The 144179-nt window shown below is 42.5% G+C and overlaps 1 protein-coding gene across 4 annotated transcripts; it reads right to left on the bottom strand.

Annotated features, from left to right (window-relative positions):
- Positions 1 to 42267: 42267 nt before the first annotated feature.
- Positions 42268 to 140876, bottom strand: LOC117407410 (FHF complex subunit HOOK-interacting protein 1B-like). 4 transcript variants are annotated; one of them, XM_034922997.2, is made up of 14 exons: positions 140609 to 140876; positions 133715 to 133806; positions 105140 to 105257; positions 104864 to 104993; positions 101778 to 102389; positions 79834 to 79992; positions 79558 to 79644; positions 79123 to 79290; positions 71343 to 71422; positions 70292 to 70458; positions 68785 to 70116; positions 58101 to 58279; positions 46041 to 46203; positions 42268 to 44108 (listed from the first exon to the last, which is right to left on the bottom strand). In XM_034922997.2, the coding sequence occupies exons 4-14, from the start codon at positions 104990 to 104992 to the stop codon at positions 43807 to 43809; spliced, it is 3378 nt and encodes a 1125-aa protein (XP_034778888.2). In that variant the 5' UTR covers position 104993; positions 105140 to 105257; positions 133715 to 133806; positions 140609 to 140876; the 3' UTR covers positions 42268 to 43806. The 4 variants fall into 4 exon arrangements, 3 of the variants coding, with proteins under 3 accessions (XP_034778888.2, XP_033868297.3, XP_058884739.1); XM_034012406.3 differs by having other exon boundaries at positions 104864 to 105257; XM_059028756.1 differs by lacking the exon at positions 133715 to 133806 and having other exon boundaries at positions 104864 to 105257.
- Positions 140877 to 144179: the final 3303 nt, after the last annotated feature.

The following is a 144179-nucleotide window of genomic DNA, read 5'->3' as shown; positions in this document are numbered from 1 at the left end:
CCACTCCATCCTCTCCACTGGCACCAGCGTACAGCACTGCTCCGTACTTCCTGAGGACAGCTCGGCCTCCTTCTGTTCCCTCCGGTCGCAGTGTGCACAGCCCTCCTGGGCACAGGGTCGGCGGGACAGGGCGTCCGCATTAGTGTGCTTCTCCCCTGCCCGATGCTGGATGGAATAGTTAAACGCTTGTAGTTGTTCTATCCAGCAGGCAACCTGTCCCTCCGGCTCCCTGAAGGTCAGGAGCCACTGCAGGGCTGCGTGGTCCGTCCGCTCTGTGAAGGGGAGCCCACAGAGGTAGTGGCGGAAGTGGTGGACCGACTCGACCACTGCCAGCAGCTCCCGTCGCGTCACACAATACCGGCGCTCAGTCTTGCTGAGCGACCGGCTGTAGTATGCAAGTACCTGCTCACCGTCTGACCCCGGCTGCGACAGGACAGCTCCGATTCCCTCGTTGCTCGCGTCAGTGTCCAGCAAGAAGGTGGAGTGGGGGTCTGGGGGTGCCAACACAGGGGACTGACACGGCCATTTTCAGGCTGTTGAATGCCTCCCGACGTTCCGGGGTCCACTCAAAGGGCTCACCCTTACGCAGGAGGCAGTGTAAGGGGGCAGCGATGGTGGCGAAGCCCTGCACAAACCTCCTATAGTAGGACGCTAGTCCAAGGAAGCCACTCAGCTGGCGGAGGTTGATGGGGGTAGGCCAGTCTCTGACTGTTGCGACCTTGCAGGGCTCCGTACTGATACTGTCCTCTCCAACTCGATGACCCAAGAAGGTAACCTCCTTGCGCAAGAACTGGCACTTTTCAGGGTGTAGCTTCAGTCCTGCCTCTGTGACTCGTCGGAGCACTTCTCGCAGGGAGGCCAGGGCCGCCTGGAAGGTCTTCCCATGGACCAGCAGGTCGTCCAAGTACACCAGGCACTCTGTAGGGGGCATGCCGACCAGCACTTTTTCCATGAGTCGCTCGAACGTTGCGGGGGCGTTGCAAAGTCCGAACGGCATCACGGTGAACTGCCAGAGCCCTCGTCAGTGGAGAAGGCAGTCTTGGGTCGGGCAGCCGGGGACAGGGCCACCTGCCAGTAGCCACTCCTTAGGTCAAGGGAGGAGAACCACTTCGACCCGGCCACCAGGTCCAGGGACTCGTAGATGCGGGGGAGGGGGTAGGAGTCCTTCTCCGTGACATCATTCAGGCGTCTGTAGTCAACACAGAAGCGCCACTTGCCATCTTTCTTCGGAACCATGACCACCGGGGATGTCCAGGGACTGTCTGAGGGCTCAATGATTCCAGCCTCCCGCATCTCCTTCAGTGCCTCCTCTGTAGCCTCCTGGCGGACCAGTGGTTGGCGGCGGGGCCGCAGCTTGATGGGCCGGGCCTCCCCTGTGTCGATGGAATGTTGGACCATGTGTGTCCGGCCGACGTCTTCAGGGTTGGTAGCGAAGCTATGGCGGTAGGTCAGTAACAGCTCCCATAGCTGGGCCTGTTGCTCCAGGTGAAGCCCCTCACAATTCTGGCTCCAGACTGTGGTCACAGGCAACAGGGGGGTCCTCCATAGTACCTGGGGGGGGGAGCAGACGAACTTGGGGCTGACGCGGTCGTCTTTGCTACTGATGGGGGCTTGGAAAAGGATGGTCTCCGTCCCTGGCGGCTGGGAGCCCAAGGAAGGGCTGAGGTCTCTTGGGCTGGCATGGAGGGCTGTGGGAGTGGAAGTCTTCTCCGACGCTGGGCCCGTCGGAATGCTGTGTTGCCCCTGGGGGCAGGGGTCGGCGAGGGGGTCAGTACGCGCTGGCGTGGTGGGGTCCGGGAGAGGGCTGAGGTCCCCCAACCCAACGTGGAGTGGCGTGGGCCATGGCGGTGTAACAGTGGGTATGGCTGGCTCATTAGCTCCCCTCTCTTAGCAGTCTGGCCCTGACGAGCAAAGGGGTCCCGGCGGAAAGGCTTGTCAGGAAGTCCAGACCCAGTATCCAGGGGTCCTGGACAGCTGCTACCCAGACAGGGTGATGTACTGTCCGCCCAGCCACTTCTATGGCCCCTCCCTTTCATAGGCGTCAGCTCCCCAGTGACTGTGCGGAGTTGAACAGTTGTGGGTTCCAGCCGGACCCCCTCTGGGAGCACATCGGGGCGGACCAGGGTCATCATGGAGCCGGTGTCCACCAGGGCGGTACAGGGATCAGGGCGGCCAGGTCAGAGATCCAGGGAGGAGCAGCGTGGCTGTCTGCAGTCTCCTCCTCTTCTGCTTGGGCTTGACGTGCAGTGTGCCTGGGGCGGTTGGTCCATTCTCTCCCCTCTCGCTGGTTTCCCCCAGGAGCCCAGTCACGCTCACCCTCCTCGAGCACAGCCTCGACACGTTCTGCGTGGGCCAAGGCGAGCTCTAAGGAGGTTGGGGCAGCGAGCCGGACCTGCTGGCGCAGGGCATTAGGGGTCAGGCCATGGACAAAGGCCTCCATGGCCAAGTCCCCTTGCGTGGCTGGTGGGTAGTCGGGGTACCCCCGCCGGGCCAAGTACAGGACATCTGCTGCAAGCACACCCAACTTCTCTCCGGGGCCTCTGATCCGTGTGGCCAGGCGTTGGCGCAGGCCGACAGCAGGCTCTACTCTCCCAAAGCGGCGGTCCAGGGCCATGGCGATAACATCATAGCTGTCCAGCTCGTCTGGGCCCAGGTCTAGCAGCACCTGCAGTGCTTTCCCGTCCAGGGCTGCCGCTAGCTGGCCAGCTTTCTCTGTCGGGCTCCAGGCATTGTTGAGCGCAGCCATCTTGAATTTGGCCTGGTATGCCTCCCATGGCGATGTCCCGTCATAGCGGCCTGCTTTTACCGTACTTCGGCCCGCCCCCTGCATCCTGTCACTCACACTTGCTCTACTTCCACTCCCGTGGTCGGCACGGGGCCCATCTCGGGGCCTAGCTACCTGGATCCCCACAAAACAGTCACTTAATTGTGCCAACACACTTTCGTAGCTGTCACCATGAGCTACATCAATAAACCGGAGGTATGGTAAGGCATCACCGGTCAGGCTGGTGATAATGCCTACAGTTTTTTCCTTATCAGTCCATCCTTCTAATTTCGCCATTAATTCAAACTGTATTAAGAACAATCGCCAGTCGGCCTTACCATCATAAGTGGGTTTGTTGATGCAGGCCCCTTTGTTTTGATGCTCTGATGTTGCTCCTGCGCACCGTGATGACGTCACTTCTTCCTGGACAATTTTTTCTACATGGACGCTCAATGCCCTGTGCTCTGCCCCACTTCCGCCCCACTGTGACGTTGCCTCCTGTTTGACGCGTCGTGATGCTTCAGCCGCAGCTCCGTCTTCGCTATCGACGCTGATAACACACTGATCTCCTGCGCTTGTGGCAGATCTCCCGATCACAGCCTCCGCCATCTTGGCCCTTCGTTCTGTTTCGCCCTGCAGGCTCCCGCCTTGTATTCGTTCCCCGCTGTTCCTGGTCCTACTGGCGCTTGTCTTTTGCACCCCTCTGACACTCAGCTTTGCTATAAGGTCCTCCAGCCTGCAACGCAGCTCGTCTCCTCCCAGTGGTGGTGAAACTGCCATCTCTGCCGGTTCCTGCTTCATTTTCCGAGGCAAGTGCACCATAATCCCGCTTCTGTACACCAATGTAGCGTTTTCGTCAGGTTTATGAAGCAGGACTCACGGAGACAGTGTGGAATTCTCGGTCTCGAATTTTTATTTGAATAAACAGAGAATTCCTGTCAGGGGCCGGAATTCACGCCACTAAAACAACAAACCCTTATTTATCCTCTATTGCTATCTCTCTCGCTTTCTCTCAAGTCGCTGTCACTTTCTCTCACTCCGTCCCTTCCCCCTGTCACTCATCCACCACCTTATATAACCTCCCCTCATCTCCCGCCACTGTCCGGCTCAACCAATCGACCCATGGTCTGCAGTCCCCCTTTTCCTGCTGCCAACTAACGGCGTGACCCGTTCCCCTTACAATACACATAACATAAAAGATAGACAAGACAAACGGGACAGACAACAAGTCCTGCAACAATACAATTGTCCGGGTCGTTACAATATATTTGACCCATAATAGTAATGTTATAGTTTATTACATATGATGTAACTACTGCTTGGAACTTTTTGGATAAACAAAATCTCCGCAATGCACAAACAGCATCCCCAAATCGAGTCTTCCTGCCTGGATGGTCAAAATTCAGTATTTATAAAAAAAAAATGCTTTTGCGAAGTTTGTTCATAGAATGATGTTTTCGCTTATGAGTTGTAATGAATGCATTTGTACTGTGGACTAGGTTTTAACATGCACATGTGTTTTTTTTTTTTATAGAAACGTTTTCGTTCTAACTTTTGTACTTAATAATGTTAATTTAAAAATCCAATTGATGGCTATGATTAATATGTTTTGTGACTAATTTGAACTTAATATGTTTCAATATTAACTAAATTGAGTTATTAATCAAATTGATTAATCTTGTTACACAATTGATTTATTAAAATGTTTAGATATACTGTTACTTGATTGATTACTGGCTTTTTCACAGTCATCGTATTTGTTTTTGCTGCGATGTCTACTTCACCGTCTTTCACCAGGGCTCAGTAAATCGTAGCACTGGCCGGGCGTGGGTCTGAGATCGCTAAACACTTTGTGTGAATAGGTGAAGAAAAATGAATCGTGTATTTATATAAACCTGTGTCAGTATTTAACATACATACACCTGTGACGTGTTTAATCAAGTTTACAAATATAGTCTGTTTTATTTGTGTGCTATATAATAGAATATACAGGCTTTCTAGCTATAAATATATTCTCAAAAGGGAAGGATATTCTTTGCAAAAATCTTTGTTATGCATCAATTACGGTTGATATTAAAACAAGAGAAGTAGGGAAATGCAATGTTAGTGTACAGTGTGATGCTGGTGCCACTATTATGCATCTGTCTCCTACTAGACCTGATAAGCAGTGCCCTGACATACACAACCCCCCAACACACTGGCATGGCAGTAGACCTCATACACCTAGTGGACCATGATGATGGATGTCTCTTGTGTTATCTGCAGATAGTTGTATGTTGTTCATGTTAACAGATGATGGCTGTCTGTGGTTGCTTGTGTTGCCTTGCCCCTTCCACTGCTTGTAAGGGGGTTGGAGGGAATGCACAGTTAGGTTTAAAAACTCTTATTGCCCTACTTTTGTTGTTTTAATACAAATACGTTTTTTTGCAAAGAATATACATAAATATGAACATAATTTAGATATTTTGTTTAACATCATGTAGTCAAGAAAATTACAACATGATATTGCAAAAGTCTACCAGAAGCCATAATAGTACAGTATTTCATGTTAGATTTTGAAATGTGTGATTTTTACATTAAGTATATGAAAAACTACAAGCGGTATGTAATTCAATATGTTAACGTAACATTATTTAGCAGGTTTAATTCGACTTTATGAAGCAAAGTTAGTTAATTCAATAGGGTGATGCAAAATGTTTGGCCATAGCTGTATACCTGTCAGCACTGAAATTTCCAAATAAGCCAAACTGTTCAGCACGTTGTTTTATTTATCACAGATGTGTATATGTACTACAGAATTATACCTCTGACAGGTTTAAGATTTTGTAATTAACTTAGTTTTAATGTAATTGTATTTATTTTTAGAAAGAAAGCAACACATAAGTGCTCTGTTTTGGTTACTTTTTACCCTGCACTCCACACAATTATAATCCTACTGCAAGGAAAAAAAAACAAAAAACGATCCTGTTAGTGTACAAATACCATCCATTCTTTAAAGAAATAAAATACAGTATTGTGAAATAAGTTTATAGATTGCAGCATTCCACACAGGGCAGCACTGTGGAGTAGTGGTTAGGGCTCTGGACTCTTGACTGGAGGGTCATGGGTTCAGTCCCACATGGGGGACACTGAGCAAGGTACTTTACCTATTATTATTTATTTCTTAGCAGACGCCCTTATCCAGGGCGACTTACAATTGTTACAAGATATCACATTATTTTTACACACAATTACATTATTTTTTAACACATTTTTTTTTTTTTTTTTTTTTTTTTTTACATACAATTACCTATTTATACAGTTGGGTTTTTACTGGAGCAATCTAGGTAAAGTACCTTGCTCAAGGGTACAGCAGCAGTGCCCCTCACCTGGGAATGAACCCACAACCCTCCGGTCAAGAGTCCAGAGCCCTAACCACTACTCCACACTGCTGCCCTAGATTGCTTCAGTAAAAACCCAACTGTATAAATGAGTAATTGTGTGTAAAAATAATGTGATATCTTGTAACAATTGTAAGTCGCCCTGGATAAGGGCGTCTGCTAAGAAATAAATAATAATAATAATTGCATGTGTTCTAATCACTGATTTCATCATTGATCATTACTAAGAACAGAGGGCTGTGAGTATCCTAAAGTAACATTAACTAAACACCGTTTATTGCACGTTTAAGTATTGCTGAGAGATAATGGTATATAGATCCTTTTCTTTCCCTCCCCCTCCCCCTCCTCTGATCTCTCTATCTTTGTTCCTCTGGAATCTACCACACTCTCTCCCTCTTCCTCCGCTAAGAACCTTGGAGTCACCCTGGACCCCTGCCTCTCTTATTCCCAGCACATCTCCACTCTGGCATGCACTTGCCGATTCTTCCTGAGCAACATCCGAAGAATCCGACCCTTCTTCACCAACTATGCTACCCAGCTCCTGGTCCAGGCCTTGGTACTCTCCCGCCTAGACTACTGCAACTCCCTCCTGGCTGGCCTCCCTGCGTCCGCCACCCATCCGCTCCAGCTCATCCAGAACTCTGCTGCCCGCCTGGTGTTCTCTCTGCCTCGCTTCGCCCACGCTACTTCACTACTCCGCTCGCTCCACTGTCTCCCGATCACCGCTCGCATCCAGTTCAAGACACTTGTACTACCCTACAGATGCCTTGACCAGACTGCACCCAGACCACATTCCGGTGCCTCCTTAAGACTCACCTCTTCAAACAGCACCTGTAGAACTCCTCTGTTTGTATCCTGGGACACTTCATTTAAATGTGCTTTATTTTGCTTTTATCTGCCCCCTATTTTACTGCATTTAATCCTGTACTTCAGAATACTGTAATCTGCCAAGTGTTTAACCTGTAGTATTTTGTATTTAATCATATCCTACCCCCACTGTCACCTCTCGCCGTAACCTCCGATCTCTCTCCCCCTCTGTCCTTGCCTCCACTGCTCTCTCTCACCTCCCTCCTATCGACTCCTTTTCACAACTCTCCGTAGACTCTGCTACCTCCACCCTCTTCTCCTCACTCACCTCCTCCCTCGACTCCCTCTGTCCCCTCACCTCCCGACCTGCTCGCCCCTCCCCTCCCCATCCCTGGCTCTCCTCTGCGCTCTGCTCGGCAAGAATCACACTGCGATCTGCTGAAAAGAAATGGAAGAGAATCAAACTCCCTGCTGCCCTAGACCTTTACTGCACTCTCCTGTCCTCCTTCTCCTCTACTCTCTCCTCTGCTAAATGCGCTTATTTCCAATCTGTAATCCAAGCCTCCACTAACAACCCACGTAAACTATTCTCTACCTTCTCCTCCCTCCTAAACCCTCCCCCCTCCTCCTCTATCTCCCCTGATGACTTTGCCTCCTTCTTCTCTTCTAAAAGCTCAGATATCCGCAAACTCTTTAACACCTCTCCCTCCCCCGCACCCCCTCCTGCTCCAACCCCTACACCCACTACATCCCCTACTAACTCGCCCTCCTTCTCCACCTTCTTGCCCCTCTCAGACTCTGACCTCTCCTCCCTGCTCCAGGGTCACAAACCCACCACGTGTGCCTTGGACCCCCTCCCCACTCACCTCTTTCAAGCTGCTGCTCCTGCTCTACTCCCCTTCATCTCCTCCCTCCTCAACACCTCTCTACTTTCTGGTATCTTTCCCTCTGCCTTCAAAAAAGCCTCTATCACTCCCCTCCTCAAAAAACCTACCCTCGACCCCACCTCCCTCCAGAACTACCGTCCTGTCTCCCTCCTACCCTTCCTCTCCAAAACCCTCGAGCGAACTGACACTGCCAGCTCTCTGCTTTCCTGTCCAACCACTCTCTGCTTGACCCTCTCCAATCTGGCTTCCGCTCTGCTCACTCCACTGAAACCGCCCTCCTGTCTGTCACCAACTCACTTAAGTGTGCCCGAGCTGCCTCTCTCTCCTCTGTCCTAATTCTCCTCGACCTCTCTGCTGCCTTTGACACTGTTGATCACTCTATTCTACTATCATCTCTTGCTGACCTGGGGATCTCTGGCACTGCTCTGGCCTGGTTCTCCTCCTACCTCTCCAACCGCACTTACCAGGTAACCTGGCGTGGAGCAACCTCCACACCTCACCCTCTCTTAACTGGAGTCCCCCAAGGGTCAGTCTTGGGTCCTCTCCTGTTCTCTCTCTACACCCGCTCCCTGGGCCCCCTCATCGCATCCTATGGTTTCTCATACCATTTCTATGCTGATGATGCTCAGATTTTCCTCTCCTTCCCCACCTCTGACTCCACCATCCCCTCCCGTATCTCTACCTGTCTGTCTGCTATTTCCTCCTGGATGCACTTGCATCACCTCAAACTCAACCTCTCTAAATCTGACCTCCTTTTCTTTCCCTCCCCCTCCCCCTCCTCTGATCTCTCTATCTTTGTTCCTCTGGAATCTACCACACTCTCTCCCTCTTCCTCCGCTAAGAACCTTGGAGTCACCCTGGACCCCTGCCTCTCTTATTCCCAGCACATCTCCACTCTGGCATGCACTTGCCGATTCTTCCTGAGCAACATCCGAAGAATCCGACCCTTCTTCACCAACTATGCTACCCAGCTCCTGGTCCAGGCCTTGGTACTCTCCCGCCTAGACTACTGCAACTCCCTCCTGGCTGGCCTCCCTGCGTCCGCCACCCATCCGCTCCAGCTCATCCAGAACTCTGCTGCCCGCCTGGTGTTCTCTCTGCCTCGCTTCGCCCACGCTACTCCACTACTCCGCTCGCTCCACTGGCTCCCGATCACCGCTCGCATCCAGTTCAAGACACTTGTACTAGCCTACAGATGCCTTGACCAGACTGCACCCAGACCACATTCCGGTGCCTCCTTAAGACTCACCTCTTCAAACAGCACCTGTAGAACTCCTCTGTTTGTATCCTGGGACACTTCATTTAAATGTGCTTTATTTTGCTTTTATCTGCCCCCTATTTTACTGCATTTAATCCTGTACTTCAGAATACTGTAATCTGCCAAGTGTTTAACCTGTAGTATTTTGTATTTAATCATATCCTGATGTAACTATCACTATTTAATCATATCCTGATGTAACTATCACTATTATCTGCTGTATTATTGAATTGTGGTTTGTCATGTGTGGTTGTTATGGAATGCTCTGCCTTCGTTTGTCTGGGAAGCTGGGACTGTTACAGTTTTCAAGTCAAGACTAAAAATACACTTTTATAAAATGGCTTTCTTATCTTATTGGGTTTTAATGTAACTTTAAAATTGCTGCTTTTGTATTATTATGTGTATACTGTTATTTAAATCTGTTATTTCAATGGTCTGATTGTGGCAGTTGTGACATGCTATACAAATGTATTCTGGTTCATTCTTTTTTCTGCTATGTACTGTGCAGTGCTTTGTGATACTTTTGTATAAAAAGCGGTATATAAATGCAATAAATAAATAAATACATAAAATAAATAGAGGCAGTTCTGTAAAAATAAAGTTTATTTATTAATTAATTCGTTTTTTTAAAGGATAGAAAACTTAAAATAAAATACACAAATGAAAGCTAATTAGTCCAAGTTGTTACCTTTCAAATGAGCCGTTGACGATCACTCTAGAACCGGAGAAATGGTGTTTGAAGTGGTGAGTGTCAGTGAAACTGCAGTGAACAGAGACGACCTGGCAGCTTCCATGTATTTATATTTTAACAGTGTTTTTCCTGGATTTCATGTAAATTGTATATTTTTTCTTAGATTTAACAAAACAAAGTTCTGATTTAGTTTAATACATAAACAACAAACACATTCTTAAAAGTTTTGAAATGTGTAAATTTTTTTGGCTTTGTAGTATGCAGGGGAGGCAGGAAAGCGGAGACATTGGCTCTCTGTGTGTAAGGGCAGCTCTGCAGCACACACTGCCAAATCAAGCGCTTCAATGGGCTCATTTAGCTTCAGATTTAACTGGCAAAATAAATATTTATTTTGTGAAAAACAAGATTTATTTTTTCAGATTTAATTGCTGAACGATAATGTTTTTCAGATTTATCTGTTAGGTAAAATGTTGAATCTGCAAGTGTAAAAAAAAAAAAGATTTAAATTCACTGATGTATTTGTCAGAAACCTAGACTTAAGGTGTCAGCTAAATGTTGCCAAGTTTAAAAAAAAAAAAAGATTTATAGACTGGTTTTAAATGTTGAATTTACGATACGCGTTTTCAGATTTATAAATCTGAAAAAAACCATTTTGAAAACTTGCAAGAATGTGTTTGTTAACTGTCACGGATAGCTGAGTTGGGTGGAGGTGTAAAAATAATAAAATCCAGACAATGGTATGATATTCCAAAAGTTGTTTTCTTTTCCCTTTATTATTGTCCGCAAACAGTGGTAATCAGGACAGGACAACACACAAAAGAAAATGTCCAAACAAAAGAGAAACACTAACTGAAATGTGGAGAGGCAAAAACAAATAAACCAAAGTAAAATTATCCAGACTCTGGGCGGCTGTCCTGGCCTTTCTGGCTGTTCTGGTGTCCAGCCTCCTGGTTGGCTGTCTCTCTATTAAATTAGTTTGTTTAGGTCTGTCAAAAAAATCACAGTTAGCATTTGTTTGGTTTTTATATATATATAACCCTCCGTACCTCTCCCACACCCCTTCGTACTTTCCGATACCAGCCTTGACTGCTACAACACGGCCCCCTTTTATATGCCGGGGAACACCAATCAGCGATTGGCATTTTAATCCCCTCCCAATTCTGGGACTTTCCAGCACATTCCGTGTTGTTGCCCTCAACAAAGATGGTGACTGTCCTTTCGGGACTTCCGCCCCAAAGGTGGAACTGCCCGTCACACCATCTCTGTTGGGGCCTTCTAGGCTGGCTCACAGCCCCCTGGCGGCTGGGAGGGTGGATTACAGCATGGGATCGCTTTACCTCGTCACATTAACATTTATGTATTAAGATAAATCTGGACTACAACTTCAACAGGTTCACCATGTAACAATTCTATGAATGTATTATTCTTTTAAAGTATCTTCAAAAGTGCTGCTGCTTTTCTGAATTGTATTTTTATAAATTTGCATTGATGCCCTCCAGTCCTATTCTTTTTAATGCATGGTATAAATACTTTCAGATAAGGTAAATCCACTAAAATATTTACTTTGAAATAGTTTTCAGGATACCATTACTGGACACAGTAAAACTACAATACCTAGCTTGCTATTTTCCAAATATACTTGTATACCAACCTTTAAACTGCATGTGGTGAATTAGTTGTACAGGTAAGTCGCTGTTTTGTTTTTTGAAATGAAATAAGTTTATGAGAACAAACATAAAAGCTGAACGTGCAAAAATAACTCTAGATGTCCTGCAAAATGTGTTTGACCAAGTTGATTGACATGTCCAAACCACAGAATACTGCTTAATTCAAACATCTCCTTCATTGAAAAAGATTTCCTAGGTATAACCTGATTTTTCAGATAGGTACAGTGCCGAGAAAAAGTTTGTGAACCCCAATGATAATTATGGAAATTCCATAGTTTTACCATGATAGCCTTCTTGAATCAAAACCAGTCTTTTCTTAAATATCCGATAGGGTTTATATTAACCATTTCCATGTCTTTTGAAATAAAATGATGTATGAATTAGACAAACAGGAATAATTAAGATTCAAGGTATATGAAAAACTAAGTGAAACCCTGGTTTTATCAGCTTAATTAAGGAGATAATTAGAATCAGGTGTTTAAATAATTAGGTAGATCTTCAGGGGGAGGCCCCACCCTATATAAAGATCAGAAACTTTGTGAGTTTGGTCTTCGCCATACAGGTGTGTGGAAACACGTCATGCCATGATCAAAAGAAATCTCTGAGTACCTCAGAAAAACAGTTCTTGATGCTCATGATGTTACAAAACCATTTCTAAGGATTTGGGGCTCCACCAATCCACTGTCAGACAGTTCAAAACCACAGTCACTCTACCCAGGAGCAGTCATCCTACCAAAATCTCTCCAAGAACAAACAGGAAAATCATCAAGGAAGTCACAAAGAACCCCAGAGTAACATCCAAGGATCTGCAGGCCACTCTTGCCTTGGCTAATGTGAGTGCTCATGACAGATAAAGACTGAACAAGAATGGTGTTCATGGAAGGATAGCCAGGAGGAAACCACTGCCTCTAAAAAGAACATTGCTGACCGTCTGAAGTTCGCCAAAGAGCACATAGATGATCCACAAGACTTCTGGAACATTCTCTGGACAGACGAGTCAAAGGTAGAACTTTTTGGCCTCAATGAGAAACGTTATGTTTGGCGAAAACCAAACATTGCGTTCAAACAGAAGAACCTCATCCCAACCGTTAAGCATGGTGGTGGGAGTGTGATGGTTTGGGGCTGCTTTGCTGCCTCAGGACCTGGACGGCTTGCCATCATTGACACAACCATGAATTCTGCATTGTATCAGAAGATTCTAGAGGAGAATGTCAGGCCATCCGTCCATGAGCTGAAGCTGAACCAAAAGTGGGTCATGCAGCAAGACATAAACATACAAGCAGATCTACAAAAGAATGGCTGCAGAAGAAGAAATTCTGCATTTTAGAATGGCCTAGTCGAAGTCCGGACCTAAACCCCATCGAAATGTTGTGGCAGGACCTGAAGCCAGCTGTCCATGCAAGGAAGCCCTCAAATGTCACTGAGTTGAAGCAGTTCTGTAAGGAGGAATGGGCCAAAATTCCTCAAAACCGATGTGAGAGACTGACCAACAGTTACAGGAAATGCTTAGTTGAAGTCATTGCTGCTCAAGGGGGTGCCAGTTACTGAATCTAAAGGTTCAGATACTTTTTTACACATGGATATTGAATGTTGAATCATTTGTGGATAAATAAATGTTGAAAAAGTATCATGTTTTTGTGTCATTTGTGTAATCAGGTTATCTTTATCTATTATTAGGACTTAAATTAAGATCTAATAACATTTTAGGTTTGAAATATGTGAAAATCCTAAGGGGTTCACAAACTTTTTCTCGGCACTGTAAATCATTTCTCGTGATACTGAATGTTGTATTTACAGCTGTGACTAGGGATGGATGTTACTCACATTGTTGGTTCTTATTAAGGCTTGATTTTTGTTGTCTGTTTCTGTGCTGCCTGTTAACAGTGGAATGAACCATAATTCCTGAAAATGCAAAGGGAAATTATACATGTTGTAAACAAACATTTACTTAGGTAAATGTGATATAAACCATGTTTGACTCAACCGACTATCTTCTTCCCAGAGTAGCATTACTGGGGTTCTGGAACTGTGGGCAAACAACATTGCTTCCAGTTCAATTAAAAGAGGTGGCTCCTCTAAAATCTGGTATTGGAGCATCATGTGTTATTCATCACAGCAGTCTTCTTCACACAGTCGCCATATCAGGTTAAAACTGCTGGCTGTGCTAGACACATAAACTGACTCCTGACATCAGAGACTTGCAAAAAACCATTGCAGAAAATCAGCTTCTTGGTGGGCTTTCCCTGGTGGATCTAGCATTAATCTGTAACTCGGAAGTACTTTTCCTACACTAAACTGGGATAATGCAATTTTTTTTATATTTACAGTATTGCATGTCAGTTTCAGTGATCGATATGGGATTGTTGGGTGTGAAAACTGGGCCAAATTGTGGACAAATGTCAACTTCAGGTCCTCAGAGGGCTTACCACCAAACTCATTACAATTGTAACGTAAGTAAATGTATCACCCCTGCTGTTTTGTGAAGTATGAGAATGTGTGTTCTTATTTGGCTCTCTGGGGAATCAAGCAGGTTTGGAATAGGGGGATTCAAATGACATTGACAGCCAAAAATGTGTCCACTGAACAGAACTATAAATTATAAGAAGTTGAATGATGTTATTTATTTTACTTTTGTATTTAAGTGTTACATTAATTCAGATGCAGTACGTACAATTTTCCTTTAAAACACAACAATGAAACATACAGCACAAGGAAGAAACAGTAAGCAGTTAATTTTTTTTTTTTTTTTTTTTAAAACACACAAGCACACACAAAGATCCCCTCCCCTAGCAGTTCCCCAGGACCTGTGAGAATGATAACTGGAGGATTTTAAAACAAGATATTAATGTAGTCCAGTGATTCTTTGGACTAAGTGCTGTACTAATTTTATTACTCAAATAAATATAACCACTTGATGTGAATTTTAAACAAAAATGTTATTTCTGTGTATAATAAAGAATTGTGTTAAACATTCAAAATGTATTCTAAATATATAACTCAAAAAAACTACATTTTGTCATTATAATTCCAGCCATTTTAACGGCTAACTTTAAAAAATGAAAAAAAAAATCATGATAAAAGGTTAGTTTAATTAAATTATTATTTTTAAAAAAGTATGTCTGCTTGATTTTTATTGACTAGTACTAAAAAGAAACTGCTATAAAATGAGATACATGTTTAGACGATAAGTACAACTGTTTGTCTATCTGATAACACTTTTTAACTACAGGTACCAGATATTTTTTTTATTTAGTTTTATAGGTAAATCAAATTGACACCTAAACTGCCTATATTTTCATAAGAAGTGTATTAATATAATAATTCACAAATATGTTTATTGAATACAAATTCTTTAAATAAGAGTATTTTCACACAGAGAAGAAATGATCAGTTTAACTCTGTACTGTGGTCTGTACTAAAGTTGGGGATCGTTTGTTCCCTTTTCTTTTTCCTGGACATGATTGGCAGGTACTGTACTAGCTAGTACTCAAAATAACTACATTTTCAAGTTTATTGAACTTGACCAATTAAGACTCACTGAAGCTGTTATTGTCATATTGGGTATGTTAAGGTGATTTTTCTTGATCTGTAATACCTACAACAAAAACGTATGATCCCGTTGGTGTACTACTGCATATTGTCAAGGAAGATTGATGAATTGTAGTTAATGGTTATTTCCCGCAATAATTTTTTGTTAGATGTAAGCATTTCAACCATATTTAGCTGGCAAGAATGGCTGAAAATATAAAAGCAATATTCTCAACTGATGAACCCATTGTTCATTTTTAATACTTACAAAGAATCACATTTAAACACACAGTCTAAAGTACATTAAGCCATACACATGAAACGTGGATTTAAATAAAAAATATTGTGAAAATGTATTCGATCATTAATACATTTTTCAAATTGTCAATTGTGTTCAATTTCATCATCGGTAGACCAAGATTAAACGCTTTAAGGATTGCGAGGTGGCAAAAACTGGTCTTTTTTCAGCTCTGATAGAGGACACTAGATATCTTCAACTTCTTAAAAAGGCTGTCAATTTATTATAGTTATTTTATTTATATTGGAAAATCTTGATGCAGTTGTGCATGCTGTCTGCCACCACTAGATGTCCTTCTGGCAGGATGGTGATCCCTCTGGGGCTGCTCAACCCCTCTCTTACTATCGTCCACCCTTTTCCCTGGGTGGGATAAAGCAACACTCTATGCTCTTTACCCCAATCTGCCACCAGCACATCCCCTTCCCTGTTGATGCACACCCCCCAGGGGCAGGAAAGCACAGGGCCCAGACTCGGATTTAACCCCAGGACCCTAATTATGCTCCAATCAGGGCCCAGTACCTTTACACATGCCTCTCCCCCAGCCTCACTACCCCTCTCTGAGACGGCTACTAGCCCTGTGTACAGACTGGTGCCCACCAGATAAGGCTTGCTGAAGCCAGGGACCACAGTGCGCTCGAGCCTGCGCCCAGAGGACGGTTCAAGCCTGAGGGAGGTGAGTGTTCCACGTCGAGTGTCAGCTACCAAGAACTCATCACGGTTATTTACTGTCACGCCTCTTGGTGCCTCAAATTCGTCCCCCCCACCCCCAAACACCTGTAGCTGGCGCCCATGGCGGCTGAATATCAGCAGCGCACGCTCTGCAGCACAGCTTAAAGCAATCAGGCCCTTTCCATTCACGGCCACATCAAAGTAATTTCGGCAGCGGCGGTTGCAACTTGTGAACCCTTCGTTCCCCTGGGCATATACCTGCTGCAGGACATTACCACGTGTGTCAGTCACTTGCAGCCGTGCATTCCCACAATCCACGAGGTAGAGCTGCCCCTGTGGCGTTGTGTGAACACCACTTGGTAGACTGAACTCTGCACGGCCTGAACCAAGTTTTCCAAACTGTCTGATAAGATGTCCTTTCCCCTCCCCATCTCTCTGCTCCACCAAATCCCACTTTTCCTCTTTGATTCTCGGTTTAGCCAGTCCCACTCTCCCCCCTTTACCTCCCACTCCCAATCTGCTCTGCTGCTCGCTGATTAACTGGGATGTTCTCAACCTTATGCTCTTCTGCTCTGACTGGGCTGCTGGAACTTCAATAGAAGACATGGAGATTGATCTTGAAACAAGACGGGGAGTATAATGTACATTACAAGTAGGGGGCAGGTTCTTACTCTTTAGTGCAGGAACAGTGGAGCGTTTGGAGGCCCATTCAGGCTGTGCTCCATTCGCTCCCCGACTGGAAGGTGGAGGGGTGCTAGGTACATGCCTTCTTAAAACTTTTCCTAGTCTTGAATGCTCTCTACTTTCTCCTCTGATGACTTCTCTCTTTCTCCCCCTTCCTTCCCCTGATGTCTCAATTAGAGGAGGGCCCCCCCTAGACAGGTCAACTGTGGATTTGGAGAGGTGCAGTCCCCGTCCCATGCTCCAGGGAGAGATATTGTGATCCCTGGGGGAGTTGACTATAAAGGTATATGAGGAATCAATGCTGTCTGCTGGGGATGGGGTCCTTCCTGTCTCTCCAAGTCTATCTAAAGGGTCCTCAGGGGATATCTGAGGGGGCCTACAATTCGGGGACAGATCCAGACAACTCCAACTAATCGGATTGTCCCAAATCCCAGCTTGGGTTGTCTGTGTCCCTCCAGAGTTGTGCTTGGAGCCTCTCCCGATGCATCTAGAGTTCTCAGAATGAGATCTAATGTCTACCTGACCAGATCTACTTTCTCTCTGGCTGGATATACTTTCCATCTGCTTAGGTCTAGTATCAGCTTTGTTGGATTTGTACTCCCTGGGCCGTGATTGCTCACTATGCTGGCTATACTGGGAGTTTGGAGCGCTGTTGTGTCTCCCTGTTGAGTAGCCCTGCTTTGGATTCACCCCACTGACCACAGAATCTGCAGACCCCCGGTATGCTGCCCACTCTACTGCCCCCTCGTGACGGGCAGAAGGCAGGCGGCTCGACATTATGACCTGTGCCCTGCATGAGGGGGGGCTGCCTCCACCCTCATTCCCCCTAGCACTCCTCTGCTCCTCCCGAGTTTCTGCCACACATTCCTGATCTGACTCACCATCACTAAAGAAGGTGGGAGTTGCCTGAAACAAGTCACCCCCCAAATTTAAGCCAGGTAACCTCCACCCATCACTTTCCTCTATCCCTCCTCCCTCCCTTGCAAATTTCCCTGTTCCAGGTTTGCTTGCAGATGAATCAATGGCAGGAGAGTGAGACAGGGAGGATAGATATAAGGCTGAAACCCCAGGGGGTGGTGTCTGGGACCCACTAGACTCCCCATTCTGGGCCTTTTTGACTGTGTTCAAACCTTGATTTGATGCCACCTTCCTGCCACCCTCTTCAGAAGTTGGTACACCCCTTAAGAGAGAGGTATTCCCCTGGGGACCAATCACCCCTGACTTTTTTCTCGTCTCCAGTGAGATTGTTCTTATATCTGTATGACATATTTGTGGATTTGTTTCCTCAGAGGCATCCCTTGGAGAGATACAGATCTTCCTCACTAACCGAACACTCCCAGAGCCTTCCTCTGTTGTCTCTGGATCCTGCCCTGAGGCCTGGCTGCCTCCCAGATCGGGGCTGCTCTTTCCTGCTCTCTCCCCCCTGAGAGGGATTCTGTGCTGGGGATCAACATTGATGTCTGTTGGGTTCTGTCCTCCATTCCCCTGCCTGGAGTACCAGGCACAGGCACCCCTGTGTCTATTCTGCTGCCCCTCAGAAAAGGCTATGGGGAAGTGGAGTGTCTGTGTCTGGACTCGGATCTCCCCAAGTGGAGGAGGGGGTTCAGGGTTTGGGTGGAAGCTAACCCGTTTTACAGTGAGAGATAGGACCTGCGGCAGCAGCTCTGTTATCTTTTCGCAAAGATTGTGCTCAGGCCAGTGGCCCTGTCCATCTTTTTCCATCTCTCCTCGTTGGATCTGGGCATGTATCCGGACAAGGCCCTGTAGCCTCTCCTCAATCCTGGCCAGGCTGACCTTCAGCGCTGCCTCATTCTCCCTCTGAAGCTGCTCCAGTCGCCTCCTTGTCTCCCGGTGATCCTGCTCAACTTTATCCATCACACTCCGTTCTTGTTGCAGGGCTGCCAGCAAAGAACGCTCAAAAGACTTGGAGATGTGCTCCAGCTCCGAGCTCTGCTGTTCCCGCAAGTTCTCCAACTCCCGCTGACCCTGCTCCAGTTCAGACAGCAACTGAAGCCCCCCTTTGGGACAGGATGTCCCCCCTTCATCAATTTTCATCTGAAATATCTGTGTGTACCCTTAACACTTTGAGAGGCTCCACTCCAGCCCTTGTCTATCCTTGCTGCCCTAAGAAATAGAGAGAGACAAATCAGTATTACAGACCTGGGGTTCATAAATAAGTAAGTGATGTCAGGATATTAAATATATATTTTTAAACCCATGAGTAAAATATTATCTAATAGGCCGTCAACAGCATAATACAGGATGTTTATAAAGTCCCTCTCACTTTGCACTGCTGCTTTGGAACAAAAACATTCCTAACCATATTGAAGGTGCCATCCACTGTGTCTACGCAAGAAGAGGACTTTTAATTAACTATAAACTATTTAACTATACACAGTTCACCAGGTCACAAAGGAGCAATGAATCATAAGAAGGGAGAGTTTCATTGATAGAAACAACTGAGGTATATTTTCACCAAAACGTCTAGTTCAGAGTACATAGTCCTACCATATTATAAAGAGAGACTCTGAACCGGAAAAGTACCAGAAACATTGCATTATTATTATTATTATTTATTTCTTAGCAGACGCCCTTGTCCAGGGCGACTTACAATTGTTACAAGATATCACATTATTTTTACATACAATTACCCATTTATGCAGCTGGGTTTTTACTGGAGCAATCTAAGTAAAGTACCTTGCTCAAGGGTACAGCAGCAGTGTCCCCACTTGGGATTGAACCCACGACCCTCTGGGCCAGAGTCCAGAGCCCAGAGCCCTAACCACTACTCCACACTGCTGCCTATAGACAAGTTTTAATCGACTTGTTTGATTAGTTTATTTGCAAACACGTTTAGTTTTATTGTTACTGCCTCTCTCTGGTAGCTCAGATTTGATCTGACAATGGACACTTTACTGCAATTAAACTATAGTAATAATGTTTTAGAGACCTGGTTATGGTCTTGGGCTATAAGATTGTATTATGACTTTGTACATTTACTGCATATATTAATAAAGTGATACTTACATATCATGCTAAAGTGATTTTATAAATATAATATAATAAAACACTTGTGAACTCATTTTCTACTCTTGAAAAGACGCTGACAAATTGCTAAAAACAGCTGTGGCTCTTATTTAAAGGCAGCAGTAATTGGAGGTACTATGGTTTTCGAAAGGCACCATTTTGTATTGCTTTTTTTACGGTATTTGAGGGGGGCATATATATTTAAGTTTATTTCTGCGGATACAACTTGATCAGGATGGCGAAGAAGTCCTACAACTTTAAACTGAAAGCTGTTGAGTTTGCAGGTCAGATCAGTGTTTGACTAGGCGAGGACACATACCAGTGCAGCATGTAGAGGGAAATAATAACACCATTAGTTTATTTTCCCTTTCTTTTCAGCAGTTTCTAAGAGTCACAGGGCTGAACCTTTAATATACGGTGCGTTTCTTTCTCTTCAGCCAGCAAGACATCTAGACACTCCCGGTCTCCTGGTCCAGGCAGGGCTTCTGTGAGGAAGATGAGTTGATCCCGTGGCTCTCCCCTAAACAGGAACGCCACAGCGAGAGCTACACTAGCTTCTGCTCCCCATTGACACTCCAAAACACAACACCCCCCACTCTCCGAACTTCTTGTCTGGATTAGGATTCTGCGGTGTCTCTTATTAACCAAAATACCGTGCATACAACCAAAACAGAAATGCATTTAAGAAACTTAAATAATAATCATACAGCTCCTGCATTGCAACTAAAATGTATTACTTTTAATTCCTAAACATATATATTTATTTTAGTGCTGCTGTATTTACTCCTACACCAGTATCAGAGAGGTGCCAGGATGCAAGCAGTGACAACAATACCGTTCTTAAAAACTGCACATTCAGCATAATAGGTTTATTTGAAAGGGTACTGTACTAGTAATACAAAAGCAACTGCAAGACAAAAAAAATATATATTATATATATATATATATATTCTCCAGCTACAAACCCATACACCGTTACCTGGACTGGCTCGCTTGTCTTTGCCTGTGTTGAGAGACGTGTCTCCTGTTATTACTGCGTGCAGTACAAGCAGCCGCAGACAACACACCTCCTTCCAAGTCACTCAGCTGCCTAGTACCAAAAACGGTACATAGTTTTAGTTTTTAGACAGCTGCGCTCTACCAGGTAAACTAAAACTCTGGTGCTTTCAGTTTGGTCTACTGCCGAGGTTGCTGTGGCCACTGACTGTGTACGAGGTTTCTTTGACAACAGTAGAGAAGCTGGAAGCTTTAATCAGTTCATACATCAGGAAATGGTTGGGAGTTCCACGCTGCCTCAGCAGAGTGGGACTTTATGGTAAAGGAATACTGCAGCTACCAGTCTCTGCTCTAACTGAGGAGTTTAAGTGCGCCAAGGTCAGACTGGAAATGACATTAGTAGAGTCACGCGATAAATGCGTAAGGGAGGCAGCACCTGTGTTGAAAACTGGAAGAAAGTGGGCGGCAAAGAAAGCTGTGGAAGATGCAAAGGCTGCCCTTCGAATTGGTGATATCATGGGGCAAGTTCAGCATGGAAGAGGGGGTCTTGGTTTCAGTTCAACTCCTCCTACATGGCACAAGACAGCCCCAGCTCAAAGGAGGAAGCTGGTAGTCAACAAGGTGCAAAAGCAGGAGGAGAGGATGAGGTGTATAAAGGCCATTTCCCAGGCCAAGCAGGGAGAATGGATGAGATGGGAGAGTGTGGAACAACGCAAGATTGGCTGGCAAGACCTATGGTCAATGGAACAGAGCAGGATCAGTTTCCTCATCAGGTCAACATATGATGTTCTCCCATCTCCACAGAACCTAAACCTCTGGGTAGGAGAGGATCCCTCATGTCCTTTGTGTTCATCACCTGCAACATTAAGGCACATTTTGACAGGATGTAAGGTGGATCTTAGCCAAGGACGGTTTACTTGGCGCCATGACCAGGTGCTGCGATGTTTGGCCTTAGCATTGGAAGACAAGCGTAACATGACCAATAAGTTGTCACCTGTTCCATCAAAACATTACACACAAAAGACAACATTCCTCCGCCCAGGAGAGCAACCACCAAGAAAAGGTGTTAAAACCAATCCTCGCCCAGGACAACTGGAAGCTGCTAGAGACTGGAAAATGCTGGCAGATGTTGGTCAACGGCTTATTTTTCCACCTGAGATTGCCACCACTAACCTTCGACCAGATATTGTCTTGTGGTCTGGATCAGCACGCCTTGTTCACCTGGTAGAGTTAACAGTGCCATGGGAGGATGCTGTAGATGAGGCGTATGAGAGGAAGAGACTGCGGTATGCTCAACTAGCCACTGAAGCGGAACAGCGAGGATGGAGAGTTCGGGTTTACCCAGTGGAAGTGGGTTGTCAAGGATTTGTGGCACACTCTACAACCCGGTTTCTCAGAGACGTCGGATTCAGTGGCCAAGAGTTGTGTCGCACAGTGAAGAACTTATCTGAAGCAGCAGAGAGGAGCAGCAACTGGCTGTGGTTGAGACGGAAAGATTCTGGCTGGGGATCTCAAGCACAATAGAAAGAAAGAAACGCTGATGTACAGGTAAGTAAGCTGGGCTGAGTTGAGTGGGGGACGGAGGGGGGTGATGCTGGGACGCCAGAATCACCGTCGAGCCCTCTTGAGGTGTCGTGGGCTAGTCGACGAAACACTGAGGATGGAAGGTGCCCACTTGAAGACCCCAGAGATGTACCCTACTTAGCTCAATCCAGACGGTTGTCATGCTGATGCGCTGGGGAGGCCGCACTTTGGTTGATCCCTGGAGCCAGCATCGCAGCCGCGTGTGTGCTGATGCACCAGGGAGGCAAAATAAGCTGATCCCTGGAGCCAGCATTACACTTCAGCCATTAACACCAGACAGAAGGATATCTACATCATCATATGGAAGGAAACGTAAATGGATGGAGACACATATGGATCACATTAGTTTACTGTAAAGCTATGTCTTAGTTGGTGCTTATCTTGGCGAGAGCCGAGTTCAAATCAGCATGAAGTTTTAACATCTACTCTCGTGTAATGGAAATCAGTTTAGTTTATGTTATGCCTGACTGAAAATGCTAAGTTCCAGCATGCATGTGCCCAGAGGTCCGGCACAAATTAAGCACTGAAATACCGGTATGCTCCAGCGTGTAATTGTATTCTTTTAAATACATATTATTCAAGTTTATTCAATTAATTTTGCTTCTATTTGTAATGTTTTGCCATACTGTATGCATTTCTTTATTAAGTGCTGCTTTTATTTGAGCTGGGGTAGGGAAAAAACTGTACATGTTTCATTATTGAGAGTGGTGTTTATTTGAGGGCGGCGTCTATCACAATCTGATATCTGAGTGCAGTGCTTATTCAAGGGTGGCGGTAATTCAAAGTAATATGGTAATTATAACATTATTAATAATTAGGCATTTAAGTGTTTTTGTACAATATTTTTGATGTCCATCTACCTCAATAAAAATGTTTGTAAGTGGGGGACAGACAATGAATAAGAAGCTAATCAATGGGGCATTATGTTTTGCATAACTCAGAGCTTTGTGAATATGGCCTAGTATCTTAAAGCCAATTGTCTCTATTATTAAAATAATTATCCTAGCAAAATGTTTTTACCTCATGTTTACAAACCATTCTATGTGTGCAGTATAAATGGTATACCATTTATTACTGATTAAATGTATTGTACAGATCATATAAGGATTTGACCAGATCTGGCTGGAATCTTTTCTGATTAATTTGGGAAGGTTATTATTATTATTATTTATTTCTTAGCAGACGCCCTTATCCAGGGCGACTTACAATCGTAAGCAAATACATTTCAAGTGTTACAGTACAAGTAATACAATAAGAGCAAGAAATACAATAACTTTTTTTGGAGGCCTGCTTTCAGGCCAGGCTGCCTGTCTCTTGGAGGGTCTCCATTTTTAGCAAAAGGACAATTGATTAAAAGGACCCCCATGACTCAGCCAAGCCTCAAAGGAAAATCTGTTATCTTGATTGGAGTCCCAGCTGTGAGCACAAGCTAGTTTTATTATTTTGAGTAAACAGACTGAGTAGACAATCAGTATCTCGTTGGACTGCACTTCAAAGAATGTATGTGTATTGAGATCTGTTACTATGTCAAATATAGAGTAACAGAGCCATCTAGTGACAAGGCTCTGTCTAAAAGAAATGGGAGAAGATATGGATCAAGGAAATTTACCAACTTTGTTTATTTTCAAACTGCCCACACAGGACCACAATTGGGGGAAAGTGTTTGAAAGGGGCTTGTTTGCCAATATCTTCTGCCCACTCTTCACTCACACTCACACTCACACACACACACACACACACACACACACACACACACATCTCATTAGTCTAACGCAAGTCCCTTATAATTTTTGAACGCTTAATCATAGGATATAAATTAGTGTTAAATATAAAGTCAATATTCAAATTAGACAAAAGTTTCAATGAAAGAAATTAAGGAGTACTAAACTAAAATGTATTTTTCAATTTTTGTCATTGAATTTTAGTTTCTTTTAGTATTTCTAAATGTGTTGTTATTGAGTGGTTAATAGTTATGCATAAAGAAAGGAATTGACATAGACTTCTTGCCGCCACCCTAAAATTAAATTCTTGTGCCGCAGATATAGTCTAAAGTCACAAAGTCCGATGTGCAGCACAGCAGGCGAGTTTAAGGTTCAGCTGGGGTCTTAATACCTGCTGCACAGGAAGTGAATCTACAATACAGGATAAATGGACTTCACCAGAACACACAAAAACATTCACATACTGTACACTTGGCATCTAACTCTCCCTCTCTCTGACACGGACACCCTGTGTGCTCTCAGGTTGCATTCCTTTATTTTAAATGAGGGGTTGTGTTGCTTTGTCACTGTAAGCCCTTGGAGCCCGCATCTAATTACCTGCTGATGAGGAGAGGGAGACGGAGAATGAAGTGCATAAACACACAGATCCTCTGCCTCCCCCCCCCCCCCCCCCCCCCAACCCCCCAACCCCCTCGCTCCCCGTCCCACCATAGCTCTACAGGGGTGTAGTGTTTAGTATTTCACTGATCTTGTGTAATTTCTATATTGTGAATATAGTTCGTATGGGAGTCAGTCCAGTGCCTGATACTGGAACACTAAACACATGTTATTCACAGTATAGAAATTAGACAATATGAGTGGAAAGCTATAGTGACAGGTCTACAACCGCTTTCTTTTAAGCCTATAACTAAAAGAAATTACAGAAACAGAAAATAAGTATTTTATTTGAAACTGATTCATTATAAGGCACTTTAATTTAAATGTAATGCCTGAAGTGATTCTGATTTTTCACCACTCTCTATAAAAGGCAACATGTCGTATAATAAACCGTCAAGCCAATCAAACTATCTATTATTAGTTATCAGTGGTAAATAGTTCTATTTTTTCTAGTGGTAAATAGTTCTATCTGCAATTGATTTTCAACGAATTTCCTGTGTTTTTTTTTTTTTTTTTTTAACTACTTCCTCTATACTTATACTTTAAAGCAGACTGCACTATGTCTGTGTGGCATTTACACAAGCTTTCTACATATCATTATTCAAAATACAGGGTGTGCTGGTTGCAGACAGTTTTCAGAACTAATGTTTGACAGAATTTGCTGAAAAATATTAGAAGAAATGCAAATAGAAATAGTAGTAAGTAAAATCAACCCCAAACTTGTTATTGGTTGTTTTAATATAGTACTAATTGCTGCTTAATTTAGAGAAGGCACAAAAGGATTATACGTCACTATTGTTCAAAATGCTGAAACCCAAATTTTCTATAATATTTTCAACTACATTGAAAGAAAAATGTATACCTAGAGCATTAAAATGTCTCTTACCTGTCCCTAGGAATACTGCTTGTATCCCCTGTGGGTAAAAGTGCCGTCTGTCTTGCTAGTGAAGCTGCTTGTCACAGGAGCTGCAGTTTCTGTTGAACTTTTCTTTGAACTGTTTGAAACCTTGTTGCTATGGGCAACACAGCCAACTGTGTCTCTCAAACTTACTCAGATGTATGCACCTTTACAGCTCCTGTTACAGGTTGCAGATAATCTGAAACTAGAATAAACATTGTATTGAAAGACAAATAGGTGTAATTTACACGGGGGGCGTGGGGGACATGTCCCTCTTACTTTTTCAATGATAGGGAAATGTCCCTCTCACATTGCAGGAGGGCCGGTTGTACTAATGAGATTTAAAAAAAACTGGGATCGGATCCGGTCTCACTGAAGCCGGATCATGAGAAGGTGTTGTTCTACCCTGATCCATAATGTTGATCCGATCCTGGAGCTGCATATTCCTTTATTGTGCAGAATTTTGCATTACTTTGAAATATACGAATGTGATTCATATAATTTTCTCTGTGTGATTACTTACACTATTAATTTATTCATTGCTGTGGTTTAACTGTGAACTATGCACTTGACGTCCCCCCAACACACACACACACACACACACACACACACACACACACACACACACACACACACACACACACACACACACACACACACACACACACACACACACACAGGGTTTTTTTGTATGAACTAGCCACCGATCCATCCTAATAAGACCAAACTTAACACTGCAAATTACAGTTTACCGATTGTGACGTATGCTTACTAACGTGCACACCATGTAGTAAGCTGATAAACAACAAACATTACCGGATGGCAGCGGACCAAAAATATGCAACCTTAAAATGCAACAGTCAGACACACAGCGCCATCTACAAACTCTGACATGCCTGGAGGTGTCAGCATCACATTTTTAATTTTTTTAATTTAGTAGTTGCCAATTCTTTTTTTTGTTATTTTCTCCCCAATTTAATAGTGTCCAATTGTTTTTGTTTAGCTCAGCTCACCGCTACCACCCCCACGCTGACTTGGGAGCGGCGAAGACAAGCACATGCTGTCCTCTGAAGCATGTGCCGTCAGCTGACTGCTTTTTTTCACACAGACTCACCATGCAACTACCCAGAGCTACAGCGTTGGAGGACAACGCAGCTCTGAGCATCTTACAGGCAAGCCCGCAGGCGCTCGGCCAGACTACAGGGGTCGCTGGTGCACTTTTATTTGCTTGGAAATCATTTCAAACTGGTTAATAGACTAGCAAGCACTGGCAAAATCAGTTCAGTTTTATACGGTGCAAAACGTTTTGTTTTGTTTCTGGACTTTGTGATACCTGCATGATGCATGCACTAATAGTCATATCTACAACGTATCGACAATAACAATCAACCATTTTATTACAGACTTTCAACAAGTCTGACACAAACAATTTTGGCTGTTAATTAAACCCTTGAAAAAAACTAAAAAAATGCTTAACATAAAAAGGAACAGTCCTACCACAGTAGCAGGCAGTTTACAATGACTCTGGGTTTCTGATTGCATCATCAATTCCACATTTTTTAAATCCATTGATGGAAATGTCTGGGCTACTTTTTCAAACAAATTGGCTTCGTCACTGCCATTCTCATATCCACTTTGATATCAGACACATTATTTCTCTTGTCCAGCGCTTCTTTAATCTGTTCTGTATGCCAGTCTGACAGAGGGCGGGATCATTACGAGTACTGTATGCAACCCTCTGATTGGTGGAAGTATTATTGGCGATCCAATCAAAATAGCCAATAAAGCCCAAATATAGTCTAGGTTAAGATGTGAACTGTAATTAAAAAAAATAATAAATCCAGTGCGTCCGCCACGGTCTGTGCCTCTTGATTTGGCAGCGCGTAGGCCTCTGGCCACTTGCCAAAACAAACCGGTTCCTGCTCTTGGAGGTGTGAAAGGGCCCATCACATCAATGGCAACCCTCTCCACTGGATTACCGACCTGGTACTGCTGCAGAGGGGGCGTGTTACTGCTCGCAGGGACCTTTCTTAGTGGTGTAGTCATCACACCGCTGGCAATGGGTCTCCACGTCCCTGTGGCAGCATCCCCAGCAGTACTGGTCGCGGAGGCGTGCCAGCGTCTTTTTGATGCCGAAGTGCCCTACAGCGCATTGTGTTGCAGGCACCACCAGCTGCAGGCAGGATTCGCCGGTGGCTGGAACTTGCCATCGGTGATGCAGGACGCCTTCCTTTAGTTCCAAGGCAGTCCACTGTGACCACAGTCCTTTTATAACCTGGGAGAGTGGGGCTACTTCAGCCCAGTCGGGCCGGCGGTCCTCCTCTTTCCACCTGATGAGCAGACCGAGCTCTGGGTCCTGTCATTGCCGCTCTCACCACTCCACAGTCGGCAGGGGCTGCACCTCCTTTACGGTCACTGCGTCCCTGTCTTCTCCCAATGCCTCTCTCTCCCGTGCTTCTTGCCTGTCGCAGTAGCGGCACCCCACCACACTGCACGATTTCCTGGACAGGGCGTTGCCGTGCTTCTCCCCGGGTCGATGCTGGATGTCTAGCTCATAGGATTGGAGCATCTCCAGCCAGCGAGCTACCTGCCCCGGGCTCCCTGAAGCGCAGCAACCACTGCAGGGCGGCATGGTCAGTGTGGCGCATAAACCAGTGATCACAGAGGTAGGGGTAGTAGTGTTTTTAGTTTTGTATTTTTTTAAATTCTGTTTATTAATTTGAAGGTTTTCACACATATACGAAATCAAATACAAAACATGTATTTATATAGCACAATTTGGAAGAGCCAATCCGCCTGTAGGTTTTAATCTCTGCAAGGATTCTCTGCGAATACGGGGCATCTTATTATTCCAAATAAATGAAGAGATTGAATGGTTAAGGATATGGAAAAAAGATTTTGGAATAAAAATAGGAATACATTGGAAGAGGAAAACTTGGAAAGAATATTCATTTTTATTCTGCCAATAAGTGAAATAGGTAAGGATGACCAACAGTTGAAGTCTTGTTTAGTACGTTCTAAAAGGGGGTTAAAGTTAGCACTAAAAAGATTATTAAGAAGAAAGTTTACAAACTAGAATGAGTCACAGTTAAGGTAGGTAAACTTATTGTGGGTGATTTTAAAAGGACAATTATTAAAGTTATAATGTCTAGCAGCCAAGTTGATAGGGAAAGGTTTGGTTTTGTGTAAATTAATTTTATAGCCTGAGAATTTTATAGTCTGAGGGTTGAAAGTGCTTGTGAGGAAGCAGGATCAGAAATGTACAAAAGAAGGTCATCAGCATGCAAAGAGACCTTCTGTGTCCGCCCCTCTCTGACTACACCCTGTATGCCATGGTTGCTGCTCAGTGCAATAGACAGAGGTTCAATTGCGATGGCAAATGAAAGTGGAGAATGAGGGCACCCCTGCCTGGTTCCACGATGGAGAGGAAAATATTCTGAATGTGTGTTACTGGTACGTATTGAGACAAGAAGAGATACATACAGTAGTTTTATCCAGTTAATAATATTGGGACTAAAACCAAATTTCTGCAAGGTCATAAAAAGATAATCCCACTCAACACAATCGAACGCCTTCTCTGCATCAAGAGAGAGAAGGATCTCAAGCACAGACGAGTCTGAGGGGGATTATAAAATATTAAAGGGATGCCTAAGGTTAAAGTATGACTGTCTATCCTGAACAAAGCCTGTTTGGTCTAGAGAGATTATGGAGGGGAGAACTGATTTGACGCGTCGAGCTAAAACCTTGGCAAGTGCTTTAACATCAGCATTAAGGAGGGAAATGGGGCGATAAGAGCCACAGTCATGGTGGTCCTTATTTTTCTTTAGAAGTAGTGATATTGAAGCTTTATACAGTGTAGGAGGTGAATCTGAATTGGAGAAAGATTCAGCAAACATAGAGCTTAAGAAGAGAGTTGAAAAATGATTTTTTTTATAAAGCTCTATGGGAAATCCATCCGGTTCCGGTGATGTACCACTTTGCATTAGTCCTATTGCAGAAGCAATTTCATCATTGGTGAGCGGTTCTTCCAAGCTAGCTTTGGACTATGGATAAACACTGGGGATCATTTTTTTAAAAAGCATTAATTAGAGTATCATTCTTGGGACAATCAGAAGTATAAAAAGACAAGTACAATTTTGTAAACTGATTGTTGATCTCCCGTCGAGTGACAGTAAGTGTGCCTGATTCAGTACAAACTTCACTGATAGTACGGGAAGCTGTGGACTAATGGAGTTGATGGGTCAAAAGTTTACCGGCTTTGTCCTTATAAATGAGGAGCATCGAGTTCAGCCTTTACACTAGGAGCCCGCAGCACTGCACTGTGAACAACAATAAAATGTCAGACGACATTTGCGAGCTAGAGTTTATAGGTCACACATAAATGTATTCAACCTGTCTGACAAGGACATCATACAGCGGTTCAGATCAGAGCATTCAGCAATATTAGATTTGTGTGAGGTACTAAAGAATGACTTGGAAAGCCTGACAGCCAGAAGCCATGCATTACCTGTGCACATGAACATATTAATGGCATTGTGGTTTTATGCAACAGGGTCTTTTCAAAGAGCTGAAGGAAACAGATTTGGGGTCACCCAGCCAGTCATGTCCCGTGTCCTGCATTAGGTAAAAATGTGTTAGTTCGTAAGGCAAGCAATTATATAAACTTTAGCAACAGCAACGTAAAAAGAAAGTTGCGTTTTAAAACATACGTGGATTTCCATCAGTGTTGGTGGAAATTGATTGCACACATTTGGCATTGCGGACACTTTCTGATGGGGCTGCAGTATACATGAATTAGGTTGACCAGATTTTGATGAATAATTGATAAGACTGATCAAACTATTTAAATCGACATGTGTCCTCTTATTACACCTGAGATAAACAACATCTGACTTACATATTTTGTGATTCATTGCACTAGTGGGGATGGGGGGAAAGGTGCGCAATGAATAATAAGGAATGGTGGGAATGATAGCATATTTTAGAAACATATTTATACAGGATTAATGGTTAGAAGTCAAATATACAACTTCACTTTTTAAATAAATGTTACCCCAGAGCCTGACACATGCAAAAAAAGAGCTTGTTTTCAGCGGGTTCCTGTCGTTAGTAAAAACAAGGAATATACCAGTCATTAGCAAACAGTTACATCAGTTCATCACTTTTGTTGATGATAGTGGATCTTTGTTTTCCCTGGGAGGAATGCCATCTACCTGTTACTTCCTGTCTATTAGACATTTTCTTTTCACTGATTGAATCCTAAATTGATTGATTGTATCGAAGGATTTAAGGGTGAATGTGTGCTCACCGATTTTCGTTATTTAGAGGATTATGTTTGTAAATCACTTCAACAGTGTTAAAAAATTCAGTTTGGTAAAATGTTTACCACTACACTGAAATACCGGCAGTTTTTTTGGAGCGCAGTACCACTAGCACAGACCTTACCCCACTTTTTGCATGCAGGTAATTGATCAGTAATTACTTAACTTTTTGCACCTAGGTATGTACAAGTGTCAAAACTAAAATAAAATGCCCTTATGCGCACTTACGGAACACATAAACTATATAAAATGACCGAATCCAATTGTGCCTCAGGCTGTGAAGCGGCTGGGATTTGGTTTTCTGCCATGTTTGAGTTGAAATGCTCATCGATCATGCCGATCATCTAGCCTGCCTGAGCTACACATTTGTGGATTTTTTCAGCGAGAAACTATTTTCTAAATTCGAGAGCGAGCAGAGAAAAGATTTGTAAGCATAGAAAGAGAATCGAGTGCATACACAATAGAACCGTAAGGGTAAAATAAAACTGCAAGTGAAATTCTTTTTGAGAGGCTGTATTTTTTGCATTTTACAGTTACAAATTGTGTTTCTGCACTCGTATTTTTGACAGTAATCTCACTCCATAGACTGCAGAGTTTCACTGGAAGATTGACAACAGTGCGGCAACAACTGCAGAAAACGCCATGGCGTATCCATGCACCTGACCATGGTGTATCCATGCACCTGTCATGACTCTGACCATGGCGTATCCACGCACCTGTCAGGACTCTGACCATGGCGTATCCACGCACCTGTTAGGACTCTGACCATTGAGTATCCACGCACCTGTCAGGACTCTGAAGTCTACGAAGCAGGACCGTGAGTACACATAACCTGTTTGTAAATCCTATGTGGGGATTGATACAGGGACTAAGCAGCTGGTCAAAAGTACCTGCACTTATTAAAAGAAGGCTCAGGGAGGGCTTTCTTGTGTGTGTGTACCTGCATCAGAGGAAACGAGTGATAACAGTTTGTAATGCAAAGACTGTGAACTAATAAACCGAAGGACAGGCTTAAGAAGAGTACAGCTGGATAGAAAAGCATTGTATCTACCTGTGACTCTGATAACCACACAAGCAAAGGTTATTTAAGAAGGAGACAACGCAGAGAACAGTACTTGTGGAAGTGTTTTATTAACGACTACAAACGAAAGTGCGATTCCAGGTTTCACCAGCAGAGGTCCTCGAAGGGTGGAATGAGAGAACGTTAGGTTACTTACCGTAACCCTGGTTCCCTGAAAGAGTAGACGACCACCAATGACATTATGTATGGGATATGCCTGCCCATTAGGTAGGTAATTGCTGAGCTCTCTGTACCAGAGCTGCCGATAGTCCCTTTCCTGGGATGATGCACTCGGTCCCACCCACCGAGGGATTAAAACTGTCCCTGAAGAAGCCATTCCTCTTTTTCCATTGAACCCGTGAGGGCGACCGATGCGACCTCGCTGTTGGTGGTCGTCTTCTCTTTCACGGAACCAGGGTTACGGTAAGTAACCTAATGTTCCTTTTCAATTCGAAGGCGACCACCAACAACATTATGTATGAGATAATGTATACCAGAGCCGTCGCGAGGGAGAAGGAACGGCAGCATATGAGGGATGCATCAGAACCGCATAACCCAATGGTTAGCAGTGTGAGCTTACACTCTCAAGGACCCTCATGCCTAATGAAGGCAGGGCAGGATCTATCACATTAAGGGTGTAGAACCTGGAGAAAGTATCCAGCGTAGCCCAGCTAACCGCAGTACAAATATCGGACATCGAGGCCCCTCTGAAGAGAGTCCAAGATGTAGCCAACCCTCTAGTTGAGTGTGCGGCTACTCTCCCAGGTTGGGGCAAGCCAGCACCATCATACGCAGTCGAGACTGTGTCCACAATCCAATGTGACAGACGCTGCTTTGAGAGGGGCTGTCCTAGGGTCCATGTCCCATGACAGACAAAGAGCTAGTCAGACTGACACACAGCTCTTATCCTATCTACGTAGCATCTCAATGCCCACACTGGGCAGAGGAAATTCAATCTCTTATCCTCTGCTGAAGCAAACAGGGGTGGATGGAAGGACTTCAGTTCCACAGACTGATTAATGTGGAAGGCTGTGATCACCTTGGGGTGGAAAGCAGGGTTGGTGCGCAGAGACACCCTGCTGCCATCCTCCCAAATATGCATACAGGAACTGTGCACAGACAGTGCCTGCAGCTCACTGACCCGCTTAGCGGAGGTGATAGCCACGAGGAAGGTTGTATTCATAGACAGGTACTTCTACCTCTATGGAGTGTATGGGCTCAAACGGGGTCTTCGTGAGAGCCTCCAGTACAATATTAAGGCTCCATTCGTGGAGAACAGTCCTCCTGGGAGGGTGTAATCGCTGAGCGCCTTTAAGAAATTGGGTAGCCAAAAAATGCACACCCGGAGACATTGAATCTATGGGGGCATGGCATGCAGAAATAGCCACTAAATACACCTTCAAAGTGGAAGGTGACCTACCAGCATCAAGCAGTTCTTGCAGAAACTGTAAGATAACTGCCATAGGGCAAGAGATTGGGGTGTAGGTGTATGTGACAGGGATGGACGAGTGGTGACGTCAGGCCAGAGTCAGGAAGCAAAACACAATCAGTACTGCTGTTCAAAAAGAGATGCTGCGCGCCGTTTATTTCAATACAAAAATAAATAAAAGGTTTTAACAAAAAGACTTTCTCACAGAGCGAAAATAAATATTTAAACAAAATAATCACAAACACAAAATACTAAACAATACAGATCAGGCTGGGCAGTAGCCTTCACTGATCCTATACGTTTTTTAAGTTTCGTTTTCTCTCTCGCTCGCTCTCGTTCCTCCTCTTGAACACCCACCCGGAGTGCAGAGAGCTGCAGGTTTTTATACAGGTGACCATCTCCCGATTAGCAACAAATTTAAACAATTAATTAACTCGGGAGATGGTCACCTTCTGCACAAGGTTTTTAATTACTGTGGATGGGGTTCCCATCCACGCTATTAAAACAATACAATAATAAAACAAACCCTCGGCTACGTCGTCATATTTAAATACAATAAATAAATACAAAAACAATACCGACGGTGCTTCGCCATCATATAAATACAATATTGTTATGATTTATTAATCATAATACAAAACAAATACAAAATAACACAGGGGCGGAGGGGGGGACCCCGTTCTAAAAATAAATTAACAAAACACTGTACAGGGCTCCTTGCCCTGTTACAGAGTACAAAGACCTAGCATTCTGCAAACTACCCACAACTGCGTCTGATAGCCCTAGGGCTAACCAGTGGTCCCTTTCAGGGGCCAGACCCAAAGAGTGCCTCTTGCCTGACTGAGGGGATCCATGCGCAGTGGGATCTCCCTGGGCTGGCCGTGTAACAGCTGGCACAGGGTTGAGAACCAGATTCTCCTGGGCCACCTGGGAGCCACAAGGAGAACATGCCTCCTCTAACCGGACCTTTTCGAGAAAGGCCGGGAGCAGCGGTATAGGCGGGAAAACGTACAAAAACGCTTTGGGCCATTCGTGCGCTAGGGCGTCTACACCGAGTGGACCGCCTAAGCGGTGGATGGAGTACCAGAGGGGGAAATGCGTCATCTCTGCCGAGGCGAAGAGATCGACCTGCGCTTTCCTGAACCATTCCCAAATGCGCTCCACTACCTGAGGGTGGAGTCGCCAGTCCGATGGATGCGGACCCTCCCTGGAAAGGAGGTTCACTGCACAGTTCACCACTCTGGGAATGTGTGTCGCCCGCAGGTACAGCAAGTTCCTTTGAGCCCATGTCAGTAGCTTGAAGGCCATGTGATGCAACCCCGGGGACCGTAGGCCACCCTGGTGGTTGACATATGCCACCACTGTCGTGTTGTCCTTCCGGATCAACATGTGTACCCTTCAGCACCGGGAGGAAGTGGTGGAGAACGAGGGAGACCGTTTTCAACTCCAGAATGTTTATATGCTCGGATGTCCAGTGGTCCGGCCAGGATCTGCGTACTCAAGTTGGAGGCATCTGTCGTCACCACTTGGTGGTTTAACACTACTCCCATCCACACACCATCGCGCAGGTAAGAGGTCATCCCCCATCAGCTTAGGCCTGTCTGTCGCGTTTGGTGTTGAGGTGGAACGCATTGAGCCACACTTGTAGGAGGGTGACCTGCGATCCCTGTTGAAACAGGGAGAGGCAACCCTGGATAACTGCAACTCTGTCGTCTGACAGATATGCACGCATCGTACTGGAGTCCAGCCAGAGCCCCAAGTACGTCATGCACTGAACCGGTGTAAGCTGACTCTTTGCATCGTTCATGGTGAGGCCCTTGCCAGATGCTCTGTCACGACCGCCGTGTGGGTCACTGCTCCCTCTCATGACTGGCAACAGATCAACCAGTCATCTAGATAGTTTATTACTCTGATCCCCTGCAGCCGCAGGGGAGCCACAATAGCGTCCACACACTTTGAGAACGTACAAGGAGCTAGGGAGAGGATGAATGGCAGCAAAGCAAACTCGTAAACGCTTCCCTTAAAAGAGAAGCATAGATACTTCCTGTGCTCTGGATGAATGGGAACGTGAAAGTACGCGTCCCGTAAGTCCATGGTGGTGAACCAGTCACCCGGCGGGACGGACTGGAGAATGTGACGGTGAGTCAGTATCTGGAACCTTTCTTTTAAGAACCCGTTGAGGAGCCTCAGGTCTAGGAAGGAGTGAAAGCCGTCATCTTTTTTGGGTACCAGAAAATACCTCGAGTAGTACCCCTCTCCGTGGGAGGTGGGGTCTACGAGACGAATAGCTCGCTTGCACAGCAAGGCAGCCACTTCCTTCTGAAGTACCGAGGTCTGGAGAGGGTCTGTCACGAAAGTATTCATGATACCTCGAAAGGGAGGAGGTCCCAAGCGTAACCGTTTTGCACAGTGCAGAGGTGCAAGTGCGCCAGTACTGCAGCTGTTGTGCCGAAAAGGTGGTCTGAGACCGCCAGCCTTCAAGGGCCCTGCTCGGGCTGCGGAGGGGCAGTTCGGGGTGGCTGTCTAGGGCGCTGGCCCTGGAAATGTCTCCTGTGTTCCCTTTGCCTGCCGAGTGGACCCGGTTGTTTGCTGCTGGTGTGCCCTGTATTATTATTATTATTATTATTTATTTCTTAGCAGACGCCCTTATCCAGGGCGACTTACAATCGCAAGCAAATACAAATACATTCAAGTGTTACAATACAAGTCATACAATAAGAGCAAGAAATACAATAATTTTTTTTTTCAAGTGTGACAAACCACAGTTCAATAATACAGCAGATAATAGTGAAAGTTACATCAGGATATGATTAAATAGTGATAGTTACATCAGGATATGATTAAGTACAAAATACTACAGGTTAAACACTTGGCAGATTACAATATTCTGAAGTACAGGATTAAATGTAGTAAAATAGGGGGCAGATAAGAGCAAAATAAAGCATATTTAAATAAAGGGTGATAGTGTCCCAGGATACAACAGAGGAGTTCTACAGGTGCTGTTTGAAGAGGTGAGTCTTAAGGAGGCGCCGGAATGTGGTCAGGGACTGGGCAGTCCTGACATCTGTAGCCGATGCCTTAGGTCACACACACCTGGTCAGCGCATAGCGTGCACCAGGGGGACACAAGGGCCAAAGCCGCGGATGGCGGTTGAAGCACACAGCAAAAAACTACGGTAGAATAGTATAGATAGGGGAGAGCACACTGTTTGTTTACATGGCCAGACTCACCGAGGTGGGCGGGCCTATACAGCCTGCAAGGTCTACTCGACAGCAGGGCAAGTCCTAGCCCCACAGAGGAGAGCACGGCGGGAAGAGTCACTCGACAGTGGGGATACGGCAAGGCCTAGCCCTGTGGAGAAACTGTGTACTCTCAAGAAAGAAATAGACAACCACTCGCAGGTGACTGAACAGACAGTCGCTCACAGACAGACAGATAACAAAGAGTGGCCTACCACGCAAGCGAGGGGGCCACTGAGAGACAGAAAGGCGAAAATCGCTGTCTTTTCAAAGTCGTTGATTCCAGGAAAGCGGCGAGCCAGCTTTCAGTACAAATGCAAGGGAAATACATTGTCTCAATTTGAAGGAAAAAGAGAAATGGCTTCCTCAGGATGACAGTTTTAATCCCTCGGTGGGCGGGACCGAGTGCGTCATCCCAGGAATGGGCTATCGGCAGCTCTGATATAGAGAGCTCAGTGATACCTACCCAATGGGCAGGCATATCCCATACATAATGTTCGTTGGTGGTAGTCTTCGAATTGAAAGAGAACTGCCAATCTGGCAGCACTGACTAGGGGAGTAGCCTATAAAAGTCGCAATCGAGACGCACGCATTACCTATTAAATGTTACCTCAAACTCAATGAACAAATGAAACGGGAATTTGTATAATTTTTGTTTAAGAAATCTGTATTTTGTTGGCATTCTGGTACTATTGTGTAGGGTGCCAATACTTTTGTTTGAGACTGTATGCCTTCACTTTTTGCACTTAGTTGTATTTCAACTTGAATAAATGTTGTTCTGTTATAGTAAATATTCACAAAACGTGAATGACTTTTTAGTTACATTTATTCAACATAATTCACCAAGCTTAAAAAAATAACCCCCTAAGAGTGTAACTTAGTAAGTGTAATTTTAGTAAATGCACTTTTCCTTATTCAGTATTAGTTTATGCTTTTAATTTATATTTCAATTCTAAATGTTTTTTTTGTGAACAAAAAAGTATACCCGTGGCCATAATGTAAGGGGAATGTCAGCTCTGATGGAATAGTTTATAAACAGGAAGTAAAATGGATATGTTAAAAAGATATGCACCATTCATATGCTCAGAGATTGAAATATGTGGCAGTGAAGCAGTCAAGTTTACTGGAAAACAATGGTTATGAAACTTAAACGAGAGTCATAGAAAACAGCTAAACATAGAGCCAGTACCTCAAAGACTGTCTGCATCATTGATATAGGAAAATAGAAAATGAGATGATTACCAGTATGTTGTTCCCCCATGGCTTGCTCACTGTTAGGGGTTAGCTGCTTGCAAACATGTTCTAGGTTGATGCTGTCCAGTAATAAAGGATAGGGAGACGGAAGAAGGGATCAGCCCGTTTATTAAACACTCTTGAGACACTTTACAAATTGACATGTTTTTTTTGCCCCATACACAAAGACAAGGAGGCCTTTTCATTTACAGAAATCATAAGACGTTCTATTAGGGGGAAGAAAAACATACAGTTTCTACTGGAACATACCAGTTAATATGATTGACACACGTCAACATGATTGACAAGAACAACTAAAGTGTGAAACATCGTTCTGTCCTGTCAGGGAACAGGGTAGAATTTGTTGGGATTGCAAGTGCTGCAACTCCATATACTGCCCCTATACAGAGGCAGGGACACAACAAAATACTCAGCTATCTCCTGCAGTGACATGCTTATCCCAGGCAGTAAACTACTGATTTGCAGGGATTCTGCCAGTGTGAAAGTGATGAACCAAACAACCCTCAGGCAGGGTAGTGGGTCATTATGGGTGATACTGGGGCAGAATATCCTGTATTCGATTTCTAACCAGGGGGGTTCCTAGGAGTCTTACACTTGTTATTTGAGAAGCAGTTTTTCCAGCATTGGCCGCTTTGTGTTATAGGTGTTTTTGCTTGAGACAATTGCTTTTAGCAGTATAAGCCAAATGGAAATCCAGAACAGGAGCCTTGCTTGCCGAACAGGAAGGAAGCCCCCACCAAATGTACTAATGTTAAAGAAGCTCAAAGCACAAGCTGCTTAGCTTACTCTTATAACGCATCGATCAAGAAAACATGGAAACCCCAGCTGCAGCCTCACAGTAACCCAGGACAGGGTTAGCTACTTGCTCTCAGAAATCTTTTGTTGGAAATCAGTATAACCTCAACAGTGGCTTGTGAGATAATTAAACATGAGCCAACTTTCAGGCAACATTTTCTGGCAAATGTTGAAGCAACATGTAATAGCTGATATGTTCAAGTTATTTAAGATTGTGTTGCCTGAACTTTTCAAACAGGGGGATGCTTGAAAATGTCACCTACAACTAATCACTTCAAAGGCTGTCTGAAAGTTTCATGGCTTAGCCTCTAGTAATGCCAGTGGTAAAATTCAGTTTAAAAACTTTTGAATCTCAAAAGACCTATTTTTGTTCCTGTGCCCATTCAAGGTCAGGGTCAGGATCAATTTGGTCTGTTTTGAGTATAACTCTGTCTGTTTCCAGATGCTTCCATTTAGAAGGCTGGCTGGCAGACATACAGTAAAATTTGGAGAGTGTTCAGCCAGAAACTCCACCTGGAACAGAAACCTGGGGAGAAGGGATCAACAAAAGCCATATAACAGACAGTATTATTGCTAATTCAAACATTTATAAATTAATAAAAGCATTCCCTTTTTTTCTTACAACCTTTTAGTTATTTTTTTATTTTAAATATATAAAAATATTTCTAGCAACATTCATTTTCTTTGTCTTTTTTTGTATACATTATATACAGATTGCACAAACACACCATGTGATGCCAGCATGATTGGATACAATGAGACAGAGTTGCATAGATTCCAGGAGATGCAGATCTGAGCAGCAATCCTCTTTCCTAACAAACTGGAATTGAAAGAATGTGCAGATTAAAAAGAAAACAAACAAATTAAACAGTTACAGCTATAACAATAATCACAATTAAAAACTGATAGGCTGTCCTGCCTCCTAGTGAACCCAATTTGACTAACAGAATTCTCCATTGCTGTTGCCTCCAGATTTTTGTGGAGTATAGCCTACAGCCCATGTACCACTGTGGTAAACTTGCTTAAAACACCGATTGCATGCACCCGGAGAACTTCAACGGCAGAGAAAACAACCAAAATCTGATACCCCTATGATGCAGTGAAATCTATGGCACAATGAAATCTACACAGTATGGAGACAGTGAGAACAATAGAAGAGCAGTGAGATTTCTTTACAAGCTAAAATCTGTCTGAGATAAAATGTCATCAAAAAGTGAGGCTACAACGAGCCAGAACACACTTTACCTCAGAATTTATGATTGCGCATTTAACGTTATACATGAACTGCTTACGGCATTGTAATATCTGAAACCTGAGAAGAAACGGTTATCTCATGGCTAACTGTTTATGCCCGGTTCGGTTTTTGATCTACTCTTTCAGCTGTTTGACGTCCAGTCCAGTCATACCAATGTATTATACAATTAGACACATTGTACAAAGAATAAAATAATGTATTAACAGACATTAAACCTTTTTTATTTATTATTATTTTCCCGGTACCACCATCATCTCCGCCATTGATTGTAAATGGAAAATCATGAGCAAGATCACGTCTGATTAGAACTGCAGTTTATGGTTTTTAAAATTGCAATTATTTAATCTACATGTTGGTGTCAAAGATACTGAGATGTTTGGTAGCTTTTTAAAATATATTCTAATAAAAAATGTCACCTAGATTTACATGTATGTCAGCAAAAACTAAAGCTAGAACTCAGGCCTAATTTGCACTTCTAGGTTTTTTTTTTTTTTTAAAACAAAGGGGCAGGGTACACAGGCTGAGTGTTTTCATATGCCTGCTACCAGCATCTTTCATCAACCAGCCTAAAAAGAATACAGCCCTAGACATCTAGAGATGCAGTTATCCCTACTGAGGGCAATCAGGAAAGTCTTGTCACAACTAACAATGCACCCAGCTTAGTGCTGCTTAGTGCTGAGATTGCCGATGCTTTTTCATGTATATGTGTGTGTGTGTGTGTGTCTATATATACAGTACTGTGCAAAGGTTTTAGGCAGGTGTGAAAAAATGCTGTAAAGTAAGAATGCTTTCAAAAATAGACATGTTAATAGATTATATTTATAAATTAACTAAATGCAAAGTGAGTGAACAGAAGAAAAATCTAAATCAAATCCATATTTGGTGTGACCACCCTTTGCCTTCAAAACAGCATCAATTCTTCTAGGTACACTTGCACAAAGTCAGGGATTTTGTAGTTATATAGTCAGGTGTATGATTAAACAATTATACCAAACAGGTGCTAATGATCATCAATTCAATATGTAGGTTGAAACACAATCATTAACTGAAACAGAAACAGCTGTGTAGGAGGAATAAAACTAGGTGAGGAACAGCCAAACTCAGCTAACAAGGTGAAGTTGCTGAAGACAGTTTACTGTCAAAAGTCATACACCATGGCAAGACTGAGCACAGCAACAAGACACAAGGTAGTTATACTGCATCAGCAAGGTCTCGCCCAGGCAGAAATTTCAAGGCAGACAGGGGTTTCCAGATGTGCTGTCCAAGCTCTTTTGAAAAAGCACAAAGAAACGGGCAGCGTTGAGGACCGTAGACGCAGTGGTCGGCCAAGGAAACTTACTGCAGCAGATGAAAGACACATCATGCTTACTTCCCTTCGCAATCGGAAGATGTCCAGCAGTGCCATCAGCTCAGAATTGGCAGAAAACAGTGGGACCCTGGTACACCCATCTACTGTCCGGAGAAGTCTGGTCAGAAGTGGCCTTCATGGAAGACTTGCGGCCAAAAAGCCATACCTCCGACGTGGAAACAAGGCCAAGCGACTCAACTATGCACGAAAACACAGGAACTGGGGTGCAGAAAAATGGCAGCAGGTGCTCTGGACTGATGAGTCAAAATTTGAAATATTTGGCTGTAGCAGAAGGCAGTTTGTTCACCGAAGGGCTGGAGAGCGGTACACGAATGAGTGTCTGCAGGCAACAGTGAAGCATGGTGGAGGTTCCTTGCAAGTTTGGGGCTGCATTTCTGCAAATAGAGTTGGGGATTTGGTCAGAATTAATGGTCTCCTCAATGCTGAGAAGTACAGGCAGATACTTATCCATCATGCTATACCATCAGGGAGGCATCTGATTGGCCCCAAATTTATTCTGCAGCATGACAACGACCCCAAACATACAGCGAAAGTCATTAAGAACTATCTTCAGCGTAAAGAAGAACAAGGAGTCCTGGAAGTGATGGTATGGCCCCCACAGAGCCCTGATCTCAACATCATCGAGTCTGTCTGGGATTACATGAAGAGAGAGAAGCAACTGAGGCTGCCTAAATCCACAGAAGAACTGTGGTTTGGGACCAAGATGTTTGGGACAACCTACCTGCCGAGTTCCTTCAAAAACTGTGTGCAAGTGTACCTAGAAGAATTGATGCTGTTTTGAAGGCAAAGGGTGGTCACACCAAATATTGATTTGATGTAGATTTTTCTTCTGTTCACTCACTTTGCATTTTGTTAATTGATACATATAAACTATTAACATGTCTATTTTTGAAAGCATTCTTACTTTACAGCATTTTTTCACACCTGCCTAAAACTTTTGCACAGTACTGTATATATATATATATATATATATATATATATATATATATATATATATATATATATATATATATATAATCATAACCATTGCATCCCTACTCTTGAAATGTTACTGGGTGCATTAAGTAAGTGAGCTGCTCAGTGAAAGAATCCACTTAACGGCATGCTCAGTGAACGATCCCTCTGAGCAGCTCAGAGCGGATTTCATCAGGGATCAGAGTTAGTGGAAAAATGCTCGCTCTGATCCGCTCACTTACTTAACTTAACATGTACACTTACAACTCCCCAATACTGAGCCACTTACTCTCCAGTACAAAATGTAATAATGCATTATGGAGGTACCTGTATGACTGCTGTAAGCCTGTGTGACTGGAGAAAATAAAATGAGGGTGCAAGTCTCATAGTATCTTGGTACAAATCCATGTTCAACTGAAACTGCGCTGTATTTATGTGATACATAATTTTACAATGGGTTCCGGAAAAGATCAGACCAGCAGTATAGACAGCTTGTGTGACATCAGAATTCGCTTTGGCAGATATTGGGGATTTTATGAGTGCACAAAAAAGTGGACAACATTGAGACAGACAGCATATATTTCAGTAGACAGAGTATCAGACATGTACCAACTTAACAATTATAACTCTCAAACAAAGACATTTAATACAGGGTTAAAAACTGAAATAGCACTAATGACTCCCTTAAAAACTGAGACTTCAGTCTAAAATTAATTTAGAGTTTCATTCACGATGGATTGAAGCTGCACATTGTGAATGCAAATGGCCTGTATGATCTTTTTGTTTGTATCTTAATTCTTATGTTCTTAACCATTTAATCTGAGCATTTCCACTATCATGTCATGGGATAAACGCCACCATTACTCCAATCAGTGAGGGCAAAATTCAGGACTACCAAACCAGCCCTGGTAATTTATAACTACCACCAAGTTTATCTTCACCAAGATAAACACATAACTCACCCACACCTTCCTGCTGGAATTTCACTTCTCATGTGAAGTGGGGGCTTTGACGACATGCTCTCATTATAGTCTGCTATTGTGATTGACTTGAAAAATGCTTCCCCTTGCGTTGTAAGGCAGACACAGTCTTTAAGACTGACAGGCAGACAGACGGTGATTAGCTGAGATCCAGTTGATTGAGGTGATACGATGTACTGTGTACAGCAGGAAGACTACATGGCTCTTGTGTAGCGTGAGAGTCCCTCACTACTGATATATTTAAAAAAGTTTATAAAAAAACAAAGGACTGTCACCCAAGAGTCCTCCTTGAGGAGTGGAACGGCAGAGATGGGAAAGTCAAGGCACACATTTCAGTAACGCCCTCCCTTTGGCAGTACAATGACCCATATTAGAATGTTCACACCTCCCCACCTTTTTATTACCTGTGTCTCCCCTACATCTCCCACTTACATCACTGAAAAATAATCCTACAGCTGCAGATTCACAAAATAAGGGGTGGGAATACATTAGAATATCTAGTCTGAACATTCCTCTGCTTCCCTGAATCACATCATTCTTCCCCATAGTTCTTGCTCCTCTGAGAGGGCACAGAGTTGATTTCCTGGATCCTCATGCTCAACCCCATAATCACCAGTGTCCTGGTGTTCTAGCATCACTCCTCTGTGTCTTGGCAGCGAGGGAAGGGTGGAGTGACAGCGTGTTCCTGTGCAAGCGCAGCCAGCTCCTTCAAGAACTCTGAGAAAATGATGCTGCAGTAGACTGCATTCTTTACTCGCAGTGCCTCGTTCTGGCGTTCCACTGTCCCAACTGCTGAGCCCCTGAACAGTGCGCTGTGCAGCACCTGCCCTCCGTCTCTCACATGAGCAAATGCCATTTGAGCTGCCTGTCGTGCCCGCGTCGGACTGTTGGTATGACGCAGGATCAACTCGCCCAGGGAGGGCTTCCGACTTTTTACTGTAGAAGAACAAACAAGAGATCAAGTGATCAGTATCCTCAGTAAATCTAGACTTATTGGAGATCATCTTTCTTGCTAGAGGAATACCTCTTATTGTAATGTCAGTTATCAGAACATTTATCTTGTATTTAACAAAATTACTACACATCTGTTAAAGCCAAAAACTAACAAGAAACGTAAACAAAAGCAAAGCATCCCCCATGTCAAAATAAAGTTATTCACTCATAGTGCTACCTCGAAGAGCATACAGTGGCTCTCAAAAGTATTCACTCCCCTTGGACTTTTCCACATTTCATTGGGTTACAACATGGAATCAAAATGGATTTAATTAGGAGTTTTTTGCCTCTGATCAACACAAAAAAGTCCATAATGTTAAAGTGAAAAATAAAATCTACAAATTGTTCTAAATTAATTACAAATACAAAACAGAAAATAATTGATTGCATAACTATTCACCCCCTTGAGTCAATATTTGGTATAGGCACCTTTGGCAGCAATTACAGCCATGAGTCTATTTGGATAAGTCTCTACCAGCTTTGCACATCTAGACACTGCAATTTTTGCCCATTCTTCATTGCAAAATTGCTCAAGCTCTGTCAAGTTGGATGGGGACCTTTGGTGAACAGCAATTTTCAACTCTTTCCACATATTCACAATTGGATTGAGGTCCGGGCTTTGACTGGGCCACTCCAGGACATTGACCTTTTTGTTTTTAAGCCACTCCAGTGTGGCTTTGGCTGTATGTTTGGGGTCATTGTCCTGCTGGAAGATGAATCTTCTCCCAAGTCCCAGGTCTCTTGCAGACTTTAGCAGGTTTTCCTCCAGGATTTCTCTGTACTTTGCTGCATCCATTTTGCCCTCTATCTTCATGAGCTTTCCAGGCCCTGACGCAGAGAAGCATCCCCATAGTATGATGCTGCCACCACCATGCTTCACAGTAGGGATGGTGTTCTCAGGATGATGTGCGGTGTTAGGCTTGCGCCAAACATAGCGCTTAGCGTTGAGGCCAAAAAGGTCTATTTTGGTCTCATCAGACCATAGAATCTTCTTCCACTTGGTCTCAAAGTCTCCCACATGCCTTCTGGCAAACTCTAGCCGAGATTTGATGTGAGTTTTTTTCAACAATGGCTTTCTTTTTGCCACTCTCCCATAAAGGCCAGTTTTGTGAAGCACCCGGGCTATTGTTGCCGTATGCACAGTGTCTCCCAGCTCAGCCGTGGAAGACTGTAACTCCTTTAGAGTTGCCATAGGCCTCTTGGTGAACTCCCTGACTAGTGCCCTTCTCGCCCAGATACTCAGTTTTTGAGGACGGCCTGTTCTAGACAGATTCACAGTTGTGCCATATTCTCTCCATTTCTTAATAATGGACTTTACTGTGCTCCGGGGGATATTCAATGCCTTGGAAATGTTCTTATATCCTACCCTTGACTGGTGCTTTTGAAGAACCTTATTCCAGATTTTGCTTTGAATATTCCTTTGTCTTCATGATGTAGTTTTTGTTAGGAAATGTACTACCCGTGGGACCTCCCAGAGACAGGTGTATTTAACCTGAAATCATGTGAAACACCTCAATTGCACACAGGTGGACTCCATTCAACTAATTATGTGACTTCTAAAGACAATTGGTTGCACCAGAGCTTATTTAGGTGTGTCATAGCAAAGGGGGTGAATACTTATGCAATCAATTATTTTCAGTTTTATATTGGTAATTAATTTAGAACAATTTGTAGATTTTATTTTTCACTTTGACATTATGGACTTTTTTGTGTTGATCAGAGGCAAAAACTCCTAATTAAATCCATTTTGATTCCATGTTGTAACACAATAAAATGTGGAAAAGTCCAAGGGGGGGGGGGGGGTTGAATACTTTTGAGAGCCACTGTATGCTAGTAAGTTAAGATCACCAGAAAGGTATGCACACACACTCTTACCTAGTGTATCTGACCTCCTTAAGTTTGGCACAGTGATGGGCGAGTCTGCCCAGTCCAGCTTCCCTCGCGCCACCAGGTACTTTCTGGCCTTGCGCAGCATCACTGGAAAATCCGCCTGAGTAGCAGCAAAGGCTTCGATCCTATTCTTCACTGAGCCCAGGACCTACACAAGAGAGATAGCGAGAGAGAGAGGGTAAATGAGAGTGGGAGGGATACTTGGTAGCTTGGTATCTACCAAGTCTATGGTTAATTGCAAAGCATATGACACTGTTTATTTTGATTTCCAGAAAGCTTTTGACAAAGTCCCGCATAAAAGATTAATTCTCAAACTGAACGCAGTAGGGATTCAAGGAAATGCATGCACATGGATTAGGGAGTGGTTAACATCTAGAAAACAGAATGTACTGATTAGAGGAGAAACCTCAAAATGGAGCGAGGTAACCAGTGGTGTACCACAGGGATCAGTATTAGGTCCTCTGCTATTCCTAATCTACATTAATGATTTAGATTCTAGTATAGTAAGCAAACTTATTAAATGTGCAGATGACACAAAAATAGGAGGAGTGGCAAACACTGTTGCAGCAGCAATGGTCATTCAAAATGATCTAGACAGCATTCAGAACTGGGCAGACACATGGCAAATAACATTTAATAGAGAAAAGTGTAAGGTACTGCATGCAGGCAATAAAAATGTGTATTATAAATATCATATGGGAGATACTGAAATTGAAGAAGGAATCTATGAAAAAGACCTAGGAGTTTATGTTGACTCAGAAATGTCTTAATCTAGACAATGTGGGGAAGCTATAAAAAAGGCCAACAAGATGCTTGAATATATTGTGAAAAGTGTTGAATTTAAATCAAGGGAAGTAATGTTAAAACGTAACAATGCATTAGTATGACCTCATCTAGAATACCGTGTTCAGTTCTGGTCACCTCGTTACAAAAAGGATATTGCTGCTCTAGAAAGAGTGCAAAGAACAGCAACCAGAATTATTAACCATGTATTATTGTTAGTATGATGTATCTGTTGTGTTTCAATAAGATGAAGTAGACTAGTGTTTTGATGTGTGTCTCACGTTTTTAATATCACTTGCACACACACACTCACATATTCACAAACGGCAATGCATCAAAAAAACATAACAAGCCTTTTACGACACAGGCGCATAACACGGTAGCGTAACCAAGCTACAAGAAAGCCAGCTAGTAACGTACATCTACAGCTGTAACAGTATCACTCAGGTCAAACTAACATCAGGATTTGAGACATTTAAACATAACTAAAACATATATTTATATCACATATGATATTCACTTGCAAAACATAAATAAATAAAAAATCTGTCCAGGCATTTAAACATAAATAAAACATATCTTTATATATTTATGATATTCACTTGCAAAACATAAATAAAAAAATCTGTCCAGACATTTAAACATAAATAAAAATAGCTGTCCTACCTAGGCTTATTTGCTGCTACTTGACACCTGGCACCATTTCTTTGTGGCAAGTTGGTCAATCTTGGGGGCAAAATCCTGCGCTGAGGCAACTCTTACAATGGATTGAAGATGTTTGTCCATCAGAAGTGTTCTGTGAGGGGATTTGTTTTTCTTCATCAGGGAGAACAGCTGTTCGCATAGGTATGTGCTTCCAAACATGGAGAGGACATGGGCAGCCTGAAGGCGGAGCTGTGCTAGCGTGTCTGGGACGAAAGTGTAAAACTGGGCAGCGCCGACTGAGTCGAACTTGGCCTTGAGTGCACTGTTGCATTGTAGCTCGATTAATTCCATTTGGATTTCCACTGGGGCGCTGTCCACATCCACTGCAAAGGGATTGGAGAAGAGCTCAAAAGTGAACTGCTGCATCTTGAAGTCAGCAAATCTTCTTTCGAACTCAGTGCGCAGTAGGCTCAGTTTGCGCAGTAGGCTCAGCACTTGGTAAAGTTGAGATGGTAAGCGAGTTACATGTCACTGTCTGACATGTCGGGAAGTGAGCAACGTTTCTCTGTTGCATGTGATTTTCCCACAAACACAGTTTCATTTGGAAGGCTTTCACGGCGTCATACATGTCAGTAATAACATGTTTGCGACCCTGCAGTTTCACATTCAGTGAGCCAAGATGGTCCGTTATGTCACATAAGAAAGCAAGGTCACACAGCCAGCTCTCAGCCCGAAGCTCCTTGATTTCTTTCCCCTTCATTTCCATGAAAAGGGCGATTTCCTCACGCAACTCAAAAAATCTCTTGAGCACTTTACTCCGACTTAGCCAACGCACCTCTGTGTGGTATGGCACATCATCACATTCGGCATTCAGCTCGTCAAGAAGTGACCGAAACTGGCAGTGGTTCAATCCCTTGGCCCTGATGAAATTCACTGTTTTCGTAACAACGCTCATTATTTGTTCCATCTTCAGTACTTTGCCACAAAGCGCCTCTTGGTGTATGATAATGTGGTATGTTGTTAGCTGGCCCGGGCAATTTCCCCCCTGCATCTTCTCTTGCACCTGCGCTACCAGCCCATTCTTTTCACCACACATAGCTGGAGCCCCATCTGTTGTCAGTCCCACCAATTTCTCCCATGGCAACTTCATCTCATCTACACACCTTTTGACCTGTTGAAAAATGTCCTTCCCTGTGGTAGTGCCATGCATCGCTATGACACCCAAAAGCTCTTCAGTGACGGATAGGTCGGGATTCACCTCACGGATGAAAATTGACAACTGAGCTGTGTCCGTAGCGTCTGTGCTCTCGTCAGCAGCCAGTGAGTATGCAATTAAGTCTTTTGCTTTTTCACTGAGCTGATCTTGCAGATTGGTAGCTAACTCATCCACTCTCTCGGCTATGGTATTTCGAGAGAGACTAACGTTTGCAAATGCTTGCCTTTTGTCTGGACACACTACCTCGCTAACTTTAAGCATGCACCGCTTTATGAAATCACCCTCGGAGAAGGGCTTGCCTGATTTAGCTATTTCCTCTGCTACAAAGAAACTTGCCTTTACAGCCGCATCACTCTGTAATTTTGCCATGGTGAACACATTCTGTTGGAGCTCAAGGCTTTTCTTTAGCTTTTCTGCCACCTTCTGTAGCCTTTGCTCTCTATCCAAGTCTCCATATTTGTCTTTGTTTGGTCTCGTAGTGGCGTCGTAAGTTAAATTCTTTCATTACTGATACACTCTCTTTGCAAATTAGACAAACAGGTTTTTCCCTGTGCTTCACGAACATGTATTCGATCTCCCACCTGTCCTTGAACGTTCTGCCCTCTCTATCCACTTTCCTTTAATCCATTTTTGATAGCTGGCTAGCTTGCTAGCTATTGTTGAGTGATTGTGTTGTGACAGGTTTTAAGTGAAGTGTATGAGTGACACAGCGCACTGTAACGGAATGCTCAGTGTAGGCCTGTGAACTGTGCATATATGCCGAGGTTCGAGCCAGAGCGTGCAGTGCATGTTTGGACTTGTAGTGAATAGAGAGCCGAAGTATTATGTCACTTCATTTCCCACGGGTTCCAAAAGTGAAATTTTCGTATTGATTTCTCCATAGGCTTTTTTTAAACCCGCGATTATTAAAATATATATTAAAAATACAGTTATGTGTCACAATCGTTCAGAAATTGTAGTGGAAACTGGATTAATTTCACACCAAATACGTTGTCTTCACTTAAAGAACTCTATTTCTCAACCTAAAACGAGCTGAAGTTCCTGAGGAGTGACGGAGCTCCGTGAGGACGAGGCCAGTTTACTCGCAGCGGGGGTGATTGTGTTGAGCAGAGTTTGCGTGTGAGACTAAATTTATGAAGTGTTGGTGAATTAAAACCGTAATAAAAATGATCTAGTCCACTAGCAAGGTTGATCCAAGGTAAACGTATTGCTAACTAACTAGTTATTTAACTATGAAGCTAGCAAGCTAATACCCCACTCAAAATGTTGGAACACTCCAAACACTGAGTTAGCGGTTTTCTGCAGGGATAATGTAGTTCGTTTGTGGAATATAACATACACAGAGTTGTACCTTTATCAATTATTCGATAATTTGCGAGATGTTTCGGCCTATTACATAGCTTATGATGTAACTAACAACAAAAGGTAAACGTTACACCGTTTCAAGGTTTCAGTTATCAGTAATCGCTGATATTGCGAACCTCTATGGAGAAATACATGGGTAAAATTCTCTTCTGGAACCAGCGATGACGAAAGCACTTCGGCTTTCTATAGCGGACTGGTCGCGGGCCAAAATGAATTGACTGATAGAAATAGTCTCGCGGGCCGGATTTAGATGCATTGCGGGCCCCTTGAGTTTGACATATGTGTCGTATGCAGACAGGCTCAAGAACTGAATTTATTCAGTCTTGAACAAAGAAGACTACGCAACGATCTGATTCAAGATTCAAAATTCTAAAAGGTATAGACAATGTCGACCCAGGGGACTTTTTCGACCTGAAAAAAGAAACAAAGACCAGGGGTCACAAATGGAGATTAAATAAAGGGGCATTCAGAACAGAAAATAGGAGGCACTTTTTTACACAGAGAATTGTGAGGGTCTGGAACCAACTCCTCAGTAATGTTGTTGAAGCTGACACCCTGGAATCCTTCAAGAAGCTGCTTGATGAGATTTTTGGATCAATAAGCTACTAACAACCAAACGAGCAAGATGAGCCGAATGGCCCCCTCTTGTTTGTAAACTTTCTTATGTTCTTCTTATAAGGGACTGACAGGTAAATAAAAGATGGAGGTGTGGATGAAGATCTGCTGTAGAGAAGAAACATTGATCATGACCAGCAGTGTGAAGCTAGCAACACTAAGCAACAATAAGCCCACAGCATATGACTACTTCCGGTGTTCAAAATAGCACAGACTCTGGCAAAGTATCATATTTTATGCATGTTTGTCCTACAATTTTGCATTTTAACTCACTTTACCAATTTCTCATGTATATTATTGTAGAAACTACATGTTTCTTTAAAAGATATTGTAGGTTTCAGTCATACACTATAAGGACACATATGCAGCAGTTTAATATACAAGATAAAGATTGGGCCTCAATGCAAGTGGGTGAAATGCAATGTATAGACATAGGAGGAATAGAAAATAATGTTATTTATATCAGATTTACGTCATTGTAAGAGCAACACCACTTTTTATGAGCGGCAACTGTCTAAATCAGCATTTTTCGCCAATTCTCAGTTAATGGGCACAGTCAAACCCCATTCCTGAGAAAACTACGGCTTGTGCCTCAATGAAAGGGGGTGAAATGCAATCATTTAAACGATTACGAAATGGAACAAAGCAATATTCATCTCACACTATGAAATTGTCTCCAGAGTTGAAAAAAGCAAACATATTGCCATTGCAAAGCCACCTTTTAAGAGTAGTTTAGATTGTGCGAATATATATACTTTTTTTTTTTTTTTTAACCTATCAGCAACATTTCTGTCAAGTGATTTACTTCACACTCATATATTGCATGTATTTCACTGCAAGTAATGTGAAGGTGAACCTATTTCACATGTCACACATAAAACAATAATAATAATTGGTTTGGCAAACATAAACCAAAAAGTAGTTCAAGATTTATAAAAAGCATAGAATGCTTGCATTGTGGAAATTCCATTGCTAATAACAAACTGTAGCGCACCTCTACGTATTGCAGAATATAAAATGTCTTCTGTTTAAATGAAACATATACATTTTAATTTATATTTAAGAGGAATGGAAACCAATAATGGTACCGCAGCAATGCCCAAAATATTGTTTACACTTTTGAAATGATTCAGATCTTTTTTGTAAAGACAGTAACAGCATATGACTTGGTTTAATTTGATAAAATACAAGAATATTGCATAACTCAGCGAAACCACTCTTGTAAAACTGATTGTGAGCAAGTTGCTGCCTATAAAGATATAGTTATATTGTGCTTTCTGATATAAAAAGTCTGACTTTTAATTTGACTTATGATGACATCAGATTAATTACTGGTACTAGTAATTGGTTAAATGACAAAATAATATATGCTTATTTAAAACGTTTAAATAGTAAAGTCACTCAGAAAAAGACATTATTAATTCCCTCAGCTTTCATAAGTTAAAGCCTAAATAATCTTTATTGTGAGGAATCTGAACTGTTACCCATGCCTCCAAAAGTTGAAAGAAATTATTATTATTATTATTATTATTATTATTATTATTATTATTATTATTATTATTATTAATTTCTTAGCAGACGCCCTTGTCCAGGGCGACTTACAATCGTAAGCAAATACATTTCAAGTGTTACAATACTAAGACATACAATAAGAGCAAGAAATACAATAACTTTTGTTCAAGCAAAGTACAAGTGTGACAAACCACAATTCAATAATACAGCAGATAATAGTGATAGTTACATCAGGATATGATTAAATAGTGATAGTTACATCAGGATGTGATTAAATACAAAGTACTACAGGTTAAACTGGTTTTAAATTGGTTTTAATAATTCTTAATTCCTTTGAGAATAGTCACTCATCACATTGGATGTTGATTTTAATCAATATGGTTAGGAAAGACAAGACAAAAAATAAAGCTAAACGTTAGTGTTATGGATTCCCTAAATAATACTTTGCTCTCTACAAAGGTATCTTACTTAGCAATATGTATCTCTAAAAGGACAAATAGTTGCCAGAGAATTCAGTGTAGAGTTTGCACACCAGTATGTTACATTTCCAATGCAAACTGATGGCAGCAGCCCTGGTCATGGAGAGCTACTAGGTCTTCTGGTTTTCATTTCAGCCGAGCTCTCAGTTACTTAACTGAACCAATTATTGGCTTACTTAGTCAAGATGAACATGTGTTCTAGATCTTTAGCCATTGATGACGTAAAAACACCTATAAAACCTGCAGGATTGGGGCTCTGGAACCAACTCTCCAGTAAAGTTGTTGAAGCTGACACCCTGGGATCCTTCAAAAAGCTGCTTGATGAGATACTGGGATCAATAAGCTACTAACAACCAAACGAGCAAGATGGGCTGAATGGCCTCCTCTCGTTTGTAAACTTTCTTATGTTCTTCTTATGTTCTTATGTTCTCTCCAGGACCAGGGTTGGAGACTCCTGTCCTAGTGCTTTGCAGCTTATTTTATTTGATTAGCTATTTATTTTAATAAAATACTAATACATTTATAAATTGCCCTGCTTTTATTCTGTAGTGGTGTCTGACATAAATAACATTATTTCTATTCCTCCTATGTCTTTCCTTTCATTGAGACACTCAGGGGTTTCACTGAGGCACTCAGGGGTTTCACTGACGCACTCAGGGGTTTCACTGACGCACTCAGGGGTTTCACTGACGCACTCAGAGGTACTTAAACACCGCCGCTATGTAACTCGCTGCTCAGATAACGCTGACAGAGACAGAGGCAGAGGATTCCAAAATACAAACATACGTTTATATTTGAACACAGAGTTGGTATCTACGGTTATCTACACCTTGCAAAAAAGTAATTAAAAATACACATTAACAAGTAGTATTTCCTGATACTGAGAATACAGAGAATTAGCAGTACAGCTATGGCATTAACAAATTTAGCTTCATAAAGTTTTAATAATATTATGTATTTGAATTACATACCATTTTGTAGTTTTCCATATACTTATCGAAAAACTGGAAAAAAAAATGACAAAAATGCGACATTTCAAAATCTAACATGAAATACTGTACTACTATTATGGCTTCCGGTAGAGTTTTGCGGTATCATTTTGTAGTTTCTTTGATTACATTATGTAAATAAAAGACCTAAATTATCCTCAAAAGAAGAAAGGAAGAGCAAATCTTAAGGATCCTGTAGAAATCAGTCAGGTTAATAGTTTTCAGGTGTTAAGTAGTGATGATAGTGACACAGAAGAAAATAACAACATGACCTATTTTGAGTAGGGAATTCCATCATTCTGTTTGCAGACACTGACTTCTGTCGAGTAGAGCGTGTAAACACAACTGTAACTCGTCTCCCTGGTTAAAGTTAAGGATATTGAAAAGAGAATTAGGAAAACTGTTCATACCAACAGAAGAGATTCTGTGATCATTGTACATGTTGGTATAAATGATAAAACAGACAGAAGTTTCAAATCTCTGACAAAAAAAAAAACTGGGAGGCAAAATCATTTTAAAAGTGAGCAGGAGAATGATGGGAAGTGTAGTTCTGAGAGGTCCATGCAGGTACATGGGAAGCCATCTTGAGGCAGGGAATGCAATTTAAAAGTGTAAAAAAGTGGTCAAAATTAAAAATATATATTTTTCTACTGAATACACACACCTTACGTACACAGTTTTAGTAACACAATAACATAAAAGGTCCTTATGTACCCTTCAAACTAGAGGTGCAAGGGTGCGTGAGAATACATACAGTTAACTGATTTGCTTAAAAATAGAAGTAAAACAATCAAATGGCTCCCATTGTTCTATGGCTGTATGCAAATCTCTAGGGCAGGCTTCGCAACCCTGGTCCTGGGGACCCCGTGTGTCTTCTCCTTAATTGAACTAATACTTAGCTTAATTAGACCTTTGTACTTGTTTTCAGCTCTTAAACAGGTACAGATTTCAAGTTAGCTATAACATTTTATAAGTAACTTGAAATCTGCAACTTTTTAGGAGCTGAGAACAATTAAAAAGGTCTGACTTGCCACTATTTGTCACACAAATCACAATATTAAACAATAAAATAATGAATATTATTCTTCATTTGTCAATATTTTCTGTCATACACAGTAGGGTCCTAGGGTTTACTTGGATTTTAATACACATGTTGAGGTTAAATTAATCACTGCGTCCAGGCTCTCTAATATACTGAGGCTATCACTGTTCACTGGTATATCTGGAAACAGCATAGGGTGGAGCACAATGAAGCTCTGAGAGAAGCCTGATGCTCTAATTTCTCAAAACTTATTAATGCAAATAGATAATCCCTGGGCCCTCTTTTCCACTATTGATAAATTAGTTAATCCATCCTCTAATGCACCCCCTCATACGAAGCCACACCAGCTAACTGTGAGACCCCTCCTCTAATGCACCCCCTTATATCGAAACAACAGCAGCTAACTGTGAGACCCGTCCTCTAATGGACCCCCTCATATCGAAGCAACACCAGCTAACTGTGAGACCCCCTCCTCTAATGCACCCCTCATATTGAAGCTGCACAAGCTAACTGTGAGACCCCTCCTCTAATGCACCCCCTCATATCGAATCCACACAAGCTAACTATGAGACCCCTCCTCTAATGCACATCCTCATATCGAAGCCACACCAGCTAACTGTGAGACCCCCTCCTCTAATGCACCCCCTCATATTAAAGCTGCACAAGCTAACTGTGAGACCCCCTCCTCTAATGCACCCCCTCATATTAAAGCTGCACAAGCTAACTGTGAGACCCCCTCCTCTAATGCACCCCCTCATATTAAAGCTGCACAAGCTAACTGTGAGACCCCCTCCTCTAATGCACCCCCTCATATTAAAGCTGCACAAGCTAACTGTGAGACCCCCTCCTCTAATGCACCCCCTCATATTAAAGCTGCACAAGCTAACTGTGAGACCCCCTCCTCTAATGCACCCCTCATATTGAAGCTGCACAAGCTAACTGTGAGACCCCCTCCTCTAATGCACCCCCTCATATCGAAGCCACACCAGCTAATTGTGAGGCATTTCTTAATTAATTTCCAAATAAAATTACTAATATTAGGGATCACATTTTTCAGGATGGTTCTGATCTTAAAGAGTAAGTAGTGGGTTTCCTAAAAATATTGTGTTATACATCCCCATGTGTTGCTACAACTATTTAAATAATGTACTTGTAATTTTTCTTTTCTTTGTTAAAATCCTGACAACTTTTTACACTTATAACTTTAAACTCTGTTTTAAAGCTCTTTTCAAAATGACTACTCTAGTGTACTGGGATTTGAGATCTGTCCTCTAAATCACTACCGAAAGAGCGATAAACAACATAACAAGTGCTCTGGCTTTTCTGTTCTGTACCACATCATGGATCGTTATTGCAGAGTTATCTGTGTGACAATGTGGGCAATAATACAATATCATCAGTGCAATAGAGCGGCCATTTAAAAAAGAGCTTTGAAACAGAGTTTAAAGTTATGTATAAAATGTTGTCAGATGTTAACAATGAAAAGAAAAATGACAGGTATATTATTTAAACAGTTGTAAAAACACGTGGGGACATATAACGCTATATTTTTCGAAACCCCGCTACTTACTCTTTAATGTGCAGATTAGACCAATGACTTCTTTCCCTTATTACATTACAATATCTGAATACATTAGTAATGCAGATTAACTCTTCCACTTGTGACATTGTTTTAGAAATTATTAACAGACCTTTGTCAACTGGAACAGTACCAACTGCTTTTAAAACTGCCATGTTGTCAAGGGGCAGTTTTAAAAGCAGGTGGTACTGTTCCAGTTGACAAAGATCTGTTAATAAACATTTATATTTTATTTTGAGGCCCAGAAGAAAAGATAACAAAAATAAAAAACAGTTCAAACGTAATCCAGCCTTATAAACTAATTTAAAAAAAACAGGAGAATGCACAGGACTGTCAAAGGCGGAACTCTCAGAGTACGCAACTACTCTGCAGACTCGACAACCAGATCCTACAACCTCTCTCCCTGAATGACCCAGCTCCAGGTATTTCTACTCCTGCCCACCCTAGCCCCTCCCCTGGATTAGTCTAACACACATTAACGATAAAACAAAAAATACATACAGTTCCACACCACTGGAATTAATACCTTAAAACCTGTGGTCTAACGTAACTAGTTAACCTTAAATACATTCCCAGTGCAACTGAATAAATTACATACAGCAACAAAACCACCTGATATTGTTTCCCCTATATACTAATATTGAGCGCGCTCTCGGCTATACTAGAGCTTTACATCACTGTGCGTACTGTCTAAGATGGCGGTGCCCAGGGCTACATACTCTTGCCTATCCCCGGTACGCTCTTCAAAATAGAGAGGTTAAATTACAAAATATTAGAGGCCGTTCTTAACCTTTTTTACTTAAAGAAAAGTTAACATGACATGTATTACTGCGTCAGCCATCCATTCTGTAATTGCAAAGAATATGTGCACTTGCAATGTACACAAACAAACAATCACAGTGTAACCCCAAAACTCACACATACATTTTCGTTTTTCACAGGTTACAAGTAACCTGAACCCAGCACTCTGAACAACCCCCTCTAAAGGTAAGTCTTTTCTGTTTTCCTTTACCAAGCTAAAATGTATACATTTACAATGCTACAAATACACACAAAGAATCATAAGCACCAGCTTTGAAGACAAAGTCCCTTTCAATTGGAGGTAGGGTACTAGTGATGGAACGCAATTAATTCTGTGGCGTTCTCTGCATCAAAAGCCGTTACTCAAAAAATATAATTTTGATCCTACAGTTTTATAGCTTTATATTTATGTGAAACCTGGGGATACCTTTGCAGTCTCTCATTTAATTGATTGTTTGAATGATGTAAAAATCTGGATGTCTCAGCATTTTTTGCAATTAAACTCAGATAAGACAGAAGTTTTGATTTTGGGTTCTCAGCAAACTGGAGTTTGCCAAATTAACTTCAAATCCAAAATCCTCAGGCCAGAAATGTGAGATTCATATTTGATACTGATTAATGTTTTGATGCTCATAGCCGTAATGTCACCAATACACCGATTTCAATTTTTCTGTATCAGGGGTGTTTTATCAGTGTTCACTGGTTAAAACCGAAAATCAGAAGCCCTAATTATACTTCAGGGAGAGAAGCAGCCTATTCAACTCATGTAGTATATCTTTATTGTACCACAGAATCAAGGCAGGTACAGCCTATGCATAAAGGCTGTATGGCAAATCCACAATATAAAGGGACAGATTACAGATTAGATACCCAGTTTTGGTTGAAGGAAGTGTATGGTCAAAAGAGAAGAGAGAAAAGAGGAGGGTGGGGTGATGGACAAAATGAAGAAATACAAAGGAGAAATGTGAGAGAAGTGGGGAGCTAGGAACATGAGAATAGGGGTGAGGGAGGGGTCATACCTGGATGAGTGACTTGACACTGGGTTGGAAGACCATGTTGGTGTTTAGCAGGAAGGAACGGAGCAGGGGTTGGGGGTAACAGGCTAACTGTGCTACGATTCCAGTGAGAAGGATATTCAAGTACAGAGAGTTCTGCAGCATGTTCTCCAGCTTGGCAAACAGCACCGCAATGAAGGGACCTGGGGAAGAAACAAGGAGTGAGACCTGGGTGCTCCCATATTTGCTAATCTGTACATTTTACATGCATACCACTATATTTATAAGCATTTATTGGTGCACATCAGTATTAACCTGCGGTTCAATGTAACTTACTAGTACTTACCCATGTACACCATTATTGACCAATGAATGCCATTGTGTTCACTCTTGTCTAGTTAAATACAGTTGCAGCCATGGTCAGCTATTCACTTGTCGCAGTACAATAACGCAAAAATGCTGCACTGTTGCAATCCTGTTTTTTATGACTGTGATTCAGCTAGACTTTATTAGTCTTGCCACCAGATGGCAAAATAAAACAAACGCATTAAAACAAAACAGGAGGGGCCGCTGCAGACTTAAAAAGACAGTTATATGTTCAAGCCAGTAAATTAATATGTAATACTTTGTACAGTGTGCTTGTCTTCCCCAGCACTGTGTTTGACTTAATATCATTATAGCTAAAGAAAACAACTTTAGATTTATGTTTACTTTGTACTTGGAATATCACGAGTACGCTGTAGTTTTGTGACATCTAGTTGTTTTTTTTTATATTTCAGAAAACTTTGGCGATCAACTTTGCACCACAAAGTCAGCTTTTAAGAAACGCTGTGTTTATCCTTACAAAAAGACATCTATTCATTAAAACACTTCTGATCTTTAAAAATCACTGTTCTGTTATGCAGTACACACGGACAAAAATTCAAAGGGCATAATAATAGGAGCATGCTATAGACCACTAAACTCAGACGCTGAGCAAAGTAATCTGTTATACAATGACATTAGACATGCATGTAGCAAAGGAGAAGCCATACTAATGGGGGATTTCAACTTCCCCCATATATAATGGGAAAACCCGGTGGGGAGCACGACGGACGAAATTGAAATGGTGGAAATGACAAATGAATTCCTAATGCAATTTGTCAAGGCGCCGACTAGAGGGGAGGCATGCCTTGACTTAGTCTTTTCAAATAATGAAGACAGAATAACTAAAACAGAGGTCAGAGAGCCATTGGCAAACTCAGACCACAACATGGTCTCATTTGAAATATTTTTTAAAACCCCAAAAGTATTGACTAAAGCTAAGGTTTACAATTTTAGAAAAGCAAACTATGAAGGTATGAAACAGAGACTAACAGAAGTAGATTGGAGTAAAATACAGAAAACATCCACAGAAAAAGGATGGCTTTTTAAAAAAAATGTAATACTAGAGGCACAAAACAATTACATCCCAAAAGTAGACAAATCTAAATCTAAAACAAAATGGCCAAAATGGTTTAATAGATCAATTAAAAAAAATATTCAGCGAAAAAAGGCACTTTACAGAGCGTTTAAAGGGGACCAAAAACAAAGTACACAGAAAGAGTACTTGGAACTGCAAACACAAGTTAAAAAATTAGAAAGGCCAAGAGAGAGATAGAAATTAATATTGCTAAGGGGGCTAAAATCAATTTCCAAAATATTTTCCCAATATTATAACAGCAAGAGAACATTCAAAGAGGAGGTTAAATGTCTAAGAGACACAAATGGCAAAATCATAGATGAAGAAAAAAAAATAGCAAATATATTAAATGATTACTTTTCACAGGTTTTTACAAAGGAGGACATGGACAACATGCCCCACCTGTCAACCTGTTCCTATCCAATTTTAAATAACTTTAGCATAACAGAGGCAGAAGTGTTAAAGGGACTAGGAGCTCTTAAAATAAACAAATCCCCTGGGCCAGATGAGATCCTCCCAATAGTACTCAAAGAAATGAAAGAAGTTATTTACAAACCGCTAACCAAGATCATGCAACAGTCTCTTGACACAGGGGTTGTACCGACAGACTGGAAAATAGCAAACGTAATACCGATCCACAAAATGGGAAAAAAAAACCGAACCAGGTAACTACAGACCAATAAGCCTGACTTCTATTATATGTAAACTTATGGAAACTATAATAAGATCCAAAATGGAAAATTACCTATATGGTAACAATATCCTGGGTGACAGCCAGCATGGTTTTAGGAAAGGGAGATCGTGTCTAACTAACCTATTTGACTTTTTTGAGGATGCAAGATTGAAAATGGATAACTGCAAAGCATACGACATGGTTTATTTTGATTTCCAGAAAGCTTTTGACAAAGTCCCGCATAAGAGATTAATTCTCAAACTGAACGCAGTAGGGATTCAAGGAAATGCATGCACATGGATTAGGGAGTGGTTAACATGTAGAAAACAGAAAGTACTGATTAGAGGAGAAACCTCAAAATGGAGTGAGGTAACCAGTGGTGTACCACAGGGATCAGTATTAGGTCCTCTGCTATTCCTAATCTACATTAATGATTTAGATTCTGGTATAGTAAGCAAACTCGTGAAATTTGCAGATGACACAAAAATAGGAGGAGTGGCAAACACTGTTGAAGCAGCAAAGGTCATTCAAAATGATCTAGACAGCATTCAGAATTGGGCAGACACATGGCAAATTAAATTTAATAGAGAAAAGTGTAAAGTATTGCATGCGGGCAATAAAAATGTGCATTATAAATACCATATGGGAGATAGTGAAATTGAAGAAGGGAACTATGAAAAAGACCTAGGAGTTTATGTTGACTCAGAAATGTCTTCATCTATACAATGTGGGGAAGCTATAAAAAAGGCTAACAAGATGCTTGGATATATTGTGAGAAGTGTTGAATTTAAATCAAGGGAAGTAATGTTAAAACTCTACAATGCATTAGTAAGACCTCACCTAGAATATTGTGTTCAGTTCTGGTCACCTCGTTACAAAAAGGATATTGCTACTCTAGAAAGAGTGCAAAGAAAAGCAACCAGAATTATCCCGGGTTTAAAAGGCATGTTGTATGCAGACAGGCTAAAAGAATTGAATCTATTCAGTCTTGAACAAAGAAGACTACACGGTGATCTGATTCAAACATTCAAAATCCTAAAAGGTATAGACAATGTCAACCCAGGGGACTACTTTGACCTGAAAAAACAAACAAGGACCAGGGGTCACAAATGGAGATTAGATAAAGGAGCATTCAGAACAGAAAATAGGAGGCACTTTTTTACACAGAGAATTGTGAGGGTCTGGAACCAACTCCCCAGTAATGTTGTTGAAGCTGACACCCTGGGATCCTTCAAGAAGCTGCTTGATGAGATTCTGGGATCAATAAGCTACTAACAACCAAACGAGCAAGATGGGCTGAATGGCCGCCTCTCGTTTGTAAACTTTCTTATGTTCTTATATTTAAATAAGAAACATTAAGATGGACTCACCTTTAATGTAATATTGTGAGGGTAGACTGGGAAGTCACTCACGGTACTCTTTTGCCAAATCCAGGATTCTACAGGTCCACGACATTCAGCCGATAGAACCTGGCAAACGTATGGGAAGAAGCCCAAACCGCTGCACTGCATATGTCCTGGATAGAAACACCGTGGAACAACGCCCATGAAGTCGCCTGACCCCTGGTGGAATGGCCAGTGAGCATCTTGGGTAGGGGCAGATTGGCCAGTTTGAACGCAGTCTGTACCGTGCCTGCTTACTATGTGGTCAGATGCTGTTTAGACAGAGCCTGCCCCTGGGACTGAGCCCCGAAACAAACTAACAGTTGTTTTGACCGCCTCCAGCTTTTAGTCCTCTCCACATAATATACTAACGCCCGCACTGGGCAAAGTGTATGGAACTGGCACTCCTTGTCAGACTGGAAAGGAGGGGAATGGGAAGCCTCCAATTCCACCGACTGATTTATGTGGAAAACCGAGATGGTCTTCGGTAGGAAAGCTGGGTTAATACAAAGGTTGACCTTCATTCTGGCCTGAAATAATTAGACAAGCTTTCGAAATAGAAAATCCTTGCATTTCACTCACCCGCTTAGCAGAGGTGATTGCAAGCAAGAAAGCTGCCTTGAAAGACAAAAATTTTAGCTCAGCTGAATGCATGGGCTCAAATGGAGGTTTTTGTCAATGCAGTGTGCACTACATTTAACCTCCAGCGAGGAACTAAACCCTTCACCAATGGCCTAAGCCGCCTGGTGCCTTTTAAAAATGGCCTCGCCAGGAAATGAGCTCCTGGGGAGACTGAAACAATTTTTACATAGCACACCGAAATGGTTGCCAAATAGACCTTTAGGGGTAGAGGGGGTCTATGGTAGAGGGGGCCTATTTTATAACTGCCATAGGCCATGTCGTGGGTTCGAACCCATGAGCCAAACACCACGTCTGGAACATGCCCCACTTGTACCCATATTGGGAACAAGTAAAGCCTGCCCTAGGGTTTTGTAAGGTGGCAATCACCATGTTTGATAACCCTAGATGGCTCAAATGCAGCCGTTCAGGGGCAAAGCCCAGAGCTGCATACTTGATGGGTTGAGGTGCCACAGAGTGCCATGCGCCTGGCAGAGCAGGTTGTGATGCATCAAGAGTTCCCATGGCTGGCCGCTCAGGAGCTGCATCAGAAAGGAGAACCAGACTCTCCTGGGCCACAGAGCGGCTATTAGGAGCACCCTGGCCTGGTCTTGTCTGATCTTCTCCAAACACAGCAGGAGCAGCGCAAGCAGCGGAAACGTGTACAGTAGACGTGCTGGCCACAGGTGTGCCATTACGTGTCATCCCCAGAGGTCCTCCTTCTCCATGTATGGAGAACCATATGGGACAATATGTCGACTCCCGAGAGGCAAAGAGATCCACCTCTGCCCTCTCGAATCTCTCCCACAGGAGGCTGACTACCTCGGGATGGAGTCTTCACTCTGCACCGCTGGGGACCTCCTTTGAGAGGAGGTCCGCAGCCCAGTTTGTCATTCCTGGCAGGTGAACTGCATGGAGTGATAGCAGGTTCATTTATGCCCACAGCAGAAGCTTGTGGGCGACATGGTGGAGACCAGGCAACCGAAAATCACCCTGGTGGTTTATTATTATTATTATTATTATTGTTTATTTATTTCTTAGCAGACGCCCTTATCCAGGGCGACTTACAATTGTTACAAGATATCACATTATTTTTACATACAATTACATTATTTTTTACACATTACTTTTACATACAATTACCCATTTATACAGTTGGGTTTTTACTGGAGCAATCTAGGTAAAGTACCTTGCTCAAGGGTACAGTAGCAGTGTCCCCCACCTGGGATTGAACCCACAACCCTCTGGTCAAGAGTCCAGAGCCCTAACTACTACTCCACTGCTGCCCGGTTTATGTAGGACACCACTGTTGTGTTCTCCGTGCGGACGAGCATGTGTCTCCCCTGAACCTGCTCCAAAAATTCCTGCAATGACAGGTAAACTGCCTGCAGTTCCAAAACATCGATGTGGCGAACCTCCCACGGGGTTGCCACACCCCTTCCATGTCCCAGTCCTCCCACACTCAGCCCCAACCTGAGTTGGACACGTCTATGGTGATGACCTCTCTCCACTAGAAGAGCACCTGTAGACAGTGATTTGACACTGTCACAAGCTTATTCCGGTTCAACACCAGTTGGCGAACCATGCAGTTGAACCAGAGTTGTAGAGGGCGCATATGTAGAAGACCCAGTGGGAGGGTATTCGATGCTGTGCCATCAAACCCAGAAGCCTCTGGAAAACCACTACTGGTAGTACCCTGCCGAGTTGAAACAACTCTAGGCAGGCGGTTACTCTCTCAATTCTGTCCTCCGACAGTGTGGCCAACATGAGCTCCAAGTCCAAGCACACCCCCAGATAGGTGACAATCCAGGCAGGCACTAGTCGACTCTTTGCATTGTTCACTTTCAGACATAACCGATGTAGGTGGTCCACCCGAAGAGGAAGCAGCCTGTGGCGTTGGTTTCTTCTGCAGTTTGGCAGAAAGCACACCAACTCCCTGGTGGATTCCCTTGCACGCTGCGATTGCTGTCTACCGCTGGACCAGAAGTGTGACCCGGGTGACGGCAGCTTCCAGCAAAGCGGTCTTATCTCCATCCAGCACTCGTGCCTGGGAGTGTCAAAGTTGTCTGCGTGCAGTCACCAACGCTGCCTGTTTCCTGCCTATTGCTTGTCCACTAAGCTTGGACAGCCTGAGCAGGTTTCTTGAAATCAAGCGCAACTCGTCTAACTGGAGACGTGGGTCTCAGCAATGGCCCCGATAAGGTGAGCTTGGTAAGCTACAAGGATGCTGTTGTAGCTTCCCAGTCTAGCAGAGAAAGCGCTAGCTGTGTAGGCTTTCTTTAGAATGACCTCAGTGACTCTGCATTGCTTGTTCGGTCATGCTGCGTCCTTGGTAAGTAAGGACAGGTTAGCAGGCTGAACCAGTGCAGCAATGGGGGACTACTGGCGGAAAGTGAGTAAGTCCGCATCAGAAACCCTATAAAGCGAGTCCACTGAACGGGAAACTGCCACAGCCGTGGCCGGGTGTTCCTAGGTGGACTGTAACTCATACAGGAAGTCTGGGTGGACCGGAGGGGCAGCAGGGGTAACTGTTGGCTGCTCATCATAAATAGAGCATCTTTCAGTCTGCGCTGCAGGCCAAGGCACCTGTAACACTGCAGTCGCTCGCTGCATTAAAGGCATAAGCTTGGCCGAAAGCGAGAGCTATGTCACCGGCATCTCAGACTCCAGATCATCTGATGGGAGGACCAGCTGGTCATCTACCTCCCCTGAGGCAGCGACAGAGAGCATGTCATCTATCTCATCAGTCACTGTCTGCAAGGGTGCAGACGGAGTGATCGGTGACACTACCGGCAGTGACGGTGGAGCCGAGCGCTCTCAAGGATTGCTTGCTGGCTTGAAATCGCCTCTCAGATCTTGTCGATCTGCCCCCTGCCTGCCGAACATGATCGGTGGGCTTTCTTCCTCCTCCGCTTTGGAGTGGGAGAAGGTGAGGGGGAACTGTAGGAAGATGGCGAGGAATGAGAGGTAGAGCTACATATATAATGTATGATGTCTGTCAAAGCCTACTGCACATGTTTGGGTCAGAGGCACACAATGCACTCCATGTGACTGGCCTTTGCAGGCAGCTTGACCTTGCAAGTGGTATATGCATGGAACCTAGACATGTTAACAACGCTGTGCAATAGTGTGCAATACACTATAAAGTGCATTTTTTTTTGTACTGTATATTAGTACCTGCATGCTGCACTTGGTGCTCAGTACTGACATGCAGTGGCAACACTAGCACTAGGCACTCGGTACCGACACTCTGTGTCGATACAGTGCACTCGGTACTGACAATCGGGACCAAAGCAGTAACCTCGAACTTCCAAGCGAGATCGGGGGTGATAAATCGCAGTTACTGCAAGTGGCAAGATAGCAGGGATGCCCACCTGCGAGTCACCCCCTGGCTAAACTACGTAGTCAGTGCTAACAACAAACCAGCAGCAGTCTGCACCGAAACAGTAACCTCGGTCCCTAAGGATCAGGGGCGACGAGTTGCAGTTATTGTATGTGGTGAATCAACAGGGGTGCCCACATGCGAGTTAGCCACTGGCTAATTGTAAATTTGCGCACGAAAATAGAAAAAGCCTGCTTCAAAACGCCTTTGTAATAGTATTACAGAAGCAGTACTAAAACAGCATCGAGCTGCTAGTAGGAACGCCTACAAGCTGCTCAGAATTTCAGAAAAGCATATAAACACACCTGTGAAACGAAAACGAAACCCCCGGTCCACAAAATATTCTTATATTTCTCTAAATGTAATAAATACGCAATACATTTTAAGAAAAAAAAATATTATATACTCCGAAGATGCAAGTTAGTCTAATGTACTATGATCTCGGGGAGGAATGGCTAATTGAGCCGCAGGCTTCCCATGGCACAAGGCCGCGGTGGGACTAACCTAGCACAGACTAAAACAACAGACATATAGCTCGAAATAATTTTGTACTTCAGCGATTCTGTAATATATAATATATAGCACTAAATCAAGTTAAAAGCACTAATAGGCATATAAAGATACACTCATCTGCTCTCAGGAGTAATCAGGACGGCTGAAAAAAGAAAATGGCACTGGGAAGGGCGCGCTGCTATTTTGTGGTTGCGGGGCGGAGCCGCAGCAGCGTCACCCTGCGGCTTTGGTATAGAGTTTTCAGTTCAGGTGTCTTAAAGGGAAACACCCATTTGTAATGGTTAATATTCCCTACTTGAAAGCGAACTCACTTCGTTTCTTTGACTTACTGTGCCACCATACTTTGCAGTACAACTTGTTATTTTTGTTTGTTTTTATAACAATTATTTTTATTCATTTCCCAAATTTCTCCCAATTTGGAATGTCCAATTATTGTTCAACCTGGCTCACCGCTGCAACCCGAACTAACTTGGAAGAGATGAGCACTTGCGTCCTCCGAAATGAGTTTTAATAAAAATATTAATAAAAATAATATATAGGTCAGAGAAGTTGCTGCTCTCGGTGTAGTTAGCTGCTGCGTTCCCCGAGTCTCCTCCCACTAGTACTAGGCTGCTACAGTTTTTTTTGTTTTCTGTAAATCTTCCCTCTCAGTCTTGTGTGCTCACCATTTTCAAGTCCAAAGAAACGCTCCCTAAAACGTACCCTTCCCCTCCCCAAAAAAAGTGAATTCTTTTTTTTTTGTTTTTTTTTGTTTTTTAAACTGTATCGATACTCCACTAATGCAAATAAAGACATGATAATATTGTATTCCTGACTCTCTCTAAATACAGAATATTGTATTTAGTATATAGATTTACCTTCCACAGATGGGTAAAATGGTAGGTTAGGTTGAGGGGTACTAAAACTGTGCAGAGATCAGGAATCCGGTCGCTTATTCACCACAAACAAACATTCAAGTGTGTGGATTGAACCACACTTTCCCAGCCAGACTACAATTACAACTTCTCTCTAGCTAGTGCTACCGCTTGCAGTATATTAACAATTGATCCTTGAGATGCCAGGAAGCAATGATGTGGTAGATAATATATAAACAATGTATTAATCTATAATGTATAGGTTATAAAGATTTATTCAAACCTAAATGTGAACTGCTTTCAAGAGACTGCCAGGAAAATACCCCCACTTATGCTAGCTTCAAAGACTTCCAGGTGTGAGTGCTTCATTTTACTGTTTTGAATAAACAAAAATAGTCTGCTAAGGAAGAATTAGTCTTTGGAGGATACTTCAAAGACTGGAGCGCTTGTCAAGATATCTGTTCATATTAACATATATAGTGGCATTCTAGAACCTAACAGGCAATGATCAGTTCTGTTTATTTTCAAAATAACTGTGAGCGACCAATGCACAAGATGTTGCAGTACAAGGAGGAAGCAATGACACAGGAGATACACTTAAACCAGGTGGCTTGTGTTTTATTAGCTGACAAGCAGGAATAGGGAGGAACAGTGCAGGAACAGTTCATAAACTAGCTACAGTAAGCTTGGCTCAGAAACAAAACAATAACAGTAATAATTACAATAATCATTAAAATAGCTGGCAACTGCTATAGGTATTTTACCACAGCCCAGTCCCATTCCGCTATTATTAGAGTCAACCTCTCCGAGTGAGATCTAGGACCAGGTATACCACCTGCTAGCCCCTCCCCCGGAATATACCCTTACAAAAATGCATAATTCACAGATATACAGAACATCTGCATTCAAACTATCCTGGATATGTACTCTTTAGGCAACTTAAAATACGTTTGACCATTTCTGCTTCACTCTCCACATACTAACATTAGGCGTGCAGCTGCTACTCTGTGAAACGGCACACATGCATGTACCCGCCCCACGCCCTTAAAGAGCACCAGCTACACACAAAGCACGCAGCAAGCTTTGTTTCAGGTTTCGTAGCTGTACTTTGTCATATTTTCTTCTCCTGGGCTGGGTTGCACCAGCTGTGCCTAAGTCCTTACTTAGCTCAGTTAAAGCATAAGTCTTTACTAACGTTGATTTTACATACTACTAACTTTTCACAGGTTGCACGAGCTATGATAGTTATAACGTAAGACTTAGTTGTTGCTTAAAACGCATTCCTGTATGGAGGTGTAAGCTGTTTGTAGAATCAAAATACAAGATGACACGGCAACTTTTGCTGCGTGAGCTTCTCTTTGAAGATGATTTTGTTCATAGTTTTCGTCGTCAGTGAATCCTGCGAGACCGCATACATCTTCTTGATAATTATAGGACATCCTTTTAAATCCTATTAGATTTTAAAGTTTCTTATATGATTTAATAGGATAAAAAAAATCTTTTAGGAATAACTTAATAGTTCCTATATGATCCTGATATTTCAAAATAAATTCTGGAAATATGCTTTCAATGTCAATTGATTAGTTTACTACCAGCTTCCTTAGAATATTCACGATTTTTCATGTCTGTCATCAAAATGTGAATACAACATTTTCACAGAACATTTTCACTGTGTGTGAATAAAACAATGCCTACCCCAGCTCACTCAAGGACATACACAAGGTATGAATATGCACAACACACTAGGCACCTATGGTAACTGTTTTGTTGTAAATCCCTTTAAGCTTGTTCAGAAAGACTTTAAACTAGTGTACACCAATATTCCCTGTGCACTCAGTTACATACCTGTGTAGGGTTGGCTGAGAGGCTGCCCCAATGCTCTGGTCAGACTAAACAGGGGGGGCACATTCTTCAGTTTAGGGGACCCTGTATCAGCAAGTTCAGCATGGGTGGGGGGCCTCTCCTCCTCTTCTTTGTGAGAGGGGAGTGGGGCACACATCCCACCCTGGCTGCCATTGTTTGCACTGCCAGAATCCTCCTGCTCTCTCTGGGCATGCTGCTCCCGCACTGTCTCCTCCAGCTCCTTCAGCTCCTGACTGAATGCCTCAATGCTGATCCCAGATCCACTGGCCTCTCCCGGGGCTCGGTCCAGCAGCTCCTCAATCAAGCTCTCCACTGACTCCAAGCTCCGAGTTGGCACATTACGCTCGCTGAGTGCAGAGAGCTGCTCCTCACTAAGCTGTGACCCATATGAAACCTGGCTGACTTGCGACCCCAACAAACCCTTGGATACCTGTGACCCCAGTGTGCCTTTGGTGACCTCTGACCCCAGTGAACGCTGGCTGACTTGTAATTCTCCTGAACCCTGGCAGTTTTCAAGATAGTGCCCACTGGTGTCAGGATGGAGGATCTCACCCTGGGCTCTATTATGTCCCCCACAACTGTTCTTTCCAGAATCCCTCCGAACCTTCTTTACCTCCATACCCCCATCCTGCCCCTCCGTGGAGTTTGTCACCACCTGTCTGATCCCATTGAAGAGGGGGTGATCCTCTCCTTGTCCTAAGGGGTAGCTCCTGGCAGAGGCCCCTGGAAGCAGGCAGGAGGATGAGGTGGCAGACGGTGGGTTAGGCATCTCCCTCTGCAGGCTCCGTTTCTTGGTGCGTGGAGTAACTATGATAGAGTTCTTTCCGATAGTGATATCCCACTCCCCACTGTCCTGCTCCGTGCTCTCCCAGTCTGGTTTGGACCTGTTTGTTGTCTGTTGTTGACTGGGTTTGCACTCTGCACTGTCTGATCTGGGTCGGTTTGGCACCGCCTGCTGACTGTTGAAGTGCTCTGCATTGATATTTAGGCAAGCCAGTGGGGGTGGAGGTGAGGCACTGTTGGGAGATGGATCCTCCCCGTCGTAGGGTGCAGACCAGCCACGGCAGGCCCAGGCACAGAACTCAATGTTCTTCTGAGCATCCCGCAGGTACTCTATATATCCAGACTCCATATCCCCCTGCTCGGAGAGCTGGTGCATGGGGCTTTCAGGGGAGATCGCTCCAACTCTGTGCGGGGATTGAGGAGGCTCCGCATTTGAACTAGAGCCTATGCTCTGCTGGCGAATAAACAGAGCCAGACGAGATGGAGTGTTGGGTTTGGAGACTGGGGACTCAACACTGGGGCTTCCTGGCCCTGGAATACAAAACATCTATGCTATTAATAGGCAAATCAGAAATGTTTAAAATAATGAACACAGGGATACATCTGTACAGTAAATATCAGTGTCATGCCTTCAATAATCATTGCAGGTATTAACAGAAAAGGTTCAATAGCTACTGTTCAAGATTTCAACGCCCATATGCATCACCTTTCCCCCAGTAGGCATGTTCTTCCTCACGCTCAGCAGTACCCAGCTCCAGTCGGCAGCACTCTGGGATGAGAGACATGAACTTATCAGCTGACTTGCCATAGAGGTCAGTCTCCCTGACAGCACGGCGTTGACTTAGCATCACGTGGGTGCATGGAAGGAGGTACCTGTAACAAGAAGAGGGAGGGAGAGACTGTCAGGGAGGGAAGGACTGTGTGTGGGGGTGGCTGTTGATCCATGATTTTGCATTCACCTGTGTTTACCGTGTACCATGTATCGTTCACTGATCTCCCCAGCCCTTCAGCTGAGGTCATCTACTGCAGGCCTCATTAGAGATACTAGGAATACTGTGCCTGTTTCCTGCTTTTTCTCATTTGGTTTAAATAAACATACAAAAGTGGAAATGCTCCCCTCCACCCCACGCCCCTCGTACTTCTATCGGTATATCCTAGGATTAGGGCTTCAGTTTTTAGGTTTTATTTTTGATCACAAGATGTCCCTTTAAAACTTATTTTGAGAGGATTGTGTTTCCTAATTAAACTCAGAAAAAGCTGTGAAAACAAAACATTGTCACTTGTTTTTACCTTCATATCTTGACTGAGCCTGATTCTGTTTCACTTAATTTTTATTCCAAACAGAAGTGACAAATTACGTTAATTGCTCATCGCTAATGTTAATTGTATTTCATTATTGCAATTGCCTAGTTTATTGTTGTGCTTTTATTATTTTCACTTGTTTAACAGTTGTCCTGACAGATTTTCTTTTCAGCATAAAGTATCCAGTACAGACTGTACACTGATAGCAAGTCCATCATTTCAAATATCTTTTGACTTGTAGCAAAGAAAAAAACAATCTTAAACCCAGTCTTTAATTAGTAGTTATCGCAAGCTCATAAGACAGGCCTGCTGAAAAGGCTAATTGTAAGACGCTATTTTAGCAGGTACCAGTTCACCAGTGATTTACAGTGTTGCCCCTCCACAATTGAAGGGATTTTCCTATGGAACACCAAAATCAGGACCAATTGCACCCTGCTTTGTAAACTATGCATTACCTGAGAACGAGCTGCAACATGAAATCCTCGCAGTTCAGAGAAAGAAGTGTCCTGAAGAGACTTAGTGAGACCATGCAAAGCTAGAGAGGAGACAGAAACTGAATTAAAAGCTAGAAATGTGTGTATTTGTGAACAAAAACAAAGCATCTCTGTCAAAAGAAAGTGCATTCACTGCGCATCCTCGTGCAATATAGACACATATGGCTTGTGACCCAAGTTAAGACCACCAACAAGGTGGGCTAGGCCAACTAATAGCTAGGATCAGTTTTGAACATTTACAGAGGTGACCTGGGGAACTGCTGAAAAGAAATGGAAGAAAATATAAATAGAAATGTATCCATTACATAATGGGTTAACTTTGTTTACCTGAAAATTCCAAAACTTACCAAAGCTGTTACGCAGTGACCGGCAACATCATCACACCAGTCTCTGCCCCTCCTGAGAGACACTAGGCTCTAGTTCATGTTTGAACAGAGCCAGTCAACTTTTTTCTTCTTCAGTCTGCTGCATGTAATGTAGGCAGCGACCAAAGACTGTAATAGATACATTTCTATTTCAGGGAACCAGGGTTATGATAATAACCTAACGTTCCCTTTCAAATACGAAATGTATCCATTACATAATGGGTAATTATACCCAAGCCATCGCAAAACGCATTACTTGCAGAACGACTTTAATGTGAGAGAGTCAGAGGGTAAGGCTGCCATAATATAGATTTATTTATTTATTATTTTTAGTACATAGCAGTAATCGATTCTCTGCGGGTGCTTCCTTAGTTTTGAGGATCCAGCACATTTAGGATAGATGTACTAAGATGGGCCAGTCGCAGCGCAAACATACCGCAATTTGCATTTTCATTGCGACAATTCCCAAGTATACATTTTGTCATATGTACTAAGAGAAAATATGTTAATGAAAAGAACCGAAATATACTAATTTAAGTATTTGTTGCTCTTCTTAGCGAGATCTCTAGCATACATTGCGAGAGTGTTGCGACATTGTTAAAATAAATAGCAGGAGTTGAGTTGTGGTTTGCTGCAGCAGAGGGTGTCCAAAGTTAATGCAAGGGTGCAAGAATCAAATAACATTGTTTTTGTTAAATGTAAACATCATCTATACAATGCATTCTGTTCCGTATTTATTTTACCTATTTTAATACTGTTATATACATAAAACATGAAAGGCAGTTTAATCCCATAAGATTCTATAGTGGGGCCCCAACCTTCACCCCCAAAAAGCTTTTCATAATCATACAGTAGCCCCTCACTAAACCGGACATGTTTGTCTGATCCAACATAAGAAGGTGTCGGGTTTAAAAACAATACAATAAAATCGCACACACATACATTTACAGTTCTCAATGTATTTTAAATATAAATCATTGTGCTGAAATAACACTAATGTGTTTTGGGTAGGCTACACATTACATTATGTAAAAATATAAATCTGTACAGTAGGCCTATACAGTATATAGTACAGTAGTAAAATCAAATGAATACCTAGCACACTTTTTTTTTATTATTTAGCCTACTGGTAACACAAAATAAATTATGCTGCTGCACTGTACACATTGGTGTACAATGCGAATAAAAGATTATTTTAAATTGAAACTAAATGATTTTAGGGTTTTTTATTTTATTTTAATTATTATTATTTTTAACTTGGCCTACTTAGTAGCCTAGACAATTAACACACAATAGATCATGGTACTGTACATATGCTCAGAATGAGCTGGAGGGGTTAGTGGTACATGTGTGCAGTCTATTGCTCCCAACACGTTGGAAAAACCAGATGTCACAGAAATTTGTCTTGCAAGTACACCCTGACTTTAGTGAAAATTAGGTACTTGGGTGTTCGCCTCAAAAATGCATTGAGCACAACTGGCAACGCACGAGAAAAAGCGGACTGGGAAATGCCAGCAACAATTGCGACTGTTTAAAACGTACTTTCAAAAGTTCTTAACAAATTGATGGAATTGTAAGTGTCGCAACTGTCAGAAGCTTTAGTAAATCATTATAATATTTGTGACCCCTCATGTGCACTATCTCTGCCCCCTTTTTGCGGATTTATGCAGGAACGCCCATCATTACATATTCATCTAAGGTTGAACTGCAAAGAAAAACTGCTGCCACAAAGCATTCCCTAAAAAGTCGCTAACAGCATTGCACATGTTTAGTACATTTCACCCTAGACTTCCGACTCGTTTGCAAATGGTTTGCGACTATTGCGAAGGGCACAACACTTTAGTACATCTACCCCTTAGTCTGTAAAACTTTGTGAAGTATGGGGTGTAGCCCATACTGCAGCATTGCAAATGTCAGTGACAGATGCACCCTGGAACAACGCCCAAGAGGTAGACATACCTCTTGTGGAGTGACCAGTGACAGTCACAGGAGGGGGCTGTTTATAAGCAATCTCTGCAATCCAACCGGACAGCCTCTGCTTAGTCAGGGCTTTACCGTGGGCATTAGCTCCATATCAGATGAACAGCTGTTCAGATTGCCTCTGTTGATAGAACTTTTTGTTCTGTCAACATAATATGCTAATATTTATATAAGCCACCACGGTAGTGGTGGCTTATATAAATATTAGCATATTATGTTGGACAAGCACATGTCTCCCTTGAACCTCCTGTAAAAAAAAGGCTATTTAAAACTGCCTGCAGTTCCAAACCATTATGTGGAGTGCCATTCTACATATGGACACGTTCGTGGTGAAGGTCTCCCCTTTGGTGACACTGCCCAAGCTACGCCAAGGTGCAGATGGGCAGGCTGTTTGCACCAAGAGAGTGCCTTTAGACAATGATGAACACCGTGAATAGGCAGTCGCAGTTCAATGCAGGCTGAAAAAGCCCTGCTACTGAACCAGGCTTGCACAGGGCGCATGCACAGGAGACCCAAAGGTAGGGTCTGAGAAGCTGCTGCCCTCAAGCTCAGAAGTTCTGGAACATCATACCATGAGCGCTCTGTTGAGATGAATAGTTCTAAACAGGTGGCTATTCTCTGCACTTTGCACTCTGCTGTCCGACAGAGTGGACAGCATGGACCCGGAGTCCAAGCACATTCCTAGATAGGAGGCTGTCTGAGAAAGTGGGAACTGGCTCTTGCATGATTCACTGTAAGCCCCAACCGTAAAGGTGGCCAATGAACAGTTACGTGTGAGCGTCTGCCTGAGATGGAGACTGGGCACAATGAACCAGTTGTCCAAATAAAGAGTACTCTGATACCATTGAGTTTCAATGGGCCAGTATAGCTTCCCTGCACTTCGAAAAGGGAGCTAGAGAGAGGCCAAGCAGCAAGACCCTGAACTCGTACGCTGTTCCTTGAAAGGTGAACCGCAAGTACTTATGCCAGTTTTTATAGGGATACAGAAATAGGTATCCTTGAGGTCCATCGTGGTGAACCAATCACCTGGCCTGAATGACTGCAGCAACAGCTATTGCATTGTCAACATTTTTAACCTCCCTCGGCTCAGAACAGGTTGACCTGCCTGAGGTCGAGGATTGGTCTGAGGCCACCACCCCGCTTGTGCATGGAGTAGACCTTGTCCTCCAACTGGAGGGGCTGTACCATATGAATAGCTCATTCTTGCAGCAGAACTGCTACCTCCTGAGACACCACAACGGTGTCCTGTGGGTCTGCGACTGATGCAGTCATGTCCCAAAAGGGAGAGGGACCGTGCTTGAACTGCAGTGAGTAGCCGGTCTGAAGTGTAGTAAGCACCCAGATGTCTGTGGTGCACTGACACCAATGCTCCAGATGGCTCCCTGAGAAGGGGCCCTGGACCTGTGGCAGCAAACCCCTAGGGCCACTGCTCACCTTGTGGCTTGGCCTGAGGCTCTTGCCTCTGCCGGAAGGCAGTATGGCTGCAGGTGTAGCTGGCTGTGCTGGACCCTGAGACAGCTGGCACAGGGATAAAAACCCAGGCCTTATGCAATAGCAAGCAATGTACCGTAAGAATGTACAGTTGCTGCCTCAGCTGCTAAAGACAGCAACAGGACTGCCTGGTACCAGACTGGGCTGTAAACACCGGTGAGTAGCGGGCCAGAACCAGACGCACCAACACTTCTCCATTCCCGGGTGTGTGGCTCTCCCTTGGCACAGAGCCAAAGGGTGAGGATGCAGCCACCTCTTCTAAGAGAAGGTGATGGGGAAGAGTGTTGTACAGGTGAGGGATGCAGAGTGCTCAGTAGAGTTGCAAGAGAAATGTTTCTCCAGCGTACGCTTGGAGAATGCACACAAAACATGCAGAAATGCGGTTTAGCAGTGCCTCCTCTGCGTGCTGCTGCCTCAGGCAGGAAGAGCACCTGCTTGTCCACAGGCAGGATGGCCTTGCATATGTCACAGGGATAAACCCAGTCTTTATGCAAATAGCAAACAATGTACCGTAAGAATATACAGTTGCTGCCTCAGGTTGCTAAAAACAGTAACTGGCTGCCGTTACAGGGAAAGCTTAACTGCAGGGGATGTGCCACCTGAGTCCAAGTTCTCAGACAAGAACGCTAGCTCCTAGAGACGCAGAGCGCCTTGGAGGAATGTGCCCAAAACTCGCAGAAAGCAGTTTAAAAAAGACAGCAACTGGGCTGTGAACAAGGCCTGCTTGGCACCAGACAGGCAGGCTGACCTTGCATGCATCACAGGGATGACCCCAGACATTATGCAAACAGCAAGTAATGTATAGTAAGAATGTACAGTTGCTGCCTCAGCTTGTTAAGACAGTAACTAGGCTGTCAGCAAGGCCTGCTTGGTACTAAACAGTAAGAAAGCAATGCGGTTTGGTACCGGTTCGGTGCCTGCAGCACCGTAGGTACATTAGTGTGCAATGGGGGTTACACTTCTCCTACGTCCCCCTGCCATTCAACATAACGCCCCAGCCGAGGATGGATGTCTGCTCAAGGAGCAATGCCGCTGTGTAACAGGGCGGGAGCTGCAGCTCCTTTACACAGTACTTACTGTAACAGGGCTGATGCAATAGACAGTAGTTGTAACAAAAAATCTTGTTGTCTCAACAACACAAGCAGCAGTGCTTGTGTGATCGCGGCTCGGTGCAGTACACGGGACAGGTACCTGTGACCAATGCACGGACCGGTGCGGCCATAGCTCGGTGCAGTATCGAGGCTGCCGCGACCCGGTGCGGTGCACAGCCGGTGCAGTACCGGTCGGTGCTGGTGCGGCCACTGTGGTACCTGAGAACAATGCATGGGCTGGTGCGGTACTGGTTTGGTGCTGGTACGGTCGCGGCTCGGTGCATGGGCCAAGTACCGGTGATCAATGCACGGGCCGGTGCTGCTGGTGCAGCCACGGCTTGGTGCAGTGCACGGGCCGGTGCGGTACCGAGGCTGCCGTGACCCGGTGCAGTACGCGGGGTCGGTGTGGTACAAGCCGGGGGCAGAGCAGCGCTTGGGATGGCAAACGGGGTGGTAACAGGCAGGGCTAAAAGCAAATGTACAGACCACTGGCAACAACAACAAGAGTACCACAGCAGAGCCTGTGTGTGCCTCTTAATAGCCTGAGCTAAAAAGCCTTCACAGCGTGGTGCTAAAAAGCTGCATACCGCTGCGGCATGAACACAGAGACAAGCTCTCCAATCGGAAGGCTCCTGCCAACTCTGAGCACCAGAGTGTTCTTAAAGAAGCGTGAGTCAGCAAACACAATTTGGTTCCAGAAAATGCTGCTAGCTGAAAAAATCAGCAACTTACGTATTGCACCTGGAAAAGAAAAACAGCGGAGAAAGCAACACACAGGCAGTTCCACCACTATACAAATAATCCAGTAACAACATAATATATATACTACAAGGTTGTGTACGGACTCACAATACACACTCAAAAAAAAATAATTAATTACAACATAACTCAGCGATTAATTCCGCAAGGAAAAATACAATCGAATTATATAGGTTTTTTTAAAACAAAAACTTTTGATGAAACTGTTTGAAACGATGAATCTCTCTGCAACTTGCTCGAATCGGGTTGAAAAGAAAATGGTGCTGTTCAAACATCATCACAGAGCCTAGCGTCTCTCAGGAGGGGCAGAGACTGGCATGATCACGTTGCCATTCACTTTGGTAAGTCTCAGAATTTTCAGGTAAATGAAGTTAACCCATTATGTAATGGATACATTTCATACTTGAAAGGGAACCAATCTCCCTGCTGCCCTGGATCTCTATCGCTCGCTCCTCTCTTCCTTCTCTTCTACACTTACCTCTGCAAAATGCTCCTCTCTATCATTCAGTCTTCTACTAACAATCCACGTAAACTTTTCTCTACCTTCTCCTCCCTCCTTAGCCCACCCCCCCTCTTCCACCTTCCTCTACCTTAGCTGGCGACTTTGCCTCCTTCTCCTCCAAAATCACAGACATCCGCAAACTCTCAATACCTCGCCTCCTTCCCCACCCACTCCCTGTCCTCTGCTCACTCACTCCCCATCACCCTCTGCAACCACTACTAATCTACCCTCCTTCTCGCCCCGATCTTTGCTCCCTGCTCCAGAGCCATGTCCACCACATGTGTTCTGGACCCTCTCCCCACTCACCTCTCACAGGCTGCTGACCCTGCTCTACAGCCTTGCATTTCCTTTCTTCTCAACACTTCTCTGCTCTCTGGTTTTCCTCTCTGCCTTCAAAAGAGGCCTGCTCACTAACTCATTACTCTGCCCATGCCACCACCCTCTCCTCTGTCCTAATTCTCCTCACCCTCTCTGCTGCCTTTGACATAGTCGACGACTCTATTCTCCTGTCCCCTCTTGCTGACCTGGGACTCTCCGGCACTGCTCTTGCCTGGTTCTCCTACCCACGGATATCAGGACTGCTCAGTCCCTGACCACCTTCAGGCGCCTCCTCAAGACACACCTGTTCAGACAGCATCTGTAAACTTCACAACTCTCGACTATGCTGGACTACATGCCACCCAATTGTACCAGTACTTGCACCAGCTTATACTTGCACTGAACTGCTTCATACCCTGCCGTATTCTACCACTGCTTTTAATTATAACTACTTCCTGTATCTTGTACTTGATTTTACTCTTATAGGTATCTGTATTCATGTTTTATTTAATTGCTCTTATTTGAAATCCTTCTCATCAATTTATCGTACTTACTATGTGCTCTTAAGGAACTTTACTCATATAAGCAAATTTTTTTACCATAAGTTAACTGCTCTTAGTCAAACTCTTAAATGTAATTACTTACTGTATTCTTAATTTTGTTCTTATCTGAATTTGATTTTATTTTCTACTGCTTTTTCTGTACTTTATAACTGCTCTTATCTGTAATGTGATATTCTGCAATGGGATATTCTGTAATGCGATATTTTGTAATGCGATGATACTTTGTGCTGTGATATTTTGTAACAATTGTAAGTCGCCCTGGATAAGGGTGTCTGCTAAACAACAACAACAACAACAACAACAACAACAACAACAGGGGATGGGGGCTGCAGGCCTGAATTTGAATGTTACTGTCTTATATTGGGATTTAGCATCATTGTTCTTCTGCCACGGTAGAATTTCAGTTTAACAATCTCAATTTAAAGTCTCATCCAAAGGATAATAACATCTCCAACATCCCACATATCTCCACAACCATGGTGGGATGTTGGTTGAGCTCATACTCAATAGAAGATAATCTATTTAAACCACAGCGTTTTCTACAACTCTGTCCCCTATTAAAAGTATCTGACCAGGACCAACCTAAAATAAGGTGGTATTAGCTGCAGGCTTTTCCCTTTTAACCTTGGTTTACCTTCTATTCCTTGCAATCAGGATACTCTAACCCCTCACCCGTGAGTTGCTGCTGATCCTAGTGATAAGCGTGTCCAGGATGGTGTAGTTATCATGCTGGTGCAGCAGGATGAACAGCAGGAAGGTTTTAAGAAGGGCTGTCTCTGTGATGCTGCGCAGGAACAGGTCCAGGTAGGCAGTGCTAGCGATCATCTCCTCTACTGAGGACTGAGGGGAGTGGGAGAGAGAAAACAGAAAGAATGACGTTTTATGAGGGGAGAATAGGCAAAACTGTTCAAGATGTATACACTTTTCCCAGTTCTTCCAAGAATTAAAATAGATACAAATTGGAACAATCCACAGGGGGGAAAAAAACTTTTTAATTGATGATTTTTAATCTACTGATTTAATGAACTGACACTGACTCTCATCATTTGTTTCAACAGCAGACAAAGCAATCCACTATTCACAACTGTCTGTAGAAATCCCGCTTACCTTGTGAAGAGCAGGTCCCATCACCGGCACCAGAAACCCGTTGTGAACGTAATCCACCAGCTGGCTCTGCACAAGAGGGTGAGAGACCTGGGGGGCAGAAGGCAGAAAGAGAACTATTTTAATACCACACAATAGACTCATGAAATCATTAGGCTTACAGACACTGCAGAGGTAGTGGGGTATTAATTCTGCTCATATATTGCCAATCAAAGCCTGTCAATGCATCTCCAGTCTGGCTATGTCAATGAGATAACTAATCATCTTTACATCTCGTACCTGTATCACAGCATTGCAGAACTCCAGGGAGTTCATAAAGAGAACGAGAGACGGCACTCCAATCCAGTCCTCTCTGTGCAAGGCGTGCCAGTCGTCTCCACGCACCTCAATCTTCCGTGGCAGTGAGGAGTACAGTGCACTCAGACCAGTTGCTAGCACCTACGGGTTGGAAAGAAAAAGTTGTGTTTATATGGGTATTGTAGTAAGCAATAGTGAAAGACCTTCCAACAGGAGATCCCTAGAGTCACTACTTTAAGAGCAGAGACCATGGTCAGAGCTCACAGTTGGAAACTGAGTGGAGACAAACTCAGGTTACAGGAGTTTATGGAATGGGTTACCAAGTCATGCTTTTGCTGATGAGTGACTAGGATCCTTTAGGAGCATACTACACAAAGTTCTGGGATCAGCTACTAGGAACAGGCCAAGCATTTATCGTTCAGATTCCCTGAAGTATGATACAGCAGAAACCTGTTAGCTCCTATTACTAAAGCAACCTGTGCAGGAGCATCTAATGCACTGACAGTTTAAATTATAAACAATTACAGCCCTTCCTTCTTAAAATTAGACTTCTTTGAAAGTAGATTTTTATTCATAACCCTCAGAAGTATTTTTCCCCTATTGTAACTGTTATCATATATGACACCTAATACAATGGATTTTGTCCACATACCTTCAAGCATTTATTCTATAGTGACAAAAAGACAAATGTATTTATTTTCTAAATACTTTTAGATAACTGAAATATCTGTACAGCTTGTAATTAGACAATGTAATCACACTGCTCCAAGTTTAAGAGGAATTTCAAAAGACTGGAATGCTTTACTGGAATTAATTAAATGAATTGCCTATGCTATAGGCAGGGACTGGATAATTTTATGTATATATGTTGGTTTATTTTCACACAGAAACATTTAATTTAATAACATTCTACAGTCAAAATAAATAAAAAAGATAATAGGACCTAAACTGCAGTTTCACTGGTTATTACCTAGATGGCACTGCTATGCTTACTATTACGTATATAGGTCAGAAACATTTGCACATAAATTATTTGTGCTAGAGTGGGTGCATTCTCAAGATTGGGGTCAAGGTCTCTCAGCTAAAACCTGAGAGAGAGAGAAGACAAATATGCATTGTTGGGCAGCAATTAAAGCTAATGCTCCAGGTCTGGAGTTTCAACACAATTTTGTAACCCTCTGACATTACAACAATTTGCTTGCTTAGCTGGATCAAATTTACTGAAATAGCGTGTTAAGGGAGTTAGGCAAACAACTCTAGCTGCAGGAGCGGACCATGTACTATTGAAATCATCAGTATTTATTACTAGGGAAACATCATCTAACACGGTTCTTGTTTAAACACAGCATGCAGAAGTTAGAATGATTTTACTTGTTTGCAGTGTTTAACTATTGTATACCATTGTTCAGGGAATTGCCTCTCTTCACCAAAGATAAGGAATCATCCAAGACCATTGTCTTTGTACTTCTCAGCATTTCAGACTTTATTTGCTTAAATAAGAACAATGGGAACTTTTTATTACTGAGTTGACATGCATGGGGTTTCCATGCAAGTTTTTTTTTTTAACTTGAGACATTGGGGGTTGATATGTAAATTAGCTATGCGTAAAGTACTCATGCTGTTTTTGAAGATTACTAGTGAAATGTTGTGAAAATGCGGTTTCCATGTGCAGAGAACTGGTACACGAGTGAATCTAAGATGCTGTAACAAAGCAAAATACCTTGTGCCTGGTTGGTTAATAATTTTCAGATGTCATTAGTAGTGAATACAGATTCAACTAATTTATCTTACAACTCATTAATTAAAAATGAACTTGGCGGTATAAATTGAAACTGACCAACAGGTATTGTAGATCACCATGGCTGAAAACCAGCGGAGATGTTATAATATACCGAGATTATATATATATATATATATATATATATATATATATATATATATATATATATATATATATATATATATTACACACAGACGTGCTCAAATTTGTTGGTACCCTTACAGCTCATTGAAATAATGCTTCATTCCTCCTGAAAAGTGATGAAATTAAAAGCTATTTTATCATGTATACTTGCATGCCTTTAGTGTGTCATAGAATAAAGCAAAGAAGCTGTGAAAAGAGATTAATTATTGCTTATTCTACAAAGATATTCTAAAATGGCCTGGACACATTTGTTGGTACCCCTTAGAAAAGATAATAAATAATTGGATTATAGTGATATTTCAAACTAATTAGTTTCTTTAATTAGTATCACACATATCTCCAATCTTGTAATCAGTCATTCAGCCTATTTAAATGGAGAAAAGTAGTCACTGTGCTGTTTGGTATCATTGTGTGCACCACACTGAACATGGACCAGAGAAAGCAAAGGAGAGAGTTGTCTGAGGAGATCAGAAAGAAAATAATAGACAAGCATGGTAAAGGTAACGGCTACAAGACCATCTCCAAGCAGCTTGATGTTCCTGTGACAACAGTTGCAAATATTATTAAGAAATTTAAGGTCCATGGAACTGTAGCCAACCTCCCTGGGCGCGGCCGCAAGAGGAAAATCGACCCCAGATTGAACAGAAGGATAGTGCGAATGGTAGAAAAAGAACCAAGGGTAACTGCCAAAGAGATACAAGCTGAACTCCAAGGTGAAGGTACGTCAGTTTCTGATCGCACCATCCGTCACTTTTTGAGCGAAAGTGGGCTCCATGGAAGAAGACCCCGGAGGACTCCACTTTTGAAAGAAAAACATAAAAAAGCCAGACTGGAATTTGCTAAAATGCATATTGACAAGCCACAATCCTTCTGGGAGAATGTCCTTTGGACAGATGAGTCAAAACTGGAGCTTTTTGGCAAGTCACATCAGCTCTATGTTCACAGACGAAAAAATGAAGCTTTCAAAGAAAAGAAAACCATACCTACAGTGAAACATGGAGGAGGCTCGGTTATGTTTTGGGGCTGCTTTGCTGCGCCTGGCACAGGGTGCCTTGAATCTATGCAGGGCACAATGAAATCTCAAGACTATCAAGGCATTCTGGAGCGAAACGTACTGCCCAGTGTCAGAAAGCTCTGTCTCAGTCGCAGGTCTTAGGTCCTCCAACAGGATAATGACCCAAAACACACAGCTAAAAGCACCCAAGAATGGATAAGAACAAAACATTGGACTATTCTGAAGTGGCCTTCTATGAGTCCTGATCTGAATCCTATTGAACATCTATGGAAAGAGCTGAAACTTGCAGTCTGGAGAAGGCACCCATCAAACCTGAGACAGCTGGAGCAGTTTGCTCAGGAAGAGTGGGCCAAACTACCTGTTAACAGGTGCAGAAGTCTCATTGAGAGCTACAGAAAACGTTTGATTGCAGTGATTGCCTCTAAAGGTTGTGCAACAAAATATTAGGTTAGCGGTCCCATCATTTTTGTCCATGCCATTTTCATTTGTTTTATTATTTACAATATTATGTTGAATAAAAAATCAAAAGCAAAGTCTGATTTCTATTAAATATGGAATAAACAATGGTGGATGCCAATTACTTTTGTCAGTTTCAAGTTATTTCAGAGAAAATTGTGCATTCTTTGTTTTTTGTGGAGGGGTACCAACAAATTTGAGCACGTCTGTATATATATTTCCCTTTCATTCAGGCAATACAGGATACAGGGGATCAGGTGATGCTGCGTATACTACCCTGGCTTAGAAACCCTACCCGTCCGGACAGCTAACTGACAGCTGCTGAGGAAGCATTCAACACCACGCTTGGGCAAATATGGCTAATGGTCACTTGAAGGGGAGTTGGCAAATACTGATGAAAAATTAGTTCATTCCCAAAATTGCCACTGCGTGCTGTATCCTTGTCACAAAGACGGCCAGAGTGGGTTGCGTCAGACCAGAAAGGATTTCAAACACAGAGAGAGACGGTGGTGATGATGATGAGCTGAGTGCAATGGCTGCACTCAGCGTTTAATAACAAAATAAAAGGTTTGAACAGAACACAAAACAGGACACGGCACTACACGCCAAAATAAAAAAGACAAACAAAACGGACTACACAGACAAACAAACACGGTGAGCAGATACTCTAACTATTATTATTATTATTATTATTACTATTCTCTTTACCTCCATCTCCAATCCCGTTCTCCACTCACCGAACACCTAACCCCGACTGACAGAAACGTGCATCTATATATACTGTTGTGCTGGGATTCAATTACTAATTAATTACTCACTTGAATCCCAGCACGTGAATTCATTACGTGAAACCCCGTGTTCACATATTATATTTTAAATGCACGTGCGTGATGTGCAATCCCGTGCCTAAATACAAATATACAATTTAAACACACGTGAAACACAGACCCGTTTATATCCCGTGTACCAATCTATACACCAACATTAACATACGCACGCATATATACAACACAGAACACACAAATGCACACAGGGGCGGGGCACTTTGCCACAATCCTGCACAAACTCTTGTCAACAACTAAATGAGGCGATCAGGAATCAGTGACTGCCTATGAGACAGACGGGAAAGGTTACCAGTGTTGCCAAGTCTCACGAGATTTGAAAATCATTAAGGTGAACTACTCCACTGATAACCATAAAATAGCCCATCAGCCACTACTTTCTGCCGTTTTGGAATCCACAGTAACAACTGACCTGATCCCTTGCAATATTTATAGTTAAGAATAAACACGCTCATTAACATTTACACGTGAAATGCAGGTTTCCATGCGAAACTGGCCGTGGATTTTCCTGTGTTTTTCATCATTTACATGAGTAAATGAGATTTACCCTATCCCTCTCTTTGGCCATTTTTTTATTATATATATATATATATATATATATATATATATATATATATATATATATATATATATATATACACACACAGTTTATATATGCGCTTCAGCTTCAGCTCACGGATGGATGGCCTGATTCTCCTGTAGAATTCATGGTTCCTTCAATGGTGGCAAGGCGTCCAGGTCCTGATGCAGCAAAGCATCCCCAAACCATGACACTACCACCACCATGCTTGACCGTTGGTATGAGGTTCTTACTGTGGAATGCAGTGTTTGGTTTTCGCCAGACATAACGGGGACCATGTCGGCCAAAAAGTTCCACTTTTGACTCATCTGTCCATAGAACATTGTTCCAGAACTCGAGGATCATCCAGGTGCTTTTTGGCAAACTTAAGACGAGCATTCATGTTCTTCTTAGTGAGCAATGGTTTCCGCCTTGCTACTCTGCCATGAATCCCATTTTTGCCCAGTGTCTTTCTGATGTGGAGTCATGAACACTGACCTTAGCTGAGGTGAGAGAGGCCTGCAGATCTCTGGATGTTGTTCTAAGGTTCTTTGTGACTTCCTGGACGATTTTATGCCTTGCTCTTGGAGAGATTTTGGCAGGACAGCCACCCCTGGGAAGATTCACTACCGTCCCAAACTTTCTCCATTTGGACAATATGACTCTGACTGTGGTTCGGTGGAGCCCCAGAGCCTTAGAAATGGCTTTATAACCCTTTCCAGACTGATTGGCATCAACAACTTTTTTCCGGAGGTCTTCAGGAATTTATTTTGTTCGTGGCATGATGTGCCTCTAGATCCTGTGTGCTGACAACTTCACTCTGATGGTAAGGGCCAAAGTTAGTCAGATTTACAGTGGCTCTCAAAAGTATTCACCCCCCTTGGACTTTTCCACATTTTATTGTGTTACAACATGGAATCAAAATGGATTTAATTAGGAGTTTTTGCCACTGATCAACACAAAAAATGTCCATAATGTCAAAGTGAAAAATAAAATCTACAAATTGTTCTAAATTAATTACAAATACAAAACAGAAAATAATTGATTGCATAACTATTCACCCCCTTGAGTCAATATTTGGTATAGGCACCTTTGGCAGCAATTACAGCCATGAGTCTATTTGGATAAGTCTCTACCAGCTTTGCACATCTAGACACTGCAATTTTTGCCCATTCTTCATTGCAAAATTGCTCAAGCTCTGTCAAGTTGGATGGGGACCTTTGGTGAACAGCAATTTTCAACTCTTTCCACATATTCACAATTGGATTGAGGTCCGGGCTTTGACTGGGCCACTCCAGGACATGGCTTTGGCTGTATGTTTGGGGTCATTGTCCTGCTGGAAGATGAATCTTCTCCCAAGTCCCAGGTCTCTTGCAGACTTTAGCAGGTTTTCCTCCAGGATTTCTCTGTACTTTGCTGCATCCATTTTGCCCTCTATCTTCATGAGCTTTCCAGGCCCTGACGCAGAGAAGCATCCCCATAGTATGATGCTGCCACCACCATGCTTCACAGTAGGGATGGTGTTCTCAGGATGATGTGCGGTGTTAGGCTTGCGCCAAACATAGAGCTTAGCGTTGAGGCCAAAAAGGTCTATTTTGGTCTCATCAGACCATAGAATCTTCTTCCACTTGGTCTCAAAGTCTCCCACATGCCTTCTGGCAAACTCTAGCCGAGATTTGATGTGAGTTTTTTTCAACAATGGCTTTCTTTTTGCCACTATCCCATAAAGGCCAGTTTTGTGAAGCACCCGGGCTATTGTTGCCATATGCATAGTCTCCCAGCTCAGCCGTGGAAGACTGTAACTCCTTTAGAGTTGCCATAGGCTTCTTGGTGGCCTCCCTGATTACTGACCTTCTTGCCCGGATACTCAGTTTTTGAGGACGGCCTGTTCTAGACAGATTCACAGTTATGCCATATTCTCTCCATTTCTTAATAATGGACTTTACTGTGCTCCGGAGGGATATTCAATGCCTTGGAAATGTTCTTATATCCTACCCCTGATAGGTGCTTTTGAAGAACCTTATTCCGGATTTGCTTTGAATGTTCCTTCATCTTCATGATGTAGTTTTTGTTAGGAAATGTACTAACCAACTGTGGGACCTCCCAGAGACAGGTGTATTTAACCTGAAATCATGTGAAACACCTTAATTGCATTCAACTAATTATGTGACTTCTGCACCAGAGCTTCTTTAGGTGTGTCACAGCAAAGGGGGTGAATACTTATGCAATCAAGACTTTTCAGTTTTATATTTGTAATTAATTTAGAACAATTTGTAGATTTTATTTTTCACTTTGATATTATGGACTTTATTTGTGTTGATCAGTGGCAAAAACTCCTAATTAAATCCATTTTGATTCCATGTTGTAACACAATAAAAAATATTTTTTTTCACACCTGAAGATTGCATGTTTGATTACCTTGCACACCAAACAAATGAAAGAAGCACCAAACTTTGGTGTCATTTTTTCTCTCTCAGACTCCCTCTATATACTACTACAACCCACAAAAAAATCTGACCAAATATAACGTGAAAAAAATGAGTGGTCTGAACAGTGTGTAGGACAAGCAAACCCCACTTCTTTCCTCAGGACTGCTTAATATGGGGATTCTTACACATGATTGACAGGCCTATGCAGTTGACCAGGATTCTTGAATAGTTTTTATTCTCCACCAATTTAAGAACTGTATCAGTACAAGTGGAATTTGAATACATTTTTTACATTATCTGCCAACAGTTCTGGACAATTTAATTTTACACTACATTCTGAATAAAATATTTTCCCCGGACCGACCGCATTTTGTTTCATCAGATAAGAAACAACGATGCTTGTGCTGTAAATTTTGAGAAATGTTAAAAAAAAAAAAAAAAGTTAAAAATACAAAAAAAAAAAAAAAAGTTTATAAAATTACTTACCTGTATTTTTATTTAAAATAAACATGTAGCACAGGGGTGGGAGCAGAGCAAAGTAGCCAAGACCGAAAATATATGGTGCCGAGTGAAGCAAGGTGAACATTTTTACCAGTAGTTGCACATACCCTATACATAGTGTTCCGCGTTTCCGGTTTATTCCCAATTTTACCAAAAAAATTAAAAGATTTTTTTAACTGGACGTCGGTTTCTAATTTTTATTATTTATTTCTTAGCAGACGCCCTTATCCAGGACGACTTACAATGGTTACAAGATATCACATTATTTTTACATACAAATTACATTATTTTTTACATATTATTTTTTACATACAATTACCCATTTATACAGTTGGGTTTTTACTGGAGCAATCTAGGTGAAGTACCTTGCTTAAGGGTACAGCAGCAGTGTCCCCCACCTAGGACTGAACCCATGACCAAGAGGCTGGTCTGGTCAAGAGTCCAGAGCCCTAATCACTACTCCACACTGCTGCCCTGTGATTTATAATGATTTATACCCGATTTTTGTCTATTATTCAATATTATCCCGGTACTACTTTCTAGGAAATACACAATAATTTGATTAAAATGCTGTTTTATTTTGACTCCTACATTTTAATAAGCAGTCCTACACAGTATCCTAGGACAGTGGTGCGCAAACTTAGGGGTGCGTGGAGTGTCACTAAGGGGGGCGCGACTGACTAAAGAGGCAGTTAAAAAAAAAGATAGAACATTTTAAATAAATACATAAATGACAGCTAATTAGGCCAAGTTCTCATTTTTGTTTATTTATCAGGGTTTAACGAGCACCTCGCACAGAAGTCTCATTTTTGTTTATTTATCAGGGTTTAACGAGCACCTCGCTCAGAAGTGTCATTTAGTTTTTTTTGTTTTGTGTTTAAACTGTTCTGGCTCAACTGCATTCTCAATACGGACCTGATATAACAGCCTGGGTCTTTTAAAGTATTGGTTGTGGTTGTTTAATTTTTTTCTATAAGGACTGCCTGGTGGACTCTTTGGTAAACACTTTAATCAATATGGACATATTAAGCTGTACATTACTGAAAGCTTGATCTGTCCTATATGACTGGTATTAATGTGGTTTCTGGTAAACATTTTGACTGGTCCAAATGCTGTCTGATTAAAACCCATGTACATCAAATGTTTGATAGATCTGTCTACAAGTATAATATTCCACGCATATTCAATAATATCTGCTATTTGAATTCTGGTGTTTCCTTCTGGTTTAATTTTTTTTTCCTATTTTCTATGTGTTGTAAACAATCCTGCCTTACCCAGCAATTTTTCTTGGTTCTGTCGCGCAATCCTACTGCTTTGGAGAGTTTATATTGTTCAGGGTAGCTTATTTGTATTTCCGTCACAAAATACTAGTTATTGGACGTTGCCTAAGGATTGGGTTTGTTACAACTTGTAGAACTGGAGAAATTATGTTTGAAGTGGCAAGTGTGTCAGTGAAACTGCAGTGAACAGTGCCGATAAGTAAAAAAAAAAAAAAGATTTTTCCTAGATTAATGTAAATCGCATATTTTTTCCTAGATTTAACAAAAAAAAGTCCAGATTTAGCTAAATACATAAATGTTAACAAACACACTCTTAGAAGCCGGAGTGTAAGCGCAGCTCTGCAACATACAATGCCAAATCAAACACATCAATGGGCATGGGCTTACATGTTAAGAGCTATGCACACCGGACGCGAGCTTGCGAATCAAAAATAATTAAAACTATTGATTTAAATGGAGTAATGCACAACACAAGCGAAGCGAGTGGCGTGAATGAAGCGAGCAAATATAGAAATACATTTGTTTTATTTGTCTTCATTTCACCTTAATTTTAGTCAAAGAGGCGGGGAGCGCCACACACTGGTTTTGTATTTCTGTAAAATGATGCTTCTTTGTTTTAATAATGTTGACCAGTAATAATAATCACATTAGCTCTTTAACAAGCCGGTAGTATTCCCTAAACTGTTTCCTTTTTTAGTGTGTGGTGTTCCCATGCTCTTCTGTGTTTTAATTATTTTATTTCGTCTCCACAAAAGGAGGAAAAGGAGTCTTTTTCATGACTAGCTACATTTTTTTTGTACTCGTGCTGTATTCATGTCGTTCGCTTTATTCCCGATGTGCATACTGTATTTTGTGAAAACCTAAGATTTAATTGCTGAACGATAATGTTTTTCAGATGTATCTGTCAGGTAACTGTTGAATCGCCAAGTTTAAATAAAACTAACAAAAAAAGAGTTAAGTTATATGTATTTTTTTTTTATAGATTTATTTGTTAGAAATGTTCGCTCTAAATGTTGACTTGCCAAGTTTAAACAAAATATTTAAATTCACTGATTTATTTGTTAGAAACCCAGGTTATACTCCTACTGCCTTCAAACCAAAACTGAAAGCTTATTACTGTACTGAGAATACCTAGTTTCCAGCTAAGTGTGGCTGCTCGTTTTCACTGCATTTTCTCAGGTACAGCTAACCAAAGACATTCTACTTATTTCCATTCTATTAAATAGAATATCTGTGAGCTAACCTTGGAAGTATTTCCACTTCTTCAAAGGTCAAACAGCATTCAAACTCGAGTCGCTAGTGAAACAATCTTTAAAAATGTATCAATGTTCTATAAATGTTTTGGCTGCAAAAAAAACGTAACAAGTAGACAAAAATAGATATTTTTTAAAAAACAACTGAATGACATGTGAATTCAGCGACATTTTCAAGTTTTGTAAACCTTTTAAAATTGTTTGAAATTCTATTGAAAAGGAACGTGCTGCCTTTAAATCAATAATCGTATACAGAAGGCAAACCTTAAATTACAAAGTTTTTTGTATTTTTCTTTACATTTCTTATACTACGTAGAAATAATTATAAGTTTTAAAACCACAGATACCTTCAAGGTATTAGTAAATTGTAACATCATATATGCCACTGACTCGCTAGGTCAATGTACAGACTAGTATAGGTACCACTCGAACACCAATCATGAAGTCGGTATTTGTTTGACCCCGTTGCCATAGTAACCAAATGCACAGCTCTGATAAAAGTATGACTTTACAGTGTCAAATACTGTAAGGAAAATAAAATGCACATTTTTCACGGTAAATTGCAAGAAGCTGAAAACAACTTTTGCTACAGTACACATTCCAAACACACACTAATTTTTTACAGTTCCCTAAATATTTTTAAGACGGAAGATCGTCTATAGCCGGAACACTCCCACCCCTGTGTAGCACTTATTTATACTTACATTGAATTACTGTTTTTTGCTGGTTTTAAAAAACACAATTTGGCTACTTTCTGGCTGGTTATTTTCAAAATGTGGAGGGGTGTTGCTAAAGATAAAAATAATAATCTGGCAGTGCTGTGTAGGCCAAAACAAATTAAATACTTTTAATTACTTGTAAGACCATAAAAGTGCATTAAAGGGTCAAACATCTTTATAATTGCACTGCATCATCAGAAGTGTAACAAGATGACGAGAAAGGGAGTAAGACGAGTTCGGTAACTATAGCAATCAATAAGTGATAAAACTGAGGCCTACTGTTCAACCAAGATTGACCTGAATTCCAGATTGACACGATGACATCCTCCAATCTTGAACACTGAGCCTCCTCAAACCTAGAGGAGGTAAAGTCCGAGCACAGACTTCTAGGCCTTTTAGAAGACTTCTTCCTTGATTAGAATAACTTTGATAAAAGGAACCTTATGCCTCTTTTCCACTGTACAACCGAGCCACGATGGGGTTGTACCGAGCCTTTGGGGTGCGGTTAAGGGGAGAGCCTGAGTTGTTTTTCCACTGCAGAAACGAGCCGTGCTACTGACGTCACACGCAACGAAAGACAGTTGTCATTAATTATTGTTATTAATTCATTCATTTTGCCAAAAGAAGTGCAAACAAATAGTGTTAAAAAATTAATAGACCAACGGTACAGCTGTATCTTGTATCGCTATATTTTGTAAATATATTTAGGAATGTCTTTATAATCCACACATTCTACTGATTATATAGACTTAATAAAGTTCAATTAGTTCTGTTGAAGGGGAAAAAATAAGGTTTTAAAAATATGATTTGCCAAAGATATCCCGTTTAAGGATAGTTGTTGTTTTTTCTAGTTTTTTGTTTGGGTGCTTAAAAAAAAAGAAGCTGCGCGAATGCAACAAGAGCCGTAGGTACGGTACAGCTGGACAGCATGTTTGACTATATTTTTGTAAATAAGTTTAGAGGCTGTGTGGTCCAGTGGTTAAAGACAAGGGCTTGTAACCAGGTGGTCCCTGATTCAAATCCCACCTCAGCCACTGACTCGTGTGACCCTGAGCAAGTCACTTAACCTCCTTGTGCTCCGTCTTTCGGGTGAGTTGTAATTGTAAGTGACTCTGCAGCTGATGCATAGTTCACACACCCTAGTCTCTGTAAGTCGCCTTGGATAAAGGCGTCTGCTAAATAAACAAATAGTAATTAATTGTTTTATTTTCGCTTTTTTTAAAATTTATATTAATATAATAAAGGTCAAGGATGAGAAATTTGGTCGAATTTTGTGTTTTTGAGTTTGTGAGTTAAGTGTACCGTACCCACGGTTTCAGGGACGTGGGAAGTGGGGGTGCTGGGGGTGCGGCCGCACCGGCAACTTTTCTCATTAACTTTAGTTTATGAATGAGCATTTGCACTGCCTGCAAGAACATCACGAATCAACGTTTCAACCAATTAGTATTGCCGACTGCGTGCTGTCATTTAGCGTTTCAACCAATTATTATTATTATTATTATTATTATTTATTTCTTGGCAGACGCCCTTATCCAGGGCGACTTACAATTGTTACAACATATCACATTATTATTACATACAATTACCCATTTATACAGTTGGGTTTTTACTGGAGCAATCTAGGTAAAGTACCTTGCTCAAGGGTACAGCAGCAGCGTCCCCTACCAGGGATTGAACCAACGACCCTCCGGTCAAGAGTCCAGAGCCCTAACCCCTACTCCACACTGCTGCCCTACTACTCCACACTGCTGCCCTTAGCACTAAGCATTGCTATGCGAGGGCGAGCGTTCATTGTTCCAACCTATCACTGATAATATCAGCACCAAGCACTGTCATGTGAAACACAGCGTTTACTTACAAATGTATCCTGAGCTAGCTGCTGGTTTCGCTATGAGAACTGTGTGTTTAATAATGTGGGATGGCAAAACATTACAAATTAATCTCTGTAACTTCCAGAACCACATTTAAACAGTCGAGAAGAAAGGATATTTAACTGTTAACATGTGTCAATATATTTCTCAATAAACAAATCATAACCTTCCTGCGTTTCTTTTTACTTGTAGTAAGAACCAGTTCACGTTGTGTATGCCACTTATTTTAATTTAATTAAACCATAGAAGTCGTGCTCTAAACTGTATTTGTAGTGGTGCTGTCTTCTCTGTCGTGTTTTTTGTTATTCACTATTCCCTTTTAGAACTGTTACTGCAACCGCCCAGGCCAGTGAGGCATGATCATTTCCATCAGTAGGCTCATGCTAGTACTGTATTTGGAATGTGAGATTTTTTTTTTGTATGGATTCAAGTAGAAAGTGACAGTTTATGTTTTCGATAAGAACTCAGAAGAGATGCCCATCGTTAAGGAAGGCAGATTAACAAGGTAAGTTTACGTCTGTTTTAATGGAAGTCTATCCGGCATGACAAGCTGCCATTTTCATTTTTAGCTTCCAGTAGAAAATAGTTTTTCATTGTGATTGTTACATTTTGAGTTGAATATTTTGTAACTGACCGCAATGTAATGAGGGATTTCCAAAATTTAAAAAAGAAATGCAAGACGTATATAAAAGGAAGGCGGGGAGGGATGCAAGATGTTTATAAATGAGGAAGTGGGTGAAACTACTAAGATAAAACAATTCAAATAAAAACAAAACCTAAACAAATCAATTTACAACGATATTGACTCATTCGATCTTTCTTTCACTCTAACGAATTACTCACAGATAAAAGCAATGCGACTAGCTCGATTGCTAACAGGTTTATTGCTCTGTATCCCCGGATTGCGAATTTTTTGCTATTTGGTAAGTTTATCAAGTTTATCAAGCCGTGTGTATCCATACAGGATATATGTATTTTACGAAATCAGCAGTGTGTAGTGTAGTGACTACATCCTTCTCACAGTGAGAGGAAATTGCCATCAGTTTTCATTAAGGAATGTAGAGCTACAAAATACTTGTGCTTGATTTAATCCAGCCCATGATTAAACTATGCTAATTACAGCTTTACAGACAGGTAGCGAGAACAGAAATACATCTAAAAATCTACCAAGCCTACATTAAAAAGTAACAGCTGCTACTAAATGCTAAGCAGTAGCGCGCTGCCTTTAAAACTGTAACTTTGTTTTCCAATGCATCTACCCAACGAATGTACGAAAGGCGTAACTTTCCCAATTAGCGTGTGTGTGTAACATGTTTTCAAGTCTGATCTGTGTTACGAGACCACCACAATTTATAACGTGTGAATATACACGTTTCGAATAGAAAGCACAGTACAAGCAGGCTATTTGTTTATTATGTCATTGCATTTTATTTATTCAACATCTGATTTGCAACGTAGTTAATACGTAGCCTTGTTGCTTTGAATCTTACATAAATATTTTTAGACTTGTGTTTGATGTCTTATTCCTTATGAAACTCACTTGGTCTGTGCATATTTTAATGGTGAAATGCACACAAAATTACGATTTTGTATATATTTAAATATTGCCCGAAGGTGCCCCCCAGGTGCACCCCCCCCCCCCCCCCCCCCCCCCTCGATGGACAGAAAACAAAATATTTTACAACACTGAATTTACTGCTTTTCAGTTAAGCATTTAAATATGTAGGAACATTTGTTGATTGAAAAAATTGATTTGATCAATTTTTTTAGTATGTGACTAAGCTGCCGTATTTTTTTCTGCTTTCATAAATAGTATGTTTAATTGTGAAATATCTTGAAATACCAACTTTTAGAACATAAAATGTATTTCAATAAGTTATGATACAATGAAATATATTTGAGTTTATGATAAACTGGAGTTTACATTAAATTTCTACCATTTAACATAAGAGTAAAAGCTATGCAAAGAAAAATAAAAAGATACATTCAAGGCTGTTTCAATTTGTTTGAAATTGCACCAGGTCAACATAACAGACATACCTAAATTCTGAACACAATAGGAGGGTTAACAAAGTTTTTTGTAATGGATTAAAACAAGTACTCATGTTAATGTTGCCATGGAAACAGAACACTATATTGACAACTATCTATCCTTGTAATCTTCATGTACATACGTGGATGCATACAAAATCTCTATTCCTGTGATATATACGTTCCTAGTTCATGATGCTCTCAAGTCGGCAGCTTCATTTAAAACTAATGGGGGGGGGGGGGGGGGGGGTTATATGTTTATACTTTGAAAATACATTCTTTCAGCAGTTTCTGAATAGAAAAGAATAAACAATAGAAATAATAATAATAATAATAAAATATATATATATATATATTCTACATTTCGTTAATTTATACCAATGCTTTCCTAACAAATGAAAAAATGTCCCAGTTTATTTAATACATAATTTATGTCCACATAGTTTGGGATTGGCAATCTGCTGGTTTAGGACAGAATACCAAACAATTTTTTTCTCTCTAATTATGTATGTGAGCCTTTATGGTTACTTAGTAAAGCCTGGCTACACAGCATTTGACAGGCTGCACAAAATGTGACAATAAGCAGGTTTGTGAGATGATATTAAGACAGGTAATTTTTCAAAGAACCTGTGGTGCATGGCGAGTGGTTTTTGAAAAAATGTGATAATAAACGGAGTATGATATTAAGCAAGGTGATATAAGTCGGGTTCATCTATATTTTGCATTAGTATGCTAATTCTTTGTTTCATTTCAAGTGGCACTGGAGCAAATGCTGTTTTGGTTTAGAACTGATTTGAATGAATGAATCTGCTTTGCTTAGTGTTTAAATACTGAGTAATCCCAAGCTTGCTGCATACTGCTTCAGTGCAATGGGATTGAAATAAAATTCCTATGTTTTTTTTGTTTTTTTTTTTTTTAATGGGTAGGTTGCTGTATGTGCAATTATTATGAAAGATCCACAATCGTAGGGCAGTGGAAATATATATTTTTAAATTTGATCTTATTATATTTTTATAGAGGGCATGGGCAGTATTTACTGTAAATAGGCAGTTGACCAAAGAGTGGGGGACTATATGTTACCATTAATGCCACTAATGACAAATTATGCTAACTAAATTATTTTTCTGTGTGAGGTCTGTTTGTCAAAATGTAAAAAAAAAAAATAATCGGATAGTGTTTAATAAATATGTATGTAGTTAAAACATGATGTATACTATTATTAATATACATCTATTTGAGTGTGTATCTGTAATAATTTCACGGGGCTCTAGTCATGATCAAGGCCATTTTTTTAATAGAGCACTGTGGCAGTCTGGCTCACAGTGGTGACGTCACGGACCAGGAAGTGGAAACCAAAACAATGGATGGGCGGTTGAAGCTGAGTGCAACGGCACTCAGCGTATTTATTAATAAACAAAACAAAAATAAAATATTTAAACAAACAACAAAACAAAACAAAAAGGCGCGTTGGCCAAACAAATAAACAGCAACAAGTATATTAAATATAGCAATTGTTTTTGCTCGCTCTCCCGTGTTCTCCCGTACTCTCCTCTGTACACTCCACCCCGAGTGCAGACAGCTGCAGGTTTATATACTCTGGCTGAGGGATTAACTAGTTATTAATTATCTTATTACTCATCGGCCAGAGTCTGCACGTGTTTGGTAAGGATGCATGACTGTCAGCTAGTTAAATAATCAGTAGCTGATCAGCCATGCATCCTCACAGGGTTTTTAAATATAATAATAAAAGACGCTGCGCTTTTATCCGCGCCGCAAACAAAAATACAAATAATAATACATAGGGGCGGGACACAAGCCACAAGCACACATTAATTCCATAGGCCTCCACTACTCTGTGAAGATTCATGAGTCTACAACATTCTAGCTTATATCCCAAGCTTTTAAAACCCAAAAAGTAATGACTAAAGCTAAGGTTTACAATTTTAGAAAAGCAAACTATGAAGGTATGAAACAGAGACTAAAAGAAGTAGATTGGAGTATAATAGAGAAAACATCCACAGAAAAAGGATGGCTGTTTTTTAAAAATGTAGTACTAGAGGTGCAAAACCATTACATCCCAAAAGTAGACAAATCTAAATCTAAAACAAAATGGCCAAAATGGTTTAATAGATCAATTAAAAAAAATATTCAGTGAAAAATGGCACTTTACAGAGCGTTTAAAAGGGACCAAAAACAAAGTCAAAAAGGAAGTTAGAAAGGCCAAAGAGAGATAGAAATCAATATTGCTAAGAAGGCTAAAACCAATTCCAAAATGTTTTTCCAATATTATAACAATAAGAGAACATTCAAAGAGTTGGTTAAATGTCTAAGAGACACAAATGGCAAAATCATAGACGAAGAAATAAAAATAGCAAATATATTAAATGATTACTTTTCACAGGTTTTTACAAAGGAGGACACGGACAACATGCCCCACATGTCGACCTGTTCCTATCCAATTTTAAATAACTTTAGCATAACAGAGGCAGAAGTGTTAAAGGGACGGACTAGGAGCTCTTAAAATAAACAAATCCCCTGGGCCGGATGAGATCCTCCCAATAGTACTCAAAGAAATGAAAAGTTATTTACAAACTGGTAACCAAGATCATGCAACAGTCTCTTGACACAGGGGTTGTACCGACAGACTGGAAAATTGCAAACGTAATACCGATCCACAAAAAGGGAGACAAAACCGAACCAGGTGACTACAGACCAGTAAGCCTGACTTCTATTATATGTAAACTTATGGAAACTATAATAAGATCCAAAATGGAAAATTACCTATATGGTAACAATATCCTGGGAGACAGTCAGCATGGTTTTAGGAAAGGGAGATCGTGTCTAAATAACCTGCTTGACTTTTTTGAGGATGCAACATTGACAATGGATAACTGCAAAGCATACAACATGGTTTATTTAGAGTTCCAGAAAGCTTTTGACAAAGTCCCGCATAAAAGATTAATTCTCAAACTGAACGCAGTAGGGATTCAAGGAAATGCATGCACATGGATTAGGGAGTGGTTAACATGTAGAAAGCAGAAAGTACTGATTAGAGGAGAAACCTCAAAATGGAGCGAGGTAACCAGTGGTGTACCACAGGGATCAGTATTGGGTCCTTTGCTATTCCTAATCTACATTAATGATTTAGATTCTGGTATAGTAAGCAAACTTGTTAAATTTTCAGACGACACAAAAATAGGAGGCGTGGCAAACACTGTTGTAGCAGCAAAGGTCATTCAAAATGATCTAGACAGCATTCAGAACTGGGCAGACACATGGCAAATTACATTTAACAGAGAAATGTGCAAGGTACTGCATGCAGGCAATAACAATGTGCATTATAAATATCATATGGGAGATAGTGAAACTGAAGAAGGAATGTATGAAAAAGACCTAGGAGTTTATGTTGACTGAGAAATGTCTTTATCTAGACAATGTGGGAAAGCTATAAAAAAAGGCCAACAAGATGCTCGGATATATTGTGAGAAGTATTGAATTTAAATCAAGGGAAGTAATGTTAAAACTTTACAATGCATTAGTAAGACCTCACCTAGAATATTGTGTTCAGATCTGGTCACCTTGTTACAAAAAGGATATTGCTGCTCTAGAAAGAGTGCAAAGAAGAGCAACCAGAATTATCCTGGGTTTAAAAGGCATGTCGTATGCAGACAGGCTAAAAGAATTGAATCTATTCAGTCTTGAACAACTACGCGGCGATCTGATTCAAACATTCAAAATCCTAAAAGGCATAGACAGTGTCGACCAGGGGACTTTTTTGACCTGAAAAAAGAAACAAGGACCAGGGGTCACAAATGGAGATTAGATAAAGGGGCATTCAGAACAGAAAATAGGAGGCACTTTTTCACACAGAGAATTGTGAGGGTCTGGAACCAACTCCCCAGTAATGTTGTTGAAGCTGACACCCTGGGATCCTTCAAGAAGCTGCTTGATGAGATTCTGGGATCAATAAGCTACTAACAACCAAACGAGCAAGATGGGCCGAATGGCCTCCTTCTCGTTTGTAAACTTTCTTATGTTCTTAATTAGCGGTTCTGTAACAAGTTTTCCTTCATTTTGATGCTCTCCATGCCCTACTTCGGTATTTGCAAACAAAACACAAGTCTTACAAAGGGCACCCTCAAGTTCTGAACTGTAAGCTAACCAAGTGTATCTTTTCAACCAGCTAAACTGAAAATGACATGTTTGTTTTCCTTGTTGTACATGAGGAAGATCATATGATTCTGATGGCACCCAATTAGAATGAATACCCTTGCAGCAGACATCAGGGATATTTGATTGACCTTTTGGGGGCAAATTCAGAAATCTGTCAATATCATATTGGTCAGAGTTTCGCAACTGTGACTGAGTCTGTGTTGATGTATTCTCATTCTCATAGTCATTGAAGCGAGTTTTGACACTCGGGCACCGTGACTGTATAAAAAAAAGTAACAGAAAAAAGGGCTTCTCATGATGTTTTTTTTTCAATTGGTTATAAACATTCAAAATAAGTTTAAGTGTTTAAAACAGGGGCTCCCGAGTGGCGCATCCAGTAAAGGCACTCCTCGCAGGATGTGCCCTATAGCCTGGAGATCGCTGGTTCGAATCCAGGCTATGTCACAGCTGACCGTGACCGAGAGTTCCTAGGGGGCGGCGCACAATTGGCTGAGCGCTGCCCGGGTAGGGAGGGCTTAGGTCGGCAGGGGAATCCACGGCTCACCGCGCATCAGCGACCCCTGTGGCCGATAGGGCGCCTGTGGCTCTGCAGCGGAGCCGCCAGATCTGTGTTGTCCTCCGGCACTATAGGTCTGGTAGCATTGCTGTGGATCTGCAGTGCGAAAAATGACGGTTTGGAAGGAGCACGTTTCGGAGGACGCGTGTTTCAGCCTCCGTTTCCTGAGTCGGCGGGGGGGTTGCGAGCGGTGAGCCGGGGATACAGATAATAATTGGGCATGCTAAATTGGGGTGAAAACCGGGGTAAAAAATAATTGGCGACGACTAAATTTATAAAAAAAAAAAAAAAAGTGTTTAAAACAGGTCTATTCTTGCAGTTAAATGGAATCTAACACTTTAATTCCCACCACATAATAAAGTATGCAGTTCCTATAATCTACGTGGTTACTTCAGTGATATGTTTCAGCTAAACATGTTACAACTGACTGTCAACACCTGATACAGCAAGGCTAGCAAAACAAGCACACAATAGAGCCTGCAGGCTAGAAGAGGACTTTAGACTTGACTAAGCACGAGTCATGATAATACTTCCCTTTTAAACTATGTTGTACACAACAGTCTCATAGCACGTGTCAGAAAAGCAAGGTTAGACTACACTGCATACTAGTGATAGGGATTGGTGGGTACATATATTTTTTGCACAATTCAGTGCAAATCTAACAAGTTAAATGCATTGTGTATTTCCCTTTAGTTTTGTTCAGACAGTACAATAATTTTGTTCAGACAGTCAATAATTTATTTGTGTACTGCATATGTAGGGCTTGAATTTTTCGTTTTTAGCTAACAATAACCGGAAAAATACCCCGAAGACTCGATTTGAATTTTTTTAAACCGATAAACCTGGGTTTTGGCAACATATTTTATTTAATGTAAATCATGCACCACTCTTTCTACATGTTATGAAAACATTGGGAATGAAAGTTGTTCATAAAATGTCTAATTTTCATTATTTTCAATGATTTAATGTATGCATGCTGTATTACCTAGACATTCTATCAATGTTCTGCTGTCACCTACTGTAACAGAGCTTCCTGATTGATGGATGAAAGTTTTGAGGTTTCTACTGCTCTGTAGTAGGAGGACTATGATACTGTTGGCTCTGTATTAGCTAAAGGTATTACAATAACATTGTTAGCTCTGTTCAGCATCACAAGGTGTGCAACATGATTTCTCAGTGGTTATGAAGTCATTTATAGAAGCCCTTTTATATAATTCTTATCCAAGGTTCAATATTTCAAAATACATTGTGTGTAATCATTTATGAAAATGTATGCAAATATGGCTTTTTAAAAATGTACTCAAACTGCCATATCTCTGTTGACAAAACAAAGCCAAGCCAGTTCTACTGGCATGTTAAAACTTGCATTGAGCCTTGGTACGAGGCTTGGTATTCAGCGAGGTTCTCTGTATTAGTTATGCATTTGAAATGCCCTAAATTTGTGCAGCAAACATCTAAACAAACTCACCCAAGTTGTCCCATCTCGACTTTTCTCTATAACAAAAGGACGGGCCGCCATGAAACACTTTCACAGAAGAAAACTTTAATGCGCTAGGATACGGAGAAAATTAAAAAGCATTTGAATGTTCTCTGCTGCCCTTCGACCACTCAGCTACCTTTGATACAGTCGACCACTCTATTCTCCTGTCCTCCCTCGCTGACCTGGGACTGTCCGGCACTGCTCTTGCCTGGTTCTCCTCCTACCTCGCCGAACGCACATACCGGGTGTCCTGGCATGGCTCACCCTCTGCCTCTTGCTCTCAACAGGCCTCCCCCAAGGCTCAGTCCTGGGACCCCTCCTGTTTTCTCTCTACACCCACTCTCTAGGTCCCGCATCTCCTCCCATGGCTTCTCGTATCATTTCTATGCTGATGATGCCCAGATCTTCCGCTCCTTTCCACCCTCTGAATCTGACATTTCCTCCCCTATCTTTACTTGTCTCTCGGCCATCTCCTCCTGGATGCACTCGCATCACCTTAAACTCAACCTCTCTAAATCAGACCTCCTCCCCCGCCACCCCTTCCTCCCACACCGCTGATCTATCTAAGTTTAATTGCCCTTAGTTGAATTCACTCTTAAATGTAATTATTTACTGTATTCTTTATTTTGCACTTATTTGAATTTGACCTTACCTTCTACTGATTTTAATGTACTTTATAACTGCTCTTATCTATAATGTAATATTTTGTAATGTGATACTTTGTATTGTGATATTTTGTAACAACTGTAAGTCGTCCTGAATAAGGGAGTCTAAGAAATAAATAAATAAATAAATAAATAAATAAATAAATAAATAAATAATAATGTCGACACTCACCGGACAGAAGTAGGAGTTCTCTGAGATGTACTGTGCCACCACTTGGTTGCCAGCAGAGGTGGCCATGACAAGGAGGAGCGCATCACGGGCCTGCTGCCCAATAGCACCATCACGATGGATGAAGGGAACAAGCAGAGAAAAGATGAAGAGGTTGGTGGGTCCCTGCTGGGTGGGTGTGTGGAAAAACAGCTCAAGGGTGGAGGGTTCCCTCGCCATGGAGACGCACACCTGGTTTAGCAGCAGCACCAGGCTCCCCTCCAGGGTAGGGGTGCTGTGCAGGGGGTCGGTGCATGCACTCAGCAGGGTCAGCAAAGGTTGCAGCACAGGCTTGTGCCGAAGTAGGGGCTGCTGGGATTGCCCGATCAGCATCTCAAACAGCTTCAGAAGCGCCCCCTGGCTGTCAGGGTCCAGACCACGCACCAGGTGCCAATGCACCAGCCTGCCCAGGATGTTCTCAGAGACCACCAGTTCTAGGATGGGCCCCATGGTGGCCTGCTTTCCCAGGCACTCCTCCACCATCAGACACAGCATTTGGTCAGTGTGGTTCCTCACAGCGCTCAACTCATCACCCTGGCCTGGGGATGGATCCCGCTCCTCTAGGATCCATGACACCTGGAAGAGAGAGTGGCAAAGTTAAGGGCTACAGTGGCATCTAAACCTACTCTCCTATAGGTAAACCGATACAGATTCACTGGGCAATCTACGCCTGTATCTATTGACACCAGATGTAAACTATTACATATTGTATCTATTGATACCAGGTGTTAAATCAGGACAAAGAAAACAATGCAGAATCAATATGGGTCAGAATAATGGACACGAATTCAAAGGGCATAATAATAGGAGCATGCTATAGACCGCCAAATTCCTACGCTGAGCAAAATAATCTGTTGTACAATGACATTCGAAATACGTGTAGAAAAGGAAAAGCCATACTAATGGGGGATTTCAACTTCCCCCGTATAAAATGGGAAAACCCGATGGGGGACATGATGGACGAAATTGAAATGGCGGATACGACAAATGACTGCTTACTAACGCAATTTGTCAAGGCACCGACTAGAGGGGAGGCATGCCTTGATTTAGTCTTTTCAAATAATGAAGACAAAATAACTAAAACAGAGGTCAGAGAGCCATTGGCAAACTCAGACCACAACATGGTCTCATTTGAAATATTTTTTAAAAACCCAAAAGTAATGACTAAAGCTAAGGTTTACAATTTTAGAAAAGCAAACTATGAAGGTATGAAACGGAGACTAACAGAAGTAGATTGGAGTAAAATAGAGAAAACATCCACAGAAAAAGGATGGCTGTTTTTTAAAAATGTAGTATTAGAGGCACAAAACAATTACATCCCAAAAGTAGACAAATCTAAATCTAAAACAAAATGGCCAAAATGGTTTAATAGATCAATTAAAAAAAATATTCAGCAAAAAAAGGCACTTTACAGAGCATTTAAAAGGGACCAAAAACAAAGTACACAGAAAGAGTACTTGGAACTGCAAATATAAGTCAAAAAGGAAGTTAGAACGGCCAAGAGAAAGATAGAAATCAATATTACTAAGGGGGCTAAAACCAATTCCAAAATATTTTTCCAATATTATAACAGCAAGAGAACATTCAAAGAGGAGGTTAAATGTCTAAGAGACACAAATAATAGCAAATATATTAAATGATTACTTTTCACAGGTTTTTACAAAGGAGGACACGGACAACATGCCGCACATGTCGACCTGTTCCTATCCAGTTTTAAATAACTTTAGCATAACAGAGGCAGAAGTGTTAAAGGGACTATGAGCTCTTCAAATAAACAAATCCCCTGGGCCGGATGAGATCCTCCCAATAGTACTCAAAGAAATGAAAGAAGTTATTTACAAACCGCTAACCAAGATCATGCAACAGTCTCTTGACACAGGGGTTGTACCGGCAGACTGGAAAATTGCAAACATAATACCGATCCACAAAAAGGGAGACAAAACCGAACCAGGTAACTACAGACCAATAAGCTTGACTTCTATTATATGTAAACTTATGGAAACTATAATAAGATCCAAAATGGAAAATTATCTATATGGTAACAGTATCCTGGGAGACAGTCATGGAGAATTTACTGTACTTAAAGATGTAATCATAACCATACCTCAAGATCTAACACCAGACAAAAAATGGGTTTATTTTTTTCACAAGGAAGCACAAGCAACTGAATTACTAAAGGTTGCTTCTTTTGTTTTCTCAGTTCCTGTCAGTAATGCATTTGCATGTCTTTAGTCATATGGAAGATAAAATGACCAGGATGTCGGTTGCTGTGGTCAAGTCAGAACTTCAACTCCGTTTGAACTCTGGAAAATTATCACGCACTGAATTCAAAACAGAAAGACCTTCTTTGTGCTACAAAACTAAATTACAAATACAAGTGGAAACTGGGATGAGGGATGCACATCATATTACTAAATTATACATTTATTTAGCATATTGTGTTTTTAACCTGATTTTAACATTTTTAACGATTAGCTTTTGCCGCTTATTGTGAGAAGTAATTTCAGAGACAGTATTATTAATAATAACACTGTAACTCCTCACAGTACTATTGCTTCCTTTACATCCCAAAAAGCTTAATCACATTATCAGGCATGTAGAGCTACAGCTAATGGCAGATCATATTTTCTTCATAACTAAAAGACCCTACATTTAGTAAGCTGTATATAGATATATGATATAGCATAGCATAAAAAAGACTTTATCAAAGAAGCGTAAATTTATTTATTTTAGAAAAAGGGTCAACCTGAAGCAAGTCAAGCGACAGCCAGTACATCTGCTTTATAGGTAGGAACTATTGCTGTGAGGCTTGTATGTGGTCAGTTGGATATTGGTTTCATCAAAATATATGATGGTGTATATATATATATATTTTTTTTTTACTTTTTTTTTTTTTTTACAAAATGTTGTCCCGGTTTTTTATAAGTCAGAGGTGGCAACCCTATGGAGATATGATGTCACTGGGCCCCTACTTTAAAATGACTATGTGCGCACATTCAGGACAATGTTCCTACTTAATAGAAAAAGTCCTAGAAAGGTTAAACCCCTACCTGTCTCCAGTGGTTCTTAAACACAATCAGGCAGGTCTCGGGGTCAGCTGTGACAGGGCTGGACTGCGCTGCACTCCGACTGGCCCGATTCCCGGATCCTCGCGGGGTCAGCCGGCTCAGCCAGCTCATCCTGTTTGCCAAGGTCAAGGTTCGGAGGTCAAGGGGAGAGGTACATAGGGGGGTGAAAGGACAGGGTTTTGGGATGGGGTAAAGGGAGGACGGAGGGTGGCAGGAGACTTAAAGGAAACTAAAAGGGAGATTTTGTGGCTTTGTTACCCAATCAGAGAATGCAATCAGCTTCCCTTTCTCAGCCAGCCAATCAGCTTCTTTGGTGAGTGCTGTCATCCAGTCTGTAGCCAATGCCACTCCATGCCCGATATGTAAGAGGATAGACCTGAAAACCAACAGTAGTATGTTAATATAATTAAATACATACATTTACCCTAGAGGCTGAATAAAAATCTGATGTGTCTGTGACTGTCTTAATACTGACTACTGTACACAGATTTTTTTTTTCCCAGCCACAGTTACACACAATGCAGAAGACAATACAATATTTTAATGCCAGTATAAAAAAAAATCTCTGCAAATATTCAATTTCTGTTTGACAGTAGGTTTCTGTGAGAAGTATGCAACAGCAAATTGGGAAACTTGAACAAAGAACAAATCTGGCCATCAAGTGCTACTGTTTTGAGGTTGGCCATGTGAACAAAATACACAAGTTTCTACTGCAGCTGTCTGCAACTCTGCTAAGAGGTGCACAGAGGGTTCTAGGTTAGAGTTCCAGTATTTTACAATCGAGAATAAATAGAGTAGGGTGGGATGTAGGTTTGTTTTTGTTTTGTTTTTTTAAACACAATGTGTAATCAAATGTGATACAACTTTACTAGTACTGCAAGTTCCACGATTTGTCTAATTTCAAATATGTCATCCATAACTATTAAACACTCAATAGTGCTAAATTAAGAAATACTAAAAGAAACATATTATAAATTATGAATGTTTCAGTCACACACATGCCCAATTCTGGAAAAATCTAGAAAATGCTGGATTGTAGGTGAACATTCTTAGAGAGTATAAAAGGGTTAGGCATAGGATGATTGTTGTCATTACCAATGTCAATATGGGAGAAAGTAAAGAGCTAGGCAGAAAATTATTTATTGTCATAAAGCTGGAGAAGGACACAAGAAGATTTCCAAGCATTCGAGCATCCCAATTTCAACTATTGTTTCTATTATCAAGAAGTACAAGACTCATGGTACTGTCACAATGCTTCCTCAGTCTGGAAAAAAAAAGTAGAAGAATTGTGAGGAAGGTTAATAACAATCCGAGATTGACTGCCAAAGATATTCAAAGTGAATTTGCTGCAAGTGGGACTGGGGTTTCCATTTCAACCATAGATCGAGTATTGCATGGTGAAGGTCTCAACGGTTGCAGGCCAAGGAAAAAAACACTTAAGAAAACGTCACAAGGCCAATCATTTAAAGTTTGCAAAACAGCATTTGAATGATGGATATGAGTTCTGGTCAAAGGTTTTGTGGAGCGACGAAACAAAAATGTATCTATTTGGGGGGGAGGAGGGAGGAGCAACGAGGGGATCTTGAGAGAGTTAACCCTTTGTGGAGCGGATAAAATGACTTGACAAAAGACGTTTCAGATTTATCAAAATTATTGGTAGGGACAATTCAACTGTCCCTTGACATTGGTAGGGACATGTCCCTACCATCCCTAGCTAAATTTACGCCGGTGACCAATCGCCTTCAAAATCACACACAGTTAAGTGGCCTCCACCAGTATTAAATTGTAATGATTCACATGATTTCAGGATAAATTCAGCAGTTCCTGTAGGTTCCCTCTGCTGGGTAGTGCATTTCAAAGCAAAGACTCAACCATGAGCACCAAGAAGCTTTCAAAAGAACTCTGGGACAAAGTTGTTGAAAGGCACAGATCAGGGGATGGGTATAAAAAAATATCAAAGGCCTTGATAGCCTTTGGAGCACGGTCAAGACGATTATTAAGAAGTGGAAGGTGTATGGCACCACCAAGACCCTGCCTAGATCAGGTCGTCCCTCCAAACTGGATGACCGAGCAAGAAGGAGACTGATCAGAGAGGCTACCAAGAGGTCAATGGCAACTTTGCAAGAGCTACAGACTTTTATGGCCAAGACTGGTCAAAGTGTGCATGTGACAAGAATATCCCAAGCACTCCACAAATCTGGCCTGTATTTTACTCAAGAAAGACCACCTTGAATCCCGTTTGAAGTATGCAAAAAAACACTCAGGAGATTCTGTAGCCATGTGGCAAAAAGTTTTGTGGTCTGACAAAACTAAAATTGAATTTTTTGGCCTAAATTCAAGGCGCTATGTTTGGCACAAACACAGCGCATCACCCAAAGAACACCATCCCTATTGTGAAGCATGGTGGTGACAGCATCATGTTATGGGGATGTTTCTCATCGGCAGGGACTGGGGTACTTGTCAGGATAGAAGGGAAAATGAATGGAGCGGTGAAGACTTGGGGAAAACCTACTGCCCTCTGCAAGAAAGCTGAAATTGGGACGGAAGTTCACCTTTCAGCATGACAACGACCCAAAGCACACAGCCAAATCTACACTGGAGTTGCTAAGGAACAAAAAGGTAAATGTCCTTGAGTGGCCCAGTCAGAGCCCTGACCTAAATCCAATCGAAAATTTGTGGTATTACTTGAAGATTGCTGTCCACCAGCGCTCCCCAAGGAACTTGACAGAGCTTTAACAGTTTTGTAAAGAATGGTCAAATATTACCAAATCTAGGTGTGCAAAGTTGGTAGAGACCTATCCCAACAGACTCACAGCTGTAATTGCTGCCAACGGTGCTTCCAATTAAGTGGAGACTTTCTATAAGCACTGTATATAAAGTAGTTAAAAACAAATGTAACATGTCAGCTTTTGCGTGTCATTCGGTGCAGCACAGAATCCAGGTTGAGCTGCAGCACTCTTTAAATAATAAAATATTGTAACGACCCCTGGTCTTGAGGCTCAAAGCAGGAAACAGAGACGGGATTCAGGCGCCAACAAAATGACTTTATTAATTAAACAGGGTCCGTTAAACACACCACCACAATTAAACACACCACAAAAACAATAAATCCTTCCTCCTGTCTCTATCCTAAAAACTCGCTCACTTTCTCTCTCGCTCGGGGGGGGGGGGGGGTGGGGGGTGGCAGAGCAAGGGCTGTAGATGACATGGTCCACACCCACCAGCGGCTCACACAACACACACACACACACCCACACTAGCGAAATTAGTGGTATGGTCCATCCCTGGAACAATACAGATAATGTGAAGGCACAGGACCAGACGAAACAAGATAAACAAACGAGACAAAACAAATGTCTTGCTGACCTGAACTGACATTCATGAAAATATATTGTTATTTAATTTTTTTCAACTACTCGAGCAATAAATTAGTGCTGGAGTAATTATAATTATTTTGAGTACTCTAACCCACCCCTAATTAGAATCATTAGAATTTCAGGTGTTCTGTTGATAATTGTTAATTGAATCTTTCAGACGAAGAACCATATATGTGCATTCTGAACAGTTTTGAGATATTCAAATTTTGTTTTGTTTTTTTTAATAAAAAACATATACAGTTTGATATTTGAAATACTAAACAGCAAGCTGTAATAGCGTCCCACATCCACCAAATAGCAAATATGAGAAAGGGATCTCCCTCACAACCACATCAACACATTTTTTTGCCAAAATTGCACATATATTATTCTTCATCTGAACAATTCAGTTATTTAATTATTGTTTACAGATGTTTATGTTTCTTTAATAATAAATACAGGCATTTTCTTTTTAAATGATCTCTGAGTGTTGCTCAGCTTTTTATGTAAACTAAGCCCTATGTATTATTTCTTGACATATGTGTATAGACTGTCAACACCTATTAGTGTTTTAATTAAATTTTAATGTCCAAAACGCTAAATTATTTAATTTATGGTGTTGGTCCTGGAATTAAATGCATGGTTTTTCATTGAATATTTCAGAAATCAACACCATTATGACTAATATTTTACAAGTTCTACAAATGGGTATTTACCTAACTGAGATTCAAAATTTCAATTTGTGGACTGTGGACAAATGGCACATTTGTCTTCCTTGTAAGAAAATAATAATAATAAAAAAGAAACATACGATTATACTGTGAGCTGTATTATGTTTATTTATTTCTTTGTAGGGATCAGCAAAGACCGTGTATCCCCTGTTGTGCAGTACTTTGCACAGCATGCTGCTCCCAGACCAGAGTGCAAAGGTGGAGCACAAAAAGGTGAAGAGTATGAACAGAAAAAGGAGAAGATTGTACTGCATATCTCTTCATTCATGTGCAGGGCCAGTCGTTATGCACGTCGTGAGGCACCAGGGCGGAAACATCTGCCCCATAACCTGAGTGTCAAAAAGATGCATCAGCTCTTCTTCGTGCAAAACAACGACCAAGTCAGCTACTCACGACATTACAGTGTTTTTTGCTACAGATTCAACCTTGGCTTTGGTCATCCTGCCAAAGATATCTGTGCAACATGCATGAGCCATAAGATGCGAATGAAGAACTCCAGCCTGACAGAGGAAGAAAAGCTTATAGAGGCAGCAAACTTCATTTTGCACAGACGAAAAGCCAGAATGTTTTATGACCTCCTCAATGTGGTCAGTGAAACGGTTACAGTATGCTTCGACATGATGCAGAATGTGCCTCTTCCAAAATCACCAATCGGCCAGACATACTATTCAAGACAACTGTACATGTACATACTAGGCACTGTTGTCCACCATGGTAAGTCATCAGGCCAAGGATGACCAACATCTATATGTCTGGCTTGAGCACCAAAACCGAAAGGATCGCAACATGATTGCATCAGCATTGGTACACTGTCTTAGAATGTTCTTCATGGTAAAATCCAACAGGCTGGCACTCTGCGATTGTTTAGTGGTTCGTGCTTTGGACAAAACAAAAATGTTAATGTTGTTGCAATGCTGTTCAACCTCTGTCATCAGTTATTTACAAACGTGAAGACAGACTACATCTTTCCTGTGAGGGGTCACAGTTTTCTTCCAGCTGACAGTATTTGGCAGGATTGAGCAGGATGTCAAAAAATTTGACAATTCTCCTGCCTGATGCGTACTTCCAGCTATTGCAGAAACATGGCCATGTGTACATTTATGGGAAGGACTGGGCCAGCTTTGATTACAAAGCTGCAACAAAGGCCATTGTTAGGGCAAAGCAATCTTTTAAGATCAGTGAGGTGAGGATCCTGGAGGTGGAAGGGAACAAACTTGGATTACAATGGTGAACCGTGTCAGCATGTGATGCTGAAAAGCGAAACAAATTGGGGAATGTTCAATCCTGGCCCCCTCCCTATGGTGACAATTGTCAAGGATGCCAAGAAATCGGACATTGTCAGTCTGTTAAATGCTATTGGTGCTCCAGGTGACGTGAAGGCTTACTACGACCAAGCCTTGGCTGAGACAGACAACAATGTCAGTGCTGACGGTGATGAGGACTGATTCTGATGACTGCTTTTGGATGTGAACTTTCTTGGTCTCACATAGAATAGTCAAAGGCTTGCTGAAATGTTCAGGCAGAACTTTTACAAGAGCGTATGTCATGAATTTACTCTGTGTTGCTATAGTTACTTATTATGCAACCTGGTAGATAGATTGATTATTGTGTATCTGCTTGTTCTGGTGTTGCATAGATGTGAACTAGCTCTCCCTACCAGTTATTTTTTATTGTTACTATATTGTTACATCTTTGTGTGCACTCTCACCATGATTTTCTTTTTAAATTGTATTTATTATTGTACTCCAATATTAACTGAAATGTACAATAAAGATTGATTGTTTGAAGATGTTTGGAAAATAACTGGCATGCTGTTACATTCTGTATTAAAAGAAATTCATATTAATGAATGCTTGATGTGATGGAAACAAAGACATAATAGATGTAGATGTAGACCTGTAAAGCTATTGGTAGAGATATGAATATGTTGCACTTTGAGAAAAAAGGACAGGATCTGGGATATGCTACTAAGACTTTCATTTAGTTAGCGACTGTGGCTAAAGTAACTTAACATTTTTTAGCCACACTGGAAAAACTTAAGCCAAGTAACAAAACTATAAATAATTTATGAACATATTGTTTCTGCAAGACAAAAAGACGTGTATTTTATTTGAAAACATAGATATTTAAATGCCAGACCCTACCCTTTTACAATACAAATAAACAGTCCACTATAACTCCGATTCCCATTTAATAAATGCCAAACTTAGTCCCACGTGAAAGAATATCATTACAGATTTCCTAAATTCTAAATACGTTTGCAGAGATCTTCATGTACTGCATAATCCTTTACATTATTTTGACTGTTTCCACTGCAGAGCGGTAAAGTGAAATTGTGCCAGTAGACAGTGCTATTAGTGTATGTTAATGTTAATGCCTCCCTGACCAACCGCAGATCTAGTTATAGTCCATGAGCCAGGATCCCAAAATTTGCCCATCGGTACCATTCAGGGGGGCGAAGGCTCACTATTATTTTTGGCAAGGTTTGGACCCCTAGAGATGGAAAATAAGTGATGGCAGTGCAGAACTCTTTGCCAAATCTGTTTTATCACCACATTTTCAACTATATCCCTGAATTCACCAGCAGCTGGATCTCTACAATTGTGAAGCAGGGTCTGTATATCAATCTCCTATAAAATCTTTATTGGTTGAAATTAACAGCTAAGATAATCACTTGCATTTACCAGTGCAACACACAGCATTCAATTATTTTCATTGGTTTTCCTATTTGTTTTCATTGTCTATTTTACAGTACCTTAAATTTCTGAAACAGTTGTTTTTACTAAAAACTAAGCTAAAAGTTAATCTAAACATCTTAAATTATTTAATACAATGGTTTCAGTGCCCTTGTATATTGAGTAATGTATCAGGGTCAGTTTAGACCTTTTGTAAATATTCTGGGTGCTGTTGTAACCCCTTCTGTGCTGCGAACATATGTCATATAGTTACACAGTTTAAAAAAAAAAAAGAAAAAGAGCTGGATTGCCACTTTTCACTTAGGGTCGCTCAGAGAGGAGTTATTACATAACATATGGCTTTAATTTCATTATATTACTGTCACAAAGACGGCCGGAGTGGGTGGCGTCAGACCAGAAGCAGGAAGTAAACAGACAGAGATGTGTGGTTTGGTGAAGCTGAGCGAATGCTTTCGCTCAGCATTTAATAAACAGAACAGAAAATAAAAGGTTTGAAACAACAAAACACAGGACACTGCACTCGAGCCAAAACAAAAGGACAAACAAAACGTACTAACACACAAACGGTGGATGCACAGACAAACGAACAAACACGGTGAGTGAAAACACTATTTTTACTATTATTATTCTAACAATTACTACCTCCATCTCCAATCCCGTTCTCCACTCTCGAACACCCAACCCCGACTGAGTGCTACGTGTCTCTATATATACTGTTGTGCTGGGATTCAATTACTAATTAATTATTCACTTGAATCCCAGCACGTGAATTAATTCTGTGCAACCCCGTGCTCACATATTACATTTAACCAGCACGTGAAGTGATTTGTGCTCTCCTCGTGCCTAAATACAAATCTACACTTTTTAAATACACGTGAAACACAGACCCGTTTATATCCCATGTACCAATGACTATACACCAACATTAACACACGCACGCAACACACAACACATAACACACAAATACACACAGGGGCGGGGCGCATTGCCACATATACCTCCCCTTGTGCGCAGCACACATGGCCTCAACGGCCACCTCCCCCCTTAAAAATCCAACAGTCCAGGCCAAAGTCTCGGGCTGGGAAGGGAGGCTTCCAGGGGCCCACAGGTGGCAATGTTGCCAGTAGCCAGGCTGCTACTGGCCATGCTGTCAGCAGACGTGCTAACAGCTCCCAGACTGACTACTTCAGCCGGGGCAGTCCTGGCAGCGGAAAGGCTGCTTGGGGGATGGTCTCCTGACCTCCCCTCTTCTTCGTAGCCGGCAGCTCCCTCTTCCGGGGCTCCGGCCACAGTATCTTCTGCAGCACAAGTGCTGCAGTGGGAGCAGGTCTCCGGACCTCCCCCACGATCTCCGGCAGCGAAACTGCTGCAGTGGGAGCAGGTCTCCTGACCTCCCCCACGATCTCCGGTAGCGAAACTGCTGCTGGGGTTGGTGGTCTCCAGACCTCCTCCCCCTTCTTCGTGGCCGACAGCTCCCCTTTCTGGGGCTCCGGCCACCGTACTCCCCATGGTGTTCTGCTTCTGGCAGTGGCAGAGGCAGAGGCAGCTCCTGCTCCTCTGCTCCTGGAAGTGGCAGAGGCAGCTCCTGCTCCTCTGCTCCTGGAAGTGGCAGAGGCAACTCCTGCTCCTCTGCTCCTGCCGGTGTAGGTGGCGGAGGCAGAGGCAGCTCCGGCTGCTCTGCTCCTGCCGGTGTAGGTGGCGGAGGCAGAGGCAGCTCCGGCTGCTCTGCTCCTGCTGGTGAAGGTGGGAGCAGCGTGTAGTCTCCTGCCGATGGAGGTGGGGGCAGCGTGTAGTCTCCCCCTTTTCCAGGGGACTGGTGCTGCTCTGCCTCTCTTGCAGGGAACTGGTGCGGCTCCGCTCCTATTGCAGGGGACTGGTGCGGCTCTGCCTCTGAAGGGAAAACCAGCAGGCATTCTTCCTCTGCTGGTTGTGCTGGGGAAACCAGCAGGCATTCTTCCTCTGCTGGTTGTGCTGGGGAAAACAGCAGGCATTCTTCCTCTGCTGGTTGTGCTGGGGAAACCAGCAGGCATTCTTCCTCTGCTGGTTGTGCTGGGGAAACCAGCAGGCATTCTTCCTCTGCTGGTTGGGCTGGGGAAACCAGCAGGCATTCTTCCTCTGCTGGTTGTGCTGGGGAAACCAGCAGGCATTCTTCCTCTGCTGGTTGTGCTGGGGAAACCAGCAGGCATTCTTCCTCTGCTGGTTGGGCTGGGGAAACCAGCAGGCATTCTTCCTCTGCTGGTTGTGCTGGGGAAACTAGCAGGCATTCTTCCTCTGCTGGTTGTGCTGGGGAAACCAGCAGGCATTCTTCCTCTGCTGGTTGTGATGGGGAAACCAGCAGGCATTCTTCCTCTGCTGGTGAAGGTGGGAACAGCTGCCTCTCAGGCTTCGGATTCCCGCGGTCCCCCCATCTGGGCGCTGGACGCTCGGGGTCCCCCCGTCTGGGCGCTGGACGCTCGCGGTCCCCCCGTCTGGGCGCTAGTTCCTCCTCTTCATACTGGGTGGGGCATATGGCTAACGTGTGTCCATAAGCCCCACAGCCAGGGCATAACTCTGCCGCGAGGTTCTTTAAAAAAACCTCCCAGCCATCATCCCCGACCTCCTCCCTTTTGGGCTGTGGACGCCCCGTCTCCTCCCTTTTGGGCTGTGGACGTTCGGGCTCCTCCCACTCAGGCGTAGGAAGTTCGGGCTCCTCCCGCTTGGGTTGTGGACGCTCTGGCTCCTCCCGCTTGGGCTGTGGACGCCCCGGCTCCTCCCGCTTGGGCTGTGGACGCCCCGACTCCTCCCGCTTGGGCTGTGGATGCCCCGACTCCTCCCACTCAGGCGTAGGAAGTTCAGGCTCCTCCCGCTTGGGCTGTGGACGCTCAGGCTCCTCCCGCTTGGGCTGTGGACGCTCAGGCTCCTCCCGCTTGGGCTGTGGACGCTCAGGCTCCTCCCGCTTGGGCTGTGGACGCTCAGGCTCCTCCCGCTCAGGTACTGGAGAGGGCAGCGACTGCTCCTCTCCCTCTTGCTCACTGGAAGGCATCCCTCCCATGTCTGCAGCTAGGTACCCCAGCACCACCATGGTGAGGTCACGAACGGATGCCGGGTTGTGCTGTTGCTCCCAGTCCTCCCATCGTTTCCCATCTCGCATCTGCAGCGCGTGAATAACCCAGGGGAGGTCACTGGCGAAGTTCCCCTCGGGGTGCACCAGCCAGTCCCATATTTCCCGGGACGGTGGGGAACCCGGTGGCAGTGGGGTGGCTACTGCCCCGTTGTGGCTGTCCTCCTCCCAGCCCGGCATGCAGGATGAGGGCTGCAGCTGTTGTTGCTGCTGCTGCTGCTTCCTGCAGCTCTTTCTTCCCATCCTCACTTTACTATTGTGACAGGAATGGCTGAGGGTCTGACGTCACGGCAGAAGGGACAACAAAAACAAAAAGGTATTGTGCAGTGGCGCGGGCGCCGTTTTATTTAAAGCAACCAAAAATAAAATAAATATTTCAAACAGAAAACACTCGCTCACAGAGCAAAATAAAAGGTTAAACAAAAACAAATCACGAACACAAAATCCAAAATAAATAAACCATACAGGTCAGGCTGGGCAGTCGCTGTCACTGTTCCTGTATGCTATGATTTAGTTTTGTTTTTAAATAAACCTTCTCTCGCTCTCCGTCTCTCTGCTCGCGCACTCCTCTCTATCACCCACCCTGAACTAGAGAGCTGCAGGCTTTTATATCATGGCCGAGGGGTTTAACTAATTAGTAAATCATCCTATTACCCCTCGGCCACAATCTGCACGGGTTTATTAATTATTACTCCTGGCAGAGGACGAGCACCACGTGTCACAAAGACGTCCGGAGTGGGTGGCGTCAGACCAGAAGCAGGAAGTAAACAGACAGAGATGTGTGGTTTGGTGAAGCTGAGCGAATGCTTTCGCTCAGCATTTAATAAACAGAACAGAAAATAAAAGGTTTGAAACAACAAAACACAGGACACGGCACTCGAGCCAAAACAAAAGGACAAACAAAACGTACTAACACACAAACGGTGGATGCACAGACAAACGAACAAACACGGTGAGTGAAAACACTATTTTTACTATTATTATTCTAACAATTACTACCTCCGTCTCCAATCCCGTTCTCCACTCTCGAACACCCAACCCCGACTGAGTGCTACGTGTCTCTATATATACTGTTGTGCTGGGATTCAATTACTAATTAATTATTCACTTGAATCCCAGCACGTGAATTAATTCTGTGCAACCCCGTGCTCACATATTACATTTAACCAGCACGTGAAGTGATTTGTGCTCTCCTCGTGCCTAAATACAAATCTACACTTTTTAAATACACGTGAAACACAGACCCGTTTATATCCCGTGTACCAATGACTATACACCAACATTAACACACGCACGCAACACACATCACATAACACACAAATACACACAGGGGCGGGGAGCATTGCCACAATTACACGATTAAAATATCTTTCATGCTACTTTCATGTTAAATGTAATTTGCAGCCTATTTGAACACAATTGGTGGCTATCTTACCTATGCGTAACTTTTCTTTTCCTTTCAATGCAGAAAGATAATAAAACGTTTCCTTTGATTAGTAGGTATTTTATTGACCAGAGTTTCATGATATTAGCTTTTACTTAACATCTCATATTTTTTATATGCCTTGTTTTATTGATTTGGTTCTTACCTGTACAATGATTGATGTAGTACCTCTCAGAGAGCCGATTATCTAGCTTTACACAGCATAAATCTAGATTTTTGACCTTCGGAAATTGCTGGTTCTTTGCAGTATTTCGACTCAATATTGTTTATTTTTATTCACAAATATATAGCAAAATACCAAGATTACAAAGTAAACCTATGCTAGGTATTTGCCTGCCTACTATGCCCAGATGACAATGCTTCCAGTGGAACACCCTGAGGTGCACCAGAGCTTCATGGATGGATACTTTTCTGTTCAGCTCTCTAGCAACAATCCATTTGGACACATTCCTGTTGACCAAACCACTGAGGTCACAGTAAATAAAGACACACAGACTCCAGGTGGTATAGGAAGGTTTAAACCAGGTGCTGTGAAGAGATATTACATCACAGCTGAATACAGAAGGGCCTTCTTGGGTCAGATGGGAGATATGGTGCAGAACAAATCAGATCTTCACCATGAACAGCTACACAAATCAATAATTGAAAAAGATGAAGATGCAGTGTCAGCAGTGGTGAGTCTACTTCAAAGCTGGATCAACCCCTTTGCTGTGAAACAGGATCGCATTATTATCTCCAAAGCAAAAGCAGCTTCTCAGGAAATAGCCTCTGATCTGATGAAGGCATATGAAATAGGAGAGCAAAGTTATGCTGACTTCAGAACTGAGAGACTTGAGGGCAACCCGCTGATGAAGAAATTCCATGACTCCATGAAAATGAACAAGCTGAAAACCTTCAGCAATATGTGCAAGAAGGAGGTGAAGAGCAATGGGAGGGCAATAATTCTAAAAGCAGACAGGGCACTCTTTGGTCACATCATTGTGATGGCACAGAGCCGGAACCTTCAGATGGCAGATGTACTCTCCCATCCTCTGGGGCCTTTGCCATGGACATTGGCAACCCCAAAAGGGCTCCTTCGAAAGACCAACAAAGCTTCTTTAGCCACATGCTTGCAGAAGAATGTAGCACCAGCTGAATCTTGTTAAAAGGGTGAGAGGTGATCAAGCCAATTTTGGTGAAGTGGCCATGGCTGTGCTATCCATGGCTCTGAGGGAGGGAAACAGGAGTCAAAGGATTGATGTGGTGTTTGACACATACCAAGAAACATCCATAAAGAACAGTGAAAGAACAGTTAGAGGAGAAGAGCCTGAAGGCAAATGCTGCAAGATCAGATCTGAAGGTAGTCAGGAGGTGCCTGATCTCAATCAATCAATCTTTATTTTATATAGCACCTTTCGTAGTGGACCACCATCACAAAGCGCTTTACAAGATAGTGAGGAACAACGCATCATATATTAAATACAGTGAAATACAGGGCATAGTACATTAAATACAACATAAAAAAACAATGCAAACACATTAAATATAGGCATAATACATTAAATAAAAGGCTAGAATGTGAATTCTAAACACTGTGGATGTGTGTGTGTTAAGCAGAATCACACAGATAAGATGGAGTAAAAAACCTGAAATAGCAATTTAGACAACAGCGAATAACAGATACCAGGCTTAGAGAGCATTAAAAGCAAGAGAGAACAAGTGGGTCTTGAGAATTGATTTGAAGCGAGCGATTGTGGGAGCTGCACGCACTAAAGCTGGGAGAGAGTTCCAGAGACTCGGGGGCCATGAAGCTAAAAGAGCGCTCTCCAAGCGTGGCGTGCTTTTGTTTGGGTATAACCAGCAGGCCTGAGTCAGAGGTCCTCAGCTTGCGTGCAGGGACATAGTGTGTCAGCAGCTTGGAGAGATACTCTGGACCTGTTTGATGGAGGGCCTTGTAGGCAAGCAGGAGAATTTTGAAAGTAATCCTGAACTTCACAGATAGCCAATGCAGTTGGGCAAGACAGAGGGTAATGTGATCATGTTTTTTACATCTGGTATGGATCCTAGCAGTGGCATTTTGAACCAGCTGCAGTCTGTTTGTGGAGCATGACGGAAGACCACTGTAGAGAGAGTTGCAGTAGTCAATTCGAGAGGAGATGGATGCATTACAAAGTATCTCTGCATCCGGGGGGGAAAGGTAGGGAGGGATCTTTGAGATGTTTCACAGGTTGTAGAAGGAGGATTTGACTACAGAGGAGATTTGGGCATCAAAGGAGAGGTTACTATCCAAAAGTAGACTAAGGTTTCGTACAGTGGGGGAAGGCAGCAGCAGACAGTTTCCGAGGTTCAAAGCAGCAATATTGAGATTCTTGAGTTTTCGATCCTACTAGAAGTTGTTGAGATTTGTTGGTATTGAGCTGAAGAAAACTGGCAGACATCCAGGCCTCAATGTCTTGGATTCAAGCTGAGAGCTGAACCATGGCAGAGGGACATCCAGGGTCTAGTTTTAGGTAGAGCTGGGTGTCATCTGCATAGGAGTGAAATATGAGGCTATGTTGGCGGAATAGGTGACCCAAGGGAAGCATGTAGATGTTGAAGAGAAGAGGCTTGAGAACAGATCCTTGGGGGACACCGCACGTAACCGGGTTTGCGTCACCACTGGTTCCATCATAGAAAACAGACTGCATGCGTCTAGATAGGTAAGAGGACAGCCAGGAGAGACAGGTTCCAGAGATCCCAGCATACTTCTGAAGGCGGTCAAGAAGAATGCTATGATCTATGGTATCAAAAGCAGTAGTTAGGTCAAGGAGGACAAGGACAGAGGGAGCAACAGCATCAACATTGAGCAGAAGATAATTTACAATACGGAGCAGAGCAATTTCGGCACTTTGATGTGGCCGGAAGCCAGACTGCAGAGATTCAAGATTGTTATCTGTGAATGTTTTGTCAGCTGGCTGGATACAGCCCTATCAAGAGTTTTGGAGAGAAAAGGAAAATTGGATATGGGACAGAAGTTGGATAAGACAGCTGGGACAACAATCCTTTTTGTGAACAGTGTGCAATATGGTGTGAAACTTTCACTGATTCATAAACATAAACTCACCCCTGATTGATTCCCTGCTTTAAGCGGGGTTTAGTATTATTGTTATTATTGTTATTATTATTGTTATTATTATTAAGAAGAAGTATTATTATTATTTTTATTATTATTATTATTAGTTGAGAAATTGTAAGATTAGCATTTAACACTAGCGCCGCCATAGCTGCTTTTTGAACGGCTTTTGCAATTCAAATTTAAATATCTCCACATATGTGAATATCTCGTGCATGTCCGTTCTTAAGTGTTACTAAATATTTGAATTAAATACCCATACAGTGTTTCAGCTGCAGAATCATAAAAATGAATAAGTTATAAGCACTTGCATCTTCAACCGCCAGGCCCACAGTTTATGCGGCATATTGAAATCAATACAATATAGCCGATAATTTAGTCTGGGCTTTGTAATAAAATCAACATTGTTGTGAACTAACATATTATAGTCATGCTGAGTGCTTGAAACACTGATCAGTCATTCTACACATCATATATTATTATTATTTACACTACATTTCTCAGGCAGATTGACTGTGCCACCCTGAGTGTGACGGTGCAAAAAACAAACCAAAAAAAGTGCGTATTCTAAGCTCTGCAGAGATCAGTGACCATCGGGACTGATGCTAAATGAAAGCCAGAGACATTTTACAACGCAACAAAGTACGGTGTGGATATAATGGATCAAATGACAGGGCTGTTCTCTGTCAAAAGTGGTACTCGCAGGTGGCCTGTGTCTGTTTTTTATAATGTTTTGGACCTGGCAGCCATCAACGCTTTGATTTTGTACAAGGAGTGCACCGGCAACACAATCACCCGGAGGGACTTCATTTTGCAGCTAGCCCTGGAGCTACGGCAGAAACATCTTGATAAGAGACACAAAACCCGGCTGGCAAATGCCACTCAACCTTTAGCCAGCGCTGTGTCCTCTGGCACACGGAATAAAAGACAATGCCAGGTTGCTAAATGCAGTAAAAACAGAACTTTGATGTCTGCGCCCATTGTGAAAAGGCAAGACTGTGGCAAATGCACTTGTACAGTTGAAAAGCGTGTTTTCCACATAGATAGTACTTAGAAAGCTGTAATAGAACTTTGAACAGACAGCCTTTGAACTAGGTTTCACTCAAAGCGCTTTCACGTTGCATAAGTTATGTTATATTTTTGTTTTACGCTATTTTTATAACTATGTTTTATAATTGTATATGTGCATACAGCTTTCTACACCTGTTTACACAAGTTTATTGTGTAAAGTTTATTTTACTAGTTTTTCATGTTTATGTACGCTTTTTGAAAAAAATAAGAAAAAAGTTTAATTTTCAATGTAAATACAGTAGTTTCTGTCTGAAAATGTTATGTATGATGTTCATAAATAAAAATATTAAATTGTATCCGATTGTTTGTTTTTCATATCGAAGCCGTTTTAAAATGGAGCCGCACATTTTGCAGGTGCGGCGGTTGTATGTAGTGGTTCTAGTGTTAGTTTTCAAAATGATTATTATTATTATTACTATTACTAGAATTACAGTATTATTCAAACGTCCTCCTACAGTGCTTTTTGTTTAGTTTTTTTTTTCTTTGGTCCTGCAGCTAAGAATGTAAATCTTAAGTGTGCGTATGAAAATACAGCGCTGACAAACAAAACGAAAATACAAAGTATTTATTTAAAAAATACTTTTTTTTTCTAAATGTGTTAAATTGGGTAAGTGTGTGCAGGTGAAGGTAATACAGCAGAAGAAACAGACAACAATATCCACGTGCAAGGGTGTTAATTGTTATTTGTCCACAGCCTGATGGCAAACAACTGTAAACAATAATGATGTAAAGTGATACAGCGACGTGTATCACTTTATTTCTAATAACCCGTAACAAAAAGTACCGTCCTTAATGCACGCACTCGCAACACAAAACACATACAGTTATTTTAGTGAGTGAATTAGTGCTTGTGGTGCAAATTACAGTTCTTCGTGACAACAAGGGAAGCACTGGTGTCTGGGTTTGACAGCTCCGGATTGTGTTAGTAGTCTAAATAACAAAGTTTTTATTTGACAAACAAACAAACACAACACTCACGTTTTCTCACAGGTTCCTCCTTCTAGGTTGTTTCCAACCACTTACAAAGGAACAGATCACTTTACTATGCCGCCTATTTATACCCTCCCTCATGACCCTTTGGTTAATGAGCGCATCCGCTCTTCCAATCTGTGGATGCCATGCTATTTCCCGTCCGGGTCATTGAGTTCGGGTACAGTAGCTCCACCCCTTTCCTATATGGCCGACTTCCACCTAACCTTGGTGTGACAGGACTGAAAGGAGTCCCTGTCGTAATTTGCCCTCCCGACCACTGGCAGCGCTGTGTAGGGTTGGCCGTGATTGGGTCAGTAGGCTGAACTCTGACCATACAGGAAGTTCCGGGTCGGGCGGCCATCTTGGCCCAAGGTGGAACCATGCGGCCGTCAGGTCCCATCATTGCAATCGGCTGTGCTGTTCTTGTCAATTGGCTGACGTGGGGCAGCTTGCTGATTGCAGGGGTGGGACTTGGCAGTATTTAAGCAGTATTGTTTTGCCATTCGGCCTCCCTGTCCTGAACTGAAAACATGTGCTGTGCTTTTGTTGTTTTGTTTTCATCCAACTGCTGTAAGTCACAGAAAATTTAAACTTTGGTGGATTACCGCAGTGAGGAAGACCCAGGACAAGCCATTAACCCGTGGAAGGGAGCCAAGAGGCGGTGAGAGGAAATCCACTGCAGTAGCACGGAGAAACCCAGTGTTTTCTTTGATTTTTGGAACCGTGACGTTTTTGTTTACTCTTTTTATATGAAACCTGAGTTTACCATTGCTGGTATTCCAGGTGGTTTTCTTGTTTATTTTTTGCAATACTGGACTGTTCTATTTTCATTGTTTGCTAAAATAAAATCCTGCCCCGATACCATTGATGGTATAGGGCTCCAAGGACTAAACATAATTTCCGGCTCCTGTGTGCTGTTATTTCTGGTCATTCCCTAAAGCTCCACCCACTACCCTCCCACAAGGTGGTGTTAGAAGTGGGATGAGCATGGACCGGCACACCCTGCAAGCCGTCCTGGAGGATCAGGAGAGACACTGTGACGGTGTAGTGCGTCGTCGGGAAGAACGGGATGCTCAGAGGGATGCTGAGCATTCAGCCCACATGACTGCGATGGCTGACAAGATGGCGGCCATGTGTCTGGCCATTCAGAACCTGGTAGTGGCCCAGGCCCAAGCCCAGGTCCCGGCCGCAGCAGCTGGACCAGCGCCGACGCCCAAAAGATGACCCAGAAGCCTTCCTGACCACGTTTGAGCGGGTGGCTACAGTGTCAGGGTGGCCAGTCGGATGTTGGGTGGCACAACTCGCCCCCTGTCTGACTGGTGAGGTGCAGGCAGCATATCGGGCCCTCAGGTGCCTCAATATCACCCCGGAAACGCATTGCCGGTGTTTCTGGACCTACAAGCGGCCGGAGGGAACCCAGCCCCGCATTGCGGGCCAGCAACTCTGGGACCATCTGACCCGCTGGCTGCGTCCCACTGAACAGACCACTCAACAAATCATGGAGTCTGTGGGGGTCGACCAGTTTCTGGAGGTGTGGGAACCGGAGACTCGAGCCTGGGTCGCTCGCCACAGTCCCGAGAAGATGGACAAGGCCGTCGAGCTGGCGGAGGCCTTCGAGGACGCACTGCTTCGGGTAGACCCCAGTCCAGCCCCAGCGGTCCCAGTGAAGCATCGACCTTCGCCAGCGCACCCAAAGACTGCAGTGAGGCCTTCAATTTTCCCCGTCCCTTTGAGTGGAGACCGAGGTTAGCTCCCAGCTGGGCCAGAGAGAATCCCTGGACCCCCCTAGTGGTGGACCAAGGGACAAGCAGCCATTTCCCACAGCGCCACCTTCCCCTACCTGCTTCCGGTGCCACGAGGTGGGACACATTGTGAGATTCTGTCCCGCTGCGATGGAGTGTGACCTTGCGATGTCCGGCCGCAGAGGGTGGTGAGTATAGGGGAAGGGGTCGGGAGGGGCCTTGCATTATTAATATGAGCACCCACGCATTAGTGGACTCAGGGTGTAGTCACACTATAATTCGGTCTGTTCTCTTGGAGGGTACGCAACAGGGGTCTGTGATCATCTTGTGTATTCATGGAGAAACAAAGGCGTATCCTACCACTAAAGTTAGAATGACTGTGGAAAGTCGGACGTGCCACGTAGTCGTGGCCATCGCTAAAAAGGTGCCATACCCAGTAATTTTGGATCAAGACTGGCCTTACTATATGGAAGTTAAGGTCAATGCAGCTCGGCCACCTATTGTAGAAGGGGTGGTCGCAACGGGGGATCCAATTGGCTGGATCTTCCCCTTGCAGGCCGACATATTTACTGCCAGGTTCCGGCCCCGTAAAACTAAAAGAGAGCGGAGGGCCGAGAAACTTGAGGGGGCATTAATGAGACAAGGCTGGGGATTGGTGGGAGAATCTGCTTTGCCTGTCAAACGAACACAGAAGGGGGTGGGTGTCCAGTGTGACCAGCGGGAGCGGGTTACTGAGATCCCTAGAGCAGAAGCTACTGAGGCCCCGCTCGGCATACCGCAATTCTGGGACCGGGTGTGGACCTAGAGTGGGAGCAAAGTAACGACCCCACTCAGGTGCACATCCAGGGGCGGGTTCGGTCTGTTGAGGGGAAGGAAGTTGAAGGCTGCGGGCCGCTTACATTTACTCACTTCATCGTGATGGGGCATTTGCTGTATAGGGTATCCCAAGCCCCGGGCACAGGACAGCCTGTAACCCAATTATTGGTTCCGGGGTCTTTCCGCCGGGAGGTCATGCGGTTGGCACATGATATTCCTTTTTCTGGCCACCTGGGGCGGAAAAAGACCTTGGAACGAATACTGGCCCGGTTTTATTGGATGGGACTCCACGTGGATGTGAGGAAATATGTAGCGGAGTGTCCCGATTGCCAGAGAGTAGTGCCGGGACGGGTTCGCCCGGCCCCACTGCCCCTGGTTTGTACTCCCTTTGATCGCATAGCAATGGACATAGTGGGCCCAGTGCATCCCGCCGACTCTGGATATACACACATTCTAGTAATGGTGGATTATGCTACTCGATATCCAGAGGCGGTGCCACTGCGCTCCACTAGTGCCGTCGCCATTGCTAAAGAACTAGTTAAGATTATTGCTAGAGTAGGGGTGCCCAAAGAGATTCTGACGGATCAGGGAACCAACTTCATGTCCGATACCCTCAAAGAAGTGTACAAAATTTTGAAAATCCGTCCCATCAGGACCTCTGTCTACCATCCGCAGACAGATGGCCTGGTGGAAAGGTTTAATCAGACCCTGAAGCAGATGCTGAGGCGATTTGTGAACCAGGAACAAAAACATTGGGCAAAACTCCTCCCCTTCCTGATGTTCGCAGTGAGAGAGGTGCCACAGAGTTCAACAGGGTTCTCCCCGTTTGAGCTGCTGTATGAGAGACAACCCTGAGGCATTCTCGATCTCGTGCGAGAAGGGTGGGAGGACCAAACTTCTACTTCTAAAAATGTAGTCAAATACATACTACTGCTACAAGATCACTTAGAATTAGTCGGTCGTTTGGCTCAAGAGAACCTGCGCAATGCTCAGCATTAGCAGCAACAGCAGTACAATCAAAAAGCAAGAATTCTGACTTTTCGACCTGGAGATAAGGTACTGCTGCTCCTTCCCACAGCCGAATCTAAGTTGTTTGCCAAGTGGCAGGGGCCTTATGAGGTGGTTCGAGCTATTGGGAGAGTCAATTATGAAATCAGGCAGCACGACCATCGAAAACCACTCCAAATTTATCATGTAAATTTGTTAAAACCTTGGAGAGACAGAGAAGCCCTGTTTATTGCTAATGATAGCCCCGAGGAGGATTTTGGTCCTGAGGCGGCGCCACCTGGTCAAACAACTGAGATTTCGATGGGGAAACAGTTACTTCCCCGTCAGAAACAGGAGCTGGGCCAATTAATTGAGGAATTCAGTGATGTTTTTCTGAGTTGCCCGGTAGAATTGACATTAACATGCCATCATTACTCAGCTAGGTGTTCAGGTGCATCAGAGGCCTTACCGGATCCCGGAAAGTCGGCGGGGTGTAATGCGCTGGGAAGTGGCCAGTATGCTCGAGCTGGGAGTAGTGCAGCCTTCCCAGAGCGAGTGGTGTAGTCCCGTGGTAATGGTACCTAAGAAGGACGGCTCCACTCGTTTCTGTGTGGACTTTAGAAAGGTGAACGCTATCTCCAAGTTCGATGCGTACCCCATGCCCCGAATGGATGAACTCCTTGACAGACTGGGTAAGGCGAGGTTCTTGTCCACTCTGGACCTGACAAAGGGATATTGGCAGATCCCGTTAACACCCAGCTCCAAGGAGAAAACTGCATTTGCTACCCCGGATGTCTTGTTTCATTTCAAGACCATGTCCTTCGGGTTGCATGGGGCCCCAGCTACCTTCCAGAGACTGATGGACAAGGTGTTATGTCCCCATCATCAGTATGCGACAGCGTATATTGATGACGTGGTTATTTTTAGCTCTACCTAGAAGGAGTGACTTGATAGATTAGCGGCTGTCCTGCAGTCTCTGAGGGAGGCGGGGCTAACAGTCAACCTAGGCAAATGCGCGTTTGGCAAACAAGAGACCCAATATCTTGGCTTTATCACGGGTAATGGTCGGGTGAAACCAGTGGCTTCCAAGGTCCAGGCTTTGGTGGACACTCCGGTCCTGCGAACCAAGGCTCAAGTGAGGTCACTTTTGGAGCTGGCAGGCCATTAACTCAGTTTTATCCCTGAGTTTTCCACCATTGTTTGCCCCTTGATTGACCTCACTAAGAAGAGCGCCCCAAACGCTGTAAAATGGTCAGATGAGCGTTTGACACGATAAAGCGGATACTTTGCCAAGCCCCTGCACTAGTGTCACCAGATTTCGATAGGGAATTCATCCTCCAGACAGACGCCTCAGATGTCGGTCTGGGGGCAGTTTTGTCCCAGGAGATTGATGGGGTAGAACACCCTGTGCTACACATTAACAGGAAAATGGCTCAGAGGGAGCGCAACTACTCAGTTATTGAGAAGGAGTGCCTGGCCATTAAATGGGCCACAAACTCTCTTCGATATTATCTCCTGGGGCGGTCCTTCACTCTTGTCACAGATCACGCTCCTCTTAAGTGGCTAAATACGATGAGGGACACGAACGCCCGGATTACTCGGTGGAGTCTGGCGCTGCAACCCTTTAACTTCACTGTTAAACATCGTTCGGGTAAGGAGCATCAAAATGCTGATGTTTTTTTCAAGGGAGGTGGGGCATTTAGGGGAGTTAGGGTTGGCCGAGTGTGCCTACAGCTCCACTCTGGGGGGGGATGTGTGACAGGATTGAAAGGAGTCCCTGTCGTAATTTGCCCTCCCGACCACCGGCAGCGCTGTGTAGGGTTGGCCGTGATTGGGTCAGGAGGCTGAACTCTGACCATCTGATGGTCGGACTCTGGCGATCTGATTCAAACATTCAAAATCCTAAAAGGTATAGACAATGTCGACCCAGGGGACTTCTTTGACCTGAAAAAAGAAACAAGGACCAGGGGTCACAAATGGAGATTAGATAAAGGGGCATTCAGAACAGAAAATAGGAGGCACTTTTTTACACAGAGAATTGTGAGGGTCTGGAACCAACTCCCCAGTAATGTTGTTGAAGCTGACACCCTGGGATCCTTCAAGAAGCTGCTTGATGAGATTCTGGGATCAATAAGCTACTAACAACCAAACAAGCAAGATGGGCTGAATGGCCTCCTCTCGTTTGTAAACTTTCTTCTGTTCTTATAAAGGAAGTTCTGGGTCGGGCGGCCATCTTAGCCCAAGGTGCTTTAGGGAAGGACCAGAAATGACAGCACACAGGAGCCGGAAATTATGTTTAATCCATCATTGCAATCGGCTGTGCTGTTCTTGTCAATTGGCTGACGTGGGGCAGCTTGCTGATTGCAGGGGTGGGACTTGGCAGTATTTAAGCAGTATTGTTTTGCCATTCGGCCTCCCTGTCCTGAACTGAAAACATGTGCTGTGCTTTTGTTATTTTGTTTTCATCCAACTGCTGTAAGTCACAGAAAATTTAAACTTTGGTGGATTACTGCAGTGAGGAAGACGCAGGACAAGCCATTAACCCGTGGAAGGGAGCCAAGAGGCGGTGAGAGGAAACCCACTGCAGTAGCACAGAGAAACCCAGTGCTTGCTTTCTTTTTTTGTAACCATGACGTTTTTGTTTACTCTTTTTATTTGAAACCTGAGTTTACCATTGCTGGTATTCCAAGTGGTTTTCTTGTTTATTTTCTGCAATGCTGTACTGTTCTATTTTCATTGTTTGCTAAAATAAAATCCTACCCCGGTACAGGGCTCCAAGGACTAAACATAATTTCCGGCTCCTGTGTGCTGTCATTTCTGGTCCTTCCCTAAAGCTCCACCCACTACCCTCCCACACCTGGGAATAAACTGTTATGCCATTTAGTACAGGGCACTCTGTTCCCTTTACACAGCACCCTCGCAGGTCAGGAGGGAGAGCTAACATCGAGAATCATTCGATCGCTCAGAGTGGAGCCGAAGAAACACTCAGCTAAATCTGCTTTTCCCATTATACCCCCCTCCCGGGAAAAATAATCTGCATTTTGGTGGTCTTTCCCCGCACGGTGTACCATGTGGTACCACAGAGTTATCCGGACATTGCTGTCCTTCATTGTGCTTAACCACTTGAGTGGGGCGTGGTCAGTGACAAGATCAAATGAACGTCCCAGCAGGTAGTATCTTAAAGAGTGAGTGGCCCATTTAATGGCCAAACACTCCCTTTTGACCACGGAGTAGTTGCGCTCCCGGGGGAGCATTTTTCTACTGATATAAAGGACAGGATGTTCTACTCCGTCTACCGTTTGGGACAAGACTGCACCCAAACTGACATCATTGGTGTGGAGAACGAATCTCTTAGTGATGTCTGGAGTGATGAGAGTGGGGGCCTGGCAGATTCTCTGCTTAACAAAATCAAACGTCCCCTGATATTCTACTGACCACTTAATTAAATTTTGTGCGCTCTTTCTGGTGAGGTCAACTAAGGGATTGACCACTGTGGCATACTCGGGGATAAATCTTTGGTAATAACCGGCTAAATAACCCCAGTAGAGACATCACCGGAGCCTTGATTTTGGGGATTGCCACATCCACCAAAGCCTGGACCTGGGTGACAACGGGTTTCACTCTTCCATTCCCTATTATAAATCCCAAATATTGTGTCTCTGTCTTGGCAAACGCACATTTTCTCAAGTTAGCTGTCAGCTGGGCTACACTTAGAGACTGAAGGATGGCCATGATCCTAGCCAAATGCTCTCGCCAGGTGGAGCTGTAAATAACCACATCGTCAATATACGCTGCCGCATATTCACAATGTGGATGTAAAACCTGTTCCATCAGTCTCTGAAAGGCAGCGGGCGCACCATGAAGCCCAAATGGCATGGTTGTGAAATGAAACTGCCCTTCTGGTGTTGAAAATGCAATTTTCTCTCTAGAACTGCGGGTTAACAGGATCTGCCAGTATCCCTTCGTCAGGTCCAAAGTGGAGATAAACCTAGCAGTCCCCAGTCTATCTAGAGGCTTGTCGACCCGAGGCATGGGGTACGCATCGAACTTGGCAATAGCGTTTACCTTACGGAAATCAATGCAGAAGTGGTTGGTGCCGTCCTTTTTGGCCACTATCACAATTGGACTGCACCACTTGCTCCTGGAAGGCTCAATCACCCCAAGTTCGAGCATCACCAATACCTCTTTGCGAATGCCACTTCATCGACTTTATGGCATCCAATAAGGTCTCTCTTGCACCGTGACACCTGGGGGAGAGATAATGGTATCAACAAGGTTAGTTCTACCGGGCACGGCAGAAAAAACATAACTGAACACCTCAATTAACTTACGCAGTTCCCGTTGCTGATCAGGAAGTAACTGTTCCCCCAGGAGCCTAAGCCGGGGCCTAAATCATCCACTACTTCACCTGGGGCTATAAATAAGGCCTCCCTTGCCTGCCAGGGCTTTGATAAATGTATGTGATAAATTTATCTTTCGTTACGGCGATCGGGCTGTCTAATTTCATAATTCACCTTTCCTATAGCCCGAATCACTTCATATGGCCCCTGCCATTTAGCACATAGTTTCGATTCTGAGGTGGGAAGCAGCAGCATTACTTTGTCTCCAGGTCGAAAGGTTTGAATTTGTGCATTTTGATTGTAATGTTGCTGTTGCCAGTGCTGAGCCGCTTTGAGGTTGTTCTAGGCCAAACGACTGACTAAATCTAGGCGCTCTCCGAGTAGGAGCACATGCTGCACTACATTTTTGGACAAGCCTTTGTGCTCCTCCCACCCTCTATCAGCAGATCGAGGATGCCGCGAGGCTGTCAGCCGGACATGAGCTCAAAGGGGGAGAACCCTGTCGAACTCTGCGGCACCTCTCTCACTGCAAAAAGGAGGTAGTGAAGAAGCGATGCCCAATGTTTTTGCTCTTGATTCACAAATCATCTCAGCATCTGCTTCAAGGTCTGATTAAAACGTTCCTCCAAACCATCCGTATTTTTTGTATTTTCTAAACTTGCTGTAACGTATTACATTGACAATATAAGGCCCCTTCCGACCATTTTCCCCTCGCTTACCCACTTCTGATGCCAGATTGCATGCTGCCACGTCACACTCCATCGCAGATGGGCATGACTAGGCCTGATGTTCCGGCAGGTGGCATTTAAAACAGGTGGGGGGGGGGGGGGGGAGGGAACAGTAGTTAGATATCTGTCCCGTTGCTGGTATGGCAATGGGGCAGGGGCAGCACCTCTACCCCAGATGGGGGTCAACATTGGTCTCCATGGAGGGGAGGCAAGGTTGCCCATTGGGGCCGGTGTTCTAGGAGGTCTTGGACCCGGTCCCAGTGGTGGTGGAGCAGAGTGGAGGTGGTACTCGGTTGCTCCGTTGGACTGCAGCGGTGAGTAGGCCGGTCTGGGCAGACAACAGGGAGTCCTCAAAGTCCTCGCCAAGTTTCACTGCCTTGTCCAGGGTGTCGGGGTTGTGGCACTGTCCATATGGCAAAACGGCTCAATCACAATCGCCTCTCCCCTCTGCAAACTTGTCTTCTAGTCGGGGTTGAGCCAGTGTACCATGTGGTCACACGGTTTTTGTGCAACCACCCTGGGGCGTGTATCCGGGGACCTCTTGCGCTTCTGGAGCCTCACACACTGTGGGTTTCCTCCATAATGTTGAGACGGCGCAGAATGGCTAGCTTCACCAGGTCGTACTGAGTGGCGTCGTCATCAGCCATGGCCTGGTAGGCTGCCTGTGCCTCCCCAATCAGGCAGGGTCCCAGTTGGCTTGCCCAGAACTCTCTGGGCCATGACACAGTGGTAGCCTGCCACTCAAATGCAACCAGGCAAGCTTCTGGATCATCCTCCACCATGATCTTGTGCGTCCTAGTCTTTGGGGCCGACATTACGGATCCTGTTGGTGCCGTGGGCGGTATCACCAGCCCCACCCTCTCGATCAACGCTGTGTACCTCTCCTCTCTCTGTCTTTCCTCGGCCTCCCATCTGCTGTCCAGTTACGCTGACAATGCTGCGTAGTCCATCCCAGTTCTGACAACCACATGTGGCAAAGTGGGTAAGTGTGTGCAGGTGAAGGTAATACAGCAGTGCAGAATAAACAGACAAACAACGATATCCAGGTGCAAAGGTGTTTATTAATTGTTATTTGTTATTGTTATTACAGTAATGATGTAAAGTGATACAGCAGCGTGTATCACTTTATTTGTTATCCCCGGATTTGATCCATAACAAAAGGTCTCGTTCTTTATACATCCACATATAACACAAAATACATTCACAATTACTTTAGTGAGTGAATTAGTGCTTGTGGTGCAAATTACAGTTCTTCGTGACAACAAGGGAAGCGCTGGTGTCTGGGTTTGATGCTGGCCTTCAGCTACATTTCCGGGTCATGCTAGTAGTCTAAATAACAAACAAATAAACAGTTTTTACTTGACAAAAACAAACAAACAAACAAACACAACACTCATGTTTTCTCACAGGTTTCTCCTTCTAAGTTGTTTCTAACCATTTAAAAAAGGAACAGATCACTTTACTACGCCCCCTATTTATACCATCCCTCCCTCCCTCATGACCCCTCTTCCAATCCGCGGATGCCACGCCTTTCCCGTCCAGGTCATTGAGTTCAGGTACTGTACCGCCACCCCTTTTCTAGATGGCCGACGTCCACCTAAACCCAGGGAATAAATTATCATGCCATTTAGTCCAGGGTACTCTGTTCCCTTTACACAGCGCACTCGCAGGTCGGGAGGGAGATCTAACACCAAGAATCATTCTATCTCTGTCACACATGCCTAGAAAGCCGAACCAGGTTTATAACAGAAATCTGGAGAATAGGAACACTGATAGACCTGTTATTTGCTACCATTGTGGGAAAGAAGGGTATATCGCACCCCAGGAGCGGGTCATTTGTGTTATGTGCTGAGGGAGACAGAAACAGTAGTGCAGAACAAAGTACAGGTCTGTGCAGTACAAGTGAAAGACCGACCAGTCCAGGCGTTAATTGATAGTGGGAGTAGTACAACACTGGTAATGTCTGATTTACTGGATAACAGGGAAATTAGGTGTCCAGGTATTAGCATTAGCTGTATCCATGGTGATGAGAAGTCATATGCTACTGCTGAGGTGTACTTGATTGTGCGTCAACAGAAGTACCTGATGACATTCGGTATACTGGACACTCTCCCACATGAAGTGACCGGTGTTATCTGAGCTAGTGAGAGAGACTAGTAACGTAGATATAACATGAAGTTGTGCTAGACAGTTACAGAGTGTAGACCGATGGATTACAGCAGTTACCTTTTTCACAGTCAGAAATTGTAGTGGAATCGGGGAAAACTTGTAAGAGCTGAAAGCAGAAGCAGCTGGAAAAATCTTGTGGCACCCAGCACACTTTAACCCTTTACGGTCCATTGTCGGACCTGGTCCGACATTACAATTATTTCTATCAGGTCCATTGTCGGACCCTGTCCGACATCATTATAGTAACGCAAAAAACGGGTTTTAGTCGTTTTTTCTCCAGAAAACGTCGAGAAAACCATTCAATGGCCGAGTGGGAACGACAGGAGCCGAGACAAGTAGGAAAAAAAAAATAAAGGCATATCTCATGAATAGTAATACATGGCCCTGGTATCAGATAACGGGGCGGTCGTAAGTAAACAAGGTGGCTGCCTGTGAATCAGTGCACAGAGAACACAGACATTTGCAGAGCTTTTTTGAGATGTTATAGTAATAAAATAATGACTTGGATCGCATTATTGAGGAGTTTGGTGATAAAACGAGTGATCAGGAGATGATTGATCGGTATGTACGACTATTATTATTATTATTTATTTCTTACATAGGTGAAAGCTATAGCGAACGAAAGGGTGGGGCGGGGCTGGAGATGCCTAGTGAGTGCTTTGTTGATATGCAGGGCCATTTAAACCCGTTTGACTGTGGAAAAAAATACTTTTAAACAGCACGTCTAAAATTAACTGTGCGTGTGAAAATAAATTAGACCTGGCGTGCCTGACGCGCATTTAATAAATGGACCGCAAAGGGTTAAAATTAAGTGAGGAAGGGGATATAATGCCACAAATACCTAGCGATAAAGAGTTGCAAAAGGCAGATGAGACTTTGAGTGTTGTTTGACCGAGTGGCAGGTAAAAGCAAGATAGTAGCAGGAGAAACTTATATTAGTAGAGAATGGGCCATTATATAAAGGATGTACAGGAGGAAACCAGGTGTTGAGTTTGAGAGCGCAGATCCTGAGTCTGGGACATTCTATACCGGTGGCTGGTCATTTAGGAAGGGAGAAAACCTTAGAGAGGATAGCCAAGCGCTTTTACTGGCCATGGTTGTACACAGATGTGGCAAACTACTGTAAGAGCTGTCCACAATGTCAGTTTACAGCCAAGATCCGTGTATCAGAACAAGGGCCTTTACAACCTCTTCCAGCATATAGCAATGGACATTGTAGGCCCACTAGAAAAGAGTAGCAGTGGGCATCGATTCATATTAGGGCTAAGTGATTATGCTACGAGATACTCCAAGGCGTTTCCGCTACATAATATTAAAGCCAAGAAGGTAGCGAAGGCACTAGTGTTGTTTATCTCCCACGGAGGCATCCCTACAGAAATAACCACAGATCAGGCCACAAATAAATTTGATGTCCAATTTGTTGAAGCAGATTTATAAAGTTTTAGGAATAAGAGGCACCATCCCCTATCATCCTTAGACGAACAGGCAAGTTGAGCGTTTTAACCAGACGCTAAAAACTATGCAGAGACAGTTTGTGAATGAGACAGGTAAAGACTGGGACTTCTGTATCTTTCTTTTTTTTTTGCTTACAGAGAAGTTCCCCAAGCATCCACTGGATTATCCTCCTTCAAGCTTCTCTATGGCAGGACGCTGAGAGGGCCCCTCGTCATCCTGAAAGACACCTGGGAAGAGGAGAGAACAGAACCAGAGAACATTATCAGCTATGTCCTGAAGATGCGCGAGAAGTTGGCAGAATATATGGTGCTGGTTAAACAAAATCTGGCCAAGGCACAAAGGGCACAGAAGACTTGGTATGACAAACAGGCCCGAAACAGATACTACAAACCGGAACAAAGAGTTTTGTTGTTTGTGCCAACACAAACTGTTGCCAAAATGGCAAGGCCCGTATGAGGTGTTGGGAAAACGTGGTCCGGTGACATACGAGATCAGCACATCAGACAAAACTAAGAAAAAGCTAATCTTCCACATCAACCTATTTAAGGAATGGAAGGAGCGCCCAAACACGCAGACACTGTTAACGAGGTGAGCAAAGGAAGAACAAACAGCAAAATAATTTTTCCCATCAGGAGAGGAAGAACGCCCTCTTTTTCATTTACATCTCAGTCAGAGGCAGCAGCAGCAGCAGATGACAAGGTTACTGAAACCTTTTCCCAGCTTATTCACAGAGAAGCCCGGACACATCACAGTCATACAGCATGACATTCAGTTGCTGGAGCCAAACACCATCAGACAAAGGATTTCACAAAGACTCCTGGACAACTGGAAGGAGGAAGTTAATGCCATGCTTCGCACTAAAGTCATCGAGCCTTCTTCCAGTTCTTGAAGCAGTCCTGTGGTGCTAGTAGCAAAGAAGGATAACTCAATCTATTTCTGCATTGACTTTCGGAAACTGAATGCCATTTCGAAATTCGACAGCTATCCAATGCCATGGGCAGATGAGCTGCTGGAACACTTGGGGAGGGCCATCTTTATCTCTACTCTTGACCTCAGCAAGGGATATTGGCAAGTACCACTGACCAACAGATCTAAGGAATTAACAGCCTTCTGAACACACTGACTTTTTCAATTCTGCGTCATGCCATTTGGTCTGCACAGGGCACTTGCAACCTTCCAGCGAATGATGGACAAAATCCTTGCCGGATGCCAAGATTTCACAGCAGCCTATTTGGATGACATTGTGATTTACAGTACTGTTATTTACAGTCCTTATATCACCTAAGGACTGTCCAGGAGAGAATAAAGGAAGCTGACTTAACTGTCAACGGGGCAAAATGAGCCATAGCCAAATCAGAAGTGCAGTATCTGGGATCCACGGCTGGAACCCAAATTGAATGAAGTTAAGATTCAGATTACACCTGAAATTAGAACGTATAACAAATAATAAGTGAACTTTAACTGCTGGTTTCACAAACCCAGAGATACCAATACTCGAGAGTGAACAAAACAGCACCTGCCAAGCAAAATTAGGTAAATGTTTTTTTTTTGTTTGTTTTTTTTGTCAGTCAGGATGGTAAAGTAGGGTCTGTGAAACTTGATGTAAGTGTCCAGTCAAATAAACTTGAGGTAAAATATTGCGACAGAGATCGAATGATTCTTGGTGTTAGATCTCCCTCCCGGCCTGTGAGGGCATTGTATAAAAGTTACAGAGTACCCTTAACTAAATGGCATGACAATTTATTCCTTAGGGTAGGTGGAAGTCGGTCATTTAGAAAGGGGGCGGAGCTACGGTACCCAAACTCAATGACTTGGATGGGAAACGGCGTGGCATCCGAGGATTGAAGGAGCAGTTGCGCTCGTTAATCTAGGGGTCATGAGCGAGGGTATAAATAGGGGGGAGTAGTGTAAGTGATCTGTTCCTTGGTAAATGGTTAGTGTTTTAACCCTTTGCAGTCCATTTATTAGGTCCAATTTATTTTCACACGCGAAGTTAATTTTAGACGCGCTGTTTAAAAGTTGTTTTTTTTTCCACAGTCAAACGGGTTTAAAAGGCCCTGCATATCAACAAAGCACTCACTAGGCATCTCCAGCCCCGCCCCACCCTTTCGTTCGCTATCGCTTTCACATATGCTAATAAATAATAATAATAATAGTCGTACATACCGGCAGCAGTGTGGAGTAGTGGTTAGGGCTCTGGACTCTTGATTGGAGGGTTGTGGGTTCAATCCCCAGTGGGGGACACTGCTGTTGTACCCTTGAGCAAGGTACTTTACCTAGATTGCTCCAGTAAAAACCCAACTGTATAAATGGGTAATTGTATGTAAAAATAATGTGATATCTGTATAATGTGAAATAATGTATAATGTGATATCTTGTAACAATTGTAAGTCGCCCTGGATAAGGGCGTCTGCTAAGAAATAAATAATAATAATAATAATACCGATCAATCATCTCCTAATCACTCGTTTTATCACCAAACTCCTCAATAATGCGATCCAAGTCATTATTTTATTACTATAACATCTCAAAAAAGCTCTGCAAATGTCCGTGATAGTCTCTGTGTGCTGATTCAATAACAGCCAGCTTGTTTCCTTATGACCGCCCCTATGTGATGCCAGGGGCAAGTATGACTACTCATACTTAATCGGCTTGTCTTGGCTCCTGTCATTCCCACTCGGCCATTGAATGGTTTTCTCTGCTTTTTCCGGAGAAAAAATGACTAGAAACCCGTTTTTTGCGTTTTTCTGATGATGTCGGACAGGGTCCAACAATGGACCGGATAGGAATAATTGCAATGTCGGACCAGGTCCGACATAAGACCGCAAAGGGTTAAACCTACAAGGAGTCTGTGTTGCAGTATTGTGAACCTTGAGTTTTGTCTTGTGTTTGCTAACTGTTGTCTGTTTTTTAATAGACTACCAGTAGCACGATCCGGAGCTGTAGCAAAAGCCAGCATAAACCCGGACATCACTTTCACCCCTGCATTTCACGGTGAACTGTAATACACCACTTGCACTTATTCACTATCACTAAGAACTGTGTTTGTGTTTTGTGTTTAGTGTTGGTGTGTAAAACTGGACTTTTGGTTATGGGTCAAACCCGGGGATTTACAAATACCGAGTGATACACGCTGCTGTATCACTCCATCATTATTATTTACCAGTGTATTATTTACCGGTGTTCTCCATAAGGCTCTCGACATTGTCAGTTAAATCAATAAACACCTTTACACCTGGAAATCATTGTCTGTCTGTTTTGTATCCACGCTGCACTGCATGCACCTGTATTCACTCACCACTTTGCCACAAATATATATTTAGTTTTAAGTGAAATCTATTTTCTCTTACCTCTGCACAAGGGCTGAAATACATGTTGTACAGCATGTCTTTTCTTGTAATGTTCTTGTTCCTTTGGATCTCAAATGCAACTTGTTTACATCAGAAAGTCACTCCCTTTTAATTGTTAAAAGGTCAAAAAAGAACTATGTACACTTCCAATTGATCTTGTTAATGTCTATTTTTGTGGCACCTTCTTTCACTCCTGTTTTTTGACCTTACCTACAAAAGAAGCCACTTGTTTGGGCTTATTACTAAGCATTTAATATTGTAAATGTTTATTTTAAGCAAAAATACTTTTTCTGCTTCATTTTATGTAAGAAAATATAGTGCTAATAAAAACAAACACTAATTGCTTATGTCATGTAAGTTTAATAAAATATGTTTAAACTTAAAAACGGTCTGTGTACAAATTAAAAAAAAAAAAATCTTAACGTTCTGTTAATAAAAATGTTTAAAATGACCTCTTGATTTTTCACTCTGCCTTCTGTGGGAATCAACTGTCTGTCAACTTCTTGTTTTTCAAAAGATGCTTGTTTAACATGGGGTGTATTTTATAATTCGCTGGATCACCAACATGATGTCACAAAGCAGATGACAGGCTGTAGTTACTGTGACGAGTATTTATTATGTCTACATGTTTTCTGCAGAGAATATGGCTTTCCAACACCTTGTACCCTCTTGATCCATCAGGGGTTCACATAACTACGCATGCGGACCAAAAAAAAATGCGGACATGGCAGTTACTGTTGTATAAGACGCAAGCCTTTATAATAAAGGCAGAGACAGTGCTCACGGTTTGAAGGTGAGCTACACTAATTTATGGATTATTCCAGGAGACTGGGGGTCTACAGGCTTTGTCAACAATGTCCGTGATCAAACCCCCCCCCCCCATTTTCTGCAATGTGAACTGTAGAACTGCACCTTAACTGTTTAATACACAGTACTTGTTTGTGGACCAATGAAATAGCAACTTGCAAGCACCAATGGGGTATGTTATGTAAAAACAACGACTTAATGAAACTGTGCCTTATTTTTTCAGGTTGTTTTTTTTTGTTTGATTTAAAAAATAAATAAAAAATACAAACCTCACCCACCAACTGTCACAAATGTGACAATAGCTTAAAAAAATAAAAGATTAAAAACAAAATAAAAACACAACAACACAGGAACATTCCCCCTCCCCCCGCCCCCCCCCCCGAGATCTGCACTGATCACATCAAGCATTTGACCGCCTGTCACGGATTGCTTGCGTGGCAATGTCACAGACCCGGAAGTAGACAGGACACAGTATGGGGAGTGAAGTGCTGCTGCGCAGATTTATTATAAATAAAAGATTTAAAACACAAAACAAAACACAGAACAAACAAAACGGCACAATGGCCAAAATAAATAGACAAACAAAAACCACTGAACTAACCCACAACAAGTATCGTGCTGGTCCTCCAGCACGAGTAGCAATTGTTATTTTTAGTTTCGTTCTCTTCCGACTCTCTCCCGTTCTTTCTCCCTGAACACACCAACCTTCAGCGAGTGATTCATGCTCCTTTTATCTACAGCTGTGCCAGGGCTCACTTGCAAATTAATCATTCACTTGAATCCCGGCACAGTCTGCATGTGAACTAATTTGTGTAATCCCCGTGCCCATATACAAATACACAACAATATACTGCTGACAGTGGGGCAAGGTCTTCCTCCAGTGGCCCCATTAGCTGTGGAAAGGCTGACAGCGGGGTGGCACACTCTGGCAGCAGAAATGCTGCCTCCTGGGAACGTGTAACCAGCAGAGGCCATGCTGGCAGTGGTAATGCTGACAGCGAACCGGTTGGCTCCTCTGGTAAAGAGAATTCTGACAGCGGAAATGCTGCTATTGGCAACACTGGCAGCGGCAATGCTGACAGGGGGCTTTGAGGAAGTTTCAAGGGGTCCTCCAAAAATAAACCAGAGAATGTGTTATTTTCCCTGCATGCTTATGACATGCTGAAATCTATTAGCTTCAGCATGTAATAAGCATGCGCAGAAATTAACACGTTCTCAGGTTACATAACACCTACACTTACCACAAGTCTATCTCAAATAGTTTTTAAGGTTATGAGTCCAAAATTATAACCCAATCAGGCTGAAAATGTATTTTTTGTTTGTTTGTTTTGCTTTGAACAACCCTGAGCATTTAGTTGGGTAGAAATCAGAGATGATTGGGTGTTAAATGCAGTCTTTTTTGGATAATTTATCATGGAATGACCCTCATGTGCATTCTTAAGGGATGTGTATCTAAATTAACCATGACTAAAATTAGACCTAAATATTGTAACAGTCATGACTTTGCTGCATATATTTATCAGACTAAGCTTTTGATTCAAGGAAGTACAGTAGGATCAAGCAAGAGGCTAATAACCGTTTAGGGCTTACAGTCCAGGGGGCAGGGATCAATTACTGTAGTGTACTACTTTACCATGGCCCAAGTTTGCATATTCAAACCTCAAATTCACTTAGAAAAACACTTGTGTCTAGTTAGTTATCAACCTCCACTCACTGGCAGAGATTCATATTTTATCTAATTTAGACACCATACTACAGTATCTGTCTATCCTATATATTTTTTGTCATTGTTTTATTCTTCTAAAAAATATCTAATGCTTCAGTCTTCATAGCACTGCTCAATAAATGAGTCAAATTACATTATACTAACTGTACTAATAATATAACATGCATACATTCGAAGTAAAATAATAACAACAACAATAACAATGAATACAATTAAAATCAACCAATGTTCATCTTCCCAGAGAAATCCCACTGTGTTACCAAGGCAAGCTTTGTAAGTTATTTAGTTAAATGAGGGAACTACTGCAACGTTTATTTAACTGTCCAATACCTGTTTTTCTTGTAAATTACCAGCACAATGTAAACTATATTTTATGTAAATACAACCGTTACAGCGCGCGTGTAAATAACCCGCTGTGGGAAATGCTTTGCTTATACAGTAAATTCTAAATGGTGCAATTCAGCACTACATTCACACCGAGTAATTACCAATGTTTTGTTTTTATTGTCACATTTACTGACTCTCTTTTTACGTCCCTATGGTCTTTCTACGCCGGTGGAAACTCGTACTGATGACGTGACAGAATGAATCATTACATTTCATATCACGCCACAAGTAAACAACAACTGCCCCAGCTTACTCTCACTGTCTGTCATATCTTGGTATCACGGTACGCTATATGCTACTGTACACACACATCAGTTAAAACACACAGTAACTTGGTTCTATCATCTAATGGCAGTATTCCACCAGACAGCAACTAATTCATGGGCTAAAAACAATATTTAAAAAATGTGCTTCATTATTACCAATACTATCACGTACTATAATTACAATGTTCCAACTCTATTTGTTGATAATGAATTAATGGTTGATTCATCGGTGACCTTACTACCGTGAGTGATGTAAACACCAATGTGCTCTCATCACGTCACTCGATCTCCAAGTCCAACTACACAATATACCTCATCATAATGCATTTCCATGTACACCAAAAGTGACAGTACATTTATATATAGAGAACATAAAATCGATCTTCAGTATTGCCGGATTAACCATTTACTTATCTGGCTTTTTTTTCAGCAACATTTTCTGTTTATTTTCAATGAAGCTGCAGCTTTGATTTTACTGTAATGTATTACTTACCAGAAACCATCCCCTTGTCAGTTTCGGCGTATTATCAGTGAATAACCCCCGATTTAGACACCGACAAGGACAACATTAATTCCCGTTCCTCCCCGTCTTCTTGGTAGGGTGACAGTATGTTCAAGACAAGATCACTTTCCTGTCGCAGCCATCTTACTGAAATTCCTCACTCACACCCATGTGTACGCTGGCGTTCTGACGTTGGGCAGGAACTCTGCACACTCTCTGGCCTGGCCCGCCCCAATAATGTATACCTGCAAGACGGACGCACCACGTCTTGTATTACAAGCCTGGTACTACAAACCTCATACCACAGTAACCCCACCTCTACAGTAACGAAATCGACGAGCCCCCACACTGATCCCACACATGGGAAGTCAAGTTTGTTTGTTTGTTTACGGAATCTACTTTACTCTGTATTGTAAATATCGTAATGTTTGTATTTTTAAGAAAGGCTCAGACACCTAAAAGTAAAATGTAATATGCCAATTTTATGTGTTTTACAAATAATTAATATATCGTCATTGCACTATAAATAAACAATTTAATTATCATTACATTTAAAAAGGCAGTAGCTAATGCTCTTACATGTTTCCATATCATATAGCAAAAGCATCGTTAACTATTTGCAGTATGGAATGTATGATAAAAAAAGGCAAACGGCAAGCATTTTTAGTGATATTTAGTTTGTATATCTTCAAGCATTGTTGGAAATGGTCTTAATGTAAGCGTATTTTAAAAATATTGCTTGATACGCGCTGATTAATATATTAACCTCCGCGTCTTTGGAAACCGTTCGATTATCTATTTGTGCCCTTTGCAATAGGAATACTGTTAGACCGGTCCCCTATAAAAATGTACCATGGTACAGTACTTGTACCACTGGATTTTGGAACAAGGTACGATGGTATCTATCAGTGTGAAAGTACATTGGTACTGTATAATATATGTACATATCCTATACCATCAATGTACAATTCCCTATTATGTTATTGTAATGCAGTACAACCATAATATATAGCTACACTATACTATGGTATAGTATTGCAATTTGATATCATGATACTTCTTAGAAATAAAAAAGTACAATGCTTTATTATACTGATACTGCATTGTAGTACCATAATACAACATTATGCATTGATGGTATAGGATATATACATATATTACACAGTACAACTGTACTTTTCACATTAAGTCTACATGTGAAACACGCACACAAAATACAACAATATATCATGTAATCACATAGAGATGGTGATTAAATGGGTCTCTTTAGCAAACCTAAAAACTGGTCAGAAAAATCTTTTCCTGTTCAGAGACACTGAAAAGTGTTAGGACAGGATTCGATGGAGATTCAAGGGCAGTTGCACTGACGTGAAAGTAGTTGCTTATAGTACAGTTGGTGGCTAAATGTTGAATTGAAGACAAACCAACCCTAACCTTAACCCCAAACCCTAAATAACAAGCTGTGATGCAAATAAAAATCCAACTACGGCCTTGTATTAAAGAATATAATCATTGAACACATCTGTGATGTTTGTTGGTATAGAAATTAATTAGTAATCCTAGAAGGGAAGTGGATTTTAACCTATTCCTATTAAAATTGGAAGCTTTTTGGATACATACACAAGAAGTTCTGTAACCACTGTGGGTCTTAATGAAGGACTTGATTTACAACCTTTGCTCTTATGATTTATCATGTATATTTGGTTATGGTTTATATTTTTAATAAATAATGCTACTCACATTTATCGAAGTCCCCATGTTCTCTGATTGATAAACATTTGGACTGAACTTGTTCACTGTTCCCACACATGGATAAATTGTCAAAATCCCACATCAAGTATAAAATTCAATTGCTTAAGAGCAAATAAAGGGGTTCATTTGAACTAATTTGCTTAATTGGACAAATCAGGTAATGAAGGCAAACTCTAGCTGAGACTTGATGTGAGTTTTTTTCAACAATGGCTTTCTTTTTGCCACTCTCCCATTAAGGCCAGTTTTGTGAAGCACCCGGGCTATTATTGCCGTATGCACAGTGTCTCCCAGCTCAGCCGTGGAAGACTGTAACTCCTTTAGAGTTGCCATAGGCCTCTTGGTGGTCTCCCTGACTAGTGCCCTTCTTGCCCGGATACTCAGTTTTTGAGGATGGCCTGTTCGAGGCAGATTCACAGTTATGCCATATTCTCTCCATTTCTTAATAATGGACTTTACTGTGCTCCGTGGGATATTCAATGCCTTGGAAATGTTCTTATATCCTACCCCTGATTGGTGCTTTTGAAGAACCTTATTCCGGATTTGCTTGGAATGTTCCTTCGTCTTCATGATGTAGTTTTTGTTAGGAAATGTACTAACCAACTGTGGGACCTCCCAGAGACAGGTGTATTTAACCTGAAATCATGAGAAACACCTTAATTGCACACAGGTGGACTCCATTCAACTAATTATGTGACTTCTAAAGACAGTTGGTTGCACCAGAGCTTATTTAGGTGTGTCATAGCAAAGGGGGTGAATACTTATGCAATCAATTATTTTCTGTTTTATATTTGTAATTAATTTAGAACAATTTGTAGATTTTATTTTTCACTTTGACATTATGGACTTTTTTTGTGTTGATCAGTGGCAAAAACTAATTAAATCCATTTTGATTCCATGTTGTAACACAATGAAATGTGGAAAAGTCCAAGGGGGTGAATACTTTTGAGAGCCACTGTGTATATATATATATATATATATATATATATATATATATATATATATATATATATATATATATATTGTAACACAGCAGGGAGGGGGTTAAAGCCTCCCTGAGTGGAAAACATGTGCGGAATGCACATTTGTTTAATTTAATTGTTTTACTTTATTGTTTAATTGTTTTATTATTAATTATCCCCTGCACCTGTTAGCTATTGTTAAATTAAAACCAGGTGCAGGGTATTTAAGAGAGGCAGCTAGTCAGCTCAAGGCTGCTGAGGAGAAGGAGGCAGAAAGGTGTGCTCTGCTTCCTGGCAGTGTCATGAGCTAAAAAGTAAGTGCTGTATAAAACCAGTGTGTTTTGTAAGGAGTTAGCCAGGGTGTTCCTTTGTGTTAGTTAGTGCTCGTACAGAGCTAGGTGTTTATTTTGTGTGTTTTGTTTGATTTTTTGTGTTTATTAAAAATAGCGCACCAGCGCTTAAAATCCATTTCTGTGTGCTGGGTCTATTTTCAAAGGGGCAACGAACCCGAGTGGGTGGAGATCGTTTACAATATATATATATATATATATATATATATATATATATATATATATAGTAACACAGCAGGGAGGGGTTTAATATCCTCCCTGCAGAAAACATGTGCTTATGCACATTTTGTTAATTTGCTTATTAATTGTTTTTCTGTTAATTGTTTTATTGTTAATTATCACCTGCACCTGGCTATGATTGTAAATTAGAGCCAGGTGCAGGGTTTATAAGGAGAGCAGTCGGTCTGCTCTAGGCTGCTGAGTAGAAGGAGGCAGAAGAGGTGCTCTGTTTCTGAGTAGCCACAGTTAAAAAGTAAGTGCGGTGTTAAACTTGTGTTTTGT

This window comes from Acipenser ruthenus, chromosome 8 (genome assembly GCF_902713425.1).
Source record: "Acipenser ruthenus chromosome 8, fAciRut3.2 maternal haplotype, whole genome shotgun sequence".
Classification (NCBI taxonomy): Eukaryota; Metazoa; Chordata; class Actinopteri; order Acipenseriformes; family Acipenseridae; genus Acipenser; species Acipenser ruthenus.
The sequence above is the reverse complement of the archived record's forward strand: the minus strand, read 5'-3'. Positions and strand labels throughout refer to the sequence as shown.

Bases quoted from the DNA above. Each gene is read 5' to 3' on its own strand.
- LOC117407410 (XM_034012406.3), bottom strand. From the start codon at position 104,992: ATGAGCTGGCTGAGCCGGCTGACCCCGCGAGGATCCGGGAATCGGGCC. The intron at 79,645-79,833 runs GTACGAGATGTA...TCTGCCCCCCAG, and splicing joins TCTGCAATGCTGTGATACAG to GTCTCTCACCCTCTTGTGCA. The intron at 71,423-79,122 runs GTGAGGGGTTAG...TCTCCTCTCTAG, and splicing joins GGATCAGCAGCAACTCACGG to CTTTGCATGGTCTCACTAAG.